Source organism: Harpia harpyja, chromosome 5 (genome assembly GCF_026419915.1).
Source record: "Harpia harpyja isolate bHarHar1 chromosome 5, bHarHar1 primary haplotype, whole genome shotgun sequence".
Classification (NCBI taxonomy): Eukaryota; Metazoa; Chordata; class Aves; order Accipitriformes; family Accipitridae; genus Harpia; species Harpia harpyja.
The window spans coordinates 60255008-60399186 of NC_068944.1; positions in this window are offsets into that span (position 1 = coordinate 60255008).

A 144179-nucleotide genomic window follows, 5' to 3' on the forward strand; every position below is an offset into this window, starting at 1 on the left:
AGTTTTTAATTTAGATGCTAACACCTCTCTGGATTCATTTATTCCAGGATGCACTTGCCAATTTTGTAGGTATTCCTTACTCTGAAGTATGTAAATTTACATTAAAAAAACATTTTGTTTGAAAGAGCCCAGCTTACCAAGTGATCGGGCTTGTTGTACTTTCCAGAGAATAGCCTTTGTTTGAGTTATATAGCCGCAATCTTCCAATTTAAATTACATTTTTTTCTTTGTACAGTATTTCAACTGATTCTTGAATTCAATAGAAGCATATTGAAAATTATTGCACAAGGAAAAACTTAATTAAAAACTGAAGATCAGGGCTATATAATTCAAGCAAAGGTTGTAGCTAATTTAACAGCTGTAAATTCCTAGGGGTTGTTATTTATATAAAGCACTTAAAACTTTTATTGCACCTTTGGTGTGGCATTTAATTAATTAATTTGGCATTTCCATAGCACATGTTCTGATTCTTTCTGAGTGCTAGATGCTTCATATTTCATCAGAAAACAGACAAAAGACTTGTGGTTATCCAAATGGAGCCATTCCAAATTTACAAAAGGGCTCCTTTGCTTTCAGACATGAATAGAGAAGATTATTGGGTGTTGAAATAAGCACGTGTCATGTTAAAGTCAGAGTCTGTAATATTGGCAAGATCTGAATGCTTGATGGCCTCCATAAAAATTTAACCTTGTGTGTCAGTGCTTTATATGCCCCTCCCATGCCTACTCCAGACGCGAGTGCTTTCTGCTGCTGAAGAAAGACGTCTCACAGAAAAGCCTGTAGATCAACACCAAAGTAACAGTATTTTCACATTTTTATAGCTCTCTTCAGGGAATAACAAACACAAAGATTAATAAACAAGAAGCCAGCATGTTCCACAGAAGCAGGAAGAATTGGATCTAAAAATGGAGACCCACAGTGTGCAATGCACGTTTTTCAAAATGCTGGTGCAGGGAGGGCAAAAAGTTACCCAGTCTATCCCTTCCATTGTTTTAATGCTGAATGATATATGTTTGTGAAGATCAACGCAAAAAATGCATATTAGAAAAAGTTTCCCTTCTGATTAACCCATGTTATTTTGTGCATGGAATGAAAAGAAGAAAGGCTTATTACCATTCCTCATTACAAAATACATATACAAATTTCTTTCAAAATAAACTGAACTTTCACTATTGTCAGCATGCAATTTTTACTTATTTGCCTGAAGCCACATTTTTTAATCATTGTTATATACATTTTTTAATAAGAGACTGCATAAGGTATTAACAGTGTAAATTCTTTTCATCTAAGCAATTTGGGTTTATTTATTTTACTGTTAATTTTCAATTGTGTTATATTAAGTCTGTAACACTAAGGCTGACACATAAAACTTTTTCAATGAATATTTAAATGTGATGTTCTCTATACACTTTGTTCAGAAGAGACCAACATGCTGCTTTTTGTTTTTAAACTGATTTTCCTGCGTTAAATTTCTATGAGTAGGAAACCAACAATTTCTTCTAATAAAGCTAGAAGTAAATGTACTTCAAAGTGTGAGTAGGATTCAGAAATCAGGACTTGTTCTGGGTAGAGAGATATTTGACCACTGCCTAACAAAATATATGATAATTCTTCCTTTCTTACATGGAAATTAAACCAAGACTGTTCCCTTTTAATTTTTTTAATCATCATAATTTTTTGTCACTGAGAACGAGTGAGGGCACAAACAACTTCCAGAACAGGCAGTGGCACACACTTGCATCACTTCTTCGCAGCCAGGCAGCAGTGTCCAGCTCTGACTTGAATCTCCATATAACTTCTAGATCTTAGAATCTTTGAGATGGATGTTTCCTTAACTTGGTGCATTCCTGTGTGAAGGTATCTAAAGCTGTCAAAGGTTCCCTAAAATCATGTGGCTGGTCTCCAGGTACTGCTGTAGAAGAAAGCATATTACCTGTAGGTGTTTTGCTTGCCTGATGCAAGTATTTTGGAGACTTTAGGGCATCTCAGATAACACTAGAGTGCTGACATCCAGGCAAGCTAATCCCATGTAGTCTGCCTCGTCTGATTTTTCAAGTGGTAATATTGATAGTATGGGTTGATTGCAATGTTGCAAAATAGAAAGAGTGGTTAGCTTTCTGAGACTGAAAAGAAGAAAAAAAAATAAATCCAAAATTGTATTTTTGCTAGAGACTGTTTACTTTTACCGTATTTATCTTTAAACTAAGCTGTGGAATTTTGATCCTATGAAAACTTATGAAACAGAATTTTGTAGGAAAAAAAACCCTCAACAATTAAAACCAAATAAAAAGAGTATTAGGAATATAAACCATGTGCTCAAATTCAGAAGTAAATGCATTTCCTAAACCCAGTGTGTCTTAGGAATTCAGATTGTCATATGAACAATAGATTAATCCACCATTTGAAGATAACTGTTTCAGTTAGGCATAATACTGAATGATGAGGCTGACCACTTTAAAATACTTCAATTTTTTAGCTTCTGTGGGTAATGGAAGAAAAAGACAACAGGCACATTGTTACATGAAAAGAGTAGTTATATAATGGCTTATGTTGCCATTGTAGCAACATACGAATAAAAGTTAGGAAAATAGAACAGTAAGAAACATGAGATTTTCTTGCTCCCCACAAGAAGGTATGTTTCAAGTTCACCGTAGAGCTATGCAATACAATGGAGCAAGGTGCCAAGCAAGGTAGGTACTCTGTGGATGACTGGGCAACAGCTAACTTTCTCCTGGGCCTGAGGATCTGGAAAATCCTCCTAGTGTTCTGTCCCTAAAACATGAATAGTGTTGGATCCTCTGGCCTGCCTAAATGCCTGCCTGCTTTTCCCCTTCCCCTCCTCCCTTTCTTCCTGGTTTTGTCTTCTTCCTCCTGCCTTCTCCCTGCTGCTGCACAGCCGGTTAGTCTGGGGCAAGACCGCATCACCTATGGCATTCCCGTGCTCATCTTTATTTGTGCTGTGGGCATGAACCACTTACTGTTCTCAAGCAGCCTTCTGAAGCTGCAGGATTTGCCCCATACTAATCCTATTAATATGAAGTAAAATGCACATGTACCATGTTCCACTTGAGCATTTTAAGATTAATGTTTCTTCACTATCTTTTGGATATCTGGCTTTTATTCAAAGACAAGATTAATAGTCTACAAGTGATTGGTCTAATGTGAAAAGGTGCAGAAGGAAAGAGGAAAAAGCAAAATCTAATCTAAAATCCAAACTTGATTATTAACATAAGACTATAACCCAGTAAAATATCTGATTTTCAATGTCAACTATTATGAATGGATAGTGTCTAATATTAATGCTTTAATGAATTGTTTCACGCTATACTGTAACCCATGTTTTTTTGTAGACTAGATCCACTTTTATAACTTGGAAATTCAGATAAAACCTGAGAATTTATACTTATGTAAGGTCTTCTTTTCCAGATCTCTCTTTTCCTTTTAATGACCTAGGGTTTAAGAGATAAGTCACCTTTCTACCCCAGTTAAAACTATTTAAAGAATGTTTTGAGATGAGCCATATATTTTACAGTACATTTGCAAATCTAGAAAAAAATACCACCTATGATAATACCCCATACAGGTACACAGTAACCTTTTCTACCTCCTTTTCCACCTCCTAACCTGTTTATGTTTCTCTGAAAGTTGTACATCCTTTCCACCTGCTTTGCCAGGTATCCTATGTAGTCTCTAAGATTCCATGCTATTCCTGAGAAAATGTTTAACTGAATTTGCATAAAATGCATACTTTACCCATTTCTGTCCAAAATCTTAACATTTGCTATTCTGTTAGTGAGTAACTGGAGCAGTAAAAGTGGAAGTTTCAGACTTCATGAGGAGTAACGAATACTGGAAGGTAAATGCCATAGAAGTTCCTTGCTCAGCTACTGAATATAGCAGTTTAGGTCTATCCCACAGAGGCATTAAGTGGTATTTACAGTCAAAAAGCATTAGTGAGATTTTCAGTCATGTTAATACTTGGCTGATCCCTCTCTGATTAACTATAAATGAGGAAGATTAGTTCCCATAATGTTGAAATGGATAAGAGCTATGGGAGCTTACATAGCTCAGTGGGCTCCAAACCTGAAAAGAAAAAACTCAAGGAGAGAAGAAACAACATTTTATTTCCATGTAATGCTTATATAGTGTCTAAGGGTCTGACTAAGTACCTTTTGCTGCCAATGGCACAAATCCTACTCTCTCCAGTGTAAGACTGTAGCATCTTGCCTATGGGCAAGGGCAATGCATAATTCTCCATAAGGAAGATGGTCTGAGGCACAGAGGTCTATAGAGGAATTTGTATGGGTGGGCTGGGGCAAGTGGATGATGTACTCTTTATTTGATCTTGTGAGTCATGACCTTGACTCCATGACACCTAGATTGATTTTTAAAATCTGTATATATACTTTTTTACCAGATAATACTTGCACGTTCTGCCATTAGCATCCAAATACTGTTCATTCTAATCTGAAGAAGCAGAAAAAACATATATCAAATTCAAAGCAGCACTGGATGTCAAGGGCAAGTAACCTGAAGGACACCTCCTTTCAAATGCCAGCTACTATGAATTCGGGATGTCCCATTCCTGCCATGCAGTGGGAAGGATGGTGCAAAGGAGAAGACAGGTATTCATATTTTTGTTGTTCCAGAAAGTTTAAGGATTTGCACTTCATATGGCAAGTCTTTTAACAAGTGTTATTACATTCCCAACAACGTATTTAAAGAGAGAATTACATTCAAGTTTGTCATATTTGCACGCTAATAGCTTGTGATATTTTCTGACTTTATGCAGTATAGTTTTAAATTTATTTTACTTGTGACTAAAGGTAGTTTCTATGGTTACAAACACAGTTTCAATTTTTGCCTTTAAAAAGATAATGACTTTTCATATTGAAACAAAAGAAAGGCAAAGAATTTAGCAGGAATAGCAATTTCATGTCACTTTCTTTTTATTTTTTATAGTTCACTTAATTTGTGTACCTCATAGGATTGGTTAAAAAAGTTTTTGTTGGAAGATTTTTCTTGTAAAAATGCAGATTGATTGAAATTTTACAGAATATTGTAATCTGTGTAGTGTTTTACTTTTCTGAAGAGGAAGATGGATTTAGGGATAATTATTTATCTATTTAACTATTCCCCTTCTAATAACTTTAAAATGTAAGAAGCCACTAAACTGCGAGCATGGGTAGAGATAAGGGGTAATTTTAGTGCGGCTCATTAAACAAAAAGAACGCTGTGCCTCAGCTGTCGGTTGGGATGACAATATTGACCACGAGGCAATGGCAGAGCACCAGACTGAGATACTACTGGAACTGCTAACTGCTCACCCCTTTCTCTCTGTGGTGTGTTACCCTCAAGTGGGGAGGAATTAAGAGTCGAATTGCTGCCCAGTTTATACCCCTATAAAAGTTGTTCTGCATGTCCTTTCACACCTGCCACCTTCCTGAATTTAATCAGCAGTAACAAAGTCTTGAGCCAATGGTGCTGAAAGTAATGCAGAGAATATTTCAGGTATGATTATAAATAAAATATTTTGAAAGAATGGCTATTAATACAATACATTTAATAATTTCTTCGATGAGAGGGAAATCAGAAAGTAGATACAAAGTACCAAAGGACTGTATCTGATGAACACGGGCAACTCGTGCTGCAGGAGAAAAAGTATACTCGCAATGCTGGAGCTGGTGTGAGAGGGAAAAAATTCACTCTTCTCAACCCCTGTAGCCTCACACATTTCTTTCAGTGTTAAAATTGTGAAAATCAGAGTTGCATGCTCTGATATGAGCTACTGGCACTTTAAGCTTGTTGCAGTCAAGGCTTTATTTCATATAGTCAACATTTGCTGCTTTTGCCAGGCACAGACTACATTTTTGATCACTTGGCTGCTTTCGTTGATATTGCTGGAGGCTGTGAGCACAGATACATAGTCAATATTCACTTTAATAAGTAAATTTCCTAGCAGCAAGAAAATAATATTATAACCTCACCTGAACTGACCTCTGCTCTCAAAGCCCTTTTGGCAATAGTTGTGTATCCACAAATTCTTTGACCTTTCAGTACTGCACAAATATATGGATCACCTGTAAATACCACTCAAATGTTGTGCTGAGATTTAACTGCCCCCAAATTTATGCTTGGAGTCTAATGGTTTGGATCTGTTGTAAAAAACAATAAGAAGAATAATCTTCATCTGTAAGATGTACAATGCAGTGCAAATTGTGGGAAACAGTATTTTCAGCTGACATGAAGACTGACTTTGATGTCATTTCATTCAGAGTGTGAGCTGAGGACCTGTGAATTTTATCTTGTCTTTACAATAAGAAATATGTAAGGACACTTACCAAGTCACACAGCATTGTCCTCTATGTAGTGTAACTGTGTTGCATATGTTGCATGTTGTGTAACCTCAGTGATGTTATCCAGGTATTTTTGGACACTACTGTGTCAAAAAAATAAAAAAAGCCATCATAACAGCAATGTTTTAAATTCTTGGTGTGATAATAATGAAAGCTGTTATACTTAGTATTAAATCGGAAAAAAAAATTAAAAAAGAGATTGCCCTCTTATTCTATTCTGTTTAACACAACATAATATTCTAGTTTATAATCCTTGAAGGTTATATGTGTTTCCAGTATAATATTGAGTAATCAGTTGTCATAAGGAAGCATAGAATATGACATAGTAAGACAAATTTTTCTAACTAACAGTAATTATTACTAAAATATATTGTAATGTAAAATGTAGTATAGTATGTAAAAATACATATGCCTTATGTTTATTTTAGTATTTAAAATATATCTACTATTGAAAATATAGAACAAGTGCTTGTGCTGGGTTTGGCTGGGGTAGAGTTAATTTTCTTCATAGTAGCTAGTATGGGGCTATGTTTTGGGTTTGTGCTGAAAACAGTGTTGATATAACACAGGGATGTTTTAGTTACTGCTGAGCAGTGCTTACCCAGAGCCAAGGCCTTTTCTGCTTCTCACCCGACCCCACCAGCGAGTAGGCTGGGGGTCCACAAGAAGTTGGGAGGGGACACAGCTGGGACAGCTGACCCCAACTGACCCAAGGGATATTCCAGACCATATGACATCATGTTCAGCAATAGGAGCTGGGGAAAGAAAAAGGAAGGGGGATGTTCGGAGTGATGGCGTTTGTCTTCCCAGTCACCGTTAGGCGTGATGGAGCCCTGCTTTCCGGGAGATGGCTGAACACCTCCCTGCTAATGGGAAGTGGTGAATGAATTCCTTGTTTTGCTTTGCTTGTGTGTGTGGCTTTTGCTTTACCTGTTAAACTGTCTTTATCTCAGCCCATGAGTTACCCTTCCATTTCTCTCCCCCATCCCACTCTGAGGGGAGTGAGTGAGTGGCTGTGTGGTGCTTAGTTGCCAGCTGGGGTTAAACCGTGACAGTGCTTATAGTATAATCACTTTCAGCTAGATTTTAGCCTTATGGTTCTCAGTCCTGCTTAGTTATACTGCCTGTGCTAACTGAAGTTACTTCTGTAAAGCTCAGCTGATAGGTATATGTCCCTTACAGCAATTTTATTTATCAATCAGCTCAATATAGATTTTGCAGTAATGAGGGCCAGAGAGTTGTGAATCTATGTGAATGGACATCAGCTGAAATCTGTGACAAGTCTGGTGACATTTAGAATGTATTCTTTGCAAAGCATTTTAATTTTGCAATAATTCTACTAAATCTAATTAGTGCAATGTCAGGATGGCAGATGAGAATATTATACATGTTTGGCCTATCCACATTTCATTAACTTCTATAAATATTTGTCAATCTTTATTCAATATCCAGGAAATCAAATAAATGTTTAAGCATATACTAATAAGAACATTCCCCCCCCCCCATCTTCTGAGCATTTAAATTTCTCAAAAATCTCATGTTTAGAGGTAATAAACATCAAAAGATGACAAAGGCAAGCAAGGATGGAATATACGCTTGTGTTATTCTCTCATGTGATTTATCATTAGGACCGTGGTTGAAATGTTTCCTGTAGTTACAAAGGTACATATAACGAATGGTAATGATCTGTCAATGGTAAGACCTGGTAAGTGCTGACCTGTGTTGTAATGGAGATTGAACAAGGTGGCCTGAAGGACCTTTTGGGCCTTGAAAGTATAAATATATACAAGATAGAAAGTGTGCCTAATACGCAATAACGTAACTATGCAAATGCACACATAATGCCATATGAATGCAAAAGACCTGCAAAACTTACCAGATGATACACATTTTACACATACCGGCTGCAAGACTGGACATGAAAAAGTCTTTTTGCAATTCTTGCCACAGCTTCATAGGGCTTAGGAATAGACTTAAGATGTGCGTATTTTGGCTCTGTGTCCCAGGTCTGCTACATACTTTCTCTGTGACTTTGGACGAGTTACTTGAACTATCATTCATCACAACTTTCCATCTGTGGAAGGGGATAAAACCATCTTGGTTTTTGTTTGTTTGTTTGTTTGTTTGATTTGTTTTGTTTTTTCCTATAGAGATGAAGCAAAAATAACCCATGGTAACTTACTCAGCATAGATGAAGGTTTCAGGAAAAGCCATGATTTACCATATTAGTCAAGCCAAAAACCTTAAAGAGATGGGGAAGTTTGAATTAAGTTTTACTTTTTTTGCTTTGAAAATATTGCTCGGAGCAGTGGCTAATGAATACAAGGAAAGGAATTTCTAACCCATCATTATTATTTCATTTACATGGAAGACCTTCAAACATAGGAAACATTTACTCTGCTGAAATTAGTACTCTTTTTGGTCTCTGAAAAAATAAAACTTGGATGGATCCCAGGGTTTCAACCTAACTTTTGACACTTAACCTGGGGAGACTAAATCAAGAGTCTAACTGATGCAGGACCATCTGCAGACAGTGTCAAGCTGCAGAGTCAGTACGTTCCCAGCATCATATCAGACCTGAACTGTCCTTGGCATTACACCTTTCTCCCTACTTTAGCAATGTACAGCAAATAGGTAGTCTGAATCCAGACCTCAGGGTCCATCCTCTCACTCTAAAGGAGCTCTTAAAATTTTCACTGCTTTTCACAGGAGTTAATGATGCTCATTTACTTCACAATTTATTCCACAAACTGCGAAGCCAATCAATACATGATGGAAACAGCATCAGGAAAATGAAGAACCCTCAATGTCCCAATTAAAAAGAAAAACTTTATTCTTTCTTTCTGTTTTATCACCATGCTGATGGCTGGAAGTTTTCTCCCATTACAGGTATACTACAGGAAAACTTGATGTAGAAAACAAATAGTTTTAGTGGAAGATCAGGCAGGTTATCAACTGTGCAAATACAATTGTGCTGTCATTCATATAAGCATATGTCTGGTTGCTCTTAGCATCTGTTCTTAATTGGCTGCTGAGATGTAGAAGACTTATAATGTACACATAAACCCACATATGGACTTTGGCTTGTGTAAATTAATTGAGAAAATATAGACACCCCAAATTGTCTAGGAAATCAATGTGAAGGTGTGTTTTTGATATTGTTTGTTGATGCCTTACTTTCCTCCTTTCTGTGTGTATCCCAGTATTCTCCTTCTCTATTTGCCAGTCTGGGTACAGCTGTAAAACTATGACAAGCAGTCATGTTCCCTGCTACCCAGTACAGGGAAGTGTTCTTGTCCTAAGAGGACTTGTGCCCAGCTCCATTCCTTTTTAAAAAACCCAATATGCCAAAAGCCAGGTATATTAAAATTCTTTAATATTTACTTAAACTGTAAGAAATATCTTCTGAAGTGACTGCTCAGTTTATGGGCTTTCTTTGCAGTATGGTAAAAGATTTGATTTTCAGAAAATTCTGATTGCTCACCTCAAATTAAAGGCCTCTTCTGAGGTATCTGCTGTAAATGGTTCCAAATAATAAATACAGTTCTGGGGTTTTTTTTTAATTAAATAAAGCTTTTCCAACTTTTCTATTAATTCCTTTCCTAATTTTATCTTATCTTTTATTTAGAAGTTTTCTTTCCTTTCTAAAGCTTTCCATTTCAGACAACTCTTCTCTTTGCTCGGTTCCTCCATTCCTGCTCTCAGCCTGACTATGGGGAAAAAAGCAGATCTTTGGGACTCTTTAGTCTCCATCCACTCTCAGTCCTCAGGCCAAAAGCTCTGTAGTTCTGTTAATATCTTTTGCTTCTGCAATCACAGCCTGTTTGTCCTTAGCTCTGATGTATTACATCCTTGGAGCTATCCTATCTCTTCGGGTGGCAGAAATCCACCCGAGTTCTTCTGAGAAATGGATACATTTCAGAGGCTATATCAATTCAAATATGAACTTGTATTTTTTTGTTTTAATTTACAGGATCTGCAATATGATTTTGATTTCTTGATTTTTTAGGACGCTCCATTAAGCAATAATCACCTCAATCTTAATAAGAAAGTTAATTAGCAATACTATATTTTGTCTCCCCACTGAATTAAAGTGAGTGAAATAAATAAGCTCTGTAACATACAGTAAAATTACAAGACACATTTTTACACCATCTCCCATCCCTTCCCCAACCTGCTAATTTGTCAGATATTTAAAATGAAATTACTTGAGAGAATAGACTGTCTAAAAGATCACTCTGTATGCTGACATTTGCTCCCTAGTCAAGTCTAAAAGTTCATTTTTTTTCTCATCATTTCTATTGTTCTTGGCATGCCAAAGCTTACACCAGGCCCATCAGCAAGGTCATTGTCTACCTTACATCCTTTTATTCCTTCACTCTTTCCCCATCTTTTGTGAAGTTCCATATTGCTTCCTGCTCAGCTATAGTGGCCTAGCAAACAGATCTATTGGCACCCAATTGCACATGTGCTTTTTAAATACATCTACCTATCTCTATCTTTAAATCTTTTTCTCTCTCATTTGCTTGATGATTAGGCAAAAGGCCAAGAACTTGTCTTTTATCAGTTGCTTCACCAGCCACATTCCTCAGAGTAAGGGCTCCAGAAGAAATACGTTTGAGTCTCAGCCTCTGGGACCCTACCACAAGCCTGAGGAGTGGAAAGGGCTCTAGATCTGGCGAATGCTTTGCAAGTTCGATGGAATTTCTGGCTGCATCCAATGAATGTTGTGGAAACTCTTTAAACACCTCAGGCACTTATTTTATTAAAGTAATTCTCTGGAAAGGAAAAGCAAAGTAATGTTTACATTTTGGGCTGCTTTTTTCATGATGAAATCAAGCCTTAATTTTGCCTTGTATTTTATAGCAATATCAGTAACAAAAGAGAGTGCATTTGCTGCTGCTGTCCACTCTGAAAGCATAACTATAATTTTGAAATATGCTGGCTGTAGCCAATACAGACACTACTGTCTAACTGGATTGTATTCATTGGACTGATTTCATCGAAGCTACAGTAATTTAGATAAGAATGATCTATACTGATTTACTTATGTGACTTAAGTATCCAATCTAATATGTGGCCCAAGTTAAGTTAGATGGCTCCTTTCAGATGTCTTTATCTGTATGTTTTGAATCAAATCACATTGCTTGCAAATCTTATAAAAGGATTGAGTCTGTCTGTTTTCAGTAAAATTAGGCCTTTGAAGGAAGTAATATATGAGCTATTGCAGCTTCCATCCAACCTGGTTTATAGGTTCACAGAGAACTTCTTGTTCCAGAACTGACAAATGGATTTTCACCAAAAAAAGAATAAATGCAGAGATAAAGAGAAAAGAAAATCTGCAGCCCTCTAAGGAAAAAAAATTAATTTTTATGAATATAATTTCTAATATTTTTATGTAAAGAATAGATGAAACATTTTGTTTGTTTTTACTTCAAAAAACCAGGCTTATTTCTGCAACATATTACCTACTGGGCATCACACATTGTCCATTTCTTTCTGCGTGTTAGGTAGAGGTCTTTCCCAAGGCCTTGAAAGCTTCCTTTTTGGCTTCAAGAAGGTAGAACATGCCTGACTGATTCCCCATTTTGCACTGCAGTAGTACCACTGTCTGAAAAGAAATTTCTTCTATACTTCTTCCTTCAGGATACACAGACTTTTTTACTTTTCCTTTAAGATATTATTGAGACATCTATAATTGATCTAACTCTTTAAGTATGTATAACACTTTTATAAACGGGATAAAAAAAATAAACATTACCAATACCCTGGAACTTTTTACCAGCGCTTTGGGCAATATTGGGTGCAAAGAGTTCATGAAAAGCCACCCTTCCAAACCTTCCTAATGATGTAAACCATGATATTGAGGATTATAGGAATTATTTTCCTAAGCAAACACTGCTCTAACAAATAAGAATCACAGAATCACAGAATCACAGAATCATTTAAGTTGGGAAAGACCTTTGATATCATCGAGTCCAACCATTAACCTAACACTGCCAAGTCCACCACTAAACCATGTCCCTAAGCACCACATCTACATGTCTTTTAAATACCTCCAGGGATGGTGACTCAACCACTTCCCTGGACAGCCTGTTCCAGTGCTTGATAACCCTTTGGGTGAAGAAATTTTTCCTAATGTCCAATCTAAACTTCCCCTGGTGCAACTTGAGGCCATTTCCTCTTGTCCTATTGCTTGTTACTTGGGAGAAGAGACTGACACCCACCCCACTACAACCTCCTTTCAGGTAGTTGTAGAGAGTAATAAGGTCTCCCCTCAGCATCTTTTTCTCCAGACTAAACAACCCCAGTGCCCTCAGCTGCTCCTCATCAGACTCGTGCTCTAGACCCTTCACCAGCTTCATTGCCCTTCTTTGGACGCGCTCCAGCACCTCAATGTCTTTCTTGTAGTGATGGGCCCAAAATTGTACATAATATTCAAGGTACAGCCTCACCAGTTGTTGCGTTGAAGGGTAAAGGAATTTGGCAGAAACTAAACCCGGTTGCATTCCAGCTTATCCTCAGATGTCAGAGGGGCTGGGGGTGGCTAGGTTTAGTTTCTGAGTAATGTCCAATTCAGCGCTATAAGTCCAGTCGTGTAACTATCACAATGACAGATGCACTTATAACACACTGCACTCTCAGCTTAGCCACGTTCAGTGCATGAGAATTACCAAACTTAGGGAGTTTGGTTGTGTTAACGAAATATCACGACTAGATTAATGAGCAGTGCAGTTTATTAAAGCAACAGTACAGGTTCTTTTAGATTGCCAGTGACAAATACACTGTCTGCAAAGCACATGCAAATGATAATACAGTAGACTACAAGCACATTAAATTATGAAAGAAAAGAGCTCTAAAGAATTCTAAGTTTCCCAGGGAAGCGCTCAGTACAGCTGAGTGTTTGAATCTCACCCAACAGGCGTCCCTATGGGGACAAAGAGAGAGGTTCAGCCTGTCATCTGATTACAGAAGTCAGCGATGTCCTCCTGACTTGTCTATGATGGTAACTTCCCTAATAGTCTTCCTCTTTTGGGGTCTTTTCATCCTATTTTTCCTTTTAGGTGGAGCTTGAGTGATTCTAGTCATACATACCTTTACTTTGATTGGTATAAAGTTCTCTCGCTTTGCTTTTAAAGGTATAAGCTAGGAAAACTTCAGAGTGCATGCTCCGTAGGGGGATGGTTGCACCTTGGAGGTTAGTAACTTTTGGAATGGAGCTGTGTTTTGGTGTTATAATGGTATTATAATGAGCAAAATTCGCCCAAAGGCCATGGTGTTGTATGTCAGTACTCCAGAACTGGGCACGTGTGATATAAATAAGAAGTAGGGCATTAGGTTGACAGAACCCCCATTATTTTACCTCCTTGCTTCAGTGGATTCAATGCAGGGACCAGCTGTTCTTGTTCCTATCGTTCCAGTTCCCTATCCCTGCAATCACAGAGCCTGGCAGCAGCCTCTCCACTCCGCTCCACTCTCTGTGTTACTTTTCAGAGTCAGTACACCAAGCTCCACTGGTGTTGCTAACATCTAAAGTTGCAGGTTATGTTGCTCAGGGAACTACTATGGAACCAATTCTTTATGTGTCCACTGCATTCCACCCTGGAGGTTCAACTTCCCTTGAGGGTGGGGGTCTTATCAATAAGTCACCTCTGGCAATCATTCCACACCAGCGCTGAGTACAGGGGGACGATCACTTCCCTGCTCCTGCTGGCCACACTATGTCTGCTACAGGCCAGGATGCTATTGACTTCTTGGCCACCTGGGCACACTGCCGGCTCATGTTCAGCCGGCTGTTGGCCAATACCCCCAGGTCAAAAGTTTTCAGGAACTGACTTTAAGATATTAATCTTCAGACCACTGCAATTACCTGAAAAGCAGAGTGCTATATTGTGGACTAATATGCTTAGACATGGTTAAGCTGAATAACAGAAATGCTCTCTTTATGGACGCTATGATTATTTTACAACAAAAGATGTCCCGACCTCAGATATACAATACCTGTTGTCGTAAATGTGATGTTATTGAAGAAGAAAAAATACTGTTCAGTCCCACAAGCAGCAATGCTAATACGGTAGAATTAAAACTATTGAATTTAGTTGTTTGACAGCATTAGAAGCTATTTTTCAGACTGGGTATAGGACTAAACTGAAAAATAATGAGATGTTAGTATCTAATCATCCAAATAGATTGTAAAGTTCACCTTGAAGCCACTTTGCACTATTGTGTAGCTAAAAAACAAATAAAAAAAGAAAAATAGCTCATTTTAGAATAGTAATCCTTCACCTAAATAAGACTAAAAGCATTGGAGTTTGGATTTTATTTCTTTTTTATTTTTGTATTTATTTGTTTATTTTTGTACAGTTTAAAGTTCTAATTTCTGATGAGGTTATTCAGAAATTTAACCATACATTAAATTTTTGGAGTAAAATAGAAATAAATAAAATAGATCACACTTTTATTTTAGGAAGAGAAGAAAGAGCAATTTTAGGATCATTCCTTCAAGGTTTGAGAAGCTGTGTTTTAATACAATATCACCTTTTATTTTCCTGAAGCAGGACGGGACCACTCAGCTAAAGAACATGGCACTGCTGTCTCTGAAGGATCAAGATAATTTCAAAAACTGAAATAAATTAATTTACAATTAAAAAACGAAAAATTAATGGAAAAAGACCAGACAACTATTTCATTTTTAATAACTTAACAGCAACAATAAGACTACTCATGGCATAACATGCAATTGAATATCTTTTATAAATGTTCTCCATTCAAAGACTATGAATGAGAGAAGATTAATTTGTCCAAGAGACAGAACATATTATTTTGGAGTATTGTGGAATTTAAGAATATTTCACAGAGCTGAATGGATCGTTGTCTTAACACTACAGTGTTATTAACTTGTGAACTATCTTCTAGTGAGAAGTCATAATCACTTTCCAAAAGTTAACTCATCAAAACTAAGGCAAAAAATAAGCAATTCCTTTTTTGCTTTATTTTCTGCATGGCTGCTGCTGTTTGCCACTGATGGCAGCAGTTTACAGATGTTCCCTACTCACAGTGTATGGAAGTGCTCTGTTTGATCTGTTTTAAAATTACCTCCTCCTCATTTTCTCAAGTGCTGCCAGTTCCCATACTGTGGGATTTGGTAAATAACAGTAGTGTTTATTTCAGCTTTTTTTTAAAAGTTTTGACCATGTGTCCCCACAGCTGTGTCCTCTCCAAATTGAGTCATCCCAGCCCTTTCTGGTTCCCTCCTCTCAGGTAAGTGCTCTAGCCCTTTGATCATATCTGGGGGTTTTTTTTGTTGTGGTTTTTTTTTTCTGTTTTTGGTTTTTTTTTTTCTTTTGTCGCTTCTCTAACACCACTACATTTGTTTTGAGGTGCAGCGATAAGAACTGTGCACAACAGCAAAAGTGTGGTGGGAACACCAAGTTTTCCATAGTGGAAAAATTACACCCTCTGTCTTTTTCTCAGTACCTTGCTTGATAACTCCTTATATTTTTCAGCTTTCTTATCAGGGACAGAAGCCAGAGTCTGTAGTTCCCAGGGTCCCCCCTTCAGCCCTCTGTGTAGATGGGAATTACATAGGAACCTCCCAGTAGTCTGGCACAGTGACAGTCTGCAATGGCAGGTTACACATTTTGGCCAGCAGATTTGCAATTTCATACTTGAGTCACTCAGGTCTTAAGTAAATGCCATCTGGTTATGGGGATTTATGACCTTTTTTTATTTGTTTGTTTTATAATTCCTGTATATCTTCTTTGAGTTGTCTAGTGCCTCTTACTTGTCTGCTACAAAAAAATGCATTGCATGGAGGAATCTGTCCAACAGATCAGTTAAAAACCTGCACAAAGACATCCTTGAACTTTTGTGCTAAAGCCTTATCACACCTGAGCAAACCTTTAAAAAGTTTGTAATCAGGCACTGTCCTTAATAAGCTTTTTGCTTTTGATGTATTTAAAGAATTTATTACTTGTTTTAAGGATCCTTTTCAACATGTTCTTCCATTTCTTTTTTAGCTTTCTTAATTTCCTGTTTGCATTTGACTTGTCGTATTTTTCGGACTTTCCTTTTCTCATACTTAGCAATAGGCTATCCTTTTTCTTGAGCTCATGTATCTATTTAGTTATGACTCAAAATAAAACACTTGTATTTCTGTCCAGAGATTCACTGGCATTCCTTTGTCTTTCTTCAGAAAATATACTGTCATTGGTATTGTCCTGGTTTCAGCTGGGATAGAGTTAATTGTCTTCCTAGTAGCTGGTATAGTGTTATGTTTTTGAATTAAGTATGAGAAAAATGTTGATAACACACTGATGTTTTCAGTTGTTGCTAAGTAATGTTTAGTCTAAAGTCAAGGATTGTTCAGCTTCTCATGACCAGCCAGCAAGAAGGCTGGAGGGGCACAAGAAGTTGGGAGGGGACACAGCCAGGGCGGCTGACCCAAACTGGCCAAAGGAATATTCCATACCATGTGACGTCACACCAAGTATACGAACTGGGGGGAGTGGGGCTGGGGGATCGCTGCTTGGGAACTAACTGGGCATCGGTCAGCGAGTGGTGAGCAATTGCACTGTGCATCATTTGTATATTCCAATCCTTTTATCATTACTGCTGTCACTTTATTAGTGTTATCATTATCATTATTAGTTTCTTCTTTTCTGTTCTATTAAACTGTTCTTATCTCAACCCACGAGTTTTACTTCTTTTCCCAATTTTCACACCCATCCCACTGGGTGTGGGGGGAAGTGAGTGAGTGGCTGCATGGTGCTTAGTTGCTGGCTGTGGTTAAACCACCATAGTATTTTTTTCTCTTTTCTCATATTTAAATATTTAATCCAGCAGCTTCTGCAAACCTAGAATCTAAATTTTAACTTCTACAGAACCATTTCCTTAGCCCTAAATGTTTACTGCTGGGTGCAATTTGAGGGTCCTGGATTAGGGACGTGGTGGGTTGACCCTGGCTGGATGCCAGGTGCCCACAAAAGCCGCTCTATCACTCCCCCTCCTCAGCTGGACAGGGGGAGAAAATATAACAAAAGGCTCGTGGGTCAAGATAAGGACAGTTTAATAAAGTGAAAGCAAAGGTCACGCACGAAAGCAAAGAAGAACAAATGATGTTATTCTCTACTTCCCATCAGCAGGTGATGTCTAGACACTTCCTGGGAAGCAGAGATTCAGTACGCGTAGTGGTTGCTCCAGAAGATGAAAATGGCCCCCCTTCTGTCTCCCTTTGCTTAGCTTTTATATCTGAGCTGACAGCATATGGTATGGAATATCTGTTTGGTTAGTTTAGGTCAGCTGTCCTGGTTATGTCCCCTCCCAAGATCTCGCCCTGCCCCAGCCTGCCGTTGAGGGGGGGGCAAAAATGTTGGAGAGACAGCCTTGATGCTGTGCCAGCACTGCTCAGCAGTAGCCAAAACACTGGTGTGTTATCAACACGTTCCTGGCTACCAATGCACAGCACTACGAGGGCTTCTATGGGGAGGATTAACTCCATCTCAGCCAGACCCAATACAGGACACCAGACATCTAAGGTCAAGTTTGGATGTGAAGACACAACACTGGATCTCATCACACTACTTCTTGTCTCATCATTTGAAACATCCGTTTAATACTTCCTCTGAAGAAAACACTTCGTGCGTTGTTCAGGGGGCAGAGAAGGGCAAATACAGAAAGTGTTGGTAGTTTTTTGGCCTTCAAAAGCTAGAAAAAATGATGTGCAACTTTTTTATTTTACTTCTTTTTCTACCATGGAGGTGGTTGTTGGAGATACTCTAATCAACCCTGGGAGTGATTTCACATGCTTTATCTGTACATGCTGATACATCTGCTTGCTGCTTGGCTGCCCATCCGCAGTCATTAGAGAAGTAAGTGCAGTTACTAGAGAGAATGACTCTGTGAAGGGAAAGGCAGCTGAAGGTTTTGGAATGTGTACCTGAGGCTACCAATGGGAATCACAGAGCTATGAGACAGCTTAGAAAATGAACTATAAATTAATTATTTTTCCTCTAGTCATCAACAAAAACAATCAAAGCTTTGGATTTGCATCTTATCACAGCTAAGAGAAAGTTTAAAACTGCTTTGATTTTAATGTGATATATTTAATTCAGATGTGCATCTACACACACAGCTGTAGGTTTTCTTTCTTTCCAGTGCCAGTCCAACTGTTGCCCTTTGGAGAGTCATGGCCAGAGGCTTGGCTTCCTTACAAGTGATCTCTTTGTGCTCTTGAATGTGAAGCAACACGGCCTTAGAGGTTTGAGTGGACAACAAGGATGGGGTTAAATGAAAAGCTAAGCATCTCTTGGAAAGGATAGGGGGGTGCATTGCCTTAAAGTTTACCTCCTTCACAGTGTGAGAAAATATGAGCTGGGTTGTCTTCAGGGCAAACTTTGGACACCTTCCAGGGTAGAGTCAGCCATAAGGGGACCTGCAAAGGTGACAGGTCCTGGAGGTGGAGGAAAACACCTTTTAGTCTCTGTATCTCAGCAGAGTCAGCTGGGTATCAGTGGTTGAATGAAGTGGACCCTTTTGACTCTCAGTGATACTCAAATGCCAGAGGACTGCCAGAGGCCCACTAGGCACAGTGGCCCATGTGGACAGATAACAAGACAATAGCCAAGGGCCAATTTGAACAATGTGCCCACCTAACCACAGTGCTAGTCAATGTCCAACTCAGGCCAAAACTGGAAGAAACTAACACTTGTACTCAGTATGACAATATGACTATGAGTCAATTATCTTACTCCATAAATAGTGGACAACCCACGGCCCATTGCGCTCTCTGCACAGCAGTGGGCTGCACGCCAGGATCTCCCCTTGAGCAGGGACACCTCTCAAGGTTACTCCTCGAGGTTGAGCGAATCCTTGCTGCAACAGATTTTCAGTAAGTGATTAATACCGTGCTAAACTCTGAAATTTTAGCTAAGTGATATCAAGGATTGATTGCGCATATATAATCCTTTAGATGTAAACTGTTGATCAAGTGTGGGACTAGGAGTGGATCCAGCCACACCTAAACTGCCCTCTGAGAAGGAGTTTAGAACACAAGGATGTCCTTTCTGAACCTCATGACTGAATGGGAGGGTCTCCCTGACAGTTTGGTCTGACCCTGTCCTCTCTGCAGTAAATATCAAGTGAATCTTGCCATCGAATCTTGTTAAACCACTGTCGCATTTACTATCAAACTTTGTTAAATCATTGTTTTATATCAATAAACATACTGCTACTTCTCTCTTACGAGTGAAGTGTGTCACTCCATCCATGACAACGTCTCATCTTCTGTGATGCTTTAAGGGATGCCACTCAGTATCACACACTCAGACTGTACATTTTCAGGTAAAACTTTGCCTCTGTTGACTGATGTTTGGTTCAGTAGGCATGACATATTATGCTTTTATTATCTGAGAAAAAGAAATTGCTGAAATTATTTAAAAGTAACATCAAAGAATCACCAAGTGAACAAAATAAAAAAATCTTTAATACTTTCCAAATCTTTGATTATGAACCTCTCCATGTGGCTGGTAAGATAATTGCCCAAAGCAGAGAAAGCAGTGGCTGCTATCGCTCACCATCTCTGATGCTGTTGAAAGAAGCCGGACAATATTAGCTAGCAATACCTTGAGGGATGAATTGGCAAGCGAATTATTAGTCTTTTATTTTCTGGGAAAGCAGGAAGACAATTCTTAGTTTAAAGAGATCGATATTGATAAATACCGATTTCACACTAAAGTTGTTTCAGAGTTTAGGAGATTAAAGACAAGACAAAATACATTCATTAAAAATACATAGTGAATCATATGAAACTACTGAAGATAGAAAACAGAACAATACACTAAATGCAGGACAAGTAGCTAGTTATCCATTTGAAATATAGTGTTTTTCCCCCATTATCACATTCTCAATGGTTTAGCTTTCTTCAAAGGTTAATGTGTATAATATTTCAGTTTTGAAAATAAAATTGCTTTCCATCTCCTGTTTGCAAAACAGCCTTATAAAATATAGAATGGAAAAAGGCAATGCTTCTTAATCATTCCTGTAAATAATTTGTTTTTATTTCATTCTGTGAGATTTGTTTTCATACACAGTACGCTTTAAACAAAGTATCAATTCTATGTTTTAATTGTTTCAAACTTCATGGCTTATATTTACTAGACTCTTGACCAAATTCTGTTTTCATTTACATTTAAGCTTTTTCATTGATTTTTATCGGGGCCTCATCTAAGCCTAGTGGAGCTAAATACCTAATGAAACATGATTAAATGCCTCTATCAACAACTAAAATATAATGAATTCTAAGTTCAACATATGATATTAATCGAAAAGATGTATGACTTTTGTTGGTTCTGTTGATTCAATTTCCTGCCTACTGAAATGATAACATTTGGGTAAAGTTAGAACAGGAAGACTCAAATTTATTTTGGAGGCATCTAGAAAAGTCTTTCCTAGGATAACTGTTAATAAAATTGACTAGAAATCGTTTTGGTAGAAAAGCAAATTTAAATGATGGTACAGTACCAAACTCCTCCATCTTTATAGGAGTTTGAATTTACAATTTTAAATTGAGCCAATATCCAGTCTGGGGACATTCTAAAATATAGATCTGTGGAATATACCACAATTTGGGTGTTTGTAGGATAGTGAGCAACAGAATAAAGTTTATTCCTTCTTCAATAGCTGTATATTTTATTGCACGTCAGCAACATATGTAGAGACTGTATTTTAATAATGAGGTTCAAAACTTATGCACTAACATGAACAATAGCTGTAAGAAATAAGCTTGGGTAACTTAAATGAAACCACTGAAAAAGGCATATTTGACAAGGTACCTGATAAAGAATGTTGAAAATAAATTGAGAGACAAGGTTCAATATTTATTATTATGGTAAGCTATACACAATCATTGGTCTTCAATTCATTTTTAGAAAGCTGAACTACAATGAAGGAATAAAAATCTAGACCAAAAAATATATATTAACCACAAACTATTAAATCTTGTTAATGTACCAGATTGAAATAATTACCCTACAGCACAATGTAAGACCATCCAATCTGTGTACAGCATTATTACAAAGATCATTTTGAAGAAAATACATGTTTAGTCACTGATTGTATCTAGCTGCAAAATGAGATCCATTACCAACATACAGGTACATGATTGTTTTTCTGCAGGGAGGACACAGTTCACTTATGATATAAAGGTATTGCCCCAAAGGGATATGCTTCAAGTGTCTCTCCTGCAGAGCATGGTATGACATAGTTGGTAGAAAACAATAAAATGTTATCCCTGTGGTGGGTTGACCCTGGCTGGATGCCAGGTGCCCACCAAAGCCGCTCTATCACTCCTCTCCTCAGGTGGACAGGGGAGAGAAAATACAATGAAAGATTCATGGGTCGAGGTAAGGACAGGGAGAGATCACTCGCCAATTACCATCACAAGCAAAACAGACTTGACTCAGGGAAAATTAACTTAATTTATTACCAAGCGACCTGAGTAGGGTAATGAGAAATAAAAACAAATCTTAAAACACCTTACCCCCACCCCTCCCTTCTTCCTGGGCACAACTCCACTCCCAGATTCTCTACCTACCTGCCCCCCCCGCCCCCAGCAGCACAGGGGGACAGGGAATGGGGGTTGGGGTCAGTTCTCCACACGTTGCCTCTGCCGCTCCTTCCTCCTCAGGGGCAGGACTCCTCACTCTTCCCCTGCTCCACCACGGGGTCCCTCCCATAGGAGACAGTCCTCCACAAACTTCTCCAACATGGGTCCCTTCCACAGGCTGCAGTCCTTCAGGCACAGTCTGCTCCAGCGTGGGTCCCCCATGGGGTCACAAGTCCTGCCAGAAAACCTGCTCCAGCGTGGGCTTCCCACGGTGTTACAGCCTCCTTCGGGCATCCACCTGCTCCAGCGTGAGGTTCTCCACGGGCTGCAGGGGGACAGCCTGCCTCACCATGGTCTTCCCCACAGGCTGCAGGGGAATCTCTGCTCCGGTGCCTGGAGCACCTCCTCCCCCTCCTTCTTCACTGACCTGGGGGTCTGCAGGGTTGTTTCCCTCACGTATTCTCACTCCTCTCTCTGGCTGCAGTTGCACAGTTGGTTTTTCCTCCTTCTTAAATATGTTCTCCCAGAGGCACTGTCGCTGATGGGGTCGGCCTTGGCCAGCGGCAGGTCTGTCTTGGAGCCAGCTGGCATTGGCTCTGTCAGATATAGGGGAAGCTTCTGGCATCTTCTCACAGAAGCCACCCCTGTAGCCCTCCCACTATCAAATCCTTGCCACGCAAACCCAATACATCCCATACTAAGCGGCTTTCTTAAGATGAGTCTTTTATGTGTTAATATGTAATGATTGCTGAAAACAACCACTTGTCTCCCCTCTTCCTCCTAAAAGGAGGCTGATCACAAAGGCCCATTGCTTTTATTTGGAATCTGTCTTTTTAAAATTTTTTCTCCACCCCCAGGAGAAGAGCTTTTTGGGGACCTGATAAAAACATACATTTTTCTTTTTTTCTGAAAAGTGACCCCACAAAAATATTGTAAAGAGAAGAGGATGATAAAATGTTTCAATTCTGTTCACTTGTATCTGACAGGTCTTACTGTAGAGGTTAATGGTGGGGCAAAATGTCTACTCATGCACAACTGTTCAGGCAAACTGCCGTATTCAGATGAAGAAGGTTGGAGTAGAGGCTTGAGATTATGCCTACAGCAAAGGCACCAAATCCACTGTTTTCAGATAACAGCAGTGAATGTAAACTTACTTAATTCAATCATCAAAAGCAGACTATGTACAGCAAAAAGTAGGATAAGTTGGCTTGGTAGCACACCTAGTTTCTCACCTTGATTTTTTCAGTTCCTGACACGGCTGCAATATGTCTCAGAGGTGATGCACTGCTACTACACTGCTGTACAATAACAAAGATCTTGTTACAGGCTGCAAGCTACTCTTCTGAACTTCTCTCATTTGCAAGGTTTCAGAAGATTTATTTGGACAACAGATACTTGATTCAACATATGGCAATGCCAGTTAAAAAGCACTCTTGCTGTTTTTCTGATCACATATCTTAAGAATGTGTCATGGATGTAAGTTTCCTCTCTTTCTCTGAAATGTGGTCCTTCATGATGACAAGGCAGCATTTTGGTCGAACAACAAAAAGAAGCTTTCACTGATCATGCCTGATTTGTATATTTGATAGGAGACTAGACTGCTTTGACTTTCATGATAAATGTCACCTATATGGCACCTTCATTTTTAAAGGAAAGGAAAGTTTTAAAAACACTCAGTATGTCTCATGACCTTTAAATCTCTTAAATAACCACTGTACAAGTACCAGGAAAATTTTATAACTCTTTCGTTCTTGAGTAAGACATTTAAATACAATTAGATGTAACAAAGCATTTACTAATGCAAAAACCAATGTTCTAAATCATGATGAGCTCTATCTAAATATGTTAGAAATATTTTTATTTAAAACCACAGGTTAATAAACAGAGACACAGAAAACTTTTCTTTGTATGAAGGTCATCAGAAGCAGCTTTACACAGTCTTGGAGCAGTGTGGAGGATGAAAACAGAGTCTAATAATCTAAATGTAGTTGTCAAAAAAAAAATATAATCTTTTTCTACTATATATAATTGTGTTTATTTTCAGTTTACAGAAGCAGGCTGAAGCTAATTTGATGGAATGCTCATATTACTACAGTGGTTTAATCAGGACCATATTTAATAAATATTGTTTAGCAATTTGCAGCATGTGAATTCAAAAGGACCTGTGCTCTGGAGAAGAACATAAGGACTTAGCTCTCATAGTCATTAATTTATTTGGAACATTCATCTTCTGGAGACAGTCTATAAAAGAAAAATGGGAAATTGTTTTTAATTTTAGTACTATCTGTCATTCTCCTCCCTTTAAAATAATAGCCCTCTTACCACCATCTAAGATGAACTGATTTCTTTCTAATTTTTTCTTGAAATGATGCCCTCACTGAATTTGTATTATAATTGTTCCCTTTTCAAAGGTACCTATTCTTTTTTTAGAAAAATAGAACTTATATCTGAGATGGTTTGTATTTGTCTGACTTAGTCTCTGACCTTTAAACAAGTCTCGTGCATGGAGAAAACTCTTTTCTTCTCAGATAAATTCTCTCTAGAGCTGTCTGCTGATCTGTCGGACTTTGGGTAGCAATTTGAAGAGCTGCCTAAATAGAGAACCTACATGTATTTCAACCAATTGATGTGATTTGCTCAGGATAGTCTTAAGGACAGTACTGACACCATGTCCTGGTTTTGGCTGGGATAGAGTTAATTTTGCTTCTAGTAGCTGGTATAGTGCTATGTTTTAGGTTCAGTATGAGAAGAATGTTGATAACACACTGATGTTTTCAGTTGTTGCTGAGTAGTGTTTAGACTAAGTCAAGGATTGTCCAGCTTCTCATGACCAGCCAGCAAGAAGGCTGGAGGGGCACAAGAAGTTGGGAGGGGACACAGCCAGGGTGGCTGACCCAAACTGGCCAAAGGAATATTCCATACCATGTGACATCATGCCAAGTATATGAACTGGGGGGAGTGGGGCTGGGGGATCACTGCTTGGGAACTAACTGGGCATCGGTCAGCGAGTGGTGAGCAATTGCATTATGCATCACTTGTTTTGTATATTCCAATCCTTTTATCATTAATGCTGTCACTTTATTAGTGTTATTATTATCATCATTAGTTTCTTCCTTTCTGTCCTATTAAACTGTTCTTATCTCAACCCACAAGTTTTACTTTTTATTTCCTGATTGCCTCCCCCATCCCACTGGGTGTGGGGGGGAGTGAGTGAGCAGCTGTGTGGTGCTTAGTTGCTGGCTGGGGTTAAACCATGACAGTCCAATATGTGGGACGCCTGCTGTCCTTGTGTTCAGGTGACCACCAGCACTGCAGTAAGGCTCCAAAGAATGCTGACCTAGTGATTAATTAATTAATCAAATAAGGGTCCCTTGTACTGCTCTTTGACATCTTTCCAATGTATTTGGTAAAGATATGTACATACTAAATGATTATATATCTGTGATCTGCCAAGGTATAATATTCTTGAACAGCCCACATCTCAGCTGTCTCTGCTGCTGTATCTCCTGCACATTGTATTTGATCATGGAGCTCTTAGAGCATGTTAGGATCTTTCCATATGGTTGCTTGTCAGAGCTCTGATTTGGTATCATTGAATCAGGTTATTTTCCAGCCAGTATGCTAGTTTTCATTTTGTTATTTTGTCAAATTTCTCTGTTTACATTAATTCTGCCCCCACTAGCAAATGCATTTTTTTTTCTATTTTAAAGACATTTTAAACTAATATTAACATGCTTTTCATTCTTTTCCAGACCATCAATACTAAATAGGTAAGACATGACTTAATTCCAAACCTGCCAGGCACTTTCTCCATTTGACTGGATTCATTACCATCTCCTCCTCACAGTCTTTGATCCAGTTTTAATTCACTAAGTGCTGATGTCTGTGTCAATTTGAACTAATGCTGTGTATAAGATTTGTGAGTACCAGAACAGATATTGTTCCAGACAAATACACACAAATCTGTATGTTCCCTTAATTCTTTTTTCCGTTCTTCCTTCTTTTTTTTTTTTCCCAAGTATTCATTAGTTCCTTGTATCAGAACAGAAAATAAAAACATCTTAACCAAGCTTAGCATAGAAAACAGTCATGTGCAATTAATATGAGAAGCTCCTTCAATTATTGAAGAAAATAGAAAAAGAGAAGTGACATTGGTGGTACGAGTAGATGTAAAAAGAAATTCTGTGCCTTTGAGACTACCAATTGCTCAAATGAAGGAAAAGCTGTTAAAATATCTGCACGCTTCAGAGAAGATTTAATAGACATATAAAAATCCATCTAAATGTTCAGTGCAGAAGTTACAGCTGCCTTGGGGCACTTGTAACTTTTGCAACTTCTTTTTACAATCTGCATTAACCTTTTGTAATGAATACATATATCTAATTGTGTCCTGTAAATCCCCTGCCCATATCTTGCTTGTTGGTTTGTTGGTCTCCTTTCCCGTTAGGTCTTGTTTTCTTACCCTTTCAAGGGAGACAAATATGTGTAATGTACTATGGAAATAACCTGTGTAAGTTGAAGAAAATACATTATCTGACTATTTTTGTTCTGCTTTTATCCTGATTATTTGAAATCTAAATTTATCTATAGTGTGCATTAGGTTCTTATATCCCTGGAACTACATTCATTAAAATAGCTTATTGACAATATCAAATTCAGTAATGAAAATAATAGTCACTAAATGAGTATAAAACCAAGATATATTTGCTCAGGATTAACATAATCAATGCTTACTGTAATGTTTCAGGTTAGCAGATTTTTAACCTTTCCTTTCAAAAAGAAATGTAAATTTTTTTGGTGAGTTGTTGCAAAGAAATATGACATTGATGTAACAGGCAATGTTATTTATTTATTTATTTTTAATGTTTCTTGAGAACTCTTGAACTCTATAGTAAAACTTCATACAACAGCTTAGCAGTTCCACTGATAAGTAGTCAGACCATTTTGGGGCTCTCTGATAAAGCTGTAAAAGCTCTTCAAAAGTGTATTTCAGTCAGTTGAACATGTATATGTCTTAGACATAAGATCATATATTCTACATTTCTTTTGCATGATGAAGAATGAATTAAAAAAAATGTTATGTATTCTAAAACAGGAGTGGTAAAGTGAGTATGAATGGGCTTCAGCTGTTGGGAAGCTGGAAACCATTTGAAAGCTGGGTCTGTTATTAGACTCACTAATAAATCCACCGTTATTTCTATATTTTTAACTGATAAACAGTGTGAGTTTCAGGAACTTCAGGTATAATTAGGTTTTTAGGGATTTAATTCCTTTGAATTATCAGTTACCTACCTTCAGTTAGGATGTCACGTTTCCTTTTGCCTTTAACACTGAGAATCCAATGTAAGAAATCATGAAACAATAGTCAAGAGTATGAATAAGTAGAACAGTACTTTATATTTCCTGCTTCATTTATTTCTTCCCTTTTCCTGCAAACCTTCTGCCTGATCTGGGTTGAAATAACTGTTGACTTATTTCTCTGGTTCTTTTTCTGATATTGGTTTTTGAATTTGGGCTAGTTCTGTATTATCATTGGCAACAACCCAGAGTCTATGCAAACGTCTGAGGGTATAAAAAGGAAAGGATTTTCAAGGAGCTTGATGCTGTTCAGAGCATCATTTGGTTCCTGATTACTACCAAAAACCATTTTTATTTCTTTCTTTATCAATACAAACATACTGAGATTTAAATAAAATTTAATGTCATATGTTTGCATTGTGATAGCAGATTGGACCCCCACTCATGGCTGATGGTTTTCTATAAACCCAGAACAAAAAGGATGACCAAGACTGTGTTAAAGATGCAAAATTCTAAAGAAATATTTTTGGAATTCTGAACTAATATTGTGCATAATCTTAAGAACACACAAAGATGAGGCTAATGTTTCAGTTTTCAAGTATAAGTATACTGGGTCTGGCTGGGATGGAGTTAATTTTCTTCATAGCAGGCTGTATTATGCTGTGTTTTGTATTTTTGAGTAAAACAGTGTTAATTACACATCAGTGTTGTGGCTGTTGCTGAGTTGTGCTTGCACAGTGTTAAGGCTTTCTCTTTTCCCACCCTGCTGCCACAGCAAGTGGGCCAGGGGTGGGCAAGAGGATGGGAGGGGACACAGCCAGGACAGCTGACCCCCAATGACCAAAGGGATATCTCATACCATATGATGTTGTGCTCAGCAATAAAAGTTGAGGGAAAGGAGGATGAAGCAGGGACATTCAGGGGTTGTAGTCTTTGCTTTCTCAAGCAATGATTAAGAGTGCTGAGGCCCTGCTTTCCTGGAGATGGCCAAGCATCTGGCCTGACGATGGGAAGTAGTCAATGAATTCCTTGGTTTTGCTTTGCTTGTGCACACAGCTTTCCTTCACCTGTTAAACTGTCTTTATCCCAGCCCACGAGTTTTCTTGCTTTTGCCCTTCCGTTCTCTCACTGATCCCACTGGGGGGAGAGAACAAGCGGCTTGGTGGGGGCTCAGCTGCCAGCTGGTGCCAGCCCACCACAATAACCTAATACATTTTAATGAATGAAGCTGTAATGCCCATATACAGATATCAGATGATTTAATAGAATGCTGTAAATAGCAACTCCGTCATGCCCAGGCAGAACTTACCTTCTGGCTTCCCTGACCAAATAAATAATATAAAATTACTTAAAACTAACATAAAACTACATCACCACCTACTGACAGATATAATCTGCAATGACAATTATAACTGCGAGAAAAAGAGCTTATTTCCCAATCTGAGCTGAGATAAAAGCAGTTTTCAGGTTAAATTTACTTTTCTGATATCTTTTCCATGGAGTATATGACAGGTTTGATTTTTTGCTGTCATTTTCACATCTTTACATACCTTGCCTACTGAATTGAATTTTTTTTCCTTTGTTGCTTACTATTTTAGCCAAGATTTTACTACTCTTAAGTAGTAATAGAAAGTAGGCAATAGAAAGTTCATGAAAGAAAGTTAATGCTGCCAGCTAAAAAAAACCCAACCAACAATATTCAACTGTCTAAAGCATTCTTCTGCAACTGTTTCTTATACAGCAGTTGGAATACAACTTCTGTTTGTTGATATTGCAGGGTTGGTTGAATTGTAATTACAAAGCTTTCCATAGCAGGCTTGCTGGAACACATGCATGGATAGATATCATAAAGAATTTATACTGAGGTGTTAGAAGTGATTTGAGAATCCCATTAAAAGAAATAGCCTTAATCATCCACAATAACATTGTATTAATTATTAATAGAGCTAATCAGTAGTCTGAAATTGCTCACATCAAATATTAATCATAGAGGTAGATGAATTCATATTATTTATGACAGGCATACTATCCCTACTTCTCAATACCTTTATAGTGTTATTATTTACCTGCCAAAAGAGAAGAGAAACATTTCAATAGTTCTTTGTAAAAAGGTGCTTGAAATTATTAACTTCAGAGATTGTGTTTTACTTACAAAACCTACTTAATCAGCTGTCAGGCAATATTATGAGAAAGGCAGAAAGCTGTTGGGAGGATACAAAAAAGCTTTCTTCTGATATAAGGATTTTTGATACTCTAAATTCACAGGCTTCATGCAAGCTGACAGACACAACTACCTTTCTGACATCCAACACAGATTTGACACAGATGTTTTCCGTTCAATGAAAGCTGATCTTGTGTTACTTTGTGTGTACATGGTACTCTTGCTTTATCTGACAAACTAGAAGTGTTCAGCCATCTGGGCTGAATTTTTCTAATCTGGAAGTGTTTTTTTGTTAAGTCTGGGAAAGCCGTGCTTACCAACTTTCATGTGGCTGTCCATGAAATGCAGGGCAACAGCGTGGTACCACCTTGGGGTCACATCTTTCCAAACTCCTCTCTGAGTTGTCACCGATGAGGCAAAGTCTAAGTGCCGGGGAACACAAACAGAAATTTTTATTGTTGCTTGTTTTTGTGAGAGGTAGGACTGCTGAAGGAATGTACCTCGATATCCACATAAGAATTGGTAGATTCTTCTCATTCTAATGAAATTTGAAAGAATTTGCTGGAGCTGAAACTTAGCAAATATGTTAACAACATAAGGCAGCAAATTTTTCTGTGGGTATCAAACATATATCAACATTAATATTTAAATATACAAAAAATATCCTTGTAGCATGCCTGTAATAGCAACTTCAACATGTATAATTCTGTTTATAAATTATAAACATTGCATATATTAAATTGAAATTAACTATATGTATTAAGCTCTGAGCAACAATTCTGGTTGTTGTTGCTTTGTAGCTTAATTCTACAGAAGATAAATATTTTAATAATTATTGTGAGCATAATCTAATGGCCACTGAAATGCAAAGGAACATTTCAATTATTTTCAACAGCTTTTGGAGCCTGTAGGAATCCTGCAACTAACTATGCCTGTGCTCTATTTGATGATACTACAAACCTGTGCAAGTGTTTAAAGGATTAGATTTTAAATGCATGGACATAAAAAAAAGGTTAGAGATAAGAGAGCAATTTTTACCGCTAGCACACTTTCCTAATTTTTCAGACATCTAAATGATTCAAGTGTTTTCATTCAATATAGTGAACACTTGAACGAGTGGAGTAATTGAACACAGATAAGAAGATAATAACATTGGAATCTATATGTTTCTAAAATTCATAATTTTGCTTGTTATGTAACACTACATGAAGAAAAACAAAGTAATGAACAAGTCAGGTATACTATTGAAGATCTAAATTTGTAAAGTTTTTCATCAATTCTATGATCTTTTAAAACCATAAATGTGGCAAGTTACATTTCAGAAATAAAATGGATAGTGTTGACCTAATAAAACAAAAATCCATAAGATTTGTGCTTAAGCTGAGTTTACAAATGTCAAGAGTATTAATATTGATCACATTTGATTTACAGAATATTATCAATAACATGGTATTTTGGTTGTGTACATTTTTAATAGATCTGTTCCTTGTAATCCTGACTAGATAGGCTATAGTAATATATATATATATATATATATACACAAAAAGTAAATTTTCCCAGTTTAATTATACTGTTCTTCCAGGAGAGGAAAACAATGCTCAAATTAAAGCAAATTATTAAATGAAAGATAAGGCAACTTTGAATCTAAGGTAGTCCAAGGCACCAAGGCGCTGTGCTTAATTGAGGTGCAATGGTTAGGAATTGTCAAGCAGCCATGTAAAAGGACCTGAACAAATAAGCAGAAGTTGAAAGAAATGGAGCAGTAGCTTCTTATCCCCTTCCACTGTTTTTCTCTGCTTTTGTTTACGTGTGTGTTCCTAAATAAAGCACATCAGGGGAGACGTGAATAATTCATGAAAGGTGATCTGGATATCAATGTATTTGTATTGCAAGTAATCATATAAAAATATGAATGAATTTCTACAGCTGTTATCTGTGTGTTATGTCTGTATAATCAAATTCCATAATCAGAGAAAAATCAGAACAATTATGTAAAACATGCTGAGAAAAATAAGGGTAAAAATGAAAAAAAATCTTGGTAGCAACAGAGCATCTGAGGTAGGATTAAAAAAGTAGCTGTCAAATCACTCACAGGTAAATATTGTAGAACATTGTAAATGTTTTGTCAACTTTAAGACAGCACTGAAACACAGCAAGTAGAAGCTGAAAAAATAACTTTCTAGAACTGCAAAAGCAAAAATTTTTGGCTTTAAGGGTGGAGGCAGCAATTCAGATTAACACAGAATGTGTTTGCTCACTAGAGTTTAGATTACCATTACCAACAGTTAGCAGAAAATGTCTTGGTTCTTCCTTTCACGAGAAATGTCTGTTCCATCCCTGACTGGTTTGTTGAAATTTTGCAACAGTTTCAAAATCACAACTGAACAGAATAGAATGACTGATACAGCCTGGGTTTAAACAGACACTACTCTGTAGCCACCATGGTGACATCTGAACACCTTTTCTCCATACTTTTCTATTATGTGGAGAGAAGAAATCTGCCACTGATACCTTTGTAATACATCTGAAGAAGTATCCCTACAGAAGAGCAGAACTTTTCCCATATGGTATTAAATCAGTTAGCCTACTTATGCATACCAAGAGCCATTATAGATGGTCTAACAGCTGAACTGAATACAAATTTAGAACAAAAGCTTAATATTTTAATGAATTCTTTTTATGTCAGTTTTATTCAAATACTAAATTCAAAACTGTAGGTTTGCAAAAGTTGTTAAGGCATGTCTTTAAAATGTGTACTCAGAAGCCTTGAACACTGTAAGAATAGTATTGGCCCCATGCAATAAGACTTTTTTCAGATGTTAAAAAATCAAATTCATTTTAAGTTGGCAAAATGCAGTTGGAACAAAGTTACTACTGAGTGTCTTGTGAACATCCAGCATGAACTCCAGAAACACAGTCTAGCTCGTGGAAAGGCATCAGTTCAGTCCCTGAGGAGCTGCTAAGTTGGAGTAAATGTTGAGACAAGTCCCAGATCTGTCCCAGTCCAAGCAACAAGTGATTGACAGATGCTTATCAGGAAAGAGATATACACCTGAATGAAACAAGAATTCTTCCAACAACAACAAGTTGTCTTTGATAGGACCTTTTGCTGTCCCAGGCAAACATTTTAAATGTATCTGTCTTAAACCAGTAATGTTCTCTTATTAGTTCTAAGCATTTCTTACTGATATTAAATTTAAATGAATAGCATGATACAGTGGAAAAGTCAAAGAAGCAAAATACTTCTAATGCTAAGACTTTGCAATATGTCCTAGAGGATTTCCAAATCATCACAGAAGTCATTTTTCAACATGCTTGGTCTCCTTAGTCTTTGAGTCCCCTGTCCAGTGAATACGAGTGTCTGTGAAAGCTGAAAATCAGCTGTCATAGCTGAACACAGCTAACTGATTTCACCACCTAGTCCCAGGCTGGATGTGGAATTTTGTGGCACTTCAATAGTTGTATTGTTTCTAGGCTGTCTTAATTTTCTTGCTGTGTTAGTCAGCTTCCATGCCTCCTGGCTCTTGCAGCTCTACCATTTTCCCAGGTTGTTCTGCAACCTGTACCAGATGACTAGGCTCCAGTGGGGCCGGGGGTCGGAGCAAGTGAAAGGTACCTCAGCTGGATGTAATTTCTTTACACTTAGTTCAGAGAAGGCAAGTCTATGCATGCAAGAGAAGTGCTAGAAGCTGCAGGCAGAGCTGAGTACCTGCTCCTTATCTGGATTGTTTTCTGAAGAAATCTGCAGACTGTCTGGATGGTTATCCATTGTAAATGATATCCCCAAAGAGGAAGAACTTTTGCCAAATTGGAAGAAATACCTCCTCTACACTCAAGAAGCAGAATACTTTCGACGAGGAACAAGGACCAGGTGTTTTACATTAACAGAGAGTACCCTAAGCATCAGGCTGTAGAAATGTTTGTACATTATCCTTCTGGCCATAAGAAACATTTGTATAATTTACATTAACTAGAATGGCTCCAGAAGGTGTGACTGACAGAGACCCTGCATAAATATCCTGGATTCTGAGGGTAGAGTGTTATTTTGGGATTTGGAGCCTTTACTTCTTAAATCTTTTCCTTCAAAATAAAAACAAAATAAACAAAACCAAAACCCAAAACAAATCCTGAACAATAGAGATTTGATACCACAAGAGAGTGCTCTAACCAATGCACAGCCATTAGTTTCCCTTGACTTTCCTTTCTGTTTGTAAATATCCTTTTTAGTGAGGAAAACAACACTTTTTAAACTCAAAATGCCTTATTTTTAAAAATTTTAACTAACTATTTTTGTGTGGTGTAATAACAGAAACTTTAATAACGGCAAAGCATTTTGGTTTCCCCAGATACTGGAGGTTTTGTGGTTTGTTTTTTGTTTGTTTTTTTTTTTTAATTTGACAGTGCAATAAAAAAACAGTTCTTCTTACATTTCGATCTCTGCGGCTCCAATGGCTAGTAATAAATCTGTTTTCCTTTCATAACTTGTTATCTTAACTTTCTATCCTGGTAACTATATATCCTGTTCACAGCAGATCACCCTTGGTCTCTCCTACACAAGTCAGAGGACTGAGTACTTAATTAATTCATTAATAATTCCTATCTGACTCATTTCATAACATAATTAATCTTCTGTTAGCTTAATTAATCCATTCTTCAGTGGCTTGTCTACTGATCAGATTAATTGCTGGGCTAATTTTGCGTCACTTTACCTACTGTTCTAATTTTCCTCTATTGAAAATATTCTTAATTCATTTCTTAACCATGTAAACTGTGTAATTCATTCCTAAATGATTTCCTTGCTTCCCTGAGTTTTCTCCCACCAAACTGAACTTTAAACTCACTGGAATGTAAAAAAAAATTAAAGACCATCTATTTATAGCTCTAGGCACACTTTGCAGAATTTAGAAATAGAGAAAAATAGGACAGTAAAGAAATCTTGGGGGATGAAGAACCTTTTTCTTTGCCGACAACCAAACATGGTTGGTAGGCTTTGTACAAACACACTTTCTGTCACTATCTGACATGCGCTGCCCTGCAGATGTGGACTGTATGAACTGAAGTCACAAGCCCTATCCAGGTCTGAGGCTTTAGGTGCACCACTGCTGGTCTAGTTTATCCTCAATATGGAGGTAGGATCGGGTTTTTGTAGTTAAATGCTGAGAGATCCAGTTTATTATTAAAACCACAAAGGAAGAAAAATCCATAACATTCCTTCAAAGTCTGTCTCTGTATTTCAGGAATGCAGCATTTTGACATTTTTCCTTAATATCCAACCTAAGTTTTCTGCAGATTATGTTAACAACTTGTTTTTTCAGCATTGTCAGTAGAGAAAAAATGATTATCATCCTCTTTCTACTGGCATTTTACATGGTATACTGCTTATCATATCTACACTCAACTGTCTCTTTTCTAAGACTAAAGGAACCCAGAGGCTTTAATCTTTCTTTGCAGACAGGCCATAATTTCTAATCTTTTTTGCATTCTTTCTTATTTCCTGTGCATTCTTTCCAGATTGCTATTATCATTCCCAACATTTGTTCTATAAACTTTGTTATTTCAACCAAGGCCTCACCAATGCTAAACAGACTAGAACTAGTCATTTCAGAGTGAAAGTCATCCTTTTTGAAAAATGCATCATACTACTATGTCTAGTTTGTGATCCAATATAATCCTCTGAATATACTATACTGCTGCCTAGCCATTTATTTCACTTTTTTTGTCCCTTTTTTGCTCATCCTTCATCTGTATTTGTGAATGACACATCAGTGTAGTTCTTACATTTGTCTTTACTGAGTTTCATCTAACTAGGTTCAAACTATCTCTCCAGCTTATTAAGATAATTTTAATTTTGATTGTATTCTCCAGGTTCCTTGCACTGTGCCCCTGCAGATTTTACAGCTCTCTTACACTTTCATGATGCAAGTCATTAATGAAAATACTGATGGGACAAAGACAGACCTCTATAGGATGCCATGTTCAGTGAACTCACAGTTTGGTGGTGATGAATAATTAAAAAACGTTCTTTGACTGTATTTTTCAGATGTACACCTACTACATCTAAATCAAATTTCTTAGTTTTCTAATGAGACTATTGCACAGCAGTCATCAAAGTTCTAAATTACTATACCTACTGCTTTTCCCTTTATCTACCATGGTAGTTATCTTGGTCCAAGGAAGAAAACAGACTTATTTACAGGATATGGTTTTGACAAGTCCAGGTTGTCTGTTTTAAATAGCACATTTTTCTTCAAGCTATTTGCAAACTCATTGCATTTAAATGTTTTCCAATACCTTCCCACATATTTTCTTGGATTGCTCAGGTTCTCCTCCTGTCCCATTACATGATTTTTAAAAGGAAGATGCTGTAAGTTTTCTTCTCTCAATTCTACCTTCCATGTGTTTGCAAAAGATTGGCATTAGTGTTTAAAATATTATTCTGGCTAGTCTCTTTAGTACTTTTGGTTGAAAGCTGCAAAGCCAACTTTCACTTTCACAGAAACATAGACTCCATATAATTTAGATTGGAAGTGGCCTCCAGAAGTCTTCCTGTCCAAATCCCCACTCAGGGCAGTTCCAAATTATTTGGATCTTGTTCATGGCCTTGTCCAGTTAAGTTTTGATTATCTCCAAGGTTGGCCTGTTCTGATTTTGGACTACTCTCATAATGCCAATTTTTTTCCTAAAATTTGATGCAGTTTCCCATACTGGAAGATGTATCCGTTGCCTCTCACCTTGTTGTGCACCTCTGAGAAGAGTCTGACTCCATCTTTTCTACACTATCCCATGAGGTAGCTGCAGATAGCAATATGGTCTCATCTGCCCCTCCTCTTCTCCAGGCTGAACAGGCCCAACTCTTTCAGCCTCTCATTGTATGCCACATGCTTCTGTCATCTGATCATCCCGGTGACCATCACCCAGTATGTCAAAGTCTTTCTTGTAGTGGGGTGCCCCAAGCTGGGCACAGCCCTCCAGATGTGGTGCCAAAGTGCTGCAGGGAGGGGAATAATCACTTGCCATGCACAGCAGGTTGCTCTCTTGCTAAGACAAACCAGGTTGTAGTTGATTTTCTTTTGGCTGAAGGGCACACTGCTCCATTTCTACCTTGACCTTGTTCTTCCCTCTGCTAATGTTTAGCTACCTGGATAAAGAGGATCTTTTAGTAAAATTTTTTCCCTCAGTCATTCATTAATATTATTCAGTAAGGAGGGGCTGATTATGTCTCATTAATATTATTTAGAAAGGAGACATCATAATCAACCACTCTATCTACCATTGACCATTACGGCCACACTCTCAAAATCCTCTTCTGGTTCAAAACTCCATAAATAGTAGACTTTGGTGCCTGAAAGACCAGAACACAGAAGAGGCAACTTCAGGGCAAGGAAGTCACTTGGCTGGGAAGATACAGTGCAAGTATTCTTCATGCCTCAGTCCTAAGCACCATGGCATGGGGAGCCCTGAGGACTCTGGCTGACGAGTTCCAAACTCTAGATTTCTCCTTGCTTAATTGATTTTTTTTGTCCTAACAATGGATTGCATTATTTGTTGACTTCTAATTTAATAAGTACATAATTAATTGTTTTATTCATCCATTTCCTAATTAGCTTGCCAACTGACCTTAACACTTTCTGAAGTGTCATCTGCATTGTGTAGCTTATTATAATCTTTATTCCTGATTTTCATCTAATAGGGAGCTGTTACGTATCTCTTCTTCTGACTGTTTCTTATTTTCAGCAGACATATTTTATTTTTCCTTTTTTCTTTCAGTTTTGTTTTTTTTCTGTCCTACAAATGTAACTTCCCCTTCTTTACACTTCTCCCAGGTAAGATTTGCTAAAATACAGTCCATAAAATACATTACCATTTTCTTCTCATGCTCCCTTTTTCAGTATCATCCTGCCCTAATTAGCAGTCCTGTATTTCACATCTCTGTGTCCAACAAAAGCATTGTATAGGACTGACTCTCACTGAACAAGATGGACTCCTTCCTCACCCAGTATCATGTGCTCCTTAACAGGATCTTTCAAACAACTTCCTCCTTATTCTGTAAATTTCCAGGCCTGTTAACACCGAACCAGATTTTACTGCTTAGGCACTGTCACTGAAAACAAACTATTCTTTTCATTCCAGGTGGACTTTTCTGTTTTGCTTTTGTTAGACATGAAAATAAACTCAGTGGGACTGCTCCGTAAGTGTGGTCGCTATAAATAAGGATGACAGAATCTTGACCTGTTAATGACAATAAACACTTTAGCAAGCAGCTTAGCACCATAACAACACTTTGAAATCTGTTTTAAAGACAAATTTGTGTGCAAGAAGCCCCAAACTTTTGGATATTTATTATTTGATGTGACAGGTTATACCTGTTTCTACTGAGACTGAGGTTATCTCTGTTTCTACTGAGTGCTATCATCTCTTATTTGCTTGCTTGCCTTCAACTGTCTGGAAGCTTCCAATCCACATTCTTCTGTTTTATTGTTAGGTCACTCTTGAGTCACAGGTTATCTTTTCCTTCCACCTTCATATAGCAGTAACACCAAGACATTTTGGAATGTGACTTGATTTCTAGGTGCTGTGCAATGCAAGATGTAAGTAAGAATGACTGATTTGCTCCTTTCTCTCAAGGAGTTTGAAAGATATGCATTCTGCATCATATGTTACAACAAATAAATAGATCTTGGAAATGCATCTAGCAAGGCAACAAAAAATATTTTTGCATATTTTCAGAGAAGGATGTCAGACCTCAGGCTCTTTTCCATGGGCATTTTTACATTACTTTGATTTAATTAACTTCAACAAATTTAAGTTCTGCATTTACTAAACTGATGTCTTATGGAATTTGACATTTATAGTACATAATGGTTTATATTTTAATATAAAGATAACCACAGAAGGTCCCAAACTAATGAAATTACTTCTCCTTAAAATGTAATTCATTTTCTGGAGTAAGTAATCATTAATGTTTTGCTTCTAGCCCTGTAATAAAAAATTACATATGCCTCATTTTCTGTCCTATTAAATGTCTAAATGAATGGACAGCTCTCTGATTTTATCAAGCAGAATATATTTCACCTGCTTTCTGTGGAAAATACTTGAGTTCTTTTACTGACTGCCAGGTCTCAGGCAGTCCTTTCCAGTCTGTATTTCCATTCTGATCCTGTAATGAGTTACGACTGGGCAGATAGCATGTGCAGCCCACGCATTTGACTTGCAAGATCAAAGCTTAATGAGAGATAGGTGGGAATGATTCTTCTGCCTCACAGAAATTGCCAGTATTCCTCATGTTCCTCACATGCCTTTTTGGGTAGGTCATCTGAAATTGTTAGGGAGGAATACAAAGCAGAGAAAGATCAGAACAGATAAAATGACACTGGCAAAAGCACTCTATTGGGGTCTGAGAGCACACATTCAAATCATGAATTGCTATGAAATTAAGAGAAAACACAGGCAAAAAACCCCAAACAACAACAACAACAAACCCTCCCCAAACCACACACAACACAAAAGCCAACCCTTACATCCCCCTTAATTTTTTCACAATTTCATTTGAAAAGACCAGTTCACTGCAGAGACACTTAGATATTTCATCCTATTTTACATTACCTACAGATTGATGACTAGAATTTCCATAATGATTTTAAGTAGCATATTGCATAAACACAAGAACAGAACAGGAAGAAACTACAAATGTTTTATATTAAAAACTATATCCAATAACACTTTTTGCTGTAATCAGAGACAGATGTCTGAGCTAGCTTAACTTCACAGGTTTGAATTCTGTGGAGCAGCTGAACAGAGGCACAGTTGAATTTTTCTCTTTCAAAGTTCTTCAACAATTTCTGTATTTTCATGTCCAAACAGAGAAGGGAAACTACAAATAATAGTTGCTGGGTTTCTCCTGTCAGAAAAAATAATGGTTATAACATATATATAAATGTGAAAGTTTGCTGAGCTACTTTGATCTAATTACCTGCTGAGACTGAAGTGCGCGGATGGCAAAGGTTATAAAGTAATGGTAATTACTATGCAAGGCAGTTCTGTTTATGAGGAATCATTCAGATTACTTTAAGAACATAGGCATACCAAGAAGACAGAGCAAAAATATTTGGATAGATTAGAGAGATAAAAACATAGACAAAAGCTTAAGTAAAACTCAAGATAACCATAAGAGATTTAAAAAATGCCACGCTTACAGAAGCCAAATTACCATATATAATAGCATGATCCTAAATTAGAAAATATTGTAATCATTATTATTACAGAGGAATCTAGAAGCTTCAGCCAGTCTGGTTACTGACGATGATATTCTCCTCTCCTAATGTTCTCCGTCTAATCTAAGGCTAGCTATAGGTTTAGACACCTTCCCTCAATCCCATAAGCCAATGGAGAGACACAACGATCTCCAGAGGTTGATTCCCTCTACTTGTCTTCATCAAATGGAAACTAAGGATGAGCTGAAGGTTGTGAGCTTAGAATAGATGCTTATATTTTAGGCAGATAGAATTAAGTAAGAGGAGAATAGAATAGAATAGAATAGAATAGAATAGAATAGAATAGAATAGAATAGAATAGAATATTTCAGTTGGAAGGGACATACAACGGTCATCTAGTCCAACTGCCTGACCAATTCAGGGCTGACCAAAGGTTAAAGCATGTTATTAAGGGCATTGTCCAAATGCCTCTTAAACACTGACAGGTTTGGGGCATCAACCACCTCTCTAGGAAGCCTGTTCCAGTCTTTGAGCACCCTCTCAGCAAAGAAATGCTTCCTAATGTCCAGTCTAAACCTCCCCTGATGCAGCTTTGAACCATTCCCACGTGTTCTATAGCTGGATACCAGGGACAAGAGATCAGCACCTCCCTCTCCACTTCCCCTCCTCAGGAAGCTGTAGAGAGCAATGAGGTCACGCCTCAGCCTCCTTTTCTTCAAACTAGACAAACCCAAAGTCCTTAGCTGCTCCTCACAGGACATTCCTTCCAGCCCTGTCACCAACTGTGTTGTCCTCCTCTGGACGCATTCAAGGACCTTCACATCCTTCTTAAATTGTGGGGCCCAGAACTGCACACAGTACTCAAGGTGAGGCCACAGCCACGCTGTGTACAGTGGGATAATCCCCTCTTTTGATGGGCTGGTTATGCTGTGTTTGAGGCACCCCAGGATGGGGTTTGCCCTCTGGGCTGCCAGGACACACTGCTGACTCATACTGAGCCTGCTGTCGACCAGCATCCCCAGGTCCCTTTCTGCAGGGCTGCTCTCCAGCCACTCCTCTCCCAGTTTATACTTGTGTCTGGTATTGCTCCATCCTAGGTGCAGAATCTAGCATTTGTTCTTGTTAATTTTCATGCCATTGATGATTCCCAATGCTCCTATCTATTTAGGTCCCTCTGCAAGGCCCCTGGTCCCAAGAAGAATCCCACTCCATGATAATGTATGAACAGAGGGACAGTCTTATCCTTATGGGTTTGTAATCTAAATGAACAAGATTAATAACAAATGAAAGCAGAAGGAAATGTTATCCTCCCTGCATGCACATTAGCAACTGATTGATAATGAGAATTCTGCCCTGCTGTGGCAGGTGTTATGTGTCCTGTGTAACCTCTCAGTAGAGCCACTGACATTGAGACTGGTGAGAGACTTTAAACTTACATCTTCTCCATCTCAAAACACAGTCAGGCATCCATTTGAAGAATATTTTATTGTCATATTAGCATTTTTGAAAAAAAATAAATTTACTGTGTGAAAGAGAATGCTGTGAGCTAAACAAAGGCGTTAAGTGGATGACTTTGGAAGATTTGTTTTGCCATTTCTTGTCAATAATATTCAGAAGGGCTTTTCTGACGGGTAAAAATACCCAGATCTACTATTTTTAATCGTCACTTTAAGAAGGGAATTACTGAAATAAGTGGCTGTGGTCAATGTCATTATCTACATGCGAGAATGGGGTCATAATAACACCTCAGAGAGGAAAGGATGTTGTTAGGATGGGTAAAATGCAGCTGCGGTTGGCGATCTTTACTCTGTTACATTCTACCGACTCCCTACTTAACAGATACTTTCAATGGCTAAGGGAGAAACAGATAAAATGACCCTAGGGCCTTGTGTTATCAGTACTCTCCTGCTGGCTACCTTAAAGCTGTCCTGGTTTATGTTTGTGTGTCACTACTGTGCCTGCAGAGCGGAATACCCTAAATAGGTATGTGACTGATGCCATGTTACAATATGCCTTTCTGGCCAGGAGTCAGGTGGTATAAATCAGCATAGCTTGACTGAGTTAAAGAATTGTATAGCATTGGATATGGTACTAAGTGAAATTAAATTACCAAGCCTAAAGGCTAAACCCATTACACCTTAGTACAGACCACACTAGAGTTGAGTGTATATAATGAGTAGGTATGTGAGCATTTTTTCCAGGGTGGTGTCTGGAAAGGGCTACTTGCAAAGTGACCAGGCAGTGATTTCTGTGACTGAGAGACAGATAGCAGCTAAACCATACAGCATGTTACAAGAAACATACAGCTGTTCAATATATGCTACATGAAATTAACTCCTTCCTAAAGGCAGGATATAAGAAGAAAATTTCTGATGACTTTATATAATTTCAGAGCAGGATGGTTCAAATATAACCCTTCAGAATGACTAAGAACCACCATTGCTATTCTTCCTGTGGATTCTTGTATTAAGGACTTTTTTTTTTTAGGCTGATTGAGAGGTTCATATCATGAGAAACATACCTAAGGTGCATGTGTGTTTTCATGTGTCTTAGAGCACAGAGTCTCAGAGCTTACAGGCTGTTGGTAAACAGGCTATTTCTTAAAGTCAGTTTATCATGCAAATGCCTCTCATGCCATGGTAGCGCTGCATATTTACAAGATCTTGATACTTTTGCTGAGTTATTGATGTTTACACGCTTATAAATTTTTATAACCACCTCTCCTGTAAAGAAATAGACGATTATTTTAAAATAAATCTTACATATTAATATCTATTAACTCAAATACAACATTTCTGTTATTTATAATTTTTTTATTTAGTATCAGCAAAAGTGTAATACTGTCTTTAAGACATACACTTCCCTAAGTGATCTTCCTGATTTCTTTAATCTCCTCTGTCAACTATTAATATAATGGTTATCAGTGCAGAATGGGCCTTCCACAAGACTTCTAAAACTGGTATTTGCCCATGCAAGTGGAAAAGGGCGGGGGAGTGTGCAAACTGGATGTAGTCTCCGATATGCTTGTCAGACTTTTTGGTGAGCTGAAGAAAAATGTGCTTGCATAGACAGTGTAGTGTGGAAACAGTCTTGAGTAGCAGGAATTTTTACTTAATTTATGTTATTGCTAATTAACAGAAAATTCTGATCACTAATTCAGATATTGAGAAAAAGAAAACATAAAAAGTTAAACATCTAAGTAAACATCTTTCCTTTCCATTCCCAGTGCTCAGCTTCAGCCACTTATCTCAGTCTCAGCTTCCCTTGCTTTCAGTCACTTCATCCCAGTTCCTTGGGGAGGCATAGGAGGTTGGAGTCACAGGCATATTGGCTTCCTTCTGCCACTGACTCTTTCTTCTCTTCCTCAACTGATCCATGCATCTTAGCGTCCCTGCCCCAGCGTGGGTCACCCATGGTTGCAGGGCCTCAGGGTTTTCCCTCTCTGTGGGTCACCTGTGAGCTGGAATTGGCTGTGACTGGCACCCAGCAATTCATGGCCTTCCCCACACAGGTCAACACTGCAGCCCCCTTTGACTTAAACCCTGCCATTTATGCCCAATACAATGGAGTTCATCCACTTTGTATTTGGAGCCCTTTAACCTGGCTGCCAGAAACTAGTAAGGTTTACTTGGCAAAAGATAAACCTCTGATGGGTCTGTTCTCTAAGATGGTCACTCAGTGTTTGTTGTGCCACTCCTATAAGCAGGATATGAGATAAAATGGATCTTCCTCTGTCTGAAAGTGGCAACTGCTATGTAGAACTAAAAATCATGATGCAATTCTCCAGCTCTTTTTAAAGAAACACAAATGCTACTTGGCTATACACTGTCATATTTTCTCCTGTCTGAATCTTTAAGATTGTTTTTCTCCTTATGTTCCGTGAATATTTTCTATGCTGCATTATTCTTGAAATTCCATAAACACCTTATTGTTACATAGTTGTAGAGAAACATCAGTAAACAACAGACCTGAATTTGGTAGAAAGACTTTAGCTGGATTCAAGAGAACTGCTTTCAATCATATTAGAGCCCTAGAAAGCCTGTTTGTCAAGAACAGGTCTTGAAAAATATGTTTGTGCACTGAAAGATGGAACAGAAGATGATCAAGGAACCTTCTTTAGGCATTTCAATAAAATCGTTTCAGTGTATTAGTTAGGCCAAGTACTCACACACTGATTTTGGTGAACATCTATGGCTACAGACATACTCTAAACCAGATCCAGTTTCTCCTGGAGAAAACATTTTCATTTAACTCTTTTTAACACAGCATGCATCTTCCACGAGGAAGGTATAACAAGAAGGTGAAATGAGAATCTAAAATGCTATTCAGATTAATAACAACACTGTAGTAAAATTTAAACCACCAAATACTGAAAAAGCAAATTTCCAAAGTGCATAGAAAATTCCCGTTACACTGAACAAGATCTAATAAATGCACCAATCTCATTAAACTGTCTAGATTTATATCAATTTAAAATCATGACCTCAATAATGACATGTTTTAATGCAAATTGAAAATTTATTCCACACTTAAAATAAATATAAGATTTATATCCTTTTTAAAAGTTCATTCTGTTTGCAGGGGGTTGCAGGCTACCCAGCTGTAGTGTGTAATTGTGTTCCTGGGGTTTTCAGATCCCAGAAGAATAAATATGTATTTTAATCAATTATAGACCAGTGCACAAAGTAAATACTAATATAAAAAAGACAAATACTACTAGAAATGCAAATATGTTTTCCCTTGGCTATCATAGCTGATTTTGTTTAAGATATAATTCACGTTAAAATATAAAGCTGCTAATTAATCAAAAGCTTTTTTTCTTATGTCCTAATATTAGAAACTGATTTCTAGCATTTTGTGGATTTATTCATAGTTAATTTTATAACATTAAAATTTGCCTCCAGTATGTGAGGGGAAAAATCAGAGAACTAGAGGCAAGATGACAGTTTTCTCTCTTTTCTATTAAACCAGCAAAAAATACTGTTTGGAAGAATAACAAATAATTCTGAAATTAAAACAGTTTTTCACAGTTGTTTATTTAATATGTATGTACATTTAGTTTTGTAGGCAAACAAAACTATATTCGCTATTTCTCTTGCTCGCTCTTGCTCTCTCACCACCCCATCTTCTGCTTTTCCTGCAAATATAAAACCTGAGGAATAGTTGTTTAATGACAAGCTCCTACTCACTTTAATGGGATCAATGCCTGGTACATTGTGCCTTTCCTGATAGATGTGTTTCAAGGCATAAACAGATCCTCTGAGTCTGGTAGATCAACAGTGGAAGAGCTTCTCCTTGCCGATGAAGAGAAAGTTTATAGTATCTCCAATATATTTTATCTCTATACTCTCCTTTACGACAATGAACTATTATTCAGAGCAATGGCAGGTAGGGCTTGACCTAGTGGGGATATTGTTCTATTATTAAGACAACTGCAGGCAGTTGTCGTAAGATCTCATGTGCGCTTTATCTATTGAAGGAGAAAAAAGAACTCATGAGGAAGAGCTCAGAGACTGATAAATTCATGTGCGCCAATAGGAGGAAGTGAGGAAGAAGTAAAATTCTTGCTTACCGGAAGTTGTAGTGGGTTAGCCGCAGCTGGCAGCCAAGCACCCACCCAGCCAATCACTTACTGCTGCCCCCCCCAATAGGATGGGGGAGAGAATAGGAAGAATGAGGATGAGAAAAATGGGTCAAGATAAAAGACAGGGAAATCACTTACCAAGTACTATACTGTCATGGCTAAACCAGACTTGACTTAGGGAATTTAATTCATTGCCATTTAGCACAAATATTTAATTACTGATTTGGGTATTGGGAAACAAACAAACTAACTAAAAAGAAAAACATTAAAAACACTGTTGTGGTTCAACCCCAGCCAGCAACTAAGCACCACGCAGCTACTCACTCACTTCCCCCCACACCCAGTGGGATGAGGGAGAAAATCAGGAAAAGTAAAACTCGTGGGTTGAGATAAGAACAGTTTAATAGAACAGAAAAGAAGAAACTAATAATGATAATGATAACACTAACAAAGTGACAGCATTAATGATAAAAGGATTGGAATATACAAATGATGCACAGTGCAATTGCTCACCACTCGCTGACCGATGCCCAGTTAGTTCCCAAGCAGTGATCCCCCAGCCCCACTCCCCCCAGTTCATATACTTGGCATGATGTCACATGGTATGGAATATTCCTTTGGCCAGTTTGGGTCAGCCACCCTGGCTGTGTCCCCTCCCAACTTCTTGTGCCCCTCCAGCCTTCTTGCTGGCTGGTCATGAGAAGCTGAACAATCCTTGACTTTAGACTAAACATTACTTAGCAACAACTGAAAACATCAGTGTGTTATCAACATTCTTCTCACACTTAACTCAAAAACATAACACTGTACCAGCTACCAGGAAGACAATTAACTCTATCCCAGCTGAAACCAGGACAAACACCTTTCCTCCCCCTTTCCTAGCCTCAACTTCTCTCCAGACACCTCTCCTCCTCCCTTGTTATCATTGCAGGTTACACTCAGTCCCTTCAGAGAGGCAACAGTGGTGCATAAGGTTGGGACCAGCAGTTTCTATCTGCTGCTCCTTCCTTCTCACTCTTTTCCTATGCTCTAGCATGGGCCACAGTCGCTGCTGGGAAGTATCTGCTCCAGTGTCAGCTTCTACACAGGCTGCAGTTCCTCCAGGGGTGCCTGCTCCACCATGGAGCCCCTCTTTCTCCTCTGACCTTGGTGTTCCCTCTGTTGCTTCTCACTCTTATTGTTCTCTCCTCCTCCCACCATGGTGTTTTCCTCCATTTCTTAAATATGTTTTCCCAGAGGCACCACCAGCTTTTCTGATAGGCACAGCTGTGTCCTGTGGTGGCTCTATTGCAGAAGCCAGCTGGAACTGGCTGTGTCTGGCATGGGGCAGCCCCCGGTTTCTTCTCACAGAGGCGACCCCTGCAGCCCCCCCATTACCAAAACATTGTCATGGACACCCAATACAGAAGTCTATAAAAAATGTGCGGTTAGAAAGATGTGGTCTTATGATTTGCAAATCAAGAGATTTGACTAGTCTTTTTTATGAAAAAAAAACCCTGCTCTGTGAATTAAAGCAAAAAATGGTGCTTTATGTGGCAAATAATGTGTGATGAATAAAGGAAGGAAATAAAGTTGTATGAGGACTGCTCTACCATCAACAAAAAATTCTAAATGAAAGATGGGTGATTCACATAAATAAGATGGAGAAATAAAATTTATTTGATTTTGTAGAGCATTTACCGTAGTGTTAAGCTGTTCTATCACTTCATGCATCTGAGGACATGGGAGAGGAAGAATCAGAAAACTAGATTAATTACATTCAAACTGAGAAAGAGGCACTAATTATTTCTCGATCGTCAGCCATCTACTCCACTTTGGATCTTTGCCAACGTATAGAATAATTTGAGATGTATATTTAGAACCAGATAAAGGATTTTGAATATTGCCATTTAATGACTTCCTTAAACCCACTTTTTATAGCTGTGAATAGCATACATCTTTCCATTGTTGTGAGTTACTCATTCTTATAATATTTATTACATTGACATTTTATTGCATTTTTTTTAAGCAAAATTTGGACATTGGTTACATATAATATACCAACATAATGCCAGGATATATGCACAAATTGGTATTTATGAACACTTTATAGTGCATTACATTTTTTTCATGGTTAGTCATTACCACTTTATATAATCTTTCTCCTCTCAAGTCCCATTTTTCTGGCATCACTCTCAGTGAAAATCTGGGGATGTGAAATTTGGCCCTTCTGACTTTCAGTCACTTCACCAGGGCCAGAATTCTATCCCTCACTTCTATTACAAAGAGGGTTAATAAGGACAGAAAGTTTAGGCTTTAAAAAGACTGAGCTGAAATATTATCTCTCAAAAAATTCAAATTAAAGTGAATATATGGTGGCCTTAAGTTTATTATATCTTTAACTGTCGGGCTGGGGGAATTGTGCAAAATATGTGAAAAAGAAAGCTTCTAAATAAAAAAATATTGACACATCTTTGTTTCCTACTCATGTGTTTTGATTCTCCCTAGGAAATTCCCTCTCCCCACATCATTACCTTCAACTATTGTTATCTGCTCAAAGGACTCTATCTCACCAGGAACCATAAGAAATGATAAATTAAAGTTTGTAGGACCAGTTTGCTTCCCGGATAAAAGCCTGGTGAACAAAGGGTAGTGCTACAAAGTGGGCATAAGCTAGCATTCTGAGTATGTGCGTGGGTTGTCTAAGGTAATGAAGCATTATGCTGAAATTCAATAGCACAGAGGTAGGTCAGTGACCTACCATCACGTACAGTGTGTAATGGAGAAAATGGATATTTTTAAACGAAATCATTTGATTAGTGAAGCAGTAACCTGTAGATAAATGGGGTACAAGAAGGCTGTATGGGATTTTTCAATTTGCAAGTATTCTTCATTACAAAACCACCTTGCTACTCAATAATAAAAACAAAATTGTAAGAGCAAAATCTATTTTTCATTTTCATACTACTTGTTCTTTATTTTATTTTAATTTTTTGTATGAGAGTATAATGTTTGTGAAATTATGGGGCCAGGTGCATAGTTTTATAGGTTTCAATGCGTAGAACTATAAGGAAACTTCACTACAAAGCTCTGAACAAATATAATCTGACCTGCACTGTGGCCTCCCTTCCAATCATCATTCATGTTCACTGCAGTGCAAATGCTAACATGCACTTCAGGCACACAAGCAGTACACAGATTTGACTCACTCAACACTTCTGTTGACTGACATTGATCCAAAACTCAATGAAATCAGTGGAAAGAGTTGCACTTACTTCAAGGGATATTTGGTCAGCTCCAGAGCTGCTGAGTGCTGCCTTCCAAGCAAGAAGGCTGTTGGGTGCTGATGGCAGCCCACCAGTTAGGATTGTGTCCTATGCTTCTAAAGAGGAGGTTATGCTCCATAGCGTCCTGGATTGAAATGTGAGTGATCAGGCCAGAGAAGAGGTGTGATCTGGCCGAAGTGTGTAAGGCATAGAATGTCTCTCTCCGCTCCTGACCTATATGTCAACTGCCTCTTCCCTCACACCAGCCAGAACACATAGTGGTAAAGCACCACTGGTAATGGATTTCAGTCCAACTACAAGTGCATTTTGTCCCTTCTACACCTTTTTTGGACCCTGGGACAATGCTCCTGCTCAAATGTCTTAAGCTTGCCACATTTTATTTGGGGTACCACACAGACTCCATAATTTCAGTGTGCCATGTTAAATACTGTGCAGTTTGGGCACCCAAGAACTGTACTTGCCATCATCCCTTTATCCTCCTGAACTACCTTGTTCTAGCTGCTGTTCAAGACAAGATAGTGCATCAGTCTGGGCTCCTGTGGATTGTAATTACTCGCTTTCCTAAGATTCTGCATGGAGTGGTAAATCTTTGCATCCTAGTCCTCAGAAAACTTAGGCCCATCCCCACAAAACCATGTAGATGTCCCACTCACATTGGTGTTGGAGAAATTTAGGCACTAATGTATCTTTGTGGACCAAGCCATAAATTGATATGAACATTTCGTATCTCACTGAAATCAGAAAACAGCACCCTAAGAACTTAATTCTAATAAAAGTTTCATGGAAATTTCATCCTCCCTGTGACATCAAGGTGCTAATGGGAGGAAGCTAATCTTCTGTAGACGTTCCACTCTGAAATGCCAGCAGCCTTAAACCTGGATTCTTTTCAGTGAGGTGTGAGCAATTACTGCAAAATATTATAAACATGCTGTACCGAAAATTTCAGTAAATAACATATGAAGAGTAAATTGTAAAACCAGAAAATATTACAGACAATGAAATCACTTAAGAAAATTGATTGAGATAAAATGTTTCATTACCATCTAGGATCTTTCCATTAGGTCTTTCCCTCCCATAGCTCCCAACCTTGTCCAATTTCAAGTCTGCTGAGAGTGATTGCAGGCTTTTTGCTTCATTTCAAAATTCAGCTTCGGAGGTGTCTCTACAGGGGGTTTCACAGAGTTCTGAATCAAGCTCTTACCTGTACAAGCAATCACTTGAAAAATAGCTTAACTATTTAAAAAATGTAGTGGAAACAAAAGGGTACAGCTAAAGCAAGGATCTATTGGATTGTTCCCTAAGGGTTAATGGATGTTCAGAACTGGTGAAAGGAGAAAAAAACAAGCCCTAGTTTCCCCAGTCTTTGAAGTAGGACACTTCTGTCTGTGATATGGTAAAATTATTAACCTATTGGAGTCTCTGTCAACATGGATACTAATTTTCTAGTTGTACTAATGCTGCTTTAGTAATAGATCTTGAGTCTTGACTTGGTAGAAGACTGCCAATTATTTTCTAAGGGACTTAAAGAATTGAATTTAGGGGATTTTTTTTTTCTCTCCCTCAAAATAGTGAAATAAAAAAGCTGAAAGTTTCTGACAAAAGGAAAAAACCCCACACTTTTTAAAAATAATCTTGGGTTTAAAAAGAAAACTATATATGTATTATTTATTAGCCATATTAATTTAAATATATATATAAGTAAGAAGTTTTTCAGTTAACTCTTCTTGACTTACTTCTACAGTGTTCCATGTTATACACAATAAAGAAAGGGAAGGATATGATTTTACAGTCTTTGACTTATGTGTCTTTGGAAGAGGGGAAATGATATCTTCATTCCTCTCTCCTACCCTTTTAATGCCTTAAAGTGTTATTCACCTGAGCTCAGGGAGACCTATTCTGCTGACCCTCCTGCAAGCTACAAAAAGGTAGCACCTTGCTCACTGGCTTCCCAATTCTCATTTAAAGTCTGAAGTAGAGCTGTAGTAGACAGAGCAAGTAAAGGTGAGAGTTGCCCCATGAGGTCCATACACAAGCACCACATAGAATTTCACTGAGAAAATTATTTGAATATTATGTCCAAAATGGTTAGAAAAAGTCCCAGCTGTGTTTAATTACTACTGAAGTTGTAGTTCCAGTGTATCTGGAACTGTTCTCTTGGCACTGAGGCCAAGTGGTGTGGAGCAGCTGCGTACGTGGTATTAAATTCCCTAATACTAATTCCTACAACATGCCCACTGAGAACAGTTCCTGGTTCATGTTGACTCCCAAGCCCTGCCTGAGATCGTGCTTTGCAAGATTGCTAGTTAAGTTGGGTCAAACTGTGTCAGGAATCATTCCAGCAGTTTAAGAGTACAGATCAGATTCCAGTGCCTGGAAACATTCCCTGACATGGTTCAATGTAAGAGACCAGACATATCCTATTAGGCTTTGTTAAACTATTTTCTTTCTCCTGTTTAATAAACATTATTAGGTGAAGTATTTACTTTTCATGTTTCTATTAAGTAGCAAAGTGCAATTGAATTAATAGGATTCTTGAAACATTGGTTTTAATGTCATTTTGGATAACAAGAATACTATGTGGAAAAAAATGTATAGTATTTTTCAGAAAAAGGATAATTGAATATTTGCTACTGTGTTTTATGTAATAAGAATATAATTTTCTGATTAATTCTTCAAATTATAAAATAAAGTATATGGTGATATTTTGAAGAATAACAATGTATACTGTTGTCCTGCGTAAATATCCATGCTGCAGCACATAAAAATGATGTCTTCGCAGGTGTAATTGAGGTGAAAATAATCTCTTTCTACAAGTAATTACAGAGAAGCTTAAGGAAGACATTATCGGATTGAGTTCAACTGAAAAAGTAGGTTTCTGTACTGCTGGTAAGTATCTACGATGCCTGTGACTGGTAGGGAGTTCTTTGGTTTTTTTTTTTTTTAATAATCCACTTAGACACGTAAGTGTCCTCCTAGACTAACTCCAGTATTTTGCTAGGACCAGGCAATTTGAACAGAAAACCAACCAGAAATGGACTGAAGCACAAGAACAGAGACCAGTAGTAGCATCACTGAAATTTCTTTCATATAAAGACCAGAAGCCACTGAGTGAAAAGTAAGAAGATACAATGATTCAGGGTTCTTGTGGAGGTTAGGCTGGGGGTGATAGCACAGCTCTCCATAGTACAACTTCACAAGGGCATCTCACTGCAGTTAGTCGCCTGTAACTATGAAGGTGCAACACAGAACATGAGAAATAACTATATTCTTTGCTAAAAGTTTACTCAGTGTAAGAACTGAAGCTTCAGGTCCTGATGCTAGCACTGTCATATGACACTGATATATTTACAAGGATTTGAAACCTGATCCCTGTCTGTGATATTATTGCTCTATTTATTTATGTGCTAACATTAACACTGATCACTCAGACTAAGGCCATGCAGTTGGGTAGGAAAGGAGAAGTTTAAAAGTTTATTCTCTTTATAGGGAATAAACATTCTCTATCCATGCTGCCATAGCTCTGCTCAGTGCCTTCTTGTTAAGGGAATAAAAAATCTAACACCTTAGTCATCCTCTCAATTTTTTATTATAAATACATTTACTTTTGGTGGGAAAATAAGATATTTGTAGCAGAGAGTCATGATTAATAATTTTGTATTCTACATTTACTTTAATTATTACTTCCAGTTTAAAACTGACTTTCTACAGCTATTATGAGCAAGTAATATCTATCTTTGTTGCCTTGATCATGCCCTCCAAATATCTTTTTATTGCACATCGTCTAATTTGGAGTGCTAGAATTAAAAGTGTTCACCTTTAGAGGAGCAGGACTAACCTCTCACATTAAGGGGGTTTGGTTTTGACTAAAGTTTCTGTCTTTTGTAATAAATTACCCAAACGGAATTGGTCAGCTAGAAGGAAGGATAGTGAACAGATGTTATCACTGGAGACCACTGTGCAAGAGTAGCTCCCAGGCTGACATTTACCAAATAACTTCAAGTTATTAATACAGCCAAATATATAGGAATAGATGTATGGACATTAATCTATTGTGAATAGACTGAGATTAAAAAAAAAAGGTGACTTAAATTGCTGAAAAGTTAACTTAGTCTGCGTTACTTTCTTGAGTCTTCTTATATTAATAAGCAAGCCATCTCCTGTTCAGTGTGATCCAACAATTCTGCTCTGTGCATATCTGCACTGTTGCAGCACCTGTGAGCCCTAGTGATAGACATTGGCATTGACAGTGCTGTTTGCTGCACAGTAAGAGCAAGAAGTGCTCATATGATATACAGTATTGCAAGTGTATATGTTGCAATGCCTATGAATGTCTGTTGACATTGTAATAGCTGCTAGCATGCCTTGTAGGAGAAAAAGTTTTAGGCTTTAGAAGGTTTATGGTTTAAAAGTTGAATTCTTTTAGCATACAGATGCTGAAAAGAGGCATCCAGAACAAGAATCAAAGGAAGTGTTCATAGAAGAGAATTAGTGTAAAATCAATGAAGTTTTCACCTGCACTGCTTGATTCTGGTTTTAACCATTAGCTACAAATTCAACCTCATTTGGGCAACCTGAAGCTGAGAAAAATAAAACCTGAGTTTAATCAAGTCAGCCCAAAGACAGGTGACAGAATTATGGTTATTAACTTGCCATGTTTGTATTAATGCAGCTGTAGATCAGCAATTAGATGATAAAAGCACTTTTCTCGAGAAAGCTGTTTCCCTGGTGCTCAAATTCTCTTCATGCTGAGGTTGCTACTCTCAGGTGCTGTTTAGTGAGAAGTTCAGGTTAGATTTATCTCTCAAAATCTGCAAGATTAAAAAAAAACATAGAACATACGCATATGCATTATTTTCTGTTACTTTACACATACTGTAGTAAGTACATTTCTTATATATAGTACTTAATTTTCTGAATTTATTTGCTGCCCTCTCATATAGAATTTTCAGTAAAATTTTTAACTCAGTACATGTTTATTTGGGGCAAACTGCTTGAACTCCTCTTGGTCCACAGCTCACAACTGTTGTGATGCTAATGGAGCTCATGAAAATGGGAATAATGCTGCTTTCCAATACAATTCTGGCTTGTTAGTACCTGGTATAATATGGAGTGCTCTAAATGCTATTGTAATTTGTGCCTGTCGGGCCTACAGGAGCTCTTCTAGCATCTAGAGGACAGTGGAAAGCAGAGTAATTAACACAGCTGCTCTGCAGGAACTCTAGAAGTGCAACACTCACATAGTGAATTCACATAGTAGCCATTTAGGTCAATTTTAGAGTTGTTTTTTTCTACCCAAGCCATAGAGCATACTCAGTGCAGATCATAATTTAGCATTAGAGATCCTTTACCTTAATATTCACAGTCAGGAATTTCTTTCAGCTTGCACTAAAGAAAATGGTTTTGTGTGTGAGTTAGAAGAGATTGTGCTCCAAGCCACCTACTTCAATTATAATCTGAGCATTTGTATGTGAAATTAGTCATCCATGGTATTGTAGTATTCTGGCATTCATATCTTTCAGGGAAGTCTCATTGCCTAGGAATAGTTGCTAAATTAATAAATTAATCATGTCTTCAGTTAGCTATGGCATTATATCATTATGAATTTGTGAATTTGGATTCCTCTTTCCCTTAATTTAAACTTTTTCATTTTTTCCCATGGGCAAAAAGTTGAAAACAAATACCAAATCACTGAATCATAATTATGCTGTAAATGAAGTGAATGAAGGTTAATTGGAACTTCTTTTCACAAAATATAATGCAGTATCTCCTTACGAGACACAGGATGAGATTCAGAGCGTCCGCTGTATTACTTAAAATGGGACTTGATGTGATATGTTTCCATGTTGAAGAAACTGATGAGAAAAGCTACCTCTTACGCACTAAATACTCTCCTTTCAGAGTGAAATTTCCCTTGATACCTGCATGCATAAAGGAAGTATTTCAGCCTGAATAGCTAGTGCCAGCTTCCCTCCTAAGCTATGGTAAGATTGCCAGTGGAGGCAGAGGGATGTTTAAGACGTGCCTGTCCACTAGCTGCTACTTCTGCTTCTCTCTTTCTAGATAAAACACTGTTTTATCTGAATTGTATTTATTTAAAGAAGTTATGGTATCCCTCTAGGAATCTGGAAGTCTTGCTTAATTTCTCTCCTTAAGTCTCAGGCAATTCAAACCTGCAATGTCCTACTCAAAAGACCATACAATATTGCAGAGGGAGGACAGACTGGGAGTGGATTAGAGTAGAGGACTTTCCCTATCAACCTAAGCCAGAGGAAAAGCAGGCAAGCAGGAGACTGATTTTGTTATCCAATGATCAGAACATTCATCTTAAAAAGGGAAGCAGGTCACAGGCTCCCTGGGTTATTCTGATTTCTTTGTTTTGTTTTTCCAAAATAAAATGTGCAGGCAGTCCTGTGAGCGCAGACCAAATTCTAGATTATCTCTCTTTCTGCCTTGTTGCAGTTTAACCCCGGTAGGCAGCTCAGCCCCACGCAGCCGCTCACTCACTCCCCTCACAGCAGGATGGGGGAGAGAATCAGAAGGGTAAAAGTGAGAAAACTTGTGGGTTTGGATAAAGACAGTTTAATAGGTAAAGCAAAAGTTGAGTGTGCAAGCAAAGCAAAACAAGGAATTCATTCACCACTTCCCATCAGCAGGCAGGTGTTCAGCCATCTCCAGGAAAGCAGGGCTCCATCACGCGTAACAGTTACTTGGGAAGACAAATGCCATAGCTCTGAAAGTCCTCCCTTTTCTCCTTTCCCCCAGCTTTATATGCTGAGCATGACACCATATGGTCTGGAATATCCCTTGGGTCAGTTAAGGTCAGCTGTCCCAGCTGTGTCCCCTCCCAACTCCTTGTGCCCCCCCAGCCTACTCGCTGGTGGGGTGGGGCAAGAAGCAGAAAAGGCCTTGGCTCTGTGTGAGCACTGCTCAGCAGTAATGAAAACATCCCTGTGTTATCAACACTGTTTTCATCACAAATCCAAAACACAGCCCCATACTAGCTACTATGAATCAGTCAAAACCAGTGCACCTCTGACCACCCTAACTACTAATGAGCAGGCAGACTCATTGCTCAATTAGTGTTTAATAATCCCATGTAGCCTGGAATGTCTTAGCAATATCAATGAAGTCTCTTCTGATCAACCTGGTGGTCCTGCTCTTTGCTGTTTTTAATGGAATTCATCTTTCTTGAAAGATGTTAGCTACAGCTGTACATAGGTTTTCAGATATGGTCTTTTCTTTTACAAATGCCTATTTATACTTTGATTTTGCACTTAATGCATTTTTTTGGATTGAATTTTCCCTCCTCTGGCTATCACACTGGTGGATCACAGTCATTGTATGACTGATTAGCATATATGAGGTGTTTCTCTCATGCTTTAATGTGATGATCTCTATGTGACAGCAAAAGCTCTTTTTAACACTGTTTACATTTGTGATATTGTAATTTCTAATGATTTATTTAATCTTATTTCTATTTTTCATTCTTTAAGATGATCTAAGTTTTAGTGTCTCATTAAGCCTGATCTATATTGACTATGTTTTCTATTGTCTTTTTTATTGGGCAAATTTAATCAGGATATGCCCATTCTAAGCCACTTTACTTTGGTAAATTATTTAGTTTTATATTTATGATTTATCAAGCAATAAAATAATGTGGGTTTTTTTGTTTGTTTTTTTGTTGTTGTTGGTGGTGGTGGTTGGTTGGTTGCTTGGTTGCTTTTTTAACACCATAATCCTTTTATTTACCATACTAAGAAGGAATATGCTTTGAAAATGTCTAATACATTTGAAGACTTCTTTCCAAACAGAATACACTGTTCTCAAACAGGAATCACTGAGTGAAAGCAAAAAAGTAAAGTTTGGCAAAACACACCAGAGAATTCTACCAGTGTTCATGCTTTGGAGAGTCTTCTTCCCTACCATGCACAGCAACACTACTAAGCCTGGGAGCTGGAGCCTGTATATTTAAACACACATTTAATGGATAATTAAAATATCTAGATTACAAGTATTTGTCAATCTTTTAGCAGTTTGTTCCAAGGGTTAATCACTATTGCTGTTAAAATGTTGCATCTTGTATTCAGTCATGATATCCATAGTCAGTTTATTTTTTTTTTTTATTAACCAATACAGCTAACATATTTTCTAAAAGTTTTTCTTTTAAATCAGCACTACAAAGGCTTTTACAGACCCTCAATAAGAATCCTGAAATTAAAAGCAGTTTTAGCTCTAGTAAATCTTTGAAGATAAGAACTTTAAGAACAAATTTTTAAATGTTTTTTTATTAAAAAAAAAACAACCGAGAAAGGATTATTTGTCACATAGCCTTTTGATTTCTTGCCCCCCCCCCTTTTTTTTTTTTAATTTGCTTCTGTAGGCTGACCAAGATCTTTTTGCATTTCTGTGAGGTTTATTAATCATTATTTGACACTGTCATTTTCCTGTCATTATTTGACACTGTCATTTCTAAACAGAAAAAAAATCCTTCTCACCATGTTTTTTAGGGTGGTTTCAAGGATTCCCGAGAAGGTAAACACACACACACTGACTATAAGGGAAAAAGCAAGCCTTTTATTAACTACACACATGCGTTATGCTAAGGGTATTTTACAAAGCAAAAAAACCCCTATTAACATATGGACCCAAGGACTGTGAAGAAGAAGATGAACGATCCGTACATTCCGTACATTCTTGTGCTGTCTTGCGCCGCAAGCCCAGTCCAGCAGTCGGTAGGTACCAGCTTTACGTGGGTGTCCCCACGGAGGCAACGGTGACCTTGCCATACACCAGCCCACTGCTCTTCGGAAAACTCTGGTATTTTATACATTTGTGGAGGAATGGGTGTCGACACTCACGGCCAATGGGCACCGAAACACGTCTCGATTGCAACATAGGAAGCCTATGGCACATGCGCCTGCTGGCCAGGTGTGCTGCACGTGCCATAGCCATCCCTTCTATTGGTTCATGGGCTCTGTGCACGCGGCAAATTACCATAATCCATCAGTCACATTCACTATGCTCTAACCAATAGCAGGACTTTTGCAAGGTAAGCAAAATTATGTGTGGTGCCTTGTATTCCTCCATTATTGCACATACTACCTCCCCTAACATTGCTCTACTTTCTTATCCCTATGGTCAGCATTTCAAACAATAGACAATAATCTGTTCCCTGTGCTGACCACGTTTTTTAGTTATCTACTTCTTACTCAGTGTTCATCCACGGACCAAAATTCCGTCTTTTAACCCTTTCGTACACACCATGATTAGGTTCTTGCTGAAATGTTTATTTGCTGTGGAGTTGTGGAATGCCATTTACAGTTTTTCTGCTGTCTAAATAAAAGTGTGACTTACTGCATGGGATGAAAAAAAAAGCAATCAAATAATCTCCAGCTGGACCAAGTGACTTTAAATATTATAGAATCATAGAATAGTTTGGGTTGGAAGGGACCTTTTAAGATCATCTAGTTCAAGACCTCTGCCATGGGCAGGGACATATTTCAGTAGACCATGTTACTCAAAGCCTCATCCAACCTGACCTTGAACACTTCCAGGATGGGGCACCCACAACCTCTCTGGGCAACCTGTTCCAGTGCCTCACCACCCTCATGGTAAAAAATTTCTTCCTTATATCCAGTCTAAATCTACCCTCTTTCAGTTTAAAACCATTACACCTTGTCCTGTCACTACAGGCTGTGGTAAAAAGTCATTCTCCATCTTTCTTATAAGCCTCGTTTATATATTGAAAGGCTGCAATAAGGTCTCCCCAGAACCTTCTCTTCTCCATGCTGAACAATCCCAACTCTCTCAGCCCTTCCTCATAGGAGAGGTGTTCCAGCCCTCTGGTCTTTTCTGTGGCCCTCCTCTGGACCTGCTCCAACAGGTCCATGTCTTTCTTGTACTGTGAGCCCCAGAGCTGGAGGCAGTAGTCCAGATGGTGTCTCATGAGAGTGGAGTAGATGGGGAGAATCCCCTCCCTTGACCGGCTGGCCATGTCTTTTTTTATGCAGCCCAGGATATGGTTGGCTTTCTGGGCTGCAAGTGCACATTGCCTGCTCATGTCCAGTTTCTCATCCACCGAGATTAAATTTAAAGTTTCTTAACTCAAATGTAATTTTAAATTTGCCTTACAGTTTTTTGGGTTTATTTGTCTGTCTTTCTGTCCTGGTTTCAGCTGGGATAGAGTTAATTGTCTTCCTGGTAGCTAGTACAGTGCTATGTTTTTGAATTAAGTATGAGAAGAATGTTGATGATAACACACTGATGTTTTCAGTTGTTGCTAAGTAGTGTTTAGTCTAAAGTCAAGGATTTTTCAGCTTCTCATGCCCAGGCAGCAAGAAGGCTGGAGGGGCACAAGAAGTTGGCACAGGACACAGCCAGGGCACCTGACGCAAACTGGCCAACGGGGTATTCCATACCATGGGATGTCACATCTAGTACATAAACTGGGGGGAGTGGGGGCAGGGGGATCGCCGCTTAGGGACTAACTGGGTGTCGATCGGCAGGTGGTGAACAGTTGCACTGTGCATCATTTGTATATTCCAATCCTTTTATCATTACTGCTGTCACTTTATTAGTGTTATCATTATCATCAGTTTCTTCATTTCTGTTCTATTAAACCGTTCTTATCTCAACCCACGACTTTTATTTCTTTTCCTGATTTTCTTCCCCGTCCCACTGGGTGTTTGGGGGAAGTGAGTGAGCTGCTGTGTAGTGCTTAGTTGCTGGCTGGGGTTAAACCACGACGCTTTCCTTAGAGGGGAGGCTAAAGATTCTTGTGGCCAAGGAATGGATCAAAAATTGTGGTGAGAAAATTATTTGTATGAGTGTGAATATATTCTTACTTGGACTTCCTTTCAAATAATTACATTTTATAGCAGAGAAAAGTCTTGATCTCTAGAGAATTGAAGAGAAGGAGATGATTGATGCCAGTGCCACTTTGGGGATTGTGTGACAGTAGTGGTAGAAAAAATAATAGCAGAACACTTTTATTTTTGTACACATAAGGGCAAGCTGCATTTCAGGTCAATAATTTTGAGCCAAGAAGATTGTAACTCACAAACTTGAAAGAGAACCTCTGTATCTTTTGTCATGCTTGTTCTAGGTCAGGCCTACTGAAGAACAAACATGAAATCACACATAGATGAGGATTTGCTGCTAAATAAAGATGAAGAAAAACATGCATCTGTGTAAGCGTTTTGATGACTGTAAATTTTCTTATCCATTTTTCTTTCCAGATCCACTGGAAGAATCTGAATATGATGTATGCCTCATACAGAGAAGGGCTATTGCACTGAGATTGTATGATACTCAAATAATGAGATTTTATCAGGTATCTTCAGATGTCTGAAACCCTTACCAGACATTACTAATGTATGTGTCTCAGGTTTTCATTTTTGATTGGTGCCTTCCTCTCACACGCTTTAACCATGCACTCACACATGCTAATTATAATGGCATTAGCAGGCTTGATTTTTTTTCTTCTTTTGTAAGTAGGCACATGTCGCATTTCAATGGCTGTATCATTGTGTCTAATTAGGATACTGATAAATCAAGCCTTCCCATGTTTGAATTAATGTAGAAAGATATTTCACTGTTAAGTGCCATCAAAAAATAACTTACTAGTTCATTTTTCCTCATAGATGGTATGCTTCGTGTATTCCATTACAAGTCCACATATCCAGCATCCTCTTCTGCTTCCCACCTCCTTCAGGTCCACCTTCAGGCATTCTAACACCTCTGCCTTGGCGTATCCCTAAAGAACACACACCAAAGCCCTTACTCGCCTCAGGCATCTTGCGTTCATCAGTGATTACAACTGTGCTGCTTTTTGACTCCACATATGCCTTTCAACACTACCGACCATGGCTTATACACATCAACAGAAACAAAACATATTCTGGCATTGCTCTCATGTTAAATCAGAAAGCTTTCAAGAACATCTTCTGTTGAACTATCTCCTGGGCTAAATCAGAGAGATATTTTGGATTCACTCATGTCCTCATATCCACAGTGCTGCTATGTTATTTCAGATATGAAATGATATCCCCCAGTATAAATACAGGCTGGTGGATGAAAGGATTGAGAGCAGCCCTGTGGAGAAGGACTTGGGCGTACTGGTGGATGAAAAACTGGACATGAGCCAGCAATATGTGGTGGTTTAACCCCAGCCAGCAACTAAGCACTACACAGCAGCTCACTCACTCCCCCCACACCCAGTGAGATGGGGGAGAAAGTCGTGAAAAGAAGTAAAACTCGTGGGTTGAGATAAGAACGGTTTAATAGAACAGAAATGAAGAAACTGATGATAATGATAACACTAATAAAGTGACAGCAGTAATGATAAAAGGATTGGAATATACAAATGATGCACAGTGCAACTGTTCACCACCTGCCGATCGACACCCAGTTAGTCCCTGAGCGGCGATCCCCCTGCCCCCACTCCCCCCAGTTTATGTACTAGATGTGACGTCCCATGGTATGGAATACCCCGTTGGCCAGTTTGCGTCAGGTGCCCTGGCTGTGTCCTGTGCCAACTTCTTGTGCCCCTCCAGCCTTCTTGCTGCCTGGGCATGAGAAGCTGAAAAATCCTTGACTTTAGACTAAACACTACTTAGCAACAACTGAAAACATCAGTGTGTTATCATCAACATTCTTCTCATACTTAATTCAAAAACATAGCACTGTACTAGCTACCAGGAAGACAATTAACTCTATCCCAGCTGAAACCAGGACATTTGTTCAGACAGAACTATCTATTTTTGCATGATAATTTTGCTCTAGATTTTGAATGGGCCACGTTCATACCTTTGGAAAAAAAAATCACTGTAACATTGTGAGGATGAAATTCTGTAGGTTATTAATATTTATAGTGAACTATGTAGGCTGGGGTTTGATCCTTGTAGCATCTACTGGCTAAAAAAATCCATTTGGCATGCAACCAGTAGCTGTATGAAAATTTTAGATTAAACATAAGTGATGAGGGGAGAACTTGTCATTTTCCTCCTTCCTTCCACTGAAGACATGTGGCTACAAATCATTAATACAGTCTGCAACCCTAGCAGCACTGTTGATTCCTTCACAATTCTTGTTACCTAGTGGGGAAGAGACAAAAACAAAGCAGACCATTTTTGAAATCAAATCACTTAATGAACTCATGTCAGATCTGTCCTTTAACTGGTATTTGTAACTTCTGTCTTGATTGCAGTAATTTCCTGTGTGTCAGTAAACCTCTGCTGATGTTAATTCAACCAACATGCTTCCCCTTTTTTTCTGAACTCACCAGCCTACCTGCCCTTCTAAAGCCCCCCCCCGCAAAAATGCATCCATTTCTTCCACTAGTAACTTGTTAAATAGTAGGTAAATTTAAACACTGTTTTCCTCATTTTCAAAGTCTCACACCTGACTCTTCTAAGTTATTCAAATAACTGCCATACTGTGGGACACTGTTCTCCTTTGGCTTTCTGTAATGACACTGCTGTCAGTGTTAAGAATAATAGTTTTCTCAGTGTGTGGCCAGCCACAGTTTAAGAAATGGGTACTTACCCAGTCTTTGTAGCTTGGTCACACAGACACAGAAGTCCGTGGTACATTAGAGAACAGAGCCTATATTTTTCATTGGCTGGTAGGCTTTTCTATGTTTTCTTTAGACCTAAACTTCCCAATAAAGTTATTTAGTGTTCATAAACTTTTACCATGTAGGGCAAATAGAGAACAGGGCTCCAATAAGGTAAGCACAGATAAAATTAGGAGAATCCCTGTCCCAAGAGTGTATAATGTTGGTGGACTTGGCAGTATTAGGTTTACGGTTGGACTCGATGATCTGAAAAGCCTTTTCCAGCCTACATGAATCTATGATTCTATGATCTAAACAATGAAACAAATACAAAGGTGGAGAAAGATATAAAACATAACAAAGCTGTAAACTGAGTAATATCTTACCTACATCATATTAGCTCCTCAAGGCATTTGGCTGAGGGAATGGTGAAAAGGGGAAATAAGAGGATAATATTTTAGATGGAGAAAAAGAAGAAGGAAGAGACTGACCATGAAATATGGGAGAGAAGGCAATAAATAAAAAAATAAAGCTAATCTGACAAGTTAATGATAGAGATTTCTAGAAAGACTGGGAAGTAGCAGTGAATTAAACAAGGGACATAACTTTTAATGTAAAAACTTTAAAAAAAGTGATGCACTGCTGATAGGAACAGGAATGCTCCCATGGTACTCAGATACTACTTCTGTGATAATAGTGTTTGGTAATTATCCTGAAGAGTGTTCTGCAGTTGTCAGATTGAGTGGACCCACAAGCTCATGCTCAAACTGATCACGTGGCAGGGTATTTATGCTACGTCCATATTGAAAAACAGTAGATGCACACCATGGAAGGAGAGCTATCCCACAGCCCTTGGCATCTCAACAACACAAGCCTCCCTAGTACATACCTTGCTCTAACCCATTCTCCTGTTGCACACTTTATGGCCCAAACAGAAAAGTATAAGAGTAGGTAAGAACACTATGTATGTAAGCAGGTGTTAAGGTCCAGCACTGCCACTTGTCCTTCCTTGCCTTTGCATACATGTATGGTTGCATCATCTGTTAATGCTCAGGAGAAGACTGGACTATAGGTAGCTGCCACAGGATTGTTCACTTGCTATGGGTTAAAGTGACCATGATGTACTAGGTGTACCTTAGAATCAAAGGCTTCTTTCTTATCCTAATGTTGAGGGCATGTATGTTTGTCTTATTCAGATTGTGTCTTATTACTTTTCTTCTTGAATATTGGCCAGGATCATGACTGTGCCAGTCTTTGGAGTGTCTAGTGCAATCATACACTCAGCAAGACCCAGACTTAGTTTCCTGGTATGTACATCTTTCTGGGGACATTTATGGTATGTAATTTCCTTGGTGAAGACATTGAGGACTGTTTGGAGAGGCCCCTTGACAGTATGACACAGTAGCTCCTAGAAAATGCGAGAGAGCTTAGATGAGATGGTAAAGCCCTGTAACCAACTTCTGCAGAGGATTTTAAGATAAAAAGCAGGAGAATGGGGAACTTATTAATGCTGGTAGGGGATCAAGTGAAAGGAAGAACATTTTCCTGCTGTTGTAGCCTGTTCTGAGCAGTTAGTAGTTCAAGTAGTTCAAATACTTGCTTTTGAAGTATTCCTCTGACAAGTGGATGGGCATTTTTCATTTACAGAGCAGTTATTTTGTACTATTTTGCCCACATCTTAATCCAAAAGATGACCATTGTATAATGTTCCCAGGGATGCTTCAATTAGCACTGGATGAGAACTGTCCAGAATACCTGTCCTGAGAGGGCTTCCATAAGGTATGTCATGAATAGCACTTTGGGGTATGGTAAGTGTGGGGGGGTTGACCTTGGCTGGATGCTAGGTGCCTACCAAGCCGCTCTATCAGTCCCCCTCCTCAGCTGGACGGGGGAGAGAAAATACGACAACAGGCTCATGGGTCGAGATAAGGACAGATCACTTAGCAATTGCCATCATGGGCAAAACAGACTCAACTCGGGGAAATGAATTTAATTTATTGCCAATCAAATCAGAGTAGGATAATGAGAAATAAGAACAAATCCCAAAACACCTTCACCCCTCCCCTCCCTTCTTCCTGGGCTCAACTTTACTCTCAACTTCTCTATCTCCTCCCCCTGAGCAGCACAGGGGGATGGGGAATGGGGGTTGTGATCAAGTTCCTGTTCCCCAGACATAGATGGCTTTTAGTTTTTATTTTTAATTTGAGCTATGCTTGCTAGCATATATGGAGTTAGGCCGTGACAGATCTTTTTGCTGTTTCTTTATTGCTGCTTCAAAAAGTTCCTGTTGGGAAAACTGTGGTTGTTCTTTCAGTTGTTGACCAAGTCACTGGTCTGTCAGTTCCTCTGACACATTCTTTTGAGAGTGTACACGGACAAGAGAGAGGTAAAGAGAGCTTGTTAACCCAGCGAAGATGACCCAGCAGCAGATGACCCAACATGCATGTTGTGAGGACGATGAGAACTGAAATGGTGGTGGAAAAAGCTGAGAGTGTCAGTAGGGGCAGCTGTGTCTGTTTTGTTCACTAAGCCATTGATTCAGCTCTGCTGCAAGGCTTCAGACAGCTCGTTTTTGCGAAAGTCAGTGCCAAGTATTGAAAGGTTCGTGTATTATATTGTACTACTGAAAGAATTTGATTCTGTGAAGTCTGTATAGGACCTATTATGCTGCTGAATATTCAAAAGTGTAGGGGGAATCTATGCTGAGACCATTTTGATGTTTGTTGTTCCCTGAGCAGCAGAACTAATGCAATCCTGTACTTTATAGATTTATTTTGCTCTATATTTCTACCCCAGCATTAGATGTTCCTGCTAGCTGTATTTCCTGTATCTTAACTTTTCCTCCCATAACACTTTATAAACCCCTCCTCATAATTTCTTCTCAAACGTATTCCTGAATAACAGATTACTCTTAAGCTGTCACTGCAGACTTCTGCTTGCTAAAGACACCAAACGTTTCTCTACTCCAACCATAAGAAAGCATCTATTGTGGGCAATTATCCGGCATTTTCAGAAATCTCTTAGGATGAGATGACTAGAGACAGACACGCTTATTTCTCTTTAGTGAGAAGCCTGTTTCTCTTTATTGACTATAAAGGGACTCTAGACCACCATCTTAGATTTCAATGTACAATTTCAGATTTCTAAATTTGGTTAGATGAAAACCACTATGGGTTGAGAATGTACATATTATCTGCTAAACCCATTTGCTTTCATTAATTTTGTACATCCTGTTGTCTCTGGTGGAATCCTTTGGTGCTCTGCAAAGGAAGCAACCATCTCATTTGTTAGAAGCTGCTGTGGGCCTGTTTATGACTGAGCTTATAAGGCACAGCTTGACCACGCAGGCACAGGTTTTTAAGGGGATGAGGGAACTGATCAAGGGTTTCAGTTCTGTCAGATGGCATTTTTGTAGTTTGGAATAATTGCAACGATAATCTTAATAGATTCCCTTTAACAAAGAAATAAAAACAACATAGAAAAAACATTTCTTAATGGGCTTTTTGAAATTAAAAGCACAGAAATATTACAGTGTGTGGCAGAATGCTGTAAACTATATGAAACAGATGAAAAATTACTGTGTATTGCAGATGAATAACCTCTAATGAAGGGACTGTAGGTAATATTTCTGTTTGGCTGACTGGATGAATAAGGTGGTAGAAGTCTAGTTGCCATATATAATTTTACCTGACACTTGTGTTTTGTTATAAAATCACCATTGTGGAGACCAGCTCCCTGTCTGCCAGCCAGATTTTTTTAAAGTTAAATTGAAGTGACTGACTCTGTTGCAGATAGCTGTAGGCTGCATTTCTACTTCCTTCTAAAGGACTGAGAGTTAGAGTACTACTATGGCAAAGCAGCAGATTGATTACACTGGCAGAGCAGTGGCTAGATTTTCATTTGTACTTGGGCCATTCTTTCTTAAGCAAGTTGAAGGAGCTCATCTGAATTTCAGCTACATTTGATACTGCAGTTTATCTAGCTGAAATTGCTCGAATGAGTAACATTTCTTAACGTTTCAGTATTTAAATCAGGTAATCACTTTTTCCCCCCTGCATTTTTGACCTGGAGATCAGAGAGCAACAGCTTAAAAATAACAGCAAGTAACCTACATCTCCATTAATGTGAAGTGAAGTAAGACGCGTGCTCATTAGGTCTATTACCATTATTGACAATGAATTCTAATGCACCTATGATCAAATACATGATTTTAATTATAAGATTTCTTTCTAATTTTGGCTCCAAGTGTAATGTTCTCACTTATTAACTCTGGTATTGATCCAAAGCCCATTGCAGTAGGAAGTGGAGTATTTTCACTGGAGTGATATATATCTGGTATCGACTACCATGGCTCCACTGACTTCCCTGAAGTCAGGATGACTCATCTGGCAGAGGACGTGCCCATCGACTTTCATAGGCACTGAGTGAGGGACAGATTCTGCAGCTGACAGTAAGCAGGTGGCCTCATATCGACAATATTAACCATGAGATCACATGTTGGTACTTAGTGATTCAAAATGCTCCCAGTCTTTTCTCTGGCTCAACTGTTCCAGATTTCAGATGCTGTGAACATTCCTTTCACAACCTATTTACATCAGAACAGGCCTCAAAATCTAAACTGTATAAAAATACCCAAGTGTATCCATAAATTCAGAATAAGTGTGTTAGTGAGCAGATGATCTAATCTACAGGAATTGCTGTGCAATTCAATTTTTCCTTGAAGCTGTTCCTTCTGCAATGTATTAGACAATTATGGATTATGATTTTATTATTCCATGGTATATCAATTATAGAAAAACAATAATTCTTAGCATATTATCAATAAATATTCTGGTTATGTTTACTTGGTTAACAATTGTACCTCATGCTTTGATTGTTCCTAAGGGTGAATAACTAAGTAATGATAAAGGCTTACTTCACCTCAGCTCCCTGAATACTCTCACCTAATTCCTTGTACCAAGACAATCTGGATATAGCACATGTAGTTGCTTGTTGGCATCCTGGGAAGAGTGTTGCCCCTCTCTCAACAGAAGTCACACACTTTCTAGCTCCTGGAAAGTAATGTGTCTGCATTGAATAAACAATATGGGTTTTAAAAAAAAGATCTGGAGACAAATTATACTTGGCTTTTTAATGTACTAAATTAAAAAAATGTGTATAAAAGTAATAGATGCAATAAATAATTAAAATAATGTATTTAGTAGAGTTTGCCATCTTAGACAAAATTCAGTTTCGGTTACATATAGGTGGGCTCCTATGGGATAAATACTGCAATATCATACTACAGAATTTCCCAGATAGGGAACATATGGACCACTGAGGGACTGGTAGAAGTTATCATCTCATTAATGATACAAAGACAACAAATAAAGATAAGACAAAGTATAGAGATGTTGCCATAGTGCTTGACAATGTAAGCATCAATAGCAACAGAAAATGCAAAGGATCAGTAAGCATTAGAAGCAAGGAGGCTCAAATTAGTAGCTTTGGGAAGTAATATAATCCAAGATACAGAGGGGAGACAGCTAGGAACTGTAGCGTCAGGAAAATTCCTGAAGCAATTAAAGCCATCAGGTTAGATATAGGCCCAAAGAACAGTGATCTTTATAGGCACAGAAATATTACCAGAACATGTTAAAAATTTCCTTTCTTTGGGACTTTTGGTATTTTGTAATAAATACACATAGTGCAATATCTGTATTACTGGACATATCTCAAGGCACCTAATTAACGTAAAATACAGATGGACACAAGAATGTTCAGTGATGGACAATAGTAGCAGTGAGGGACTAGTTTATGAGAAAGGCTAAGTACTATAGCTTGGCAAAGAATAGCTAGCAGGAAACATGCTAGCAGGCTGGTACTGAAGGATGCAGTCAACCAGGAGCACAGTCAAATTTTATAGCATAATAAAAAGAGGTGTAAAAAGAAGCAGAGGGATGAAATTATGAAAGGAAAAGTTTAGACTGAGTAATCAAGGAAGAGTTCTTGACAGAGATTTATTTTCCTTGTGAATGATCTCACAAAAGAAGCAATAGAAGCTCTATAGCTAAGAAAATTTAAATGAAAGTGGACAAAATGCTAGTGTATATACAATGGAGAAGAGTCTGGCAAAGAAATAGTTTGAATGGCTTAAGAGTTACATAATTCATGTTTATATTCTAAATTACACTGGCATAAATAAGTGACTGTTCTGTGTCAGTCTGCAAAATCACCTCTGTAAAACAAGCTGATCAGAATCTATCTGCAGAATCTATTGTTTAAACTAAAGAGGTTTTGCTAAGGTTTTGATGGCTATCTTTTACCTTCTGTGTTCTTCTTGTCATAAAACCACCTCTAAATTCTTGCAGCAAAAACATGGAAAAATACACTAAATTTCACTGTTTCTTCACATGGAATATCCTCACCCTTCCACTGTGGCAGATATTCCTTACAAAGTTTTTTGGAGATAGAATGTCTGATCTGTGAGAAAATTAACTTGGAGTTTACAAAAATCTTTACTGTGACTATTTAAATGAAATTTTCTTCATCACTTTTCCACAACAGTCATGGAGCTGTCATGTGCAAGGCATCTGATTGTGAGTCATAAAGATGTACTTTGCAAAATAAAAACATGGTTTTGGAGAATGACTAGCTGAGCCATCAAATCCAGTCCACTTCCCACGATTGCAAATAACTATAAAAAAGATACTTTGTTCAGGAAAATGCACAAAACATCTTCTCCAGACTCCCTACTTACCACTCACAAAATACTTCCCAAAACTTTATGATAGACTTCTGGCCTGAATAGGAAAAGAAAGTGGCAGGAATGGAGAAGAGAGCAGCAGGGCATGGCCAGTGCTGTAACTGAGCTTCCATTAGACTCATGTGAGAAGAGTACAAGTAAGTTAACTTTGCAGGTCTAAGTTTTCCTTGATAACAAAAATGACAGATATCCACAGTTAGGACTGGAATGTGTTTACTTTAACTAGCAATGCTAATCTCTCACAGTTCCTTTCATATATTTCATATTTTGCAAAGCTCTGCTGTATCTTCATTTTAGACGGAAAGCTGAAATATCCAAATTCAAATGCAGCAGTTCAAAAGTATTGCCAAGAACAAAATTAGGTCTCTTGGATCAGTTTTCAACCACTGTAAATTTGTGTAGTGCCACAGAGACAGAAGAGGTGTAATGGAGTTGCAATAATTTATGTCAAGGGAGGATCAGCTTCAGGTCTCGCAGTCCCATGCCCCGTTCACTAGCACATGTTGCCTCACTTAATGACAGCTTTCCTACTCTCTCCTGTATGTATAGTCTCTAGGGAAGCATGTAAAAAACATATGCTAGTGTTGCCTGTGCTATGTTTGTTTTGCGGACAGAGAACTGTAGTCTTCAGGACTGCCAATGCTTATATAACATCGTCATTCACACCAGCAAGTCCCTCCTGCTCCCTCTTCTCCTGCCATTTCACTCCTCACTACTCCTTCACTGGGAAGGGCAATTCTATTTTTTTTCGTGTTCTAGATATCTGGAATGGTTGCATGGACACAGTGTCAATGACATGTCCTGTGTGGCTGCAGAATTAAGAAGGAAACACCTGGAACAACTTCTATTTCCTTTAGTATTTAAAAAAATAATTGTGGAACTACACAACAGCCAGAATGGTATGGTATGTCTGTTAACTGGCTGAAACCTTCAAATCAGATATTCCTCTTGAAAACATCCTACTTTCCCTGTTATGAATGTTAAAACCTGTGTTAAGTAGGAAGGCAGATGTTAATTGGTTATGAAAAATACTTAGCAACTTGTCTGTGACTGGTTTTGACTGTTGCTTGAAGAAAGAGACAAAGCTGCTTTTCTTGCTGCAAGCAATTATGGCATGAGGTTCTTAAGCAAGGTCTAGGTAGCAAACAAAGCTTATCACTCACTGTTATTTTACCTTCTAACAACATGAAATCTTGCTGGAGACATTTATTTTTAAGTCTTAGAGGCTCCCTTAATAAGAGATAAAAAGATGTACAAAGTCGTATTTTCAGAATAAAGTGATGCCTTCTTTAGAATAATGGGTCTATAATCATTGAAAAGGAAGCACAAATACTGACTATTGTCAAGATGGTACATTATGATAATTTTTGTGTACTATTCCACAGTATAAATGTTGTTGCTTGTAAGTTTTCATAACAGTAATAATAGAAAATGTAGACAACGGTACAGAAGAGGGCGGACAAAACTGTATCTCCCAGCTAATCACTTCTAGAGACTTGGTTTGATTTTCCTAGAGTTCTTGACATTGAAATACATTGCATACCCCAGGGTAAGATCTCTATCAAGCATTTTTATGTTAATAAAATTGAAATATTTCACATAAAAACTATGAGACTCTTCTTCCTTTTTACTATCACAACCTTCCCATTACAGTTATCTGCAGTAAATCCTAAAAGTGAATTGTGCTGCTGTAGGAAAAGAATTTATCCAGTGATAATGTCCCATCAAGCACAATTGGTTGGTAGCTTTTACGCTATTATTTCAAGGACAGCAAGTTGCCTTATTGTTGATGTGACTGGCATCCAGCCAGGTACTGTCTGAAAGAGGCTGAAAAACTACAAATTGATGTACTGTTTTCTTTATCTCCCTATTCTGACCTGGTTAGGAAGAGATGTGGAGAGCAGGCACAGCAGGAATGAGAGATGCTAGGAGTGAGCATCTGAGTGAGCATGAGATGCAACTCAGCAGAAATCTGATGGGACTGGGTGACACAAGGGATAAGAAAATGGGACATGGAACCATTTAGACTGATTCATTGGGTCTGTAGTCATCAAAGATAATTGCAAAGAGATGACTGTTCCTTGACTTATGTGAAAGAATCTGGTGGACTTGGTAACATTTTCCATTGCACAAGTAACTAACTGAAGCTTTACAAACAATGGTGGAACTGGCACTAAAGTACGATAAAAATAAAATGGTTTTGGAGAGTGACCTAATTTTCAGAACTGGATTAATCCAAATCACCTTTAAGGTGAGTGGCTGATGCTGGTGCTTGGGAGGAGGACAAAACTTAAATTTCTACCAGTTTAAGAATATCAGATTAGAAGGAACTCAATAAGCCAGGTCTGGTGACTGCTACCTTACACAGCCAAATTATTTAGACTTTCATAAATTTACTAGTACTAAATTAACTCTCTATTAGAAAAAAATCTTAATCTTGATTAGCAAATTAATGAATGGACATAACCTACACATCTTTTCCAGCATGCTAGGTCATGTGGGAATATCGATCCTACAAAAAAAAAAAACCCATCAGGGGAGGAATCAAGTATGCTTCAGGATCCTTTAAACGTTCCCCAGACCATCTCCATTTTTAATGAAAGCTGTCTTCTGCCTATAGTATAGTGAAGTAGGGGTAGATTAGAGGGCAAAAATCAATCTCTGCCTCAAATGTTAGAAAGCTGCTTCTGTCAGAAAACAAGTGCAAGTTTTCAAGGAGACTGGATCTGTGTCTTGCTCCTATTTTCAACAGCTACCAAACATGAAAAGCTAGACTGTCAGACCCAAAACCAAGGAAAGTTTATTCTCTCCTTCGTTGTGATATTTATAACTTATATATTAAAAAATCCAGCAAAATAACTCCAAAGAAGAGTTTCTGTTCGCTGTGATGAAGATTTAATGGGTTATTCTGGTGTGAACAGCAAAATACCAAGGTTTATCTCAGGATCTGCTGGTAGCTGAGAACCTGTGATAGAAGCGTCTCTAATTGTGGCACCAATTCAAACAAACAAATCCCAAATGTACGTAAAATATGCTTTGCTATGTCATTCCCTGCTTATAAAAATAACCAGCAATCCAGCTTTGGTAAACATATCTGTACTGTCATAAATCTTAATGGTAAAAATACCTGAAATAAAAGCACATGTTTTCATTAACTGTATTTTTCAAGCTTAATTCCTATTTCTGTTCCATAAGCTCAGGTAACTTTCATTACTTTTTACCAATCATCTAGCACATTAGCCAGCTTGCTAGTGTCAGAGTAAAAAATCAATTTATACATAATAATTTGTTTATTTTGAGGACCATTAATTAATAAAGTGATAAACTTTCAGGTAAATCCTCATGTAGCTACGTATAAATCTACTCATGTACATGTATTGCAAAATACTATGACCTTATAAGTTTAAAGTCAGTGGGGAGAACATATCTAGGATACTGGAATATCTCTAAATAGCAACTTGTTAGAAGCATAGTCTGTTACAGTATGGTTGAGGAGATTATATTTCTGTGGTGAATTTAAGTTCATTCACCAGAAGGTGCCAGTCTTGGTCCATAAAAGCAAGAATCTAGTAATTGCATTTCAGTAAATTCTATTGCAAGGGCTTCAGTGGAAACTAAAAGCACAGAGTTCTGGCATCAAAGAAGGCGGCAGCTAATGAACTCTGAAGGTAGAACACAAAACAAATTCCAGAACAAACATAATACTCCATAACAAAGCTAGGAAAAAGATTAATCATTCTTTACTGATTTTTACCCTGATATAAAAATAATATTGTCCCCATGAAGGAAAAGACAGGGGAAATGGTAGCTTGTAGGTTGCACTTAGAGAAGGTATTTCTCTCTTCAGCTTATATGCACTTGCTTTTCATTTTTATATTTGTTATTTTTATGTTTTGATTGATGTGGAATAAGTATGGATCATTACTGCTAAGAGGGTTTAGACTGTGAAGTACCAAGTTTGATTTGTTGAAATTGATTTTAGTCCTTGAACATGTCACCAGAGACATATATTTAACTATCCACAGCAATATGTGTAAAGTGACTTTTCCTCGTAATGTTATAGATCTTCCTCTTATTTTACATCAGATCAAAGAATAAGCCTGGAAGGTCACAATGTGGCACTCCTGCAAACCACTTTTATATAGTACCTGCAGATACAGTATTCGTAACATTTTATGATGGTACAGCTTCAAGAGCAATTGTTTACTTTGCCAGTAGCTTTCCTGCTTTTGCAGGTCTCACGCTTCTTCCTTGTTCGAAAATTTTTTCCTCTCCATGCATCATGAGAAAGCAGTCTGCTTAATGCATGAATCTCTAAGCTGTTCCTTGCACTGCTACTTCGGTCTAAGTGCTCTGCTACCTTAGTGAAGCATCTAGTGAAAATACTTCGGTACACAGATAGATGCCTGAAATTTCCTGTGGTTTGGAGTCTATCATGTAGGCTGTCACAGAGTCTGACAAAGGCTGAGAGTTGCAGCACAGAGTAACAGCTTCATCCTGAATTTATTCCAGTAATTAGACTATCATAGCTACCACATGTCATTTTCCTGACTAAGAAACAGGAGAACAAGGAGCTGTGAAGAGAAAAATACATTCAGCCTGTTTTCTCAGAAACATTGAATAAACCATGACAAAATGGATCCATTTCTGTATTCTAGCAGTGAAAGAAATGAAATGCTGTGAAAATAGCTGGTAAACATTAAAAAAAAACCCAAACCCCAAATACATATCTGAATGTTCATGAACCGAAGCAATGGAGGTTGGGCTGGAAAACTAGTTTGAGAACAAAGTGATATTGAGATAAATATATTTTTCCAAAGAGCTTTGTGAAATCAAGTGGTTAAATACTTTCCTAGATAAACATCTTGGTCCAGGTCATTTCACAACTTTGATATGAGACATCTAAAGAGCAGCAGGTGGCACTTTGCTTGTTAGTGCTGAACTAATGGCCTCAGCACGGTATTAGGGGACATAAAATGACTGGAGGGGGTCTCTTTCAAATAAGATGTAAAATTGAAGTCCTCAGCAATTAGATTTCTGAAAAGATCTTAAGAATGGCCTAAACAAATTCCTTCCTGATATTTTCCCTTGATTTCCTAAGTAAATGCACAGGTGCGTCTGTGCAAACCCCTGGATCTGTTTGTTATTTTACCGCAATAAATTCTGACGAATACCTGCTGGCAAATTTTAGTTAAATTTGACAGAGAAGGAGAGGTCTCAAAATCCCCATGCATTTCATGTTAGTAGGTGTCTAGGTAAGGAAGAGAGATCCCATCAACACCTGAACAAAGCCAAAGCACAGGGAAAAGCATGTGTGTCTTGCCAGACACCAGAGAATCAACTTTCCAGGCAAGAGTTTTTTCCTACTTGGTTGCTCCAGCATCAATAATGCGTGTCTTCTCACTGGAGCGTTTCCTCTGGTTGAGGTAGTCATAATGATTCTTGCCTCTGCAGAATCTCTGACGTCTAATAGGAAGTGAGTTTCAACAGCAACCTTATTAAAATTCACTTACAAAATAAATCAACCACGAAACACAAATCCATAGGAACCTAAGCTTCGTTAATTCTATTTTCAGTAGAACTATTTGTTTGCTTACCATGATTTCCCTGCAGTTTCCCTGAAACCATACATAGGGGTTTTTCCCCTACTTCCTGGAGCTTTGGTACATTTAATCAAAGTTTATATAGCTCCTGTAATTTCTGCAGAAATAAAGGATCTGCATATTAGTATTTTTGTTTTGCTATTTACCGTTGATTTCAATGGGATAATTCAGGAAGGAAGATACTACTTGTTACCTGACTAGAGGTGGGATTCATCGCTCCAAACTTTGTGCAGTTACAGTGGAGACATCCACATCTAAGCTAATTATCTAAACTCCCTTTATAGTCAGAGGAAAGAAATAGGCACTTCCAAAATATGATTCATCTCCTCCCAAGGCTGACATCTAAAACAGGCCAGATGAATCACCATCTAGAAGGGCTCTTACTCTCCTCTGACTATAAAGGGAGTTTGGACAGCTATCTTACATACAGTTTCTGCTGTTGCAGAAGTCTAGAGTTAGGTGATGTGGCAGAATGTTACACATCTAATCCTGATCTGAATTGTGTCAGTATTAGTGTGGAGTCCCCAGCCTGCAAGCAATGGCATGGAGTAATGATTATGGATCTTAAAAATACTTAGCTCTCACAGGTACTTTTTGAGAGAAGTTTAACTGTAAACACTCGTGATTAAAGAAACAGCACTATTTGGTCTTGGAATGATAATTATTTCTCCTACATGGAATGCATGAGGCATCACAAGATTTCCTATCTGAAGGAATAATAGTTAATTGGGTATTGGACACCAAATCTGCGGGAAGTAATATTTAGTTGTTTGATTTTCTCCTTTTCCAGCTGGTTTGCCATGACTCATACGATTCAAGCCCATGTATGTTTTAGTAAAGCTGGAACTGGGGCACAAGTCTTTGGTGTACTACTAAAATACTTTGATTTTCCTCCTGTATTTTTCCTGTAAATAGAAATTGACTATCTAAAGAATGATAGGCATCCCTATATAAACATCTGCCTAAGCATTATTTTCAGTTTATCTAAAAAAGTACTAGAAAGTAACACTAAATCCCACTGGAACTCAGGAAAACAACCCATTTCAAAGTGCTAAAGTTCCAGTAAAAATTTTAAACCCTTATCTTCCACTTAACTGTCTAAGTGCCCATTTCACAGCAGTAAGCAGGCAGATGGTTCTGTTCTCTTTCTGCCACAGCATTCATTTTCTGTTTTTATCTACCATGCTGAAACATTTTTTGACTTAAAAAGCTTAATTAATGCAATACATTGCATATACTTAAAAGTCTACTCAGTACTGCATTTTTTTAATTTTGGTTTTGCTTTCAGTGGTTGTCTTTGATTTACTCATCTTTTACATATTTAGGTTTATTTTTATTTTTGATATTTCTTATAAATTACAGAACATGCCGCAGCATTACAGAAATTCTAATATGATGAGCATAATTTGCACAAAATCTCCATGAGAATTGTGTAAATATGTAGAGGGTATAACTGGCCCAGGGAGTATCTTTCTTGTAATAAAATGACAAATATTTGAGGTAATGTTCACGTAGGTCTTTTTTGCTTTTCTTTGCCAAATGTAGCTCGGAGAAAGGGATGTGACTGCAGTTAGAACCTGCATCTCTTAAAACTTTTTGCACCATACAGCATAACTTTGTGGCAGAATAATGTGTCACTGCACTTTTGGTCTCCTAGGACTAACAGGCATATTTTACAGCAATCTTCATTTACCTGAATATACAAGCCCCTGAATCCCCTTCTTTCATCCTGCCAGATTCCTGTAGACCGAGTGTGTTTATGTAGGCAGGAAACAAATTCTATATCTTATATGAAGGAATAAAAAACTTACAACACTGACCATGATTCTGTAGTATAATACATGTGAACAGACAGAAAAAGCAGCAGATACATGAGCATCTCATTAGGAGACCATCTTTTTAACACCCTGGCTAAACACATTCATCTGAGCATGACTGTGCATAATCCTATTGACAAATGTATACCTCCTGCATCGTTATAATTTCAAATAATTCCACTGCAAAACAGAACAACTTACACAACCAAAGGGTAGCAATAGAACCTGATACTACAGTAGCTTTTTTTCATTTACTCTCAGTGTGGCAGTAAGTCCAGAGGATGACACTCTCTTTTATGAGTTTGCACATTTTAACAGTGGTGAAGAGGCCAAGATCTGGGTTCCTGTGAGCCTCTGGTACTATTGCCTGATTGCATACAGATCCAGACTCTGTCACTGGGCTTGCTAGAGGTGTACCCTATGCTGTGGCAAGCAATCACGAGTCATATCCACTGATTAGGACCTAGAGATTTCACAAAGGTGATACTCTCAGTCTTTGAGGAGGAGGATGTCACATTTATTGCATGTATCTAAACCATTGGTACAGGAAGGAGAAGAGCCTGAAATTTTCCCACTGACACATTCATCCTTTTTCACCGCATATGTCAGATTTATTTAATGTTTGTTAATAGCTGCCAAATCCCATAGCCTGACAGAGGTGAGGCATCTGCTCCTTGTCCCCAGGTCCACCCAGCAGCAAGGCTGAGCGCGTGTTCCCAATAGGCACACATGCACACAGTACATACATACATATAGACACAGCTGGCAGCATAGACCAACATATACAGAAAATGCAGCTCTCACATGAACACCTACAGTGCCAATGGACTGATCCTGCTCCCCTCTCTGGCTGAGCAAGATGGAGGTCCATTACTGGGAAAATATGTATACACATGTACAAGATGGATGCCTCCAGGAGCTGGACTCAGACACCCAGGATGCCTGGCATCAGTCCCTGGATCCCAGTCTCCCCAGTTGCTGACACCTGCCCATAGAAGCCCCCGAGGCTGCAGCCCCACTCTGGTTGCTTGTAGAGACCAGACCCCTTTGCACAGAGCAGCACAGGCACAGACACACACGGATCCCCCGAGCAGCTGGGCTCAGACACTGGTGCTTCCCCAGCAGGGATGACTGAGCCACCCCTCCCTCATGCACAAACACACACACGCACAAACAGTCTCTCAATCAATCCCCAGACCCCACAGTCTCTCTGGGAGCTGGTTGAGACCTCCTGGCCCCCGCAGTAGCCAGCTCACAGACCCTCTGATTTCTCCAGGATCCAGCTTTGATATCTGGCTCCAAAGATCTTACCCTACTCACTGGCTAGTCCTGCTTGATATTCACTGTCCGTCACATGCAGACTCCAGTTTGCTGTGCTCAGACCCCAAACACACACATGCACACAGAATAGAGAGTACCTCACCCAGGAAAAGAGTTAGAAATGGAGTTTAATGAGAAGACAGGACAGGACAGTTCATGCTGACCAGGCATGGGGCATGGCCAGACCAGCATGCTGACCAGCAAGCTGTTTACAGGCAGCTGACACCTTTTATCCCCTTATCCCTCTGTTCTCTCACTCTTTCTCTGCCCCCATTTTATTTTAACCCCTCCCTTTCCCCACCTTTGGTTTCTCCCTTAGGCATCCCATAATAAGCCTTGCACAATCCCACAATGCTCTTCACCTGCATCTTATAATGAGCCCCATCCCGCAGCGCCTGTGGAGCTGATGCTCTCAAGGACGGCCCTGGGGGGGGGGGGCAGGGCAGGGCAGGGGCTGTTGCTGAAAGAGTGATGCACTTCACTAGTGAGAGAGAAGCAACAATATATTTTATTGATATAAGACAGTGAGTTAACAAAGTTTGATGGTAAATGTGACAGTGGTTTAACACGATTTGATAGTGAGGTACACTTGAGTATTTACTGCATAGAGGACAGGGTCAGACAAAACTGAGGGAGACCGTTCCATTGAGTCATGAGGTTCAGAAAGGACACTTTTACCTTCTAAACTCCTTCTCAGAGGGCAGTGTAGGCGCAGCTGGATCCAGACTTAGTCAATGGTTTATATCTAATGGATTATATACGCACAATCAATCCTTTATACCACTTAGCTAAGATTTAAAAGTTTCAGTGCACTTATTCCCAATTCACTTACTGAGTATCGGATGCGATAAGGATTCTCTCAACCTTGAGGAGTAACCTTGAGACGCGTCCCTACTCAAGGGGAGATCCTGGCGTGCAGCCTGCTGCCGTGCAGGAGAGCTCAACAGGCCCTGGGCTGTCCATTATTTATGGAGTAAGATGATTGACTTATAGTCATATTTGCATACCAACCGTATTTCGTTTGGCGCATGCTCAACTAGCCCTCGCCTACTGTGTTGTTACCTGTCTCCCCCAAATCCACTTTGAGCCGGATACAGCCATCCCAACCAGACACATCCATTACAACTGCCACTGGTGGTTATCGCTTGAGCAGGGTTACAGGAAATATAGGTCTGGGGGGGTAGGAGGGTGGGGAGTTTACCGTCACAGGGGCTTGTGTCTCTGACTGGGGCACTGGGGCTCCCTCACTGCCCTCTGCCTCTGCGCTCCTCTGTGTACATGGAAGATGAGCTTTACATGCCCTAACAACATTATTCATGTTTTCTTTAAACTCAGGGTAAGATACAGAATCTTTGAAATACATTCAGATAGAAACTACGTTCCAGAGCTGCCAGTGTAGGATTAATCTATATTTCTCCTTCTGTTCATCATCTCTTCTGTGGTTGGCAGATATAGCAAGGACACAAAAGTCAAGAGCAACATTTCAAAGTATAAATGACAACAAAATAAGATACTCCAGCCACCCGAAGAAAGGTGGCATAAGTACTTAAGGAGGTAGGTGCCACCACTCATTGTGATTCACATGGTTGCAACAGTGTGGGACCCTTTGCATGATTACTGTGTTCACCTCACTCACATTTCCTGCAAGGGCTGGGTTTGCATTGCATAAAAGGTATAGTATTAAACACAGATGAAGGACATTTTCTGAACTACAAAACAGGCAGTCTTTAACAACAGTAGAAGCAGCATCCCTGAAAGTCGTGTGACATCTAAAGCCAGGATTACAGGTTGACATATCTTCTGAAGTAAGAGCCTGAGTGTCGTGCAAGTGTCTTCATCTAACTCCAGGTAGATACAGATTACAGTCTAGGAGAAAAAAGACCAGTCCTGGTAGCCTGATAGTGAAATAGAAAAGCAAAGATTTACAAAAGGGAAAGGTTAACCTTTGCATGAAGCATTGAACCGAAGGTCTGGCACTCTTCACTCAGCCTGCACTCTGGCCTTGGAGAAGGTTAACACAGATATTTTTTTATGTTCAGTTTCACAGTTCAGTGCTGAACATTTGGGATCAAAGGAACACTCCACCAAATTGAGCTCATCAAAGAAAAAAACACATTTAGAAATTTCTAAATACAATCAAAGAGACGGCAACTAACCTATGCATTAATTTCCTTGACTATTGTAATTTTTCTTAGAAGCTGTTCTGGATACCACCACAAGTTCTCAATTACAAAATAATCTGATTCTCTTTTTTAGTAATTAAAAACAATCTAATAATTAAAAAGGAGCAGTGATTGTCTGCTGGCATGCATCCTAAGAGAGGTTAGCAGATATTTCTGTTTTGATGATGGTGGCTTTACATTCAATTTGAAAAGTAGTTTAAGCTGTCAGAAAATATGCCATAACTACCTTGAAAAACTGCAATGTTTCTCCAAGACCCGAAGCACTGGTCAGGCATCACTAAGATCCTCACTGCAATGGTGTGTACTTAAATCACTGCATGTTTTCAAACTTTTAATAGCTCAGGTAAAGTTGTTTGAACATTAAACATTTATCTATAGCTGCTTAATGATAGCAGTATAAATTACACTGATTATTAGATACAGACCTTTAAGTTATCAGAAACTTAACATGAGAAATTCATGCCTTGAATGACATTATGCAGATCAGTATTGGTGGATGGGACTGTACACAGAGCTTTCTGATGGATGAACCCAGGTCATGCATACACATACAAAGTACTAGGTTGCTGCCAGAGATTTTCTTTTTGCTGATTGCTCTCCTTTTCTGCTGTTGCAAATGCCATCCTCCAGGCTGCATTTCATTTCAGGTACCATGTGAGGGAACATGAGGTAGAGGACCAGCAAACATCCTCAGTCTGTGACTTGACAAGTCTGCAAATTGTGTGAACAGAGATAGATGTTTAACTACCTCTTCCACTCTGCAAATCCCCCTGAATTTAGAAATGTATGCTTCTTTTATATGTTTGCTCTGTTAAAATCAACTTGATGCTCAGTGCTGAGAAACTAGTGAATGCTCGTTGCTCTTACACCTACACTTACAGTCCTGGCATAACTCTGTCTTTCAGAAAACTACACCTATTGCATTTGGCTGAATATACTGATGCTTCAGACTACCTTTTATGAATGCTGAGCCCCTACTTAACTCTGCTTGTGCTCTCTGATTTAATTCATTTAGGTACTTGGAAAGCTCTGCAGAAACAACTGTGAATAAACATTGTTTCGCTGTAAAATTGCGGTCTTTTTGGACCACAAAAAGCAACTTGAACCAGTTAACATTTACACTAATGTGACCGTATTAATTACAGGAGACTCACTTAATATTGAAAGTATTATTATTCACACTTCAAAAATGTTCTTTGACTTATCATAGACTTTTAAATTGTTGCATTATAAGGATGTATTACTATTGGATTTGTGGTTAATTCTATTTGTCTATATCTTATAACATAAAACTAACCTTTGGGAATGGGTGAATAATTTCTCCTGGTAACACCAAAGATCGATGGGGCCCATTTATTTTCTTCTGAGGTAATCTGAACTCCCTTGTTTAGGACAAATCAGAGCATTGCATGTACAAGGCATGTTGGACTGGGGCTAAGTAGCACTTAGCAGCAAAATAAGGCACAAACCCAGGTCATTTACAGTGTTTTTTTAGTTATTGTCTAAGTAAGTGTCTTTACCACTGATTTTCCCATAAGATTTTGTGCATGTAGCTTGAATAATGGATAAAAGCAATTTTTTCTATGTGCCATGTAGCATTCTCTCTAATGCAACTCATCAGTCTACTGTGCAGAGCAATGATAGCTCAACCAGGTTGATATTTTTAAAGCTAATGAGCCACTGATTAATATCTGAGTGATTGAAGCTAACAAGATATGCTCTCTTCCAGTGATTTATAGTGATGGATTAATTAATATGATCCCAAATTCTATCTCCAGTGAAATATGTGCCTTTCCTGCTAGTTTCATAACACTGAGCAACTGCTGAATGTGTAGACTGAATATGAAGCTTTGCTAGTGGTATGCCAATGTTCAAATGATACTCTGTGAATGTGTTCAGACATGTACTTTAAATGCAAGAGTGAATTGAAAATATAGAATCATAGTATCATTTAGGTTGGAGAAGACCTTTAAGATTATTGAGTCCAGCTGTCAACCCAACACCACCATGCCTACTAAACCATGTCCTGAAGTGCCACATCTATGCATTTTTTGAACACCTCCAGGGATGGTGACTCTACCACCTCCCTGGGCAGCCTGTTCCAATGCCTGACAACCCTTTCAGTAAAGAAATTTTTTCTAATATCCAATCTAAACCTCCCCGGTGCAACTTGAGGCCATTTCCTCTTGTCCTATCATTAGTTACTTGGTAGAAGAGACCAGTACCCACAAGGGTATTATATTAGAAGGTGAAAACTGGTAACAGGATTCTATGTACATGAAATGTGGAAGGACTTGGGAAATAGTATATTTCTCTTAAGGTATCTCTAAAGAAATAATATATGTCTTTCAACACTAGTGAATGGAGACAATTTCTAACTTCCTCTTCCCTTCAGAAATGCTGTTTTAGGAATTGCAGTTTTTCAACCATTAGTACTTGAGCACTAGTGTTAAGCTTTCCTCTATCTTATTGGACAAATCATGTCATACGCTTCTATGCTGATTGTACAAGGCAGGTCTGGAGACTTTTACGATGACACAGAATTTGGGTGCATCCCAGCACTAATACCTGTGCATCACCCATTCCATGCCGCTTCCTCGCATATACACTGTATGACCTGAAAGCCATACATCTTTACCACCAGTGTGAATGTCACATTCAGAAGGTGAAAAAGAAGGGAGGTTCTTGCTTTTAAAAGTGTAGGTTTAGATTGTCCCCAAATTTCCTTTTCCCCTTTTCCTTTTTCCTTTTTCTTCTCTTCCCTTTCCTCCCCTGCAGCTGATAAAAGTACAGGTAATTGATTCCCAAGGTAGCATTGCATTATCCCCAGATTTACAAATTATTGAATGAAATATCGTAGCGTGAAACTAAGTATATACAGATGGAGAACAAGTCAAAAGTACTCAAGACACTAATAATATAGATGCCTAGCACTGGGAATAATTTTTAAAAAATTTGGAAGGGGGAGGGATACTATAATTTTTATCTTTTACAATCTTTTTGGTTTATTTTTTTCCAGGAAGGGAAAACCTGGTTTCATAGGTCACAGATTATATTTTATATTACCAGCATGATTCTGAAAAGATTTGTGTTTTTCATAACTCTAAAGTGATGTTCATATTGTATTACTAATTTGATAAAGCCATTCTTCTTGCATATCGCTCTGAGGATAATGCCAAAATAGCACAGAAAACATTTAAAAACATTCATTAGTTATTTGGGGGTTTTGTATTAGTTATACAACTTTTCCCAAGTTTCTGATTTCCTCTACTTTATTATTCATTTTACTGCAGTACCTTGAAAACTGCATTTACTCTAGCTATGATACTAGAGAATATATTACCATGAACTACTCAGTATTAAGCATCTGATTAAGGAGGTTCCATTTCTGTCTCCTCTGATTCTAAGATTAACTGGAACATTATGGATGATTGATTATGGTATTTTTCAAAGAGAACTTGACAGCATCTGGATGAAATTGGATGTCCTTTATTCAAAGCCCTTCTGAGCAACTGAGAATTTTTCTACAGCAAACATCACAAGGAATTATTCTTTCTCATAATTTTATTATGAGTTCTAAGGCTAAAAGTATTTTTTTGGTTTAGTTCTTGGATTCTTGTTCTGAAAAATTAGATACAAATCTAAGCTTTTACTAAAGAACCATCTGATTGTTGTGATTTTAGAGAACAGTTTTTAAAAAGATGACTAATACAAAAATAATAATGAATTTAACAGATGTTGGAGATTTTCAGTAGTTTCATTTAAAAACTGAGATTTTTAAATCAAATCACTTGTTCCTAGAGGAACAATTTTTGAATGTTTGAATTTTTGAAGTTCTTTAAGCTTTTTTCTTTCACTGCGTCCACTAAAATATTTGTTAGGAGAAACAAAATTTGTGGAGAAAGATATGTTAAGGACATGCATTTCTATATTTAAAAAATAACTACCTCAGAACAAAACTTTAAAGTGAGTAAATACTTATATATACATGAACATCCACACATTTCCTTTTCTTTCAGAAAGCTAACAAAACCAGTCTGAGCAATTGTTGCTTTACATTAGGAACAGAAAGTGAAATAAAAGCCTGTTGGCATACAGTGCATTCAAGAAGCTGAGATGCAAAAAATCATTTGGTAGATATGTCCCATGACCTTGAACATTATTGTGGTTGAAAAAATACCCCAACCTGTGCAGTAACTTCTGGAGAATTAGCCATTTTAAGATCATTGTAACAGAGGCTTCATTTTACTCCATCTTTTCAATGAGAAAAAAAAAAAAGTGATTGATTTCATTGAATATAGACACAGCCATGAAATGCCAAGAAGCTAGTTGTTTCTTAATGTGTGTTAATTAAATATTAATCTTATTATTTAGCTCACTGAAAAGCCAACGAACATACATTACTTAACCTTCTGTAATATAGTTTAGCTTAATTCCTTCCCTCCTCTCTCTTTTAAGATCAGTCATTAGGATATTTTTCTTGCACGTAAAACGCTGCACTTCAAATGGGATTATGTTAATTAAATTTACAATGCAGAAAACAAAAATTAATAAGGCTGCCAGGAAGCCTGCAATAACTTCTTTCATTCTTAATTCTTCCCCCCTCCCAATATCCCTTTAATGTTTTCCTTTTTTCCCCTAATAAGTTCTCCTCTGAATTGTTTCCAACATCTTTGGCATTTTGTTTGCGTGACAAAAATCAGCAAAACAATTCCTATTTCTTTTTACCAAAAGCCTGATCACTAATGTATCTAATTAAGTTAGGCTTAATGTTTTACTGTGCAAATTTATCCCCTGAAGCTTTTTCAGATCCACAGCCTCAGTTTACAATTCACTTGAACTAGAGAGAATAGAGGATGTCTTACAAAGGTCAGATATCTGAATGCAATACATAAATAATATGTATCAGCGTTCCTTGGTGTACTGGGTCTGGCTGGGATGGAGTTAACTTTCCTCACAGCAGCCCACACAGTGCTGTGCTTTGCATCTGTGGCTAAACCAGAGTTGATAACACACCAGTGTTTTGGCTCTTGCTGAACAGGGCTTGCACAGCATCAAGGCTTTCTCTCCAACCCCTGCCCCCAAGGCCAGCAGGCTGGGTGCCTGGAAGAGCCTGGGAGGTGACACAGCTGGGACAGCTGACCCAAAATGACCAAAGGGATATCCCATATCATACTATGTCGTGCTGGGCAATAAAAGCTGTGGGAAAGGAGGAGGAGGGGGAGCATTTGGGGTTATGGCATTTGTCATCTAAAGCAACCAAAATGCATGCTGAGGACCTGCTTCCCAGGGAGTGTTTGGACATCTGCCTGCCAATGGGACATAGTAAACAAATTCCTCTTTTTGCTTTGCTTCTGCACACAGCTTTTACTTTACTTAGTAAACTGCCTTTATCTCGACCCACAGGATTTTTCATCTTATTTTCTCCTCTTGTTCTGTTGATGATGGCAATTGAGATAGCAGCTGGGCAGGGGTCTGGTAGGCAGCCAAGGTCAACCAACCACTCTTGGAAATAGTTTCCTGAGAAGATAACCGCTGGACTTACTTAGAAAGTCTGCAAAATATATGAACTCAATGGATTTACTCTGAAATCATCCCATGAGTTCTATGCAAAGTCTGCCCCATGGATATCACTAACCTTTTGCACTGTTCTATGTCAGGGTAGAATACCAACTTCCAAATAAAAGAAATATAAAGCAAAACTAGCAAGTTGCAAGCTTCTTGACTTAAGGAGTAAAATCAAATCTTTCCACAAATTAGAAATAGGGAATTTCACTGGAGATTTCAATAGATGCATATGCTCAGAACCAATTATTAAAATAAATCAAAATAAGCTTGATTTTGATCACATCATGCTTAAGTAAAAGTGAAGAATTTCATTGGGATCAGAATCTTGGGACTTATACTGAACATGTACGGAGATAGAAAAAGCACTGAATGAGATTACATTTGTGTTCTGTGTAAGTGTCAAGTTAATTTTAAAACAAAAACAATCTGGGATAAATTTGTCTCTAAACTAATAGGATTACAAAAAGAATCGTTATGGATGTCTGTGCCTTAAATTAAAGTACCACATCGGGTTTTGTTTCAGATTTTCAATTTAAAAAAAAAACCAACTTGTGTTTATTTTTAAAGAAATGAAGAGATAAATTTAGATAAACATAATACTCGCTTTTTTTGTGCAACCTGATTAAAACATGAACTTTAGCAGTACTGCAAAACGCAATTTTTTTTTTCAAATGGGGGAATAATTGAAATCAGTTTCTCTTCTTTCTGGAACTCCTGAATCTTTGTAGGATCTGCACATTTTGAAAGTGTAATCAAAACATTATAGAGATGGGGCTTGTTCTTCTTTTGTTCCTCTATTATAATATGGGAAGCAATGTTAGCCAAAAGGTATTCTTCACCATCTGCGGTGGTGAATCAGCTAGTTAGTGTCTTAGAGACAAGGAAGCAATATGTCAGTTATAAGACACAGCAATTTTTTGCATAAAACCGCTAAAGCACTGCCAGTCCTATTTCTTCAAAAACCAACAAAAAAACCAACAAAACAAAAAATCCTGAAAAACACCCTTGTGTGTTCCTGGTTTATTTTAAAAAGAAATAAGCAGTGACTCTATATACCAGAGTACTATAAACCAGAGATATAATCTAATTATCTTCCATTAAAACAGTCTTTTTATATGTTATGAAAATATTGTTGTGAATAAAATACAAGCATTACCAAAAATCTGAAAGAAACAATCTTTGAAAAATTCACGTATTTTCAGTTTATTTAAATACTGGGTACACTATATGTGAGGAAAAGGGCTGGTTTTGTTTTTCAGTAGACTGACTGTTAATATGCGGTACTTCAAAAGATGGAGAACAGTGCTGGGGAAGGCAACTGCAATGCATGCAGTTGTTAACTACCAAGATTTTACAGGCAAGGAAAACAAATTATTTCAGCAGCCTTTGTGCTACTTTCTGCCTTCTCATGCCTTGGGGCAGTGCAGGCAGGGAGGATGGATAAGTTTTCCTGACCAGTGTCTGATGCATTCAGCTCTCCTAAAAGACCAAAGACACCAACCTATATCCAGCATAAATTACTGAGCAAATATTTCAGTATACTTAGAAACATGGAACTGAAACGGGCTTCTAGCCTGTTCCTGTTTTTGCAGGCATTGCCACAGATACACTGAGAAACTACAAACTGATAACTTGCTAGAACATTTTGTCGTGCCACCTTTGGGCTATAAGTGTTTCTGTATTTCGCACATGCAGCTAAGTACCTTTCTGCAGCAATTTTGAACATGTTGAGTTTAGATCTTTTATGAATCCCTAGTACAATCAAGCACTGTTTGCATTATGTGTTACACATTAGAGCGAGGAGTTAAAACTCGCTGTTTTTTCACAAGGTTAGAGACAAAACAGAAAAATCCTCAAGAAATGTTGAAGGAACTACGAATGTGAAAATTACTAGTCTGATCTCTAAGCAGGTCTAAGCTTGTGTTTCAGTCTCTGTCATCCCATCAGTTGTCCCATCCCCACAAAACTGAATTTAACTGACTTTGTGGTTTTTTCCTACACTCAGTGAGTCAGCAGCTGTATTACTTTATGTCATTATTTGATCCTTTTTTTCCACACTGGAAAATCTAAAGGAATGAATCTTAATCTTTATATTCTGCCACCACCATAATTAATTTCTTTTCCATTCTCCTTGATCCCTAAACACTGAGCAACTGCAATTTTAATTTCAAGCTCTAGTTGCATATTACTTTTCAAAAAGCTTAAAACACATTATTTTGAAAAAGTGGCGTATTTTCAAATTCCTTATTTATGTTGAAAACATGCTTCACCAAATTTTTGTTTGTTGAGGTGTTTCCTCATTTGGTGCAGCAGGAAGATGGTGAGCTATGCTGCAAAATGCCAGTCATAAACAATTCTTTTGTTCATTCCTTTTTTTTCCTTTCTTCTGTTTTATTTTTTGCACGGGGTGTCCTCCACAGTGTACAGCATAAATAAGCAACATCATTGCAGTGATGGCCTATATCAGCTTTCATGGGAAGACAAGACATATACAAAACATATTTTTAAGTTTTATTTTTGTACTTTCTAGGTGATAAAAGGCACATGAGTCTATGACCCACACAGTCAACAAAACTTGCAAGGGTACATTTGAGTTTTGGAAAAGCCAGTGGATCTTAAACATGTGAAAAAGTGTTGTGTAAAACAGGAAAACCCCTCTGGCTCACTTGTAAAGTAACTCTTATACTACATTTCTTTACTAGGTGAAGTCATAATAAGAGAAGTTCTCCAATGAAATTTATAAGCTCAGGAACATAAGATTTATTAAAATAATACTATGATTTATTATTGGAAGCACTTGCAATAGAGAAACTTATTGACAGAATAGGGTTTTTTTCTTAAATATGTTTTAAGAGAGATAATAACAAACATAAAAAGAAAGAAACATATAGAAGAGTAAATGAAACATACATAGGACTAAAAGGTGGTTTTATCTCTATCCTAACAATTTAATAGGGAAATTTTCTTGATGATATCTCATGCACACTGCAGTTAAAACTTACTCTTGCAAATTGAATAAATGTACTTTTCTATGTCTTGAAAAAATACGATAGTTTCACTGCATGTCATATTTGGTTTAAAAAATGAGGCTAATGTTTAAAAGAAATGAATGATCTTTGCTTTGCAAATTAAACTTTTGTAATCTTTTTCATATAGCATACAGATTCATACTGTAAATTATGCAATTGAAAAAATAGTGCCAATTTTACTTGTTTTTAACTGCTCAGAACAAACACTGAGAGTTAACAACGTAAAAAGCCGTAAACATGTAACATTATTTTTATCCTATGTATTAATTGCCAGAGGGAGGATAATATAGTCTGCAAATGAACTTATTGTCATTCAACCTCCAGAATCTGACTTTTATTAATAAAAATACAGCTTTGTACTATATAAGATTATATATTTCAGGTTGGTTTATTTGGGTTTTTTTTAGTCTTATCTCTTTGCCAAAAAGGACAGGACCAACTAACTAGTTTGCATCTTAAGAGTCTGGTTGGCTGAACAGCAATATTTTTATAATGAAGTGGTTCACCTGAAAAATAAATTTAAAAAGGCTTAAATATGCCAAAACAATGCTGTAACCAAACATATAATTATGCTTAAGTCCTTCCAGAACCCAAGGCATAGTTTCTGTAAACAAGGAAGTGAAAATTCATCTTTGGGAAGGGGAAAATCATGTAGTAGTACATGTATCTTTTTCAGGTATTTCTATTTTCTATAATAGTTCTCAGGAAACATGCCCACATTTTGAGGGTACAGAGATCAGGTGGCAAAATGACCTATTAGAATTTACACAATCTTTGTTTACAGAACACGTAGTTCTGAGTTCAAATGCCATCAATATCCTATTAACTTATCTCCTGAAACAACATGAACTAAAATGTAGATTCAAATAACAATCATTAATCTGCCACATATTCTGTCACTAGAAAAAAATTGTTGTTGCTATTTTTTTTTGTCTACCATTGTGTAATAATCAGTAAAAAGTGTGATGTTTCTATAAGTGTTTTTTGGGGGGGGGTTGGGTTTTTTTTCTTTTTTTGAATACCTTGTTTTTATGCATATCAAACTGGTGAAACTTTGAACTTTCAATTTAATAAGCAAAGTAAGTGCATCGAAGTGCAATTGATCTTTTTAAGCAAATCTTTAATGCCTTTCCTCCCTGGTTGTTTTATATTTCCAGCAGGAAGGGAAAAGAAGAAATGCAAGATGAATGAACAGATAAACCATAAATGACAAAGTGGTATCTGCCATAACAAATCATGGACTGTCCTATACAAAACCACTACTTCTTTCCAGACTACTTAATCCAAAATTGAACACATTAGGCAGCTTCACATTATTATAATGGAAGCACTCTTTTTTCCCATCCTGGAATTTCAGCCTTTTCTACTGCATTCTTTTTCAAATTTTAAAGAGGAGACTGGTGAGTTAAAACTTGAAACAACAGAAGACAGAAAATAAAAAGTTCTGGCAGAACTGCATGAGTCAGACTTGAAAGCCATAAATTCCTCCTTACTCTCCCCATTTTTTTGCTAGTTATTGTAGCACACAGAGTTTGTGAACTGGAAGTTCAGCACGTGGTTAAAGTCAATGGAAGCAGTTGGGATAAAAGTTTAAATTGACAAAAGTACCAATATCTGTGGTACGATCAGGGACTTCCTCAAGGATTTAATGTAAATCATACAAATGTTATAAAAATTAAAGATACTCATAAGCCATTTGAACCAGAAGGAAGGTATCAAAAAGATCAAACTACACCTACATTATTGCAGGTATGTGAGGAGCAGGAAACAATTACAGGGCAAACACACAAAGCAGGTACGATGAAAGCTCCTGGGGACATTTTATGAAAATTAAAAGATGACGCTGTTACTGTAAAGTGAAGTATATTTAGGAAGGGACAAAATCATATACACATTCTTTAGATATCTTGAAGGATCTGCCTTTCATCAAAGGCTGCATGCAGGCATAACTGACATTTTATAATTGGAAAATATGAAATAAAGAAGACAGCTCCTGTTGGTCTGAAAGTCTCAGGGCCACATATCACTAGGGGCTGGAAAGATATTTCAGAGAAGTGAGCAATCAGCACACACTTGCTCTATTCTAGTCCTTTCTCAAGCACCTTCTGTTGTCCTGTTGAAGACAGGCTTTGGGACAGATAGACCACCAGGACAGACAGACCACTGATCTGGCATGGTCATTCTAATCTTCTTATCAAAGTATTATATTCTTCAGAATTTAAAGGCTTCAAGCAATACTTTCTACTTCTATACAGTCAAAAATATTCTCTACTGAAGTGATTTTTCTAGACCAAGACAAAACAAATAAGCACACATTTACACTGCTGTAACATCTCTCTACTCTTTTTGGCGTGACTGGAGCTTTTAGCTAATATTCTGCACTGCATTCTTTCTTTCCTGACATTATTAATTAATTTGTTGCTTTTCCAATAACCAAAACACAGACTTGAATTTGAAATCACGATCCAGCATTTTCTATGTTGAGAAGAATATTCCGGGCTCTCAGAAATATGTTAGTATCTCGAAGTTTAACTGTCTAAACATTCATTCCAATACTTGACCCATCCTAGGCAACAGGGATGAAATTCGGATTGCTTCATAGTATAGCTGTCTACTACCTGCAATGGCTGGAAATTGCACTGTGAAAATAGCTGTGTCTCACTGATCAGCATCAAAAGCAGATCAAAAAGATTTGAACATACGTACACTCATAAGTGGCCTAAATATCACCTTTCCATTTTCCTGTAGACTCTGCACAGAGTTGTTCCTTTTACAGTGGTTAAGGATTTTTCTCATCTTTGCTATACCAAGCAAGTTGAAATGTAGATTTAGGCTGCTGTAACCCTATGTAAAGGAAACATTTGTGCAGAGGAACAGTACCAGGATTGAGGGAATGTCACCTTTGAACATGCAATTCTGTCCTCCAGGGGAAATGGCTTTGAGCCCAGGATTTGGCCCACAGATTATGTCCAGGTCTTTGTCATTGTATTTTAACTGATCTTGATGTTTGGCACTCTGTTGGCAGACCCTATTCGACTCTTTCAGTTAGTGTTTCTGTCCAAATGATTGCTTGTCACAAATGGACATGATTTTTCTCTTTCCAAACAGTTTTAAATGGTCTGAAGTAATTGTCTACTCACCAAGGTCAGCTAAGCAAGAATACATCAGCAGTGCTGCAGCAGATTGTACAACCAAACAGCTCAGAAGTTCATAGATTTAAAATGTATAAGCCTTTCTCAGTGGCATTTTTGTAGGAATATACTATAATATTCTGTTTTAGTTAAATCAGTATATTCCCAAAAATATTTAAAGACTGTATTCTTTCAGCGGTGATCACATATCATAAACCACATTTTGTGGTGAAACATCACATAGGGCACAAAGTACTCTAGGTGGTTATTTGTTGCAAAACTCATGTTTTGTGATAGCAAAATTCTCAGAACAGGAGACGGTGGTAGAGATAGATAGGATTTTGTATAGAGCATTTTTCCACTGCAGTGTTAATGAGTTTAGGATTGCTGCTTTTTTGCTTGTGCTCATGGTATTGTATTTGTCTGTGTTTGAAAGTTTAATAAAGTCTTCATAAAAAGATGCCTTTCTGTCTCTTTTTTGTTATTACAAAGTATCCAGGTGTATTGTCTGGGAAAATCCAAGGCAGATTGTCTGGAATCTAGTTCATTAGATAACTGCAATAGTACATGAATTCAGTTCTTGGATATTGGTGGGAAGATGCTGCAATGGTGCTATAAACCGGGGCCTTACATATTAAACAGTTTTCTGCTTTTTCATGTTTCTAGCGCAGGCAATTAATTGACCTTTATATGTAAGAAATGCACGTTAAATACTATTTATTTGTTCTGCTACCCCTAAAATCAGGTTTCTCCAACTCCAGGTTTGCATTTCTTTAAATGACCATGGTTGAGTTGTTTATAGCCAGGAAGTCTGCAGTGCTGAGGCTGTGCCCCACCTCTCATCATCCCATGCCTGTACTGCTCTCCATCACATCCTGTGTCTCCACTTCTCACTGTCTCTGCTATCATAACAGGCCCATGTATTTCTCCACACTGCATCACTAAGTAAGTGTTGAAGATATCTCATTCTACGTAGAATAAGTGCTTGCTACTGTGATTCTGCCATAAACAAAAGTAAAACAAAGTAGACTTAGATCTGGTGAATTAGAAAAATTGCTGTGACAGCTAAAGTAAGTAAGAAAAAGCTGTTGGAGGGTCAAGAAAAGTTCAGAGGGCAAGCATGGCAAGCTTCAGTCCTCAGGCATTGCAAATTCAGTGCAAAACTGATAACTTGTTATTAACAATGACAATACCATATTACAGGGCTACATGGTTATAATGCCCACATGTACACTTGGAATATAAAATCCCATTGCAGTCTACAGAGAAGTAGTCAGTACAAGCAATGGAGCCTTGACAACAATTCACCTCATTCTAAAGCAGATCTCTTAGCAACGGGTCAGCCTAGTTGCTTTCTAGGCCATAATGGAACTTAGACACCTAGCTCACACGTAGACACGTGTAGGAGGCTAAATTCAGATGTGTCAAACTTAGTCTCAACTCTTCTGATGCAGCTGGAAAGTCCTAGATTAATGTTGGGTTCACTCTTTCCCATTCTCCCTCTGGCCTAAGGCTTCTACATGGTTCAGCTTTAACAAGAACAGTGCGGAAAGGAGGAACTTGGGTTTCGTTAAAATGTAGGGAACCTTCCTAGGACATGAGTAATGTAGTACTAAACCGCTTCAGATTATTAGCTTCCCGAATGCTCTAACCAATAGATGGGCAAAAGAGGGAAAGCTGCAACAATTTCAGTTGAAATTAAGTATCGAATCTCAGGAGGAACATTGGCTTCCTAAGCTCTCCATATGAAGACTGGGCACGGTCACTTAAATGACTAATATGCCGAGGTGCCCTCCCTTCATCTTGTACAGTGCTGAGCAGCCCTGAGAAGTAAGCAGAAGTGATTGCTGCCAGGCACTTTCAGTACATAAATCACAGGAAAACTTGGTGCTGTGTTAGACATGTTGCACAAGTTCATACAGGAATTCAGCCCTGGAACAGAGGCTTGCCAACTGACTCAATCACAGGAGAGTTTTTGCATATTACTAAACCTAAAGCATATCATTTTACAGAGAGAGGGTTAGTCATGGCACCTAAGTCAGATTTCTTCTCAAACTAGATGGTCTTTCTGCTGAGAATTGCCTGGGAGACTAATCTTCTAACTAAGCACCTTAATTGAGAGACTGAAACTAAGAAGAGTAAATCCCTCCCTTGACCTATGCCCCTTACCAATGTTTATAGAACAAATCCCAAAGTTTAGAACTGTGACACAGTTATTACATACATGTCAGTCCCCAAATATATTCTACTTGTTAGTCTTAAAAAGTGGTGAGGTTTACGGTCTAGGGTATCCAGGATTTGCTGCATTTTTTAAAAGCTGTTACTTCTTAAAAAATAACATAGAAATTTTCTCTGAAAAAATATATTTCATTGTTTTAGGCACTGTAATAATGTGATAGACAACAGACTTAAAAGCTTACTGTTAGCTCTGATCAAATTGTTGACATAAATATCAAAAGTTTTCAAATGAAAAAAAGAAACAAATATTGGAGCTCATCTATTATCCCACAAAGTCAAGAGGAACTTTATTTCATCCCTGTGGCAATATGAGAATATTAAAAGGATCAAGAAAGCAAAGAGACTAATCTTTAAGAAAAGGAAAGAAGAAAAATTATGTGAAGAGTTTACTTCAGCAAAACAGAAGGATAGACAAATCATAGATGTAAACCAACTAACTGAGTTTATATGAAGAGGGGAACAGATTAAGATTTAAGTCTTATCAGTTATGAAACTTCATGAACAATGCTAAACTTTTGGGGAATCTGAAAATCATCTAAGCAATAAGTTAAGTATCAAGGCATAACTAAATATTTTTTAAGGAACTATACTCCTGGTTTGAGATTGCCTAAGGTTTTGTCAAGTTAGGTTAATCACCAAGTTAAAAAGAACTCCAATTCAAATGTGAAGGTTCCCTGGGTGTATCTCTAAATCACAACAATCCTATTTTAACAAAATCACTCTAAGTTTTGTATTCCCTGTGATAGCAAAGCTATCATATTTCCTTTGCTTAAAAAAATCAAAGAACAGTATAAAGAAGGTTTGCCATGATTACCTTAATTAAAACAATGTTTCATTTTGTCTTATTGTCCATGTACCTGTTTTTCTTGAGTAATTGTAAGTCTTACTGATCATTACTGATAATATATAACTAATGTCTATATATATTTGAAATTGGGTCTTATCTAAATTGATAGCATGGTTAAACAATCTTTTTCAAATATAGTTTCAATTTTTTAAGTAAAGCTAATAGATTTTATGTTATATCGGTTGTATAGCCACATACGAAACCTGAAATTACTTACTTTGAAAAATGAAAGCAGGAAGTAAGTAAAAGAAACTTTTCTTTACTGTACTGAGGAAGAGAAATACCTGAGTACAATTAATTTATCTGGAATATATCAGAATTTTTAGGTGAAGTAAAAGAACTTATTAGAATTGAATGAGTTTTCAAATAATTTAAATATTATTTAATGTAGAAATGCTGGCAAATCTTTGGGAATATCTTAAAAGGCAAATCTGTGTTCACATATTCCTAGGAGCAGGGGGGAATAATCATTTAGAATATTAATGAAACAGAGTCCAGTTTATTAGAAAACCAAGAAAAAGGACTATCAGTTCATGATTTATCAGAAATTAACACAGTAAGCAGGTATTACCAAATGATCCCTTTATTAATTGATTTATATGTGATCAGTGCTTTTGTTCCTTACAATAACACTTGATTTTATAGTAAATGTTTTCCTAAGGGAGAAAAAAAAAGAAGAAAACATTAAAATCATAAGGGCATGGTCACAAACGCATTCACTTTCAGTTGTTACATTCAAAAACAGTTTGCAAAACAAATTGTTATTCTAAGTGCTCCTGTTTTGGTTGCCCCAGGTTATTTGAAAGCCAGCCCAGGAAGTATATTACATTTCACCTGAGTATTTTGGGCAAGATAAGCAAAATAGGGCTAAGCAGCATAAATTTTCACAGTTTTTCCTGGGTATATTTAAAACATTTAAAGCTTTTCTTATGTGGGGATTTAACGAGCCACAATGTTTTGGGGTTTTTTTTTTGTTGTGCTTTCAGGTTTTTTTTCCCATTCCAAAAATGTCCTGTCTCTTTCATGCCTTTCTTCCTACAGGTATTAAGCTACATCTTAACTTTGTTAGAAGGATAGAAGATCTCTCTGATGAGAAACAAGTATCATCACCTTTAGTTTTAAAACTGCTTAGGCATGGCAAGAAGAGTAGAATTATTCCTGAAGTCTATCATCTTAAATTGTGTGCTATTAGTATAATGTCTACCAGATAACTGCAGGGTGCCCTCTATTCTGCAGTGTGTAAGCCCCATAAGCTGAGAGAAAATTTCAGAAAAGTTCTTTATGAGTTAAAATTTTTTGAACAAGGGTAGTAATTCTCAACATTTATTTTCCACCTGGAATATACTTGGAATCAAGAAAGTAAAAGAAAATGACTTGTAGACAAAGATAAAAATCCAGGTGAAAGTTAAGTTTAACAAAAAGTAAACTATTTGGAAAATATCTCTGGAACATTAAACAAGTCAATCCGTGTATAAGAACAATTGTGATCCTGGTTTTCAATGGCTTCCACTTCTAATAACTCACTAGATCATTAATCTTTCTCTCTTTAAGGTGTAAGATGGGTCTTTTCCAACATCACTCATCTCCTTTCACTTGTTTTTTTCACAAAACTCGTAAGAAACAATTATCTTTTAACTTCTACCACTGGATCCCATTTTGCAAAAGACTATCAAAATGCAAAGGTTACTAGGAGCACATTCACAAATATGTAAATACAGGGGATGATGGTATAAATAATTATTAATAAAACCAGCTAAAAACATTGGCATAGACCCTCAGAAGTAGATTTGCTAGTGACTAAGGAGGCTGGAGTTCCCACATCTAAGACATCACATGTTATGTGCTCTCAGTCGTGCCTGACACACACCAGCAGAGTGTGCAGTGTGTCTCTACAGCAATCCTTACTCTCAAGAACACTCTTGCATCATTGTGTGGTAACATTTATGGAGGAATTACCCTGTTAACTCAATGACCACTTAAAGGTTATACCTAGACACAACTCTCATGGTGTAGCTCTGATGTAAGTGGTCTGCAACTTCTTTTCTGAAAAATATTAGCATTTGGGAAAGCCAGATTTTTTTTTTTACTCACGTATGAGAACTTTCAAGAAGTTAAAATATTTATGTAAAAAGGAGCATGACATGAGAGGAACTTTCCAGAGATAAACTATTCTATTTTAGAAAGAGAAGACAGTTATGAAGAGAGATACGTGGATTTTCTGCTCAATAAAGCACCTCTCCTGGCTCAACAAATAGTATCGAGATCTTGTTAGATCTAAGGATATAGCAGATGGAATGTATTCAAAGAAAAATCAGATTTTAAATTTAGAGAAAGTTTAAAGGAAAAGGTATAAGTCATATTTTTAATCAATGAGGCTACTTTTTCTCTCAGAACTTAACACCTGATAACATTTGAGGTTTCCTTGATACTAAAAAGCTCATTATCTTTGCTCAAATCTAGTTTAAGCCACAGAACCCTAGAGGTTGCCTAGTTTTAATTGTCTCTAAAAGTTAACGTTATTTATTGTGTCTACTGTGAAATGGCTAACTTACACATAAGAGTGCTCTATTAAATGCACTTCTATTGTCCAAGTCAACTGCTTCCGGCAGTGCCATTCCTGAGAAGCTACTGATGAAAAGGTAATGAGAACTGACAGACAACATCACAACCGCTCCATTGTAAACAGACTGTTAGACTAGGAATTAAGTGAGCGGTACTGATTGATTGTTTCTACATTAGTGAAACCTAGCAGAAAGAACAAGGGTTTCTTGGCATTCACTTGCACATTATGATGACTAAACCTGCACATTAAAGCATATCGGAAATAGCCAGCTACTCTGAAATACATGGAAGTGGGTATAGAAATTGCTTTCAAAATAAATCTGAATATCATGGCACCCTAAAACACAAACTTCTTATGAGTGATTCTTTTGCTGCACAGTTATTACTGTATCTGTATCAGTTAAAGAACCCCAAAAGAATAAAATAAAGGAAATAAAAAGATCTCACAGATGAGACAATATCTCACTTCAGTGCAATTCTTTCCACACTTTCAGTACATTGGTTTGACTAATGGTTACAGACCCAATTTATAGGTGCCGTGCTATATTCTTCAATTAGTGAGAAAAAGATAGAGCTCTAAATTCTGGCAGTGCATGTCTGTAACTGCAGGGATCAATAGAATCATTTGAAGTGTATGTGCTTGGATGGGTCTGTGACCATTACTTTTGGTCCTATTCCTTGTGGACACAGCAGTCTGTTTTCTTCCTAGTGACAGCCTTTAACATACCTGACGATCATTATTATGTCATCCTCTCAGTTTTCTCTTCTGTTTTAAACAGTCCCTATTATTTCAATATTTTCTCATTTCTTTGAACAGCGCTGCTACTTTCCACTGGGCTGTTTCCAAGTCATTTAATGTATTCAAAGGCCCAGTGCTTTTTCTTGAATTTTCATATCCTGTATAAACTGGTTAACATTTTTCTCATCCAGTGTCTAAATCTTTAACTACAAAACTGAGTAGTAGGAAACCTGGAACAGACTCCTTGACTGCCTTGCTTGATACAGTTTTCTGTCTGAGGACTATCCGTTCAACATTCTTTAACCATCTATGTACCTTTCTATTATGGTTTCATCTAGGCAATGTTTACCTGACTTGCCTATGAAAATGTTAAATGCATTCTGATCTCTGATTCTGTATTAAGACGTGACACTTGCTATTCCTCTCACCTACAAGAACTTTTGTCCTGTCATAAAAAGACATTAAGCTGTTTTGATTTGTTTTGCTCTTGACAGATGCATGTTGACTGTTAAAAATAGATGGTTTACTTTTTTGTTCCAGGTTTTCTGGGTAGTTTTTGTATACTGGAGCTAGGCTGGATTAGCTACAACTCCCTGACCATCTTATTTTTCTTTTTTTTTCCTTTTTTTTTCTCTTTAAAGACATCATATACATTTGTCACTTTCTAATTTTCTGGAATTCCTCCCTTCCTTCACAAATTATGATTTTTTTGTTGTAGTTTAAATACTTGAGAATGCACAGTTCCTTATGTAACCTATATGAATTTTTATAGGTCCACTTCATCTGAGAGTTTTTAACAAATTCAAGCATTCTTCACTTTAGCTTCCACATTTATACATGCCATTAGTTGTACTAAGCTTCTGATACTACTTATGTTAGTATAAACTGAGCAAGAAAAGCTTCAGAAACTTGTAATTCCTGTTATCATCTGTCATCATCCTTCCATTTTCACTGAGTACCTCGCAAAGGCATTCCTTGGATGTTTTCTACTAATTGATGTATAGCTTTTTGTTGTTGTTGTTACTCTGTTGCACAGTGGTTTATTCTGTGCCTTATCCCTCCTGATTGTGCCCTGTCATGCTATAGCAGTTTGTCTTAATCCTTAGTAATCTCACAATTATCCAATTGTGTGATTTCTTCTTGATTTTCAGATCATTGTAAAGTTGATTTAGCCAGATTAATCTTTAAGTATATTTTATTCCATTTTGCCTTACATTTTGTTTTTGCTCCACCAAAATTCCTTTCTCCTCAGTGTGATTTTCAGGACTAGAAAATCATTTATGAGAAACCCCCCTTCATAATTCATGGGTAAAATGCCAATTAGAGTTATAAAAGCAACTGTAATTATGACATTCCAGCTTCTCAGTACTTGCCCTTACATCCTGAGTAATATGTTGCAGAACCATGTAGAAGAAAAGAAATTAATAGAAGGAAACAAGAGACAAAGTTGTTACCTTCACATACCCTTTCCCTGCCCTTCACAACAGTTCCTTCCAATAATTGTACCTTTAAAACACAGAAATACAGAAATGTAGATTGTTAACAATGCCACTCTTACTTCCTATGACATGGTTATTAAGTCATGGTAAGAAAAACTGCACAAAACAGTTTTAACTAAAAGTGAATTAATTAAATTAAAGCTCTTTTTAAAGTTAGTAGTTTTATTGCATGTGAATTTTTCTAAGTAAACAAGTTTGTATTTTGTCTGATTTCTCAAAGAACTTTTCAGAACTTTTACGGGATTGAGAAAATCTTATTACATTGTTAGTTTTAGATATAGAATGACTGAGACTATTTGGGAAGGGTAAGTCAAGTGTTACTGACTCTAGTCCTTCAGTTTGCCGTTTTTGTAAATAGATTCAGAAAGGACAGTAGCAGTGTTTATAACTCAGTTTCCTTGAGAGTGAAGATGTACTTAGGTTGATCAACATGACCTGGTTAAAAGATTTGCTATTTGTTCAGTATTCATTCTCCAGTTTTAAGAAAAAGTTGTGCACAAGTATTCATACTAACAGAAGATGAGCTGTTTTTCAGACTCCATCTGTTTTCCACTGACTCCTTAATAAGAATACAGGCAGCACAGACTGAGAAAGATCAGAGAAACCTGTGCTCCTCAAGGCTATTACCTTGTTTACCTAATTTAAAAAAAAAAAGAAGAAAACCAGGCAAAATATTTCTATCCTCTTTGCATTTGTTTGTATTAATTCATCACTCTGTAAAACATAATATTCTAAAAGCAACTGATCTCTGAATATCCTTTACCTATGTCAATAGTAGAAATCTGAAATTCATTCTTACAAGTCTCAGTTCATATATAGGAAGATTATGGAGTTGAACGTAGTCCTGTAAATTGAACTGCTCCTGTAAATAATTCAACTTACCCAGGACTACGTCAGGAATGGGCATTTAGTATTTGTGTCACTGAAACTGATTTAATTACACTACATGTTACAGGTGATTGTCGTATTTAATCCTACCCTGAGTACATAGCCAGGGAAATAATGGATTTCAGTCCATCTGATCTGACAGCAAAGTCTTATATTTCCTAGCCTTTTCATATTAGAACAAAACATCCCAATAAAGAGCACAGATATGTACTGGTAAGTGAAGACCAAGGAGACTTGAATATAATGAAATCCTGTAAAAGTAGCAATGGCAGCATTATTTATTATAGACTGAGAAAACAGGGACACAGGTTTTTATTAGTAACCTGAATAAGAGTCCAGATATGGAAAACTACAGTATAGCTGTCTTCTTAACAGTACCCTGGTATCTGAAGATCCTAAAGAACTACCACAGAGACACTTGCATTTACTGTCCCAGGGATATTACCTAAATGCTGCATATCCAAGAAGTCTGGTCTTTTTTCCAGACTTTTTTCTAGTAATTTTGCTTTAAGATTTTTTTAATAAGGAACTTTCAGGAAAATAACTTTTTTTTTTTTTTTTAAAGCGGTGTCTTTCTTAATGATCATTAAACATTTCCTTTAAAATGTGACTTAATATCATTTAGGCTCTCTCTTAGATGTTCAAAGGAACAGCAATGGAGTAAGACAATTAGACAATACAGAGGCAATATTCTCCTCAGCTCTTAAATTACCCTCCCTTGTGGTTCTATTTAACTGATATTAGTTTGCTGAAGTTCATGTTCCTTTCTTGCTATTTCATTTTCTTAGTGGACATATATCAAAAGTTGGTCACACGTATGCAGGTTTTTTTATCCAAAAAGTTGAAGATATTTTCTCCTTATTTTGAGGATGATAAGACAAGTACAAGTTAACATCTGCAGAATAAATAAATTAAATTTTCTGCTTTGTTTTGAACACCATTAATCCTTCATTAATAGTTACAGAATCATATTAATAGAAATAATACAAAATTAAGACTTAAAAAACAGTCTATAAAGTAAGAGGTGAGCAAGGAGCCCTAAGATTGTAGTTTACAAAGAACCTACATTCATTTGGTGGTTCCCTTCTGCACATAACAGAAGGGAACATACCATCCATTGCTTAAAGTTTTTTTGGTGTGGGTTTTTTTCGTGTTTGTTTGTTTTGTTTTTCTTTGTTTGCTTTTTTTGTTTTTTTGTTTTCTGTTTTTTTTTTTAGGAATGAGTAACACAGTTTAAGTTAAATTTTGGATTTAAACTCATCCAAATATTGAATTAGTTGTCACTTGCTACAGCTTCAGTCTGAAAGGAATTAATATAGAATTTGCTTTTCACATCATCATACAAAACACCTACTATTTTATGACAATGAGTATTTCAGAAAGTGTGAAATGTTCCTTAATTTATTAAGGTGTATTTACTCTCTGATATATCTGAAGAAAATGTCATCTTCTATCAGCTGCATGTTCAGCAAGTCAGGGTCTTTTGGTACCCCACTATCTGATCATCACACTAAATTCTTTTCCCTGTACTTATAATACTTCGAATTTGTCTTTCAAGTGCAATTAGACCTATACAGTCTCACTGTTACCTTGAGTAAAGGCATTAAAACTCCATTTTCCTAGGATTGATTTTGTCCACTAGAGCATACTATGATCATGTTTGCCATTTAAAGTTACTCATCTTGGGTGAATTGGTATCAGTTAAGGAGTACATCCAGTTTTTCTTGTCTTCATTATTTCTCATATATTCTTGCATATCTCTTTGCTTTTCCATTCCTGTTAAATCACTTCTTAAAATTTCTACATATTTCATAAATAAATGGGTTATGGGAAAGCTTCCAAACTTTTGACATATACACGGGATATAAATTGAAGATACACCTTCCATCTTCTCGATAATATTATGCTATGCTCCACAAGAGTAAGGTATCAGCTAAATCCAGAAGTCTTTTCTCCATTAATGCATGTACGTGAACAACTCCCACTCTTTCTATTATGGGCAAATTCTATTGACCTGCTTTATATTCTCAGAATTAAACATCTCCAAACCTCTGATTATATGTGTGTCATTCTCTGAAACTCTTCTTCTAGTGTGCCAACATCCTTTTTCAAATATGAATGACAGATCTAGACATCATGTCAATATCAGTGTTATTAATTATATTATATCTAAAAGAAAGACCAGCCTTCTGCTCCTCTTAGTTTTCCTTTTCTGATGCAAGAAACTAGATAACTAAATTTCATAACTAGGGAAGGTGAACAAATAACTCCCTTTCAGTGTGTTAATTACCATCATCCCTAGGTCCTTTTCAGTATCTGTACATTCACAGTATGGTTTACCATCTTGAAAGTGTACTTACAGAATTTTTTTTCTCCAAGTATGACCCTTCACCTCGGGTGAAAGAAAACTTTGCTGTCTTAAAGCACACTTTATTAACACAAATTTATTTTAATGATCAGTTCAGAATAATTTCTGAACTGCCCTATTGTTTTTTAACCAAACTATCATGGCTTACAATTTTCTGCAGCTTTTCATCACAATTTTAAGTCATTTCCAAGTCATGATCAATACAACACTGGATCAAAAGGAGATTTCACTATGATGTGAGGATTCCCTGTTTGTCATTGCTTGTTGTCATCTATCAGTTAAGAAGTTTAAATGATCTGGTGTAGTGCTCTTTTCTGTGATGTTTTAAGATAGGGTAAATCAAACAGAAAGAGCTATACTCAGCATTTCTTTCCAGGTTAGGACCTTTAGCATGTATAATGTATGCATATAATAGCCATAATGATGACAACTATACATCAGTGTTCCTCTAATATGGGAAAGATGCTGATTGCTGGATAGTAGATGCAAAGAAATTCAGAAAGAGTAAAAGTACAGCAAAACCAGAATGGAGTTCAAGCTAGAAGAAATAATATACTGGGAAATAGGGAATATGAAAATATGTTTTAAAAATTAGATTGGACAAAGATACTATTTTCCCTTCCTCTCTTCCTTTCAGTAATATTCTATTGTGTTCACACAGTGGGGAAAAACATCAATAAAATCTGAAATATTAGAATATAAACTAATACAATGAGTCAAAGGCAGATTATTGGGGAAGGAGGAGGGGGAGAAAGAAGAATAAGAAACAATATTTTCTCCCTAAAAGTCTTCCTATTATGAAACAGAATATGATCATTTTTGAGTTGGGACATTGCAGAAATACTTATATGAAGGGAGTTTTTGGAAGGCAACTGATTTATGAACTAAACAGATGTAAGAATAACTCATAAATAGCAACATATCTGTAACATACTAGCATGTGCATAATTAAAGACAAAAATAAACAGGATAAGAGTGTTGTATAAAGTGACTAGTTGTTGAGGTTAGAGTGTGGGAGGATGATCATGAAAAGTTTTCCTCAAAACGTGATGCATCACTTGATGGTATATTTCAGTCATAATGAAAGAAAGAAAAACCCTGAAGCAGGCACTCTCACAAGGTGTAATCCCTGTAGCTTCAAAATATCACCTAGGATGCTGTTGGTAAGTGTTTTTTTACCTATTTTGTTGCTGAATGACCGAAAAAAGGGGATTTTGTTAGCATTCAGCAAATTAAAACATTTAATTGCAACATTTCATTCAACCCAAAATAATCTTTTCAGTTTTAAGGCATTTTAATAAAAGTAGGGCTAGACTTATGTAGGAGTTAAAAGCTTTGCAAACTGAACTGTTGATTGTCCTCATGTGCTTATGATTTTGTTGGTATTTTTGTACCTACTGAAATGAAAAACTAAATTCTCTGAATGTATGTAGAGAAAATGTAGGCTAAAGGAGTTTAGATACACTTGCTGAAGAATAATCTTCTTGTTCAACAGACTAGGGATATCTCCTGAGAAGCAGCAGAAAAGGGCTTTGGAATAGGACATCCTAAGCAAAAATAGCAGCATGAACTTTTTCTGTCACTAGCCGGAAGATCCTGGCCTTTCCAGTCAGGACCTCAGCTTGAACTGGGATTGTCACTCTGGCAAGTAGGAGAGTGTTGGGGCGTTTCTGGCTAAATGACCACCAGCAAGAGTGTTACGGATGCACGACTAACCAAATCCAACAGGTGTTAAAACTCAGATTTATTCTTCAGCAAAAGTTAGTTAGAAGTCCGATAACATTCTATAAAATCACAGGCTCAAAGATGTAAAGAGAATTAATACTACACGGCTGACTTAAGAATCCCCAAGATTTAAAGTGATGGCTCAAAACACGCGTATCACTCACCTAAAAGCTGAGGGCTCTCTCCCTCGAGGAGTTACCTCGGGCAGTGCCCCGGCTGGAGGGGGAGTCCCCGACTGCAGACCCGCTGCTCCGAGGAGGACTGCCAACGTGTCCTCCGGTGGGACCCCATTTATACCCCTGTCGAATCTGACCTGTGGTCATTTAATTCTGTTGGCTAGGAGGGTCACCTCGGTGTACCTCGGCGCATCTCGATTGGCCAGTTCAAATTTCAACCTGCGACCTCCAGGGTTTCCTTCGCCTTCTCCCTTCCTGCAGAAGTTTTGTTTCCTGCTGGCAGGATGGGGGGGCGGGATGTACTGCCACAAAGAGGTATTCACCAGCTACAAGATAATGAGTTCAGATTTTCATCATGTAACCTGTCAAAAATCTATTATTCACTTCATCTCTGCATACACACTTTTCTTGGATATGTATTGATCATGCTAGTGATGTGTTGAGACAAGACCTTGAGTTGGAGATCTAAGATACAACAGCCTGCATGTTTGCCTCAAAACAGGACATACCAAAATACTGGAGTTCTTTGAATTTTAAAAGCAGTTTTATTGGAACTTTATCTTCAAAACAAATTAATTTAGGTGGAGAAAACTCAGAGTATCTGTATCTGGTAAGGTGTCGTGTCCCAAAGTTGGAGTGACTCAGGTTCGTGGATTTCCTTTGTCAGATTTAAGGTGAAACGACACCAGGGGAGTTCAAACAACAATCAACATTTATTCAGCCTAGCTAACCTTGCCCAAGTACAAGTGAACTTATCAATATGAACCTTGCAACATGTCGTTAAGCCACTGTTTGAAAAGAGAAGGGAGGTGTAGAAAAAGAAATGGAAAAAGGAACATGAAATGTATCAGGAGAGCCCTTCCATTGAGTCACGAGGTTCAGAGCAGACCCCCTTGCTTTCTGGACTCCTTCTCAAAGAGGAGCCCAGGGGCGGCTAGATCCACTCCCAGTCTCAGACTTGGTCAACGGTTTATGTTTAAAAGGATGAGGTGTAGGGACTGTGGAAAAGAGAGAAGGAAAAGAGGGAGAGAGAGAAAGAAAGAAAGAAAGAAGGAAAGAGAGAGAGAAGAAAAGGGTTTCACCAGTCCTGGGTCCAGCGTTGGTCCAGCCAGTGTAGAGATCCAGTTCCGGAGGGCGTGCACTGAGAACTCGTTCTCCCTTCTTTTATAGTGTGTTAGTCGATGGTCTCAACATGCGCAGTCCCATTCCTGGGGTTCTCTGGAATCGGTCAATCGGTCAGTGAGCTTTGCGGGGGGGGTTCATTGTGGAGTTGCCTCTCTTTTTCTGCTGGCATGACTGCTTAAGATAGAAGCACAGTCCCATCCTCTGCGGGGCCTCCTCCTCCAGGCACATATGCTGTGCTTCTTCTCCTGGTCACTTAGGATAAGGAATTGCGGCTTTGGAGAAGTGCGGTCCCACCTTCCGTGGGGCCCTCTCCTCCGGCCACATTGTCCTTTCGCAAAACTCCAGCGTTTTTACAGAGGCCGTTTTCTCCACCAAAGTTCTTTAACGAATGTTTGAGACATTGACTATAATTTGTCAGACCGTCACATAAGGTAGAATAGAAGTTGGAGGTATGCAAGCAAATGTCTCTTCTCTCCAGCAGTCTTCCAGGGTGGATTCTTTCCTTGTGTTTACTTTCAAGACAGCAACTCTCAGTGGGTTTCTGGGTTTCACCAAACATTATGCAGTACCTAAAAAAAGTTACCTTTTTTCCTTTTGCTGGTTTTGTGTCATGGCTGCCTGTCTTCTACCTGCTCTTCTTAGTCCTCTCAGTCTCTCCTCTTGCAGTCCTCCTTTGAGCCATGAGTATCATTCCCTTCTCTGCTTGCCCCCTGCCTGCCTATTACTCTTTGAATGTAATAGCACAACACACCACATCACAACATAACCTGCCAATAAATAGAAGAAATATGAGCCATACATGATTATCACTCCCCCAACTGTTCTCACCATTGAGAAAGATCCAGGTTTTAGGTACTGCAACTAACAGTTGTCCTACAAGTAGCTGGAATTTGCTACTCATTGTCTTTATAATTCAATCCTAACTCTATTACAAATGTGAGTATACTTCATTTACCAGGACTATGTAATCAACCACACAGATTCTTTTCTCTATTTTAAGGATTCTGACCAATATATCCATGCTGTGACAATTAATAGAAGCCATGCCTGCATTTGGTATGGAACACATTTCCTAAAAAAAAGGAGCAGTGTAGTAGTTGCATAATAAGGCTATGAAAGGCTTCACTCAGCAGTGTGTGCACATATTAGAAAAAATGAACAAAATTAGATGTTGGAGCTGTCAAAGAAATCTTATCAGCCAAAAGAATTGGTTGACTGAGCTACTGACTGGAAGGGATGAACCAAGTGAGATGAGGATAACTGAACCTGCAATGTACACGCCAAGAGAACTCCTTGCTATCTTGTGGGGAAAGCAAATATATATCATGAACCTGTGAGGGTAAGTCAGTCACTGATTAATAAAAATGAGCCCCAGAAAATAAACTCTCCACCTCACAGCGAAAATAAAATTGTTTTTTCACTCATGGACAGACTGGTAGTACAAGGTAATTTGACTTAAAAAATAAACATAGCTGCACAACAGTATCAAGTCTGTGGCTGCAGTAGGCTTAGAAAGAAATTAAAATAATTGTGTTAAAAGTAATTCCTCCTCTGATATGCCTCTTTCTGCATGGCTTAAAGTTCTAATACTTATAATGTCATTCTTGTTTATTCTTTTTTGTAGAAAATAATCCTTCTGGCAGTATTCAGCTGGCTTTCAAATGTAAATCAGACTTTATCAAGGTATTCTATGTCAAATATATTATTTCTCCTTTTAGAGGTATGCTGCTAACTCTGCTTCAGCAGCTTGTACCAGATTGTATAATTAACAGCCTTTCCCTGCATTTCATTGTAATCTTCAGTACTATCAGTGCTTTAAGCAGTGGCAGCCCCTGTTCACACACACCAATGTAAAAAAAAAAAAAAAAAAAGACACCAAATCTCTTAACTATTTGTGGAATCCGTAGCCATCTTAAGACCACTTTCAAATTTATTTTCCTACTCTAATAGAATTATAGACCTAAGTGGAAACAGACATTTTAGATTTAAAACAGAAGCCTGGCTCTGAGGTATTTGATTATGAAATTCATAGTTTCTCCCATTTGCGTCATCTTGTGCTAATGTAGCTGGAATGAGTCTCCCTTATACAACTAATAGATGATTTCTGCTCTATTCAGGATTCTCCTGGACAGGCCCAGCAGGATATATTAATATCAGAAAGGTCCTAGAACTGCCTCTTTGCTTTTTGGTAAATTCAATTTATATGAAAGCACACATTCAATTTTAAAAATCATATTCATCCTCAAAAAAAAAAAAAAAAAAAAATTGAACTTAGTAGGGTATACCTGTCTAGAACACTGTTGATTTTTACTGCTGTTTATAGCTTCATAGCTTTGAACATTGAATAAAACTCTTGAGAGTTTTTGGCAAGCATTTCTTCTGCTTTCTTGGATACTCTGAATATATGTGTTTGAAATATTTATTTCAGCTTAGAAAAAGTTTTAGTAAGAGCTCACAGTCTTCTTATTCCCCTTCCTCATTATTAGCTATGGAACAGACAGTATATCCATGCATTTCTCTACAAACGCAGTAACATGACTGTGTAGCTGTACAGATTGTGGATTGATTTGACTGTATTGGTAAAGACCTTAAGAAAGTAAGGACTTTCAAAAACAATTTAAATAGCAACATTTTAAAATGTTAAAATTTCCCAAAACTTTTGAATTTCAGTTTGTGGAAACATTTTTGAATAGAGTGTTATGAATAGAAATTGCATTAAAAATTATTACACAATACCTAGTTTATATATATACATATAGACATACAAACCTATACAACCACAAATTTTTTAGTTTCCCCCTGAGAGAGGAAGAATTTGCAAATATTCTACTTTTAAATCTTGACTATTTAGCTAGACAAGATAACTGGCAGCTGCTGAGGATGCTGGATTAGTTAGCCAAAATACTCAGGGCATTTTCTTGCACGCTATCAGTCAATATAATTTTATACTTGTGTAAAACATTAATTTAAAAATCTATTTACTATTTCCTCTAATGTTTCCTAACAAGCACCTGTAACTGAAACAGTACCCATGTCTTATGTCATGTTTTGTCATTTACACCTGCTGTTGGAGATACAGCACTCACTGCTAAAGCAGAAATAGGTTTGAGGAAGCTGCATTTTCTGGGGGTTTGCATGTCATTAGGTGGCATTATGGACTTCTAGGGACTAAGGAATTCCTGACTTCAGTGGGAATTTTATCTGGAAGGAATACAATATCATACCCAAAACTTGGATAAAGGAAGTCTCGTTTTTATGAGGGAGAATGTGCCTCTCCAACTTTATGAGAGACAGGAACTTTGCATTGGTGGTCAGACTGCATTCAATACTTGATGAGTTACAGAGAAGTGCTATCACCCCATTCTTTCAGATACTTCTGAAGTTTTAATAATGCATTATGACTAAAATGTTTACATTACCTTCCTCTTTGTATTTGACCGAAAGTCATAGTAGATCATGTTGATGATCACACATCTAAGGTAAGACCATTACTGAAAATTATGGTTTTTGTTTTTATTTTTTGTGACTACAGATAGTAGTCTGTAGCACAGACTACACAATTACTTAAAACTTTCTCCTTTACTCTAAAGGCAATGTTATTGCAAAGATGTTTGCTGGGCAAAAATAAGCAATCCTTCCCATTAAAATATGTGCTTCAGCAGACTGGATTTTCCATTTATCCAGGGCCACTGTATATTTTGCTGAGCTAACTTCTACAACAAGGAAAATATTTGATACTCAAACAGGCTGTCATGTGTTTCCATGGAAACCATAACCCTTAAGTTCAAACAATTTGGAGAGGAAGCTAAGTATTGTATTCCAACTGAAGAACAGAATGGTCAAAATACCTTGTTTTGTTCAAATGCGTATATAAATATACTATCCCCTCTCTTTATAGAAATGGTTGTTTACATGATTAAAATTCCATCTCAGCTGAAACTAGTAAAATATAGCCTATGATTCTATAACTCAGTCAGATTTCATATCCTTTATATGCAAAATAAATAATTTAATGGAGTTATGAGTACACCAAACTTAAAGAATCGGATAAAGTGGTCTGTGAAAGGCCTAAGAAATAAACTGCAGTCAGGAAAAATTTGAGAAATTTAAAAAAAACATTAAATAACTATATAAGGACATGTAATCAGGACAGGAGAGGAAAAAGAGCAGAATAGTTTTCTAGAAGAGAGAAGTGGGAATTGTGGGGAGAGTAGGAGAGAGAATATAACCATGAGCAGTGGGGAATTGCTTTCAAAGGGTATTAGATATTGACATCTATTTTCCTCTGTGAACTAAAATAACAACAGCTTAGTGAGTTTAGGGAAAATAAATAGAAATCTCTATGTATGTTACATAAACACTGTATGAAATCTATTTTCTTTTTTCTTTTTTTTAAACAACTCTGTTTTGTGCAGATTATTGTTGCATGGACAATTTCACACAGATTTAAACCAAAAAAGAGTTTTTTGATCCACAGTAGCCCAGTGGCATACGGGGGCTTGTTTGAGATTGTATATACATATTTCCACATGGGCACCTCCTTCTGTAAAAAATAGGTCCTTATTTTGGATACCTAGACCTCTGTTGGGTATGGTCAAAGGGTATGACAAAGCTATTTGAACCAAAAGATTCACTGCTGTCACACCACAGCAATCAAATGTAGGGGAAATGTCAGAAGACAAAGACCGCTGTAAAAATAAGTATTAGCATCAGTCAGAAGGCTGATCTTCCACTCACTACAAATAGTTTTTTCTTCTGCTTCTACCTTTTCAATTGGCTGTTTGAGAAAAAAGAAGGCATTAGGATTTTTTTCCACCAAATTTATGTATATCTCTATTTTACCACTGTATGACAGAATATGGGGCTAGATGAGAAACACTGATTCTGCTGGAAAATGGTTTAGGAATACATTTGGAATCACAGAAAAAACTCTTTTATGGTAGAAATAGCCAAGAATTATTGAAGTCCTCAATGCCAAAACCTCAAAATTAACTGCCTATATCCACCTTAAATTAAAATCAAAACTGTAAGCCTTCTTAGCATAGATACCAGGTGAATTTTCTTTCTTTCATGTTAATGTATTACAAATTGAATATTTAGTAACATACTGGGCAATTACAGATTAAGTTCTTCTACATCTTAATTGAATGGCCTAATTTTCTCTTTTTAGGGTAGTGATGACATATCTCTTGTTCCCTACTCCTCATGAGAAGTGCCAATAGATTTATTGCTTTAACTGTTACACAAATTCCTCTCCCTCCCAATTTTCATAGGTAATTTTCTGCAGTGATACACTTCTGTGGTTAATTATACAAGTATTCTTTAATGAAGGTGTTCTGAGAAACCACCTTATCTAAATGTCTGAAGTACAGTCTGTTTCCCATCCTACATCTAGCTGACATGTAACTGGAAGTGACAGAAAAAAAAACAGAAAAAAAAAAAAAAGATACTGAATGAGATCTTAGTAGGGGAACTGATTTCTAGGACAGGGAAGAAGATTTCTAGGCCAAGAAAATAAGACACGAGACCTAAATGGAGAGCTAGAGATTAGTGAAGGCAACCTGAGTGCTATTCGTCTTATAGCAGATTAAAAATTCCAACACAAAGAGAGGATCTATGTGCACAGTGTGTTTCATGCTGTTCTTAAAACACTGCCAATAAAAAGCACAAAAATCAAATAACCAGTACAGGGCCTTTCAGAGTCAATAGCTATTCTTTGAATATAAACATATTAAAAGAAACGTATGTCAAATACAAGAATATATTTAAGAAAGATTTAAATGACAAGAGAATTAACAAAGACTGTTTTGTCTACATACCAAGATGTTTCTTTATTCAGCCAGGGCTCTAAACACTACTCAGTCCCTGTAGATATGTAAGAATGGAATAACTGCTAAGTATGTGAACAATGTGTTACATTACCTGAATGCAGATGAACAAACAAACAAAGAAAAGCCAAACTTGTATACCAGATCTTAGAAATATATTGTGCAGAACAAATACTTTAGCTAGGAAAATACAAAATGAACAATGTAAAACTGGAAAATATTATAAGCAGGTTTTCTATGGGAAGCTAATATCTCTATTATATCTGAAATAATGTGTGAGAAAGATCACAGACAATACATCTGAAAACTTTTTATTAAAAAAGACATGTTCATTGTATTCAAAGACAATAACCTAAAGTGGAAAAGGAACCATTCACAGGAAAATAAGCTTTTAAAGAGTTCTATGCAAATTACTAGAAAGTGGGCATGAATCTTTATTTTGCATTTCCAAGAATTGTGAACTTCAAGAACATTCCTTCATACTGGTGATATAAGTCAAGAGACATATCTAGCTCTTTCTCTTGAGCATTACTTAAATATTACCAATAATTTACAGAGAAAGAAAAACAAATGCAAGGTTTAAAAAACACTGAGAAAAAGTTTTTTTGCTGTATATTCATCTCATGTCTTTCTTCAGTCAGTTTACTAAGAAAATGGAAAGGCAGAGATGTTTTCTGTTTCTGTTTTTAAGCCTCCTCTCCCTTGTTGCCATCAGTGAGGTGTTAGTGTAACTGGAGAAGCACATAGAGTATTTTACCTGTTCTCATGAATCATTAACAAAATTTGAGCCATGTCCCAATTTTTATATCATTATTTTGGTTGAGAAGAAAAACAACTGGACCACTGCTTGGATTTTCAAATACCAATCTGAGTTCCTTCAGTTAAAAGAAATCTAGTGGTCACATTTCTAATTGAGCCACTAAGCAAGGACAAAGAGAAGGGCATACCCTCCTAAATTTCCTTCATTTTGGTGGTGCTAACATTTTACTCTACCTCTGGCTCAGCTGAAGATGTCTCTCTTCTCCCAGCCTGAGGAAGTGGAGAATATGTATAATAAAAAAATCTCAAATTTATGAGAACTGTTGATACTAATATCTTTTATTCTCTTCTGCTTTGGTGTTTTAATAATATCCTGAACATGCATTCTTATCCCTTTCTAGATTGAAACATTACAGATAAAGCCATTATATTTTTGAAGGGTCTGACTGTGTTGAGAGTATATTTTAAGTAGAAAAATTCCATTTTTTCCCCTTTCTTAATTACAAGCAGGGAGAGCAGAACAAAGCAGAGAAATAAGAGACTCAAGAGCACTATCGCTGTCTCACACTGTTTTGACACATGGATATTTTAAGGCAGATATTTAAAAAAGAACATATAAAACCCCTATACACAAGTAATAACAGAATGATTATTTTTGCTTAAAGGCTAGAGCCTTTAAATATCATATATAAGAAGGTATTTGTAATGATCCATAGTTTTCAATTATCCCATTTGATCCATTTGCTAAACAAAATGTGGGGGCTTTGTACATCATGTCAGCTCCAAAAAGAAATTTATTGATGGGACCATCGCTTTAACAGTGGTTTTGTACAAATGTTTTTCTGAAGCAGAAGAGGATTAAGAACATTTTCCTACTTACAGCCTTGTCTTCTAAAGACAAAATCTACACTTTACAACTGATTTTCTCTAATTCTTCTGAAGCTTTCATGCATGTATTTCCTTCTCCTCATACACACCTTCCCCAGCACTCTTCAGCAGTACACAGTGGAACTCCACTGCCACACAGCATTCACAGTGTTTAGCAGTTTTGGTTTATTCTTCATTCTTCAGGAATTATAGTGATCTTAAATGCAAAAGAAAAAGAAGGTCCCATGGGTCATGGTGCTGCTATTGCTTCTCTGCCCATTCTTATGAGGTGGGGGAAAGGTTCCTAGTGTGGGGCTTCAGATGATGAGAAGCATCTGTTTCCCACATCCCAGTGGGTACAGAGGGTTGATAAGGCTGGGAGCAGCTCTGGCATTCGACTGCTGAATATAGCTTGTCCGTCTTCCAGGAGAGGAGTTTTTGCCCTTCTGCCAATGTCTGAAATCCAGCAGTAAATTTCTGTCTGTTCAATGATGAATGGAGGTCAAAGTCTCTTTGTTTCAATAAGGTCTAGCCTAGCTTATAAATATCAAAATTTACATAAGTGGCAACTGATCTGACATTCTGATGTTTACTTATTTCACTTACTCAAGAGAGGCCTTTTTTCCCCTTTTTTTTTCTGGATCACTCATAATTTTTGCAACTGACACAATGGGAACGTGTTCTGATTTTGTGTGAAGATGTAGGGGAGATTTGTACTGCTACTCATTTGTTGAAGAACCTGCTAGCTATTTCTAGCCCAGTGCTTTTCCATCTCTTCAGAGTTAAAATTCAAAATAATACAGCCCATCCTGTCAAACAATCCTTCCTGTCAAACAATTTAAAACATATCTTTGAGACCAGGCAGCTGCAGAACAGCAGTAGGAAAATAAATCATTTCAATTATGCTCAAACAGTTCAAGTCAGCAGTGAATAATGCAATACCTGAATATTTCTGCCTGTTTGATTACATGGAAAATATCTGTTCAGTATTTCTGATTTGCTTTAATGATTCAGCTGGAGTACAAAATTTGCCACTGGCCAACACCACACCTGCTGTGTCTGCTGCCCAGACACTTTCCAATGTACAGCAGCTAGTAAAACAAACAACCTAACTCATGCCATGTTCCTGGCAACTGTATGAACTACAGTATTTTGTTTTTTCTGTGCATTTACATCCTCACATCCCATCTGTGCAATGTGCAGAAAGAGTGTCCTGGAGAGGGGCACTTATAGTTAAAGGGACTTCCACTAAATTCAGAAAGAAATTACAGTCTCATAGTGACAGATATCTCTCCCAGTCTTTGGAAGTAAGGGTGAACAAGGAGGCTGTGTCATCCTTTGTTTTAAAAAGAAGGCATTTAGTGAAGAAAGGTGGAGATGAGAGACAACCTCAAGGAAACTTAAGCAAGCAGAAAACAGTAGTATATGGGAGAAGACTGAATAATGCTATAGGTTCAAGATGCTGACTGAAAGAGATGTAAAGTTACTATAAAGTGAAAGTCTCCACTGTCTGAATTTTGTGACCAAGAAAACAGGATTCTGACAACATTTGTTGTGGGTTTTTTTGTTGGTTTTTTTTTTGTTTCATTTTGTTTTGGTTTTTTTTTGCTTAAGTGAGAATAAGCAAACCCAAAAGTACCCAAATAGGCTTTTGCACTCAAAATTTTAGTAGCAATTGCAAGCCCATGTTTTAGGCACAGGCTCCAATGGAGAAAATCTGAGTTTATATTGTCATTGAAAGATGGTGGGAGAAGGTTTGGAAGGACACCAGAAATTTCATAGTCTGACAAAAAAAAAATTATTAAAAAATAAAGTACAACAGAAAATCTGATTACTTTATAGGTGTTACTGGAACAAAGCCTATGACAACAACTGGAAGTTTCCTGGAAAGGACCAAAAGCCGGATATGATCAGTTATATCTTTGTCGTACCAATGGCTACAAAATGTTCATTTTACAGAGCTATTTTGTGAACTCCTCTCACAGTGAAAGACGTCAAAGAGATGAAAGGCTGACTTAAAACACAGGTTTTTCCACAAAACCGGTAAGAGACATGGGAAACTTTGCTCAATCTGGAGCCTTCTAACAGAGATGATCTGTGCCAAAGATTAAAAGAACTTTAAAAGAATATAAGGTCACTAATCCCAGTGGAATTGAATAATCATGGTGAAGAATAGATTAGAAATTGGAGTCTTAATAATTTATCAGAATTGTCCATGCATGACAATTCTATGAAATATATTCTCCAAAAAGATGGGTTTTTTACAAGACTTGGACAGTCCTTGCGCATGCATTTAGAAGCTTATTATTAGTCAGATGAACAGAACATAGCAAAGACAAAGAAAAAGAGAATTTGTCTTGTTTCTCCTGGTCAAACTGACAGTGGACCTGTAGAGGCAGGTATTATTGGGTGTCCAAACCCCAAATTTACCATGGGATGATGGATTTTCCATGAAGGATCTCCTTAAAAGATGAAGATTTCACTCACTAGAGGAGAGAAGAAAGTAATCACAATGAGATTTATAGTAATTACCTTTCTGTGTCTAATTAAGAAGTGGTGAAATACTGAGTAACACTCTGAATAGGTGATACATTTATTGTGTGGGGTGACAGAAATTGCTAATACTGTATAAAGTTACGGGAAACTGTTCCATTAAATGCTGATCCTGTGGAAAAACTGACTCTATCCAAAATTGTCATCCATGCAAGAAGTATTGTACAGGGCTTGAAAATGTCACTTGGGGAAATTAAAAGGTCACTTGGCTAAGGTCACCCTTGTGCAATGTTATGCATTTTATGTGGGGTATGGTCCTTTTAAGTTTAAAGAACTCCTAAACCCACACGAGTCCCTGCTATTTATCTAGAGCTACTACTTTCCGACATAGCCTAATGCTGATAGTGTCTAGACTTATGAAGTAATAATTTGTAAGAGACTTGATAGTTCCTCAAGCTACAGGTATCCAGGTGAGGTTGGCAGCCTGATCTCAAAAGACAGAGAATTATCTTGTAGCCAGTTACACTGCAGACAGCCACCCTAACAGTACTGCTTGTCGTGCTTCATCTTTGCATGATAGCCTTGTGATTAGAGCATTTATCTTGGAAATAGAAGACTTGAGTTCTAGGCACACCTTAGCATTAAGAAATTTCAGTGCACATACCAATTAATCCCTAAATGTGTCTACAGGTCATTCTGAAAGACTATATCAAGACATACACAAAAGCAACAGTCACGAGATTTTAAATGAGCTGTGAAAGGGAGTAACGATTCAAAAAAAAAAAGCTGAGGTTCTGTAAACAAAGTATGATATTTAGCATGTACTTCTGAGACATTCTGGGAAGAAAAGAAGATATCTGTGTAACCACTTTGGATAACTCTGATGTCTTCAGAGGCATCTACTTCTTAATATGGGAAGTAAAACAGTTAATTTAGGAAGATGAACAATTATTTTAGGAATGTTGGACTGCCACTGTACAAATGTTATTTTTAAACCTTAGATTAAGCAATCCCTGTGTTAGATTATAATTTTCAAGTTTTAGAAACAATAGCTCAGATTTTTATTATGCTGAAATCCTGTCATATATTCCCTTCCACAACAACCTCCATCTTAAGGGTGAGCAGGAATTTTTTGCTTTTTGTTTTAGTCCTACTGCACTGTTAGAGGACTTCTACTGGTAAATTGACAGTTAAAACCTTTTCTCAGTTTTTAGTTGTACTTTATTAGAGAACAGTGTTTAACTGTGTGGGCAGTCTCCAACACAGCAGGGATTCTGGGAAAACCTAAAGAGGAACCTTTCAGGTCAGCACTGTAGAAGGAAGAAGTTTAGAGCTATGACAAGGAAGGAAAAAAAATTCTTTTGTTCCCAAGGAAACAACTATATTCTTAGAATCTGAGTATACATCCTACCATATTTGTTTATTCTTAGAAAGAAACAGAACTGAACTAGGGATACCAAGTTTCCGTTGTCAATTTCTTCTCCCAGATGGAACAATATTATGAAAAACGCATGTTGTCTAGTAATTCAGGCCAACATGGTAGCAATATGTTAACTATGAAATTATTTCTGGAGCTACATAAAAAGCACATTACTGATTTTGACTGATTTTATGGCAGGTATTGAACAAAAGATTTGATTAAACTAATAGCATGAGTGAAGCTATGAACATCTGAGAATAGATAAGACTCAAGAGAAACTCATGAAGGCTCAAAGTTTACAGACTGGCACATTAAGGTAGTCCCAAAGAACAAGCAAAACCCTGGTGAAGTGAACAGAAGTCTGCACAAGTACATGAGCCTATGGGAATTCTGTATAGAGGTAAGATATCATATTAAAGCTACATGAGGGTTTATTAGGGCCATAATGAGTACCATTTTATCTTGTTACTTTAAAGATACTTTCATTTTGCTTTAAGTACACCACAGGAGACCTAATTCAATATTTATTGTAAATGTCACAAATAATTTATGAAACAACAGTTCCGAAGGATTTGTGTAATGTTTAGTGACAACTCTAGGTTGTAATCAAGGTCAGTTGTCTACCTTTCTTGTTCTGTTTTGTCAGTCACTATTTGGACATTCCTTTTCCCTTCAATGACATTCAAATTAGCCTATAATTAGAAGTGCCAGGAGCACTCTCTATTCAGTTGGCTTTTATGCACAACACTAGGAAAGTTGAGAGAGAATTAGACAGCTTCTTGTAGCAACAAGTAAAACCAGCTTTTATTATATTTATGTAAAGATAAGAAACAACCAGAAAAAAATCATATTTGCACTTGGATACAAAGGAAAATAAATTGGAGATACAATCCTTCTCCAACTAATTTGGAACACATTTCAGCAACCCTAGTTATCTGGAATCATTCAAATATGCCTATGTTAAGACCTGAAACAGTTTTGTCACAATGTGCTATCTGTACTTCAAGAAAAACAACAGTTTTGAGAGGTGGATTCATAGCCCATGGAAAAGTGTTAGAATTTGTCTACACTAACTGAGAAAAATCTTTTTATCTGTGCTTTTCTAGCAAGACATATGCTTAAGCCTAATTAACTTGAAAAAATAAAACTAAGCCTTGTTTTCTTCATTTCCTGCATTTACTTAGCTGTTTTCTCTACATCAAGAATTTACACTGATTTCTGTGTCTAGTTTTTGAGCACCTTAGGATCACTCCTACTTCATTTATGTACATACTATTTCACATCACATCTTTCTAACAGTGATTGTTGCCGCGTGGCCCTCGTGGTCCAATAGTTCTCAAACTTATGTGGACTAACAAAGCATCAACCTTCAAGATTTCTTGAACTCTTCTCATTAGATAAGTATCCTGGAATTAACATTGTCAGTAGGCTTTTGCAGAAATATTTGCTGTGGTTTTCTGACTCATCAGTGCTTTGCAGGTGCTTTGGGGTTAAAGATCTACACAAGCACAGTTTCAGGTAAACATTTAGTTGGTACCAGAGAGAAAAATCAAGTTGGAAGGGGACGATGAAAGGAAAAAGCAAGAAAATAAAACTTTGGATCTAGATCCTTTCAGATGTCTTAAACACCTAATTCTAGCAGATTTCATATTTAAGCAGAATATGACACAAAAATTTAAAATCTTGCTGGAAAAGGCTAATAAGATCCTACTAATAGTTACTTTAGCTGCTTTCCTAAAAAATTATCCAGATATGTATTGTTTCTCATACTCTCTCCTGAGTCTGTTGGCTAAATCCAATGTTTAAAGAAAGAAACATGTTTCAGGGTCCAATATCAGTCCTGTGTGAGTATATGCTCTGCCTCACCAACCCAACATTTTCACCCTCTTTCATTCTTCAGTATCAGGGGGTGTATGTTGCAAAATTAATATTATCTCACTTCTTGCTCCTGGCTGAACACAATATCGGTGACTGAAGAAAAATTAAAAGTATATATAAATCCAACATATCGTAACAGACATCTCATACCAGAGGCAAGAAAGCAGCTGAAACAGGTATGTTTTAGTTTCGGTGCAAGCATGAGTTTTGACTTCTTTTCTATTCTTGAGAAAAAGATACTGGAGGAGGCATACTGATTAGGCAGTTCCTTCCAAAAGTGCTACTCACATATAAGAAGTCAACAGGTTCAGAAATCAGCCTGTTTAGTTTCTGTCTAGTGATTGTGTTTTCTTGTATAATTTAAGAATGATAGCAGTTTTCAGTCAGAATATTCAGAAAAAAAGGCAGTAAGTATAGTTTCCCTTTTTTATAGATGATGAAACTGATACCCAGGGACCAAATAATTCTCCACACAACCAAGTGGAACATCTGAGAATTGAACCAGTCTTGTCTGCATTCAGGAGACATACCCTTTCTAGAAAATCAAATATCCTGTTCCTTCATAAATTTACACAAATAGATTGGGCTGAACCTGTGTTTTGACTCTCCTTCCTACAAGAATCATGTAGCAACAATGTTGGCAATTTGTTTTTACTATGTGCCTTTGAACTTACTTTAATTATCAACCACCCAAATAAAGAAGTTCAAAGGGACCCTGTTGTCCTTTGGAAATGAAAAATGCACAAAGGAACAAGAGAGAAGGTGCCTTCCGAACTGTCCCAGTTGACTATTTCCCTCAGAAGCACTAACACAATTAGTTGTTAATGTTGGCATAAAAAGACTATTCTCTAGGTCTAGGAGACAGTGATTCAGGTTGTTTTTAACAAAGCAGTAATGGTAAATACAAATCATAAATGAAGGGGCTTTTGCTTTATACCAGGCACAAAGGAGCTTCTCCCTGACCAGCAAGAATTAATTGTGGTGGTTTTTTTTTTTTTAAGAAGTCTTCTGTAATTTAAGTTATAATTATTTTTAGGGAGGTGTTAACTCTGTGCCATGAGTGTGTTCATAATAACACAGAACCCTTCTGTCCTTTTAGTCCATGGGATAAGGATGTACCTCTTTATGTTATAAAGCTCTGTCTTCTTTTATGTTTCCTCTGTGCACAGAATATGGCTAAGAGTTGTGAGTAAAAGCACTATACAATTATGTAACTGAACTCAATTCCATAATTATTCTCCCTACTCTCACCATAACACTTAGCATTGGTAAATTCTGGTACAATCAGTTAACAATATTGTGATAGCGATGTGAGCTGGACCTCAGTGTACTAGGATTCCTACAATGTCTGTTACACTTTTCACAGGAAATATAAGTGGTGATAAAGAAATGGTAATTCTCATAAGATTAGCTTTTTATATTACAAGAAAAAAAAATATTGTCTGTAAGACACTCCTTTTCCAGATACCAGAGGTCTGCTTCAAGCAGAAGGGCAAAAGCATTTATCATAATGAAAAGTGTTAAGCAACAGAAATGCAGGGGCTGTTGTTAGCTTCCTTCATAACAAAGAAATGCTTCTTCATGCAATCCTGTCTCAGTGAGTCAGTTGTTCAGCCTAGAGGGTTCCAGCTCCTCCATCCTCCATTCCTTCTACCAAACAACTGAACAAATAGCTTAACCATCCCAATCATGAACCTATAATTTAAGCACAAATAGCTAGCAATAATTGTCATGTGTTGGAATTTGTCATGGGATTTCTATAGAAAAGATCCATTCAAAGTATATATATGCAAAGGAAGATTTTACAAAAGATGATGGTACAAAGTCATATACCTAGCATTTGAGGTATGCTAGCTTGGCCCAGCCACTAGATATTTCAACTATTGCTATTTTGCTCGTAAATATGAAATTTCAGATTCTTTTATCATTCCTGTTCTTTAAATGTTCTCATGATATCTTTACCATTTCTAATGACAATACATCTTTGTTTTTCAATATACTTTATATGCATATATATATTTATAGATGTATATTTACAGAGAGTATATGTTTTCTTTCTGGGATAATTATATTGTATTTTCCAGATAATAACATTTGCTCATTTTATTTTCTTAATGTTCTCTGACCCTTGAATTTTTACATTAATATTACTATACTTTTTCAAAGCATATTGTTTCATATGACATTTTCAAAGAATAAGGATAATCCAACACTACCTAACTTAAAAAAGGGAGGATAGGTTTCATTACATCGCTTCGACAAATTAATCATTTTAAGCACTGACCCCACTCCCTGTATGATCAACACTGCAAATTAGTATTTGTTGTGACTGTATGAACATTTCTTTTTCCTGCATGTAAGTTTTACATAAGATTTTACTAGAGCACATAGATTCATGGATAAAATTTGACTCTTGACTTCAAAAGGGCTAAGTACTTTTAGAAACAAGGACAAAATGTGGAGCTCTGATTTTCTAGGAAATCACTGTTATATGATCCACTATGAAGAATTATTTACTTGCAGTCTTCACATTTAAAGTCTTTAAAGTCTTTGTATATTTGTTTCAACACTGTATGTTGTCAAAAGCATCTAATTATTCTGGCTGACACAAATAATGCTAGATAGCAAGTTTAACAATAACTTCTGTTTTTACAATATTTTGCCGTTGTCATTTTTTATATGTGAATATGTACGACTTATTTGCAAAAAGATGACCAGTACAACAAAGAAAGAGACTGAGATTCCACCAAGAAGATGAACTATTCTAAGCTAATATTCCCATTTACAATTCATTAACTGCTTTTGAACAGATTATGCCATTCACCATTTTTTTCTACTCAAACTTTCTTTAGAGCTTTTCTATGAACATATTCATTGTAATAATTACATGTCTGCAAACTCATTGCAGGAAAAAGGCAATCTGTTGCTTGCTGCCAAAACCTACTATTCATGTAGTCAGTGGTTATCTAAGTCATATTATCTATTGGTTGACAGGATGACCTTACTTATATAGAATTTCACTGCTGAAATATAATTTAATCAACTAACCTTGTTTCAGGAAAAAAATTTAGAAGTACTATTAGCCTAAAACTCATTTTCTACAAACATCATTTGAAACAAGACTTAGGTCTCATAAATTGTTGATGGAAAAGAATAACTGTTGACATAAAAAGCCACCTAGTTCATTGAAATGTTTGTGAGGAAGTTTTTACTCTCATAATAATTTTAGTTGAAAAGAAACTCAAAAAATATACAGACACACACACACACACAAAAAAAAAAAAAAAAAGAAGGGCTCTTCTACTCCCCAGTGAAATTATTTAAATTCTATGTTGAATCTGCTTGCTTTTTCTGAAGATTTTCATTTTTCAGCAATTAGAAATTATTTCTATTAGGGCTCTGTAATTCAAAAAAGTAACAAAACATAAAAAAGTCAAAATTAGTTTCACGTGGCAACATATTCCTTATCCCATGATAACAGTCCCTCAACCAATCTTTCTACTTAAACCCCTCAAAAGAGTATGTTTTTTCCTGTCCTTCTCCTTTGTACAGCAATATTTCTCTTCCCACTTGCAAAATTCCCTGCCTTGTGCTTTCCTTCCTCAAAAAAGAAACGAATAATAAATGTGCCTGGTAAATGGCACAGATGCAATTTCCTTCCACTGTTTTGTGAAAGAAAAGTAGCGTGACTTATTTTTTCTCCCGTGAGGAACTGAGAAGCAGGGTTAATCTACCAGCTGTAGCACATTGGTTGGCAAAATTTGGAAGGGTTGGCCAATGCAGTGTAGTTCATCCCTCATGAACAGCCTTTTTGCTCAGTAGGTTGAGAAGCACTCACTGACTCTCAGTTCTTTGGGAAATCAGATGCTACCCTATATTTCAGCTGATATCTTAAAGAAAATGGCTTTGGTGAGTATGGTTTGTTAGCAAACTCCAGAGAATGCAAGGAGAAATAAATAAAACAACTTAACAGTTTTAGTATTGCCTCCTAACTGTGTACCTATTTTCAGATATGCTGGAAATTTTCCCCCTTCCATAAATTCTCACAACATTCAAAGAAAGAAAGTTGAAACTCCCCAGATCAGCATTCTTCTTCATCCAGAGATGGTAGCTTTGGGATAAATAACCCTTGGCAGATTTTTCTTCCATGAATTTTTCTGATTGCTTTTGAAGAGCTGATAAACTTTAAAGGTTCACAGACTTCTTTGGCATAATTCCCAGTACGCAAAGAAATATTTCATTTTACTTTCTTTGAACTTGTCACCTCCTAGTGTTATTTTGTTGCTCACTAATTGTTTTGTGTCTCCATGTCACACTATGTGTTATGTGTATCAGCAACACTTTCTCTCTCATGTTACTTTGTAATGCCAAAGAGCCATAGTTTACTTAGCTGTTTCTGAGAAGAAGCTATATATTTGATCATCCTGACTGTCCTTCTATTATTCTAATTTGATTATATTATTTCTGATAAGGGGACTATATGAGTAGACAGTATTCAAGAATTGGACTCCTCTTGATTTACATATTCTAGGGGTCTTCACAATTTTATTACGTAGAATTAAAACAGCTTGCACAACTGGCTCCATTTTCTGTAAGAATACTTCTTGTATGGACAATAAACTATATAGAAACTGGTGAGGAGCTGTCCTGGTTTCAGCTGGGATAGAGTTAATTGTCTTCCTAGTAGATGGTATAGTGTTATGGTTTTGAGTTTGGTATGAGAAGAACGTTGATAACACACTGATGTTTTCAGTTGTTGCTAAGTAATGTTTAGTCTAAAGTCAAGGATTGTTCAGCTTCTGATGCCCAGCCAGCAAGAAGGCTGGAGGGGCACAAGAAGTTGGAAGGGGACACAGCCAGGGCAGCTGGCCCAAACTGGCCAATGGGGTATTCCATACCGTGTGAGGTCACATCTAGTATATAAACTGGGGGGGGGGGGGGGGGGGGGGGGGGTATTGCCGCTCGGGGACTAACTGGGCATTGATTGGTGGGTGGTGAGCAATTGCATTGTGCATCAGTTGCATATTCCAATCCTTTTATTATTACTATTGTCGTTTTATTAGTGTTATCATTATCATTATTACTTTCTTTTCTGTTCTATTAAACCTTTCTTATTTCAACCCGTGAGTTTTACTTCCTTTCCCAATTTTCTGCCCCGTCCCACTGGGTGGGGGGGAAGTGAGTGAGCAGCTGCATGGTGCTTAGTTACTGGCTGGGGTTAAACCATGACAGAAGCTTATGAAATAGAGATGAAAATTCGAGTGGAGCCTGCATATACTAGCGACTAGAAAAGAAGCAAATCTGTATGCTATAAAAAGAGCAGAGAGAAGTCTGACATATTTTAGACAGCTTTCAGTGAACATGTAAAGAATTCACATATAAAGACTAATAGATAAATACATCCAGCCTTTTAAAATGCAGGATTAAATTAGTGATAAATGGGTACAGGAACTCCTTATAGATAATTGAAAAGACTAAAATGAGAAAGAAGTATAACCCAGCTCTGTAGAAAGAGAAATTTTTGTTTCATAGCTTATTTGACAAATTATAGCCTCTGCTGCATTGTTGCTTTATTGCTTCCACTGTTCCTCCAAGATTTAAATTGCTGTATGACCCTCTGTGGTATCTATACAGGGAGCTAAGTGCAAGGCATCTCCTAGTGTGCCTTGACTCTGACCCTTATATCTAGTACTCACAGTATCCTAGGCTGTGTTTGTTATCCATCCATTTCATCAATAAAGCAGCCAAGGAGATCAATTCTGTGTATTGAAGTACACCCTCAGTACAGGGCTTAGGCTGAGACTTCCTATCTTCTTCTCTGAAAGTATCTGCTTTCCTTCTCCTTCTTTCAGGCTCCAAATTCTAAATACAGTGGGGTTTTTTCTCTAAACCACAACTGGAAAAAATCGAGAAACTTCTTCCTCCTCTCTTCATGTGACAGACTCTTAGCTATGCCTGCTTCTTATGACATCCATTGTCAGGAGGGGAGCAGTAATCCTGGAAAGAAGTGGAGTTTAGCACAAAATAGATCTTTAAGAAGTAGCAGTGCAATCAGTAAACTTATCTCTAACAGATTAATTCATACAGTGTTTTTTGTGGGAGAATATGGCCTAATTTTTTAGAATAGAGGAAATTAGTATTGGAGAGCATTTGCATTGGGAGTTATAGGAGAAAATAAAGACTTATACAGAGAAAGGCAGCAGAAAACCTACAGGGGTGTTCCTCTGGACAAACCCATTAGCTGGAGAAAATAATTCGAATTCAGTGTGTAATGAATTTTCTGCTCCTCTCCTCTGTGGTTTGATCCCAGAACTCAGAAAAATATGTAAAAGCAAGGGACCATGCAGGGCTTTGTGCAGGTGAGATATAGATCCTTGCATCCTTAGTTTAGAAAATTAGAGCTATTTCTTGTTTATCTGTTGCTAAATCTAAGGTGAAGTCTGTGCAGCAGCTGACCTTGGTACAAATTTCTAGGCGATGTAAGGCTTTAATTTTATCAGTACAAAGTGAAATGAAGTTTGGGGACTCAGTTCGAACAGGGAAAAATATGTTATGTTCCTTCCCATTCATGCCTGTTCTTTTCCAAACTTCCATCAGGGATGCTAATTTGTGTTAATTGATGCAGTTTTTCCCTGTTCATGATAGCACTCATTGTGAATCTCCTTGCCAATCAAAAAGATCATAATAGAACGTAACAGAAACTTTACTAAGAATAACCAGCCACTGCTGCAGTTAATATCAGTAGCATTTTCTTATCACATATGCTTCATCATGGTGAACTAAAAGCTACAAAAAAATTGCCAGGAGCATCAACATCAAGAGGGATTTCACAAGTTTAGAGAGAAAAAGAAGCAGCATATTGTTAATGTATAGAACATAGTAATGAAACGGCATGAAAAGCAAACCAAAACACAAGAGATGATTTGGAAACTTGGGCCACTTTACATAAAGAAATAGAGTCATTGAAACTTTTCAAGTGATTGAATAATACACTAAAACCTAAGTAAGTTCACAGTTCAGATAGAAATAAGAGGGCTGATAGGATTTGGTAGCTTTTCATGCTTGTTTTTTTCCCCCTTTCCTGTATATTGTAGTGCTGTGTACTGGAGACAGAACACATTTTGCTTACTTTCTGGTAATGTCTCTGCCATGAAATGGTAACTTCAAGAAGACTATTACCTTCCAGGAAAGTTTTTCATGCACACATGACACGTGTATCCTCTGTCTAAATGGTATTGACATGGATGTTACTGTGATATTGAAAAGAAATTTTACAATTCCTGCCTTCACTCAACGGGTGCAATGTACTGCTCTGTGTCCCCCTGTGTGTGATATCAAATCATTGGTCCAGTTCTGGCATGTGGTGAGTTGAAACAAAAAAATAATTCACCTGATGGAAGATGTCTTCCCCCTTTTCCTAAAGCTCCACATATCTATCAGTTCACCTCCTGAGAACTGCCATTACAAAGATAGCCCTTGATCACAAGTCCAGATTTATAATCCTGCTCCAACATCTACAGCATGGCCATACGACTTTGTAGATATGCTTGGCCTGCCTAATCCAAGTTTTTAGTTGAAAATCATACCCTTTCCCTGAAATACAAGTGTTGTCATTCAAAAAAAATCTCTTCCAGTGTTTCCCTGTAAGTAGCAGTGGTGTTTCCCACATAAATTACCCCAGCTCTTAGGCCAGGAATTTAGGAATGACATTACATCTTCCTGGACTCACACTCAAAAGGGAATTGAAATGTATCTTGGAGACACCTAAACCATAACTCTTCACTGAGCACCAGTATCTTTAAAACATACTACTCTTTCCAGAACCAGAGATTAAGGTTACAAGATGGCATGTAACTCATTGTCTCTCCTGAACTCTATAGAGAAACTAAGAGGTCATCATTGAAGAATGCAGATTAGTAATATAACAAAATGTTGTGTTCCAGCCACTGACCTATAGTGTCTCTAAAAACCATGGAAATAAACTGTAAAAAAAAAAAAAAAAATCCAACAGAGTTGATGCAAGACATCTGACGACTTAGTTTTTTAGCTACCAAAGCTACAAGGGCTTGGAAGTCCTTTGGTATTTTTTGGCCTTGACTTGCATAAATACTGGACTCGAGAAGTATTTCACAGAACAGCATGACAATATCAGAAGATACAAACTAATGATCTGACAACTTTAGTGAGGGGCGTTTTTTCTTTAAAGTTGGACATCCAGACATAACAGTTCTGCTCAGGAAATGATTGAGGGTACGCAGACACCCAAGCCCTCTTGGAAGAGCTGTTACAGCAGGAGAAAAGATTCTGAACTCTCCAACCCTGACTAGTTTACAAGGTTAGAGGAGGAGTATGTGAAACAGTAAGGAGAATGAAAGAAGCACAGAGGACTGGATGAGGTCAGAGAAGCTGCCAGATCTTTGCCCTCACTGTTGGAAACTTTTTCAGCTGCTGGGAATGAAGAAAATAACTAATCAGCTGTCTATTCCCTTCACAAGTCCCAGAGCAGCCTGTGGGGCTGCCATCTGTGCAAAAAAGATGATCGCTTGAGCACCCTCTCATTACACCATCAAACAGGTGAGAAGTAGAAGTGGCTGAAAGTCTTCCACTGAAAAACCTTTCTGTTAAAAGCTCCTGATCTGACAATATTCTGTGTTTCAGAGGAACATGAATACTTGACAAAAATATTGACATAGATTAAGAGGAATGTGCCATCAGTGCTGATCCCTGTTTTCCTGCCTTGGGCTTTGGGCAGTACTGGAGGCAAGTGTTCAACAGCTCTCTAATTGCACTGTTCCGTGTGATGAGCAACTCCCAGGGAAGTATGTTGAACTGTCAATGCAATTAGTCATATATGAGTCACAAAACACCTTTCATACGATCCCAGTCTTATCCCAAGTGCCTGACACAGGAGATAATGGCTATTAACAAGAAAACCATAGTAAATATGGTCTGTCTAAGCAAACAGTACATGCAGAATTGTACTGAGAGAAATTTACTAAGGACAATGTCACAAATTTCTTGCTGAACTTGAATATGATCAACTCAATGCACACATAGGCAGTATCAGGAAGTAAAATAAGTTATAATCTGAAGTCTAGTAGAACCTTAATATTACATATGGGTATACAGGCTGTCAGACTTAGTACTGAGCTAGAATCAAATTTTGAACCTGATACCTGATCGCATCCAAATAAAGGAGTGTGGTACTGTATGTCTAGTAGATGTCATTTTCAAAGACCAAACTCGCCTATTATACATAAAAGACAAGAATTACTATCCAGTTCTTTGTCATTAGTACAATTAACAACTGGTAAGCAGATAAGCAGTGGAGTCTGCTGTAAGCAGATAAACAGAGAACCAAACAAGTATGGTGATCATCAAGGCCCCCAGCTCTACATAAAAAGCTGATTAAACAATACCTAGAAGCAATTCAGGGAAGTTTGAAGGGCAAGCTCCACACAAGCATGACAGCATGATGAATGGATATGTAGTCTTGAGTGATAGATTCAGAGTTTTAACCAGACATAAAAGAAAGGATTGGCCTAAAGTGAATTTGCCCTCTCTGTGGATTAACAGAGATGGAAGAGAAATTTAGATTTCTCTGATTCATAGAGAGTTTAGTAGATTATTAGGACAGCATCAATTCATTGCTACATTATTCTAGAGAAGAAAGAACAATACTGAGAAACCAGAGTTGGTGAGAAGGCATTTGAACATGAATTTTCAAGACACTGTAAGGCAAATTAAAAGTGTAATAACCTGTCTCCATTTTTGCACAAGGTCAGAAAAGAAAGAATTGCAGCACAACAGTGGAATCTGTGGAATTTAGTGTGTACTCCTGTAACATCTGAAGACCTGAAAGAATAACATCATTTCAGAAAGAATATGATCAGCACTAAAGAAAGTGACAGCATTACTCAAGAGAAAATATCAGAATCAATCCAGATACAATCTGATTCATGATGAAAGAAAAATATGTAGGATATATACTCATTTCATGGATTCAAGCCAGATGACAGAAAACTGAAATCTCCGTCATCAATGTAACCTCCACAGAACAAGAAGCATTACAGAAGGTTCAGGATAAGATTAAATTTTGTGCACAGCATGTGTTTTTTGAAACATCTTTGACTGATCCATTGAGACAACTGCTACATAAGAACATTACTTGGCAATGTTTGTGACATGACACTGAAGCACTACTCTGTGAGGTATCAGTGCTTAGACTCTGACACCAACATGCCAGTCACCATTTAAGTATATGCTTCCAGAGAAGATTTTAGAGCTTGTCTGTAAGACAGCAGTCATCTTATATACAAGACAATTTCTGAATGAATTATGCCCAGACTGAGAACTACTTACTGCATATCTCAAAACCAGGGAATGAATTTTTACCTCTAGTGTGATCCAACTCTGCACCCAATATAATTTTATGAAACTTAGATAATGTAATTTCAGCTTCACATAAAGTTTTTTTATGAAGATTGCCTTCACAGAACATGATGGGCCATGGAACATAGTGGGCTACAGAAGGTGCTATGTTATTCTGATAGTATAGAAAGTTTGTTGATGGTAAATGACAGAAAAATTATTCTGAGAATATAGAAAGAAGCAGCACCATTATCAAATCAAACTGTTTGCTTGCCTCATAGTGAAGGCATTCAGAAATCAAGAACTCGAGTGGTATGCAAAGTAGTAACTAGGTCTGAGACTACAAAGATCAAATAACCAAAAGGAAATGTATTCATATTGCAAGACTGATGAAGTGTAAGAAAGCTGCTGGCATTTTGGTGAGCACTTATGTGGTTATTTTTTCTAAAATGTATTGCATCTACCAGACAACTCGGCATAATCGGCCATTCTTGAACTGAAGGCTGCTTTTGCAAGATTGTGTCTTTAAATAATCATGAATTAGACATAAAACAAGGCTGTGCTACCACTTATCAAATTTGCTGGTCGGAGCCATTAAAAATGATGGTAATATTGCTACTCCCCTTTGTAAAGAGATTTATGGTGTGTTGATGACGAGTGTCACATTACACCAACGTATAGTCAGTGTTCAAATGATCAGAAATTTACTACCCATGATATGAAATGAATTGATTTTTAATGGGTAAATCGGCCCTTTTTTGAATCTGTGTATTTTCTGTTCAGATAGTTTACAACTGCATCCTTTCACTCTAGCCCTTAGAGAATATAAGCTTGCATTTAGTTGGCAAAGACCAGCAGAAACAAAGGCAAGAGAGACCTACTAAGAATTAGAATAAAAACAAATGCAAAACCCAGAGTGACTAGGAGAGCAATAACAGCTATAGAAAAGAAATCAGGACAGAAAGAAACTGACTAAAGACAATTTTTCCCAATTTTGTGATGCATGAGATTGTTGTGGGAGTATTGTTATGGTCCCATATTCTATATTAAAAGAAAACAAAACAAAATCAAAACCAAACACCTGGGAGCTGATTTGGGACTTACACTCCCAAATAATGCTGAAACAGTAGTATACAGGAACTATTTAGAGATGTAATTTTACACAGGTTTATTTTATCCTTGTCTCCATATGATAAAAAACTCAAACAGGGAATAAGCTCTGTTTCACGTAAAAAAAAAAAAAATCATAATAAAACTCTGTTTCAATATGTGGTGTCAAGGTAATGAATGATTCAGCACAGAAATAACTAGATCAGGACCTAGATGTTCATGTCAATTAAATGCATTTATTGAATAGCTCAGCCTACTGATTAGTTTACTTGGTGTATCTAATCATGAAATAGTTTTCAATGACAAGCTGTTTTTCTCCCAGATTCTGGTGCCCAACTTCTTGCAGTTTATTCAGTTCACCCTAGGTCTCCCTTCAGAAGTGGAACAACTAATGATGAAACCAATTTTAATTAGGCTAACAAAAACTTTTTTTCTCCATATATATAACATTTTCCCTTTTGCATGTATTGTGTTTGAATGCAGCAGATGATTGAAAATTGAAAACACATTTTTTACAGACTTTGTGCTTGACATACAGAAAAGAAAGTAAATCTATGTTTTTACTTTTGTAAGGAGGAAGCCTCATACCTGTTTGAAAACTACCTCTGTTAATTGTTCATTGGCTGTCAGAACACTCCTTGAATTTGAGTCATAAAATCATAGAATAATTTAGGTTGGAAGGGACCTCCCAAAGTCACTTATTCCAATCTTCTGCTCAAAGCAGGTTCAGTTGCACCAGGGAGCTCAGGTTCTTGTTCAGCCTAGGTTTAAAGCTCCAACAACCAGAATTCTACAGTTTCTCTATTCTAACTTTCCTTTCGGTGATATTTTTTTCCCAATATTTAATTGGAATTTCCGTTGTTGCAACTTTTGTTCATCACCTCTTCTCATATTACTCTGCATCTCCTAGAAAACTCTAGATCCATCTTCTCTACAACATTCCCTTAGGTAGTTGAAGTCAGCATTAACATCTACCCTGAGCCTTCTCTTCTTCAGGCTGAGAGAAATCCAGGTCCAGCTCCTGACCATGTTGGTAGACCTCCACTGGACTCGCTCCAGTATGTCTGTGTCTTTCATGTGCAGGGGAGTACATGAGTGCAGTTCAGCCTCGGAATAAAGTGGAGTGGGGGGAAGATGTTTTCAGTTTTGTTCTTATTTATCACTATCCTACTCTGTTATTAATTGGCAATAAATTAATTTCCCCAAGTCAAGTCTGTTTTGCCAGTGAAGGTAATTGCTGAGTGATCTTCCTGTCCTTATCTTCACCCATGAGCTTTTCCATCTTACTTTCTGCTCCTGTCCTGTTGAGGAAGGAGGAGTGAGAGAGCAGCTTGGTGGGCACCTGGTGATGAGCAAAGGTCAACCCACCACAATGTGTCTGAAGGTTAACAGGATGTTTGGTGAGCCATTGTTTACTTCTGGGGCTCTGAGGCATGATGGCAGTCCAATGTTAGCTGGCACCAGCTGGCTTATGGGGAAAAGAGTCAATCTCTGCAGGATTCCCTATGGCAGTACTGCCACAAAGTAGTATCATACAGAAGAAACTTTTGTTACTTGCAAGTGTTTGTGCTTTTCTGTGCATTTCAATATATAACAGCAACGCCAAAAAAATCTGGAGTCACAGCAATACCATATAAAATCCCCAAATCAGGAATCTTCTTTTCCGATGCTCATTCATATTGGTAAATACCTTTAATAGAGATCTCTGACACAGAAGTCTTTTTCATCAGTAGAAGGTTTACATTAATATTTATATTTAAGAGAACAAAAGGGAGAAATAGGGGAATGATTTATATGAAGAACAAAATACAGATATAAAAAATGGAAAAATATTATGATAAGTAAGACAACTAATGCATGATGTTGCTACTGCTGCAAGTACCCAGGAAAACATGCCTATCTATCTGATAACAAAATAAACATGGAAATAACAAATGAATCATCGGGGAGGGAAACAGTTGAACAAGAGGTAAGAAAGCATTTATGCAAAATAACAACAAACCAACTTAAAAAAAAATATCACCCACAGACAGCCACATAACTTGCTGCCTTTGAGAAATAAAAAAAAAAGTATTCTTACTCTAGACAAGGACAATATTCTAGAAATAGGGTACCCAGGCTCCCCAGTTTTACAGGAAAAAGGAAAAAGATTACAACAGAGAAAATTCACAGTCACAGAAGGGAAACATAAAGCTGCAGCTTTCTGCCACTGATGGTAATCATTGTTAATCACTAGCAGTAATCAGAACAGGCATGTTTTCTCAACACAACTGCAGTATATATTCAGATTGTTTTAAGTTTACTTCTTACACTCTGTATTTTGATCTTATAATTCCTATTGGTAAGAACAGTGCTGCAGTAGACTTTTGTGTTTATGGCCCTGAAAACATACCTGTGAATATAGAACAGAAAAAAAAAGGAAGACTCATTTAAGGAAATAATCTATGTTTTTTAGTGGGAAAAAAATGGAAGGTCTCAAGTTAGACAAGATCATAATCTTAAAGCCAGAGTATCTTACTAGTAAACATTTATACTTTAGTTATTTTGTTATTTTTAAATGAATAAAAAAGAATAGATAACCTGCACATATATTTTGTTTTAATTCAGCCATTTCACATTTATTCATGAGCATAATAAATTATTTTTTAAAAAAACATTAATGAACAGATTAATTATCAGTAATTTATGAATAGGGTTTTGTTACACTGATTATAGTTTAATGGATTATCAGGACATAGCTCTACTGGTCAACTACTTCTTCCTCCTCCCTCCACCAATTGATTCAGCAAGAGACTAACTCCTTCTGCCTCTTCTCATCTCCCTCCCCACACATAGTGATCACTTTTCAGCCAGATCATCTCCCTGAACTGGCTAACTGCACATTCACATGCATGCTAGCACAAATTAGATGTGGTGAAGTGAAATTGCATAGGCCCAGATTCAGATTGGTTTAAACTTTTATGAAACCTCACCCTAAATGCTCAATACTGCAAACAGAATACACATTGTAGTACCAGTATTGCCAAATTCCTCTTTATTGCTTGGTATAATACCTTAGTTCATTAGCTTAGTCTACTTTGAGTATGTTCATCTGCATTTAAGTAGTATCAGCTGGTACAAATATATCTGTTTAACATTTCTGTCAGCCCATCTTACCCTGGAATTAATATTACATCTAGGAACATGACCTATGACATGGACAATTCTAATCCAAAACATTCCCTTTTACGTGGTTATTCAGGCCTACAGATGTCTCAACTCTAATTAATTTCTTTATTTTAATCTTAGATACCTATAATTGTGCCTCAGCACATCACTGGAAACATCCCAGTTTTGAAAGGTCCAGTGCTTAATTAACACTTCAGCTTCACTGGGATTCATAATTCCTCCTTGTGGAGCTTGAGCTGATAGGCATCTCAGAGCACACTTTAATTCAAAGTTCAATTTCTCACAACATGCAGTGCCATGTGTCTTTTGAAAATGTGGAGTTAACTTTAGCCTTATAATATTCTTATATATGTATAATAGAATGATCATGACTAGCTTCCTTGCTTTCTTCCTTTAGGGGCTCATACTTGTCTATCTACTAATGACCCCTGTCTCAAAATTCCTAACTCTGACTGTACATTTACCTTTCTCATATTTTAGAAGTTTTCTCAGAAGTCTGAGCTAACGTTGCACATCTTGGCCATATCAGAGCTGGACCTTGAATCCTCACAGCACAGGGAACTAAGCCTCTCAAGAGTTGTGGGGGAACCTAGGGCTGGGGTTGCAGAAAGAAAGGTGCAAAGTGTCAAATGAAAGACAAAGTCACCTAGAACATCAAGGTGGAGCTACTCATAGATCAGCATGCCATTTTCATATTGCTGTTGCAGGACCCCAAGATGGTCACGATCACCTGGTGGAATTGTCATGCCTTTTCCTGAAGGGAAAGGATCCCCAAAATGTCTCCAAGACGTAATGTTTCACTTTAAACTAGAACCGCACAAATATTTAAATGGAGAAAAGAATCTGCAAGCAAAACCAGAACACTGTTCTACTTCTTGCATCCCTACATGTTCAGCCCTTCCCTCTGGTGAAGAGTGACTGGAATGACTCCCTGACTCCCCCGAAAACTCTATACAATCCTTTCCAGATTCCTGCAAAAGCTCCTGCCCCCACCCCCATTGTGTGTCTAAGACTTTAACATGAATTATTTCTTAGTCTTCATAGATGCTGTAGATGATAGTAAACCTTCTCCATGCATGCTCAGCTACTGCAAAAAACTCCTTTCACAAGCCTACCTCAACCTTTTTTAACACGCTACCCAGTATTTATCCAGAAACTGAAAGTAAAATCCATAGTTCTATTATCTATCATGTTGTATTTCAAAGGAAATAAATTAGTTTTTCTCAGGTGCTTAGAAAAAAGAGAGAGTTGTAAAAGCTTACTTCCAAGACAATTTTAGACTGTGGATAGAAGTATTGTATTTAGCCTTGAAAAGCTCTTTTCACCTCAAAGACCAGTCACTATCCTCAGTGTCTTTTATCAACTGCCTTTAGCCGCGTTGCTGTCTTGTAGATCTTACTGCAAGGTGCTACTTTTCCCTTGCACTGCAGAGGGTTTTTGGTGCATGAAATTGTGTTCCAAACTGCTCTATGGTTAAGCTGATGCTGTGACTAACTCTTACAATGCTCAGTCTACTCCCAGGCCCATATTTAAATCTTGCCTGCACGGTTACATTTCTTTCAGCTGCAAGCGCTACTGATAAAGGTATTCTTGGGATCACTTCTATTTAGAAAGTTAAAATTACCTATATATTCTTCTTACAATGAAATACAGAATTACTCCTCCAAGGCTCAAATTCTAGTCTCAGATTGACTATGTATTTCCAACATAATATCCCAATATTTTGGGGTTTGACTATGGATAGGTAAATCTCTGTTTTTCTACTTTTATATTTCAATTTTATGCAGCTTCATCAGCCCATATCACATAAAAAATGTATTTATTTGTTTGTTTTGTTGGTCTTCATACTCTCTTCCCTTCACTCTGCCCCTCTATCTCTTTTTCTTTCTTTCTTTTTTTTTTTTAAAGTAAAAATACTTCTCCTACAGTAATCTGTGATAGTTCAGCCAGGTTTTAAAAAAGCTTTTACTTGTACTAATCCTTTTTTATGAACTTCTTTATTTTAGACTCATATTTATGGATTATATTGTTTTAGAGAAGCAACAATTCTTTTGTGGCACAGGATGACAAGCCAGGTAAATATAAAAGAGCTTCTGCACATACTCATATTTTTTAGGAAGTTGTGCCTGACTTTAAAAAGTCGTGTTCAAGGGATTTTTGCTTGCTTGCTTTTTATTATCTCCTTCTTAATTTTAGTCACATCAGTTTAAAAGTAACTGTGTGCTAATCTGGAAGACTGCTGGATTAGATATCAAAGGAAAGTACAGTCGATACAAAGGAGTCAGACTGTGATACAGAAAATCTTGGTTAACCTTGCAATTTGGGAAAAAAAGAGTTATCCTGAGTACTGACAAGCTTTCAGCTGATGAGCTGAAGACAGCCCATTAAAACCTGGGTGTTTTACTTACTGTAGGATGCCTATGAGCTTCTCCAGTGTGTGACTGCAGCCGGGGAAAGGTAAATGAGATTTAAGATTTTAACACATGAGGCATTTCCAGGAGAGATGAGAATGTTATTGCACAGGACTGAGCTGAAATCTTGTTGGGATATTGCACAGATAAAATCTACTGGCAGATATAGGGAAAGACAACTAAAATGAAAATAAAAATGTAGAAATTCTGCTATAAAAAAAAAGGCCTTGGCTTACTTAGGTAGAAGAAAGAGGAGAGGGAATTTCAATACTGTTTGTTTAGACAATGAAACTTCAGGCAAGAGGAAACCTATCAAAGCTAAAGGATAAAGTTGTCAAAAGAAGAAAAAAGTATAATGTGAGCATGAATAAATTTATGTTGCTAATTAGTAATTTCTAACCATCAGAACAGTCAAGTATTGGAACAACTTTTTATTCAGAGTAGTGAAGGACAAAAAATCCAACCACCTTCTAAGATGGAGATTAAGAAATGTACAAAAAGGCTTATATAATATGTCTGCCTTCAATAATAGGGAGCTCAAGTCACTGACCCAGCAGCCTTGAGTTCCCAAGTACAAACATATTTTTTAATTTTAAAGTTAACATAAAAGAAATTTCATTTTAGTTCAGATCCTATAAATCAAATTTTAATATTTGGCTATTTTATAACTACATAAATTTCCTTTAGAAGAGTCATTACTCTGTAAGATATTAACTTCTCTTCACTGAAAGTGACCACATGGTACATACTAGTTGGAGCCATTTTCATCTAATTATCTCTATGACATTTTTCAGAATAACACTACTTGACATTTAAAGTGAAATGTGCTATTGTTTCCTTATGTTCCTTCTGTTTAGAGCCATTTTAGTCTGCCATCACAGTAAGACATGTATTGTATGTAAACTTTCACTTGTACAGTAATTTCCTTTAAATTTGATAACTTTTGCAGTAATCTTTGGTATTAGGAAAGACAGAATTTTTATTAAATCTAGCCCTCTGTCAAGTACTGTTTCAGTTTCTCAGTATGTGTACAAAATTTTTGTTTATGTGAATTATTATTACTGCACTGAAGATGCCATACTAAAAGTATAATATGAGAGAGAGAAACAGTTTTGGAATTCTGCCAAGTGTACAAATAGAAAAAAATAGAACTAAGTTAAAATTTTAAAAGCTCTATGACCTCAAAGTTAATCAGTCTTTCTAGAATGTGTATAATTTCATTTGTTCTTCCTCACTTTTAAGGACCAAAAATAGATATTGTCTTTGCATGTAGTAGTTTGGGGGACTGCAGAAGTTTGACTAGTGCTTTATGGGGTTTGTTGATGTGTTTTTATTTACTTCGTGAACAGCTTCATTTTGCACTTTAGGAAAGACTAAATGTTTATAAATGTACAAGTGAGCCACAGATTTTGCTTCTTTTAGCAATTGACTCTATATAATTTGAAAGCATCAACTGCCTTACATATTTATGTGTGCAACCTAATAGACTTCCTAACCTTTTAAAATAGGGACTTAGATGTAGCTTGGTATCTTATGTACATTACTGCTCCAGTTTTATTGTAAAATTTGTCCTGGAGCTATAAATTTCCCTATACTAATCTGTTTTTCTTGAAGAGAAATCCAGCACTGAGTTGTACATGAGTTGCAAGGAAACCTATTAGTGTGCAATTATTAGCATTGCATCAACAAAAAGTTCTTTGTTGTCCTGTCTTATACCAAGGTCTCCAGGATAAAAAGGCTGGATGCATTATCTGTCAAAGGGGCAATAATTGGCCCCAAGTTTTCCAGCATAAGAGTAATACATTACAGGCTGTTTCTTGCTGCTGCTTCTTTCCTTTGGGATGTCTTGAGATATTTTCAGTCATCATCCATCACTGGCAATTGCTGTCTCTTTCTGGATGTGTGATTAACAGACACAAGCAATGTTGTAGAAACAGACCAGACTATGCAAAACCCAGCAGAATGAATTTTGAGCCAAAGTATCTGCTAGCACAACTCTGCCAGTTACAGCCTCAACAAAAATTTCTTCCCTTCTTCACAAAAATTCATTATACATCTTTGAAAGTCCCAGAAGCCCCTGAATCTTTTCATACTTCCAGAGTGTGGAATTATCATCTATGCTTTGTAAATCATAAATGTACACCCAAACAATATCTTATATGAGAATTCCTTGGTCATTAAATAGAAGGTTTTCTTAGGCCCCATTATTTTATTGAAATAAAGAAAAGTTTTTAACATCTCCTTAGAAACAGCTGGTGATTTTCCGTGTTATTCCCTTAAATTGTTTTGTAGTCCAGCCTATTGATCAATTGTTTACTTGTTCTAATTGGCAGATTTTAACTGTGGGTTTGGAGAATTCAGATGGAAATTGTATGGTTAAGTCCTTCAGAACCCACGATATTATATTTTTATTACTAATGGGGTAGTATAACCAGTACTTTTAAGTATATTTGTAAATGATCTTTTAATACTAAATTAGTCTTGTTACAAGTAAAAGAGAAGATGTTAAGCCAGATAATCCACAATACATCAAACAAGAGTTTGAGCAATGAATACTCTTCAGGCATTCTGATACGTTATTTTACTGGGTGTTTGAAGGAATTAACTCTTTTGATATTGAAACAAATTACCATTTCAACAGATATTTTTGGAAGGATTTTGATTATTTCCTTCCCCCCCCAGCCTTGAGTGGTCATGAATAGTTTCTCTCTATTTATTAATTTAAGAGTTAGGAAATAAATTCACCTCTATGAAACTCCATTGCTTAAGATGATGCTTTTACTTCATTAATTATAAATTTGGATGTGCAGGCTAATACTCTCCTAATTTTATTCTTTGCTAGCTAATTAATTGAATTCCATTGCAATATAAAAATACCACATTTCTGACAATATCTCACTTTATTGTCATGCCTTACTCCTTTCTAGTCCCACTACCTGTGTGGATTGTCCAGCTCATAGTTCACAAACAAGTTTCACCATGTCTAGTGCACAGGCGACTCATGGGGAGCTGTGTAGACAGCTTAGCCCTGGGTTGTCTGATAAACCCTAAACTAAACAGGGCGGTGGCTGTGCCATTCAAAGAACCAAAACCTGAACTGAGCCTTGAAATCCCTTAACAAATAGTATGCCCTGAGTCTCAATCCAACCACTATTCAGTTGCCTGAGGAAGCAAGGTTAAAAAAACCCCAGACCTGGAGGGTTTCAGCTTCAGTTTCAAATGACAACCTTGTGTATTCAAACAATCACAGACCAACAAAGGAAAGAGAAGGGGAAACTTCACTCAGATACACATAATCCATTTAGGCATATATCATAATCCACTCAGATATAGTCATACGCAGCATTCCACAAGTCAGGGGATAAAAACTTTAAGATTCAGGTTGGAAATGGGGGAGTCACTTCTCCAACTATACAGTTGGCTTGTGAAGGAAACCCTTCCCCACCTTGATCGGGACGCGGGTCGAGGTAGCTTCCCTGGGATTGAAAGCCCTTACCTGGAGGGGTAAGTGAATATTGTTTATGCTTTAAGTTTGTAAACACATGTTGCTTGTGGTTGTCTGTGAATTGCTTGTGGTTGTAATAGTGTACTACTCTTCCCTTAAAAAATTGCAATAGTGCATTCCTCCATTGTATCTGTAAAACCTGCAGTAGTGGTATGTTAAGTCTGTAAGTGAAGTTCAAATAAATCTTTTGCTTGAACCTTGCAGTGAAGTCCTTTTCCATTACACTACCATATCACAGCTATTTCCCATCTCTTCTCTGTCTACTTCTTACCCTTAGCTTGCCAGCTTCTCTTTGTAATTAAGGCCATCCTACTTCAGTATTTAAATTCTACTGCTCAATACAAATCCCTTTCTTTTTCTATTGCAGTTCAACTTCTTCTGCAAAGCTCTCACTGCATTTTTTTTTCATTTTGCATTGCACTCCCCTCTGTATCTATAACATAGGCTTTGTTCTGAGCCATCCAAATAACAGTTGTTTGTCCTTAACATATTGGTAATGTCTGTTTCTAGCTCTTCAAAATGCTTCTCTTTTCTATCCAAATAAATGTTAAATCCTGTAAATTTTATCTTTGAATACACGGTGGGGAAAAGCGTGGTAGTCTTGTGAGAAGGGATTGTTAGGAGTTGCCGAATCTGGTAGTCCATCAGAGGTGAGGCTGCCGCAGCTCTGTGTCTCCAGGTCCAGCTGGCAGTGAGGATGAGCGTGTGTTCCCAATAGGCACACCTGCACGCAGACATACAATGCACGTATACATATGCACACGGATGGCCACACAGAGCAACACAGTCAAAACAAAATCAGCAAAAATGGCCTGATCCTGTTCTCCTCTCTGTCTAATCAAGATAAAAATCAATAATGGAAAATATATACATATAGATAATATGGTTTCCTCCAGTAGCTGGCCTTAGACTTCTGCCCCGCAGCTTGTCCCTGGATCTGCCAGGTCTCCCCAGTTGTCTCATGCACAGACATACAAGTGGGTCTTTCCAGTAGCTGGTGCAGACCTATGGACCCACCAAAAGCTGACTGTCAGAATCCTGGTGTCCTGATTTCACCTGCGATAGAGTTAATTGTCTTCCTAGTAGATGGTATAGTGCTATGTTTTTGAGCTAGTTATGAGAAGAATGTTGATAACACACTGATGTTTTCAGTTGTTGCTAAGTAATGTTTAGTCTAAAGTCAAGGATTGTTCAGCTTCTGATGCCCAGCCAGCAAGAAGGCTGGAGGGGCACAAGAAGTTGGGAGGGGACACAGCCAGAGCAGCTGGCCCAAACTGGCCAATGGGGTATTCCATACTATGTGACGTCACGTCTAGTATATAAACTGGGGGGAGTGGGGGCAGGGGGAATTGCCGCTCGGGGGGGACTAACTGGGCATTGATTGGTGGGTGGTGAGCAATTGCATTATGCATCACTTGTATATTCCGATCCTTTTATTATTACACTTGTCATTTTATTAGTGTTATCATTATCATTATTAATTTCTTCTTTTCTGTTCTATTAAACCATTCTTATCTCAATCCATGAGTTTTACTTCTTTTCCCATTTTTCTCTCCCATCCCACTGGGTGGGGGGGAAGTGAGTGAGCGGCTGAATGGTGCTTAGCTGCTGGCTGGGGTTAAACCACGACACCTGGCTTCTGTGGTAACCTGTTTGCACCGTGGTCCCTCCAGAAGCCAACTTCTCCAGTTTCTTCAGAGACCTATGGCCTCTTTGTTACCTGGCTCCCAAACTTCTTATTTTACTCTCTGGCTAGTCTGACCTGATGCTCACTAGTGAGTGAAGTACACGCACACTACGCACACACTCCAGTCTCTACAGCTGGTGTACCACAGACACATCGGCTCTGCCCCATGGTCTGACTCCAGTGGCTCCACTCAGACCCCAAACATACACATGTGCAGAGAATAGAGAGTCCTCAGCCAGTTAGAAATGGAGTTTAATAAGAAGGCAAGACAGACTGCAGCATGGTCAGACAAGTGTGCTGACCTATGCCCCTTTTATCCCACTTTCCCTCTATTTCACCATGCTTGTTCCTCCTCAAAGCACCTTGATCCTTCCTTTTCCCCACCTTTGGTTCCTCCTTTAAGCATTCCATAACAGCCTTGCATAATCCCAGAATGCTTTTCCCAGCATCCCATAATAAGCCCCATCCCCCAGGGCTATTTTCACACTTATCATGTAAAAGCCAATTTTCACTAACAACTTCTCCATCATCTATATAGCAGATTTAAACTCAGTGAAGGAAGACTCAGACAGCTAGCAGTATTGCTTTCTGGGCAAGGCAAGTGCTGAATTAAATCCTTTTCCGAGATCTTGGGCTTTGTTGTTGTATTTCACTTCGTTGGGTTATTCAGGTGTCACACATACTACAGAAATAAATTTCACATGTTGAGAATGATTTTTCGGTTATAATTTCTGGAGATAGCTTTCTTTTTATTGTACATGCACCACCTACTGTTTTTGTAATATGATTAAAAACTGTCATATACTACAACCAGATCCACAATTAGGATCTGTTCCTAATTAACACCTATTTTGAAACAATAGGTGAATAGATACATGTGATCCTTTTCATGTTACATATATGTGGTTTCAATCCTTCATGAATGTGAGAGAAGACTCAATAAAAACGTAAATATTCTTGCAAATACCTCTCAAGACTTTACACATTTTGTGCTATTTCACTGTGACAGCAACAGTAATGGTCTTTTAGAAGTGTATATATTTTTATACATGCCGTAAAGTGTCTCTCTTTGCAATAAATTGTTCTATTAAAAAATTTTAAAATTTTATATTGTTGAATTACAACTGCTGGCTTCTATTTTTCTACTTTGTACTGTATTTAGCAAGGAAAATGCAATATCCAATGTAAGCTTGTAACAAAAGATACATATTTTAAAATCATCTGAGGAAATAGTCACCCTACTGTAGTGCAAAATATTTAGATAGTTAAATTTGCTTAAATTATGTTCACTTTAAACATGTATACTTCCTGCAAATATTATAGCAAAAGCCTTAATTTACTCTTCCTACATTCTCTAATGGGTAATAAAATTAATGTGGTGATACGTGTGAAAACCAAATTTGAGCTAACACATTGAAGTAGAAGAATGGTATGTGTTGTCAGTGTTCATAAAATCTGGTCAGAATAACTTTGGTTCTGAAAGTTTACTAGCAAAAAAGCACCTACATAACGTAAGTGGAACCCAGACCTCTCTGAGGGGTTTAGATCTCTGATTTCACTAACTTCCACACGAAGTTTACTTAGTGAGCCAACAGATTCCAACATAGGAATTTCAAAAAGTAATTAAAAATATGAATAGAACTGAAACTGCGATTTGATTCATGAAAAGATGCTAAACACCATTGCTAAAGTATTTATACTTTAGTGTAAGCCTCTTCATATTTGACCACTAAGAAAACTTTTCAGAAGGGGAATAGTGATTAAGATTTCTAAAATTAAAACAAGGAAACAAAAAAGAACCTGAAAAATACAGCTTTTATCCTGAAGAAATTGTAAGATTATGCTCCCAGAAAATTATTTCAGGGACATTCCAGTAAATAGTGTCTGTGTGCATTGGGGTTTTGTTCTGTTTTTTTTTTTTGTTTTCCCGAATGTGAAACTGCACTCGTGGAACCATCTGTAATCACACCATCTAATGGCTTTATGGTTAACTTTCAATAAGCATTTTCTGATGTCAATGGATTATAAAGTTTTCTGCAATAATAGACCTAGAACTTCTATTGGACAAAGGGTGTAAATCTTGTAAGGTACTTTTTGAAAGTAGGGTAAAGAGCAATTTGAACACATAAGATAGCTGTGGAAATTGACATTTTTCATTCATTATCTTTGAAAAAGTTTCAGGACTGTGAAAAGGTAACTTCAATGACTGTTAGATTTCTATTTGATCATAATATTTACAATGTTTGCCTTTCTGTTATACAAAAGTTTTGATATTGTTACAGTGATGTTTATGAAATTGTTATTAGTCATAGTTGTGAAAGACTAAGTCAACAACCACTTAACTGCTCATGATGGTTAAATTAAATCTTACCATAGATTTAATTCCTGCCTTTTTGCTTGCATGCCTACACAAAGTTAATTCAATTGATACTGATGAACCTAGCTGCAGGGTGCTGCTGACAGGCTGGTAGCATATCACCTGGGAGCATTTGAGTATCCTCCTGGTGATGCGCTCATTGATAGGACCGGGATGTAGCTTGGCAGTTGCTTTTGTGCAATTTCTAAACATATGGTAGGAAGGGGTCAGGAAGATGATGATGCCATCTGACCTGGGGCAACTGCAGGCATGGTGATACCTGGATGTTTGGTCTGTCACCTTTGTACTTGTCTCAGGCACCTCTCCTGCCCCATCCCCCTGAATGAAGGGTGGGTTTGACTTGTGTGGTGTGATCAGGACAAATGGTTTTATTTCTTGTCCTGCTCAGGCTGCAGTGATCAAGCGCATCAGTTATCCCCAATGGCCAGCAAATGATTACATCATTTACCTGCCTTATTATTCCCTTTCTTGTTCCTTAACAATTTTTTGCCACACTTGTATCAGTCCCTCTCTGTCCCATGAACATACAAACTGCTCCTATTTACTCTTTCCCCTTTGTTCCCAGCTTTGCTGCATCCATACCCAAATTTGATTTTTCTGACACTGCTACCTGAGTGACCTTGGCGGTACCTGGCACTAGAGGCACTGTTACCCCACTGCTGCTGGCCTTGGGTGATTGTACTCCCTGTGGGGCCCCAGGGTTCCCT